Raw genomic sequence first — 144,179 nt, forward strand, 5'->3', positions numbered from 1 at the left:
TGTGTGCAGGAAGGGAAGGTCAGAGTGGATGAAAGTCTGTACTGTGCTACTTATTGATTACTCACTGTGTTGTCACAGTCAACAGTTGTGAAAATCTGGAATTCATTCTTAAACTATGGCCAAAAATATATTTAATAGTGACCTTTGACCTTTGAGTCCGACCCGATCTGTTACTGACTTATGGAGCTGAATAATGGACAAAAAAACGTATTATTCCAACAACTCTACAGAAGAATATTGAAGATACAAACACAAAATACAATTATTACAATAATTAATAAATGACAGTCCTTGCTTGTTGACTCCTATATTAGATTATGATTTGGAAAATAAATCAGCAGATTACGTGCATGTGCATCATAGCATGTGTCTGTAATGTCAAAAAATAAATATAAGGACTTCCGGTTGGTGTGCGGAATGGAGTAGTGGTGTTTTCCAGGCTCCCGCCACATATTTTAGATTTTGACTATTTAGTCATCTCATTTAACTCAACTTTGCGAAAATAAGGCACCTCACGTTGCTTGAACAAGTTCTGCCAACTAGTATGTTATCTAGACCTGGCAAATCTTCTAAAAAGCCTGAGCAGCAGACAACTTTAGCCGGCAGTTCCGACATCGATAATGCTACTCTAGCTAACATGCTAGCTGAGCTGCGGGCGGACCTGTTGACCAAACCTGACTCACTAGCCGTCAGATTTGAAAACAAGTTTGCTGCCATAGACTCCAAGCTAGACGGATTGCAGATGACGGTGACCAACCATGAACAACGTATCTCTGATCTGGAGTCTGGGCTGAACCAGCTCCAGTCTCTAGAGGCAATGGTAACCACTATGGCTGAAGATAACGCCAAGCTGAAAGCTAAGATCACCGATATAGAGGGGAGAAGTAGACGGTGCAATGTGCGTCTCATTGGAGTGCCTGAAGGAGTCGAGGGCACACAACCCACGTCATTCTTCTCTACTTTTCTGGTGGATGTGCTGGGAGAAGACGTGCTTTCAGCCCCTCCAGAGCTTGACAGAGCTTACCGAGCACTCAAACCCAAACCAGCTGAGGGGCAAAAACCTAGAGCCGTGATTGTCTGTTTCCATAAATTCCAGACTAAGGACTTGGTCATACGGGCTGCCCGCAAGAAGCGAGGAGAACTAAAATATAGAGACAAGCCGATCTACATATACGATGATTACTGTCCTGAAGTGATGGAGCAACGTGCGGAGTACAATGCACCAATTGTACACGCGCAAACTTAAGCCTTCACTACTCTATCCAGCGCGGCTGTTCATCGTGGCAGATGACGGAAATAGGCAGCGTTCCTCATCGGTGCAAGAAGCCCAGCAGTTTTTGTCTACATATCAGAAGCACAGCTCTCCGATGGAAGGACTGATCCATAGCAACAGTTATTCTAACAGCTATACCTATATAAGGCATTTGTCTGGCGTTTGTCAATATACTGTTAGCGAATGTTATTGCTTGCTTCTCATTTAACCCGTTTATCTTAAGTAGTAGGCTAACGTGCCCATGTGGGTCAGACAGGAGTGCAATGTTGTTAAAGCGTTAGCCTAGGCTATGAAGAGGGCTTTTGACAGGTTCAATGTGTATAGGATTAGGAATATAACATAATGTTCTGTTTTGTTTTCTTGTGAGCTAGACCTTAATTTTCTTATGTTGGCCTATACTGTTTTTACATTACCAGTGTGCGACCTGTTGGCGCAGAACAGCAGACACCACCGTTCAGTGGTGCTCCTGTATAAAGTTGAGTCTATTTTTCTAATGTTATTGTGTGGCGGGGCGGGGATATAGCTAGAAGAAAGACTCTGCCCCGGGAGAATTTTGATGAGTATAAAGCAGCAGCATTGCACTTTTGTGCAAAGGGTACATCAGAGGCTGTGTTGCATGTGGGTTTTTCGAGGGTGGGTGATGGGGAGGGGGACAAGGACAGGCGTGGGTGGGGGGGTCATTCCATCTTTGTTGTCTCCCCCCTTTTTTTCCCCCCTCTCTCTATCGGGTCAATACTCAGATATTGTATTCTACAACCACGAGATGATTCATTACTTTGTGCATGGAATATAAGAACATGTCAGTGAACAATATTCGTTTCATATCTTGGAATGTTAAGGGGGCAAATCAGAATACTAAAGTAAATAAGATTATGTCACATCTTCAGGATCTGAAGGGAGACATAGTGTTTCTGCAGGAGACACATTTACATAGTGGGGAGATTCAGCGCATTAAAAGGGGCAGATTCAGTCAGTTATATCACTCAAAGTTTAGTGCGAGAGCCAGGGGTGCTGCTATCTTGATTCAATTCAATTCAATTCAATTTTATTTGTATAGCGCCAATTCATAACGAAGTTATCTCAGGACACTTTTCAAATAGAGCAGGTCTAGACCGAACTCTTTAACATTAATTACAGAGACCCAACAGTACCACCATGAGCAAGCACTTGGCGACAAGGGCAAGGAAAAACTGCCTGTTAAAAGGCAGAAACCTAGGACAGATCCTCCGGCTCTAGGTGGGTGGTCGTCTGTGTCGACCAGTTGGGGTGAGAGAGAGAGAGAGAGAGAGAGAGAGAGAGAGAGACAGAGAGAGAGACAGAGAGAGAGAGAGAGAGAGAGAGAGAGAGACAGACAGACAGGTGCACAGCAACAACAGTATTGGCAATGGCAGTCAAGCAGGACCATGGCAGGAGGCTCCACCAGGATCCATGAGAACCTGCGAGACGAAAGCACAAGAACTCCGGGGAAGAAGTGGAGTTAGTAACATGCATTAAAGGGACATGAATGAGTGCAGAAAGAGAGAGGAAGAGAGTAGCTCAGTGCACCATGGGAAATCCCCGATAGTCTAGGCCTATAGCAGCATAACTAAGGGATGGTTCAGGACTCACCTGATCCGCCCTAACTATAAGCTTTATCAAGAGGAATGTCTTAAGCCTACTCTTGAATTGGTGAGGGTGTCTGCCTCCCGAACCACATATCCATAATAATATTCCATTTGAGCCAGACAACATTATATCTGACTCAAGTGGTCGGTTTGTCATTGTTTCAGGGAGGTTGTGCAATACTCAGGTTGTTTTGGCTAGCATCTACGCACCAAACTGGGATGACGAACGATTTATCTCCAGGCTTTTTACTTCTATTCCTAATGTTGAAACATACCACCTTCTAATTGGGGTGGATTTCAATTTTGTGCAACATGCTGATTTAGACAGATCCTCTGCTAGACCGCATTCTCTCACCAATTCTGCTAAGCTTCTATTGCAGGGGAGCTGGGCCTGACTGACCCATGGAGGTGTAAATTCCCAGATAAAAAATATTTTTCTTTTTTTTCACGTCCACCACTTATTCTCACGAATAGACTTTTTCTCTTAGATAATAGACTGCTCTCTAATGTACACTCATGTAGTATAGTCATTTCAGACCATGCTCCTACAAAATTAGATATATTTTTTCCCAATATCAACCGCACTTTTAAACAATGGAGATTTAATTCACATTTACTATCAAATGACGCTTTTGTTGATTCCTTAAGACCAAATATTCAACTATTTTTCGAAATAAATGATTGTCAAGACGAATTTTGTGGGAAACCTAGGCGTACCTAAGAGGCCATCTCACCTTAGAAAAATGGCTAGGTCCAGACAATTGGAACTGTCACAAAAGCTCCAGGAAGTTGACGATAGCTATGCTAACTGCCCAGACCCCTTACTCTATAAAAAACGCCTACAACTTCAAACAGAGTTTAATCTTTTAACTACACAGGAAGCAGAATCACAACTTCTTAAATCTAGACAAGAATTTTTTGAATCAGGGGACAAGACTGGTAAGCTTCTGGCCCAACAGGCCAGAGCTGCCGCTGCGTCTAGGCTTATTCCGAGTATTAAATCTCCTTCAGGAGTCATCCTTACTGACCCTAAACTCATAAATGAAACATTTACCAAATTTTATTCTGATCTATATGCATCTGATCGTAATTAAAACAGCATAGAGAATCCATTAAACTGCATTGAGTTTCCTAGAATGGACCAGGAGCTGGTGGAAGATCTGGCTAAACCAATCTCAGTAACTGAAATAATGAACGCAATCGCTAATTTACAGAGTGGCAAATCACCTGGTCCGGATGGATTCACTGTTGAATTTTATAAAGGATTTGCCCCTCTCCTTTCCACAGTCCTGAGCGACACGTACAACGAAGCTTTTTCGCTCGGCCAACTCCCACCAATCTTGACTAATGCTACAATTACTCTTCTCCTAAAAAAAAGATAAAGATCCTGTTCTCTGTAGTAGTTTTAGACCCATATCATTGCTAAATGTAGATTACAAGATCTTGGCTAAGATCTTAGCTCTCCGTCTCCAGAATGTTTTACCAGGAGTCATTTCAGCAGACCAAACTGGCTTCATGGTGGGGAGGCAGTCATTCCACAACACCAGAAGACTTTTAAATTTACTTAATATGCCTGGCTCCAGCAACCCTGAAGTAGTGGTGTCGCTGGATGCTGAAAAGGCGTTTGACAGGGTGGAGTGGGACTTCCTTTTTGAAGTGATGGAAAGATTTGGCCTAGGTCCAGGTTTTATTTCGTGGGTCAAGTTGCTGTACTCATCTCCAGTAGCATCTGTACAAACAAACAATATTGTCTCACCCCCTTTTCAGCTCCACAGTGGCACAAGACAAGGGTGTCCACTTTCACCTTTATTGTTTGCCATGGCCATGGAGCCACTGGCCATTTGGTTACGATCTGAGGAGAGATTTGAGGGCATTTCTCGCCAGGGAGCAATACACAAACTGTCACTGTATGCGGATGATTTACTTCTTTACGTATCAAATCCAACTACGTCTCTTCCGATAGTTTTAAACATTTTGAAACAACTATCCGGTTATAAACTAAATTTTGGGAAGAGTGAATTATTTGCAATTAACAATCTACCGGGGCGATTGCCAGATAATAAAGCTCCTTTCAAATGGGTGGATGAGGGATTTAAATATTTGGGAGTTTTCATTTCTAGGTACCTATTAGATACTTTTAACAACAATTTTGTTCCTTTGCTCAAAAGAGTCAAGGAGGATTTTGGCAGATGGTCTAATTTACCATTGTCCTTGGCTGGCAGGGTAAACCTCATCAAAATGTCTGTCCTGCCAAAGTTCCTCTACCTTTTCCAACATATCCCTGTACTTATTTCCAAAAAGTTTTTTGCAAAACTAGATAAATCAATATCAACCTTTCTATGGGCCGGTAAGCCTGTGTGTATGCGGAAAAAGATACTGCAGCTTCCAAAGCGGGCTGGGGGGCTTGCCCTCCCCAATTTTTTACATTACGATTGGGCCGCTAACATTCAAAAAATTTTGTTCTGGACCGTCGAATCTACTATCTTGCAACCTGCCTGGGTCCAAATGGAATTTTCTTCCAGTCAGATGTCATTGCAGTCATGGTTGTGTTCCCGGCTTCCTGTGTCTGTTGCTAATGTCAGCACTAGCCCAGTGGTCACTCAGTCGCTTAAAATTTGGTTGCAATTTAGAAAGCACTTTGGCCTACAAGGTCCCTCTACCTTAGCTCCAGTGTTCTACAATCACAACTTCAAACCATCTATTATGGATTCCGCCTTTCAGCTTTGGTCTGATAGTGGCATATTATCTATCAAGGATCTCTATGATAAGGGGACCTACATGTCTTTCACTGATCTGTCTGCTATATTTAAGCTACCATCATCGCACCTTTTCCGCTTTTTCCAAGTTAGGCATTTTGTTCAGAAATATTATCCTGACGTTCCTAATCTCCCCCCACAGACATTATTAGACACTCTTCTCATGATAAACCCCAATCAGAAAGGGAATATTTCACATATCAGCAGTGCCATGGACTGCATCACTTCAGTCTTCCCCCAGCAGATGAGGGAGTCATGGGAACAGGATCTGGGGCTTAATATAGAGGATGACCAGTGGGGCAATATTCTTGAGTTAGTCCATAACTCCTCCATTTGTGCCCGACATGGCTGATTCAATGTAAATTCATACACAGGATTTATTACACCAATCATAGATTGTCTAAAATTTACCCCAGTGTTGCTGACGCTTGTAACAGGTGCCGCCAGTCCCCTGCCGACCTCATGCAGATGTTTTGGTCATGCCCAAAGCTGACAGGTTTTTGGGCTAAAATATCTGATACTCTTCAAATGGCCTATGATTTTGTGGCAGATCCACATCCCCTCTCCGCCCTTTTTGGTATCCCATCTAACAATACCCTATCAGCTAAAGCACGTCATAAGGAAAAATATTGGAATTATGAGCATTGTTTTTATGTCATTCTGCTGTCCCATTGTGGATGTTTTGTATTATTATTGATGCTCAATAAAATATATATTAAAAAAATAAATAAATATAAAAACTGTCATGATAAGAATGTTCAGCCAATAAAAAATAATGAAATAAAAATAAATGAATGAAGAGAGCAGAGTAAATTATATTCAGATATATGTGTCGAACATTTGGCACTTTTTTATAGTTTAGTACAGAAAATAATTATTTTTATTTATGCAATTTATGCACTATATATACACATATATAGATATAACATAAACATATATAACTTGTCTTTCTATATGTATATATATATAATACGACTGTATACGACTGTGGAGGCACAGTATTGTGGTTGGTGGACCGGTCCCAGACCAGAGACTGCAGTAACATTATCAAAGATCACAACAGACCTGGACTGCTCTGGTCCGGCCTTTGTCCTCTTCCTCCTCCTCCTCCTCTCTCTTCCTCTCACTCTCACTACCTCCATGTTTGTAAAGTTGTCACAGAGGTGACCTGACCTCAGGTCTGTTTGTAGTGTTAAGGCTCAGACTGAGTGGTGTTCAATATGTGTAATGTTTACTTGTTTACTTGTGTTTCCCAGTGATTTCATTCTTGAACAAAGAGTCAGTGTGCAGTGTTTTGTAGGTGTGTTACAGAATATTAAACAAACTTTGGTATCTTTGTTTAAGGGTTGGTTACATATTAAGATTTTGAGACTTTGGTCTAGGCTACATGTTATATTTGTGTCTATTCACTAAATATAATTGGTTTATTATTAGTATTATTATGCCGTATTGGAGTGGATTTATTTGGGTGAGGGGGTGTCTGGTCATTTCAGAGTCACTGCTATGAATGGGTTTTTGAAGCAGTTATATTTATTTACTGGCTGGGACAGAAATGGTAGATATGATATTGATCATTCCTGGCATTGATAATGTTCAATAGACATCCATGGGTGATTTGACTGACTTTGTATTTAAGCCATTTTGTGAAATATTGAAGATCGTTTAAGGTGGTAGAATCTAAAATGTGGGACAGCTAGACCTCCAATGTCTTTGGGTTTCTGTAATGCTGATACTTGGATTCTTGTTGTTTTCTGTTCCCAGTAAAATGTGTGAATGACAGCGTCTAAAGTGTTAAACCACCATCATGTGAGTTGGACGGGGATCGTTGAAAATAAATTGTTCATTTCTAATTTTAAAAAACGTATTCCAGTGCAGAGCCGCAGTCTGCTCAGTAACAATGAACCAGGTGGTTTACAGGAAATATCAACTACTTTATAACAGTCAAAAGAAAAAATATAATCAGATGTATTTTGTAGATTTTATTGCCTTTTAGGCGTTTCTGTTTTTTAATCTTAATATCAGTGATTCAACCTCAATTATACCTGCTCAAGCACTTCAATGACTCATGTTTTCCTAACAGAGAGTTCTAGTGTTTCAGAGAGTTAAAGGAGAGGTATTCAGGTTTTCAACCCTTCTACATGCAGGATATCAAACAAACAAACAAACCTCGGAAGTAACATGTTATTTATCTAAAACCTCACTTATTACTGAATTTAATAATGAGGTAAAATGTTTCTTGTATCCTGAAGTGTCAGCTGGTAATGGAGCTCTACATGTCCCCCCAGATATAGCTGGACGGGACGCACAAGTAAAGCCTGTGTGGGAAACACTGCTGTATTTCATGGTCTTCATCAGCAGATAGTTTACTCAGGTGTCATGGAGATGTTTTTAGTTGCACCAATTAATTCAAGTGTCCTCTGACTTTCTTCTTTCAGACTTGATCTCAGTTTTCTGGTCTCTGGTTGGAGGATCAGAAGGACACAGAGACCCTCCATCATGGCTATCGCTGACCAGCTGCTGGACCTGATGTTCTCCTGGATCAAGCAGAGGGAGCGCTGGGCAGAGCAGCTGGAGAAACTGACCAAAGAGCTGAAGTTACTCAGGGAGAGTGCAAGGCAGCTGGAAACTGCTCTATCATGTGAAATCTCACTTAAGGACTCCATGAAAGAGACACAGGACATAGAAAACAAGAGCAACGAAATTCAAGAAGAAATCCAGGAACGGTTTGATCAACTGAAGGCATTGGGGAGACAGGTGGATTCCAAAGACGAAGATAAAATGGGCCAATACGTTATGCGTAAAGTTCAGAAAGCCATGGCCAAAAAAGTAAACCAAATTATCCGTGTTCTAAACTCTCCTTGAAGCCTAAACAATTAGGAAGACTTGCCGCTATTTTAACATTTTTTGGATTTCAAGTTAGTGGGACAAAATTTAAAGAAATTTCTGATAAAGGAACCAAACATCTGATCAAACAAATGTCTAAAACTGGATTTAAAAGAGGAGCATGGTAAGATCCTGTACCTACACATGTGTTGTTTGATAATTACACAGAAAATAATTCTCAATTATTGAGAATTATGAGTGTTTTTTATGATTTTGATAAATGGACACGTGTTTTTGAGGCTGACAGTCTGATAATATTGAAAATGAATCATGTATTGATCCATATTCACCATTAGGTTGCAGCAGGAGCTCTTCCTCCTGAGGCGATTGACAACTGGAAAGACCTGATCAAGGATAATCATGTGACTGACAGCAAATCACTGAAAGATGCGGCTAAGACCATTAACAAGATCTGCCAGACTCTGAGGGAACAGTTCGACAAACTCACAAAGTATGACGTTTTCTGTGATTCTCATGAAATAGACATTACAAACAGAGCACAGCACATTCATTTAAATATTATTCACATATTTTTAAAATGCTTTAAACGTCAAACACTCCAACTATCAGCTACTTAATAGACCCACTAAGAATGCCCCAGCAACCTCTTGGCAACCAACTAAACTGCCTGGTCGCTAAACTGAACACTACAGCAACGCACAAGTGAAAACTTCTAACAATCTCTAGAGATTGATCAGATTTTTATCAGCTGATACCGAGTACTATACATAAATAAAAACCAAACCAACGTTAAACTGCGATCCGGAGCTGCTCCTTGTTACCAGGACCAAAACATCAGAGGACTGATGCAACACGGACCTTTTGTCTTGTAACACAGGAAGTCTCTTACCGCTGCATATGCTAACTGTACTAGCTGCTATTAGCTAGTTAGCTATTAGCTGTCTTTACCCGGACTGGGAGCTGGAAGGACAGGGGGAGTTTAACCACTGCTAGTGTAACAGCAGAGGGACCCAGCAGGAAATGCTGCTTGGGTGGAGCCAGTTTGTAGCCAGTTAATTAGTCAGTAACTGTTAACGTTATCCATCATCCATCGTATCGATCAGTCAGGATTAGTTTCAGTGAAGTTGGAAGTTATTTAATCTGTGTGTTGAACAACCAGACTGTGTGATGTTACACTGTGTGGAGTAAATGAACTAAAGGTTCAGTCTCCTTGCTGCTTGTTCTGACACATTGACAATCATTACTGTTGTTTCTGTTTAACAGATTTTATTCATTACAGTATAATCATAAACATGACAACTAATTGACTAGGAACATCTTTAGTCGGGCACAGCTATCATCTTGTTGCTAACACACAGCTAGCTCTGGCTGGTTACATTACCGGAAATCAACTCTTCTTCGCCACTCTAAGTGCCAGCATAGCACATATGACCCACTCCACTCTGACTGGCAGGTTGGTTAGGGTAGGAATATCAGCCATTCAGAGTCAGGCGTCATAGAAATCTCATTTCAGTGTCCTATCTGTTTTTTGGCCAACATTGAAGCTGGGGTTATGATGCTGTATTTTCACTTGTTTATATGCACAGGAAGATAATTAAAGAGCTTGATAGAAGTCAGCCAGAACATGAGGAAAACAAGATGGCCACGAGTCAACTAGAAAACAAGAGGAAGAAGATTTCCACAGAGGAAAACATTCAACAAGGCTGTAAAGAACAGCCAGAATCACTAAACAAAGACAATATTATGAGTTTAAATGCAGCTCAGGACAAGAGTGGAAACCAGTCGACTTCTGCTGAATCACAAACAGATCAAAGACACGAGGACAAACGACAAGGTAATCAAACAGAGCAGACAAATGAAGAGACAGGAAGTGAGCAGCATGGAGGGGGTGATCAGACAGATATTGAGACTGATAGTGATGATAAAGAGAGGGATCGGGACTGTAAGCCGAGTCCTAACAATGAGCCGAGTGGGGAACATGAAAGTAAAGGCTTCAGCAAGATAGAATGACCTGATAATGCAATTAGAGTGGGGTTGCTCAATGTTCAATCACTGAATAACAAACACGAGTCTCATCTCAGAAAACAAACTTGACATCTTACTCCTAACAGAGATATGGTCAAACACCAACAAACAACAAACATCATATAGTCAGATGGTATACAACACTGTTAAGAACGTAGACAGAGTCCTGAAGAAGGTAGACACAGACACTGAGACGGTAGACACAGTCATTAAGAAGGTAGACACAGACATTGAGAAGGTAGACATACTCATTGAGAAGGTAGACACAGACCGTGAGAAGGAATACACACTCATTAAGAAGGTAGACACACTCATTGAGAAGGTAGACACACTCATTAAGAAGGCAGGCAAAGTCACAGAGAAGGTCAACATAGTCATCAAGACAGTAGACACAGACATTGAGAAGGTCAACAACAAGGTAGATAAACTCATCAGGAATTTAGGCATAGACATTCAGAAGGCAAGTCCACAATTTAAGATGGAAAGTATAGACATTGATGTAGACGTAGTTGTCAGGGAGGCAAACAGAGTCGTTGAGAAGGCAAACAACTTCATCAAGAACAAACGCACAGAAATAAAGAAGGTACAAACAAAGGATCTAAAAACAGTCACTAAGAAAATTGACACAGTAATTGATGAGGTTGAAAAATACATCAAGATCTAGAAGGCAGATGGAGACATCAAGACAGTAGACACAGACATTGAGAAGGTAGAGGCAAACATTGAGAAGATAGACATAGTCGACAACAGGGTAGATAGAATCATCAAGAAATTACGCATAGACATTAAGAATGCAAATCCACAGACGGGAAGTACAGAATTGGTTGTAGACACAGTTGTCCAGGAGGCAAACACAGTCATTAAGAAGGCAAACGCAGTCACTGTGAATTTAGACAAAGTCCTCAAGAACACAGGCACAGACATAGAGAAGGTACACACCAATGATCTAGACACAGTCATTGAGAAAATTGACACAGTCATTGTGGAGGTTGACAAATGCATTGAGATGGTAAAAGCCATCATCAAGAAGGCAGACGGAGTCATCAAAAAGGTAAACAGAGTCGACCAGAAAGTAGACACGTTTGCTTCTCTGTTCTCAAAGGAATTGCAGAGCGATTGACAATATTCAGATATAGTGAGAGCGCCACCTACTGCCAACAGGAAGTAAGCGCTGCGTGGCAATTTTGATCTGATTTACGTGAAATTTTCATGTTGTGGTCCGCACGTGTTACGACGGCACCAGCACGCCCCGAGTTGCGTGGAGTGCGAGGTCCCGCCCAACGCTGCTTGCAGCTTTAATTGTGTTTGTTGCTAGAGTGGCTAAAACAGATGAAGATTTATCAGGAGAAAGCCAAACAACTGACATTGTGGCAGATTGTGTACGTCACTGTTAATGGTTAATGAAAAAGTCCTGCTGGCTCTGATTGTCATCACATTCTGTAACTGAAGGGACAGTTTTTCATGTTCATTTGCTACAGATGGTGAGAGGTGTTTCACTTCTGTCCTTCACATTCTCCGCCAGCAGGTGGAGCGAGGGCCCACTGTCTGGATCGGATGATGTGGCCGCAGACTTCTGCTCACTGTCAGCTACAGACAGTCTTTAACAGGTGAGGTAACGCATGGCAGTGTTACCGTCACTACAGTCAGTCTGAAGGTATATGATATTGTAATGTTTGACCAGCAATATTTCCACATGACTTTCAGGCCTATGAGTTAACCCCAGGGCTGGACTGGGACAAAAAATCGGCCCACCAGGTATTGATGGAAGGACAATGAAGCCTATGAATGAAAAGAAACTTTCTTGTGACAATGCTTGTACACTGTCTTGTTGGTGTATATGTACTTGTCTAATAAACTTAAACCTACACCATCCTCCCAGTCCTGTTATTCTATACAGTACTTAGCGGAAACCAAAAGGCTGCTTGGTTTAGTTAACCTCCTGAACAATGTACAACGTATGATGGGATCCTGAAATTAGGACAGAGAGGAATAGAGGTGAGACATGGTCATTGACAAATATTAAAATGAATAAATGACAGATTTAGTGATATTTTCATAGACTATTTATTCACCACATCAATAAACAGCACAGCACAGCAACACAGAATATTTCCTCAAACATGGCAACCTTTTAAAAGTGAAAGGAGACAGAGAAAGAAAGGTGAGAAAGAATAACACTTGATGGACTTACTTATATGATCACAGTACTGGTATCTAGAAAAATGTGGGAAAATAGTTGCGCTATATACTCTATACAGTATTTATTTAGAGGAACCTCCTGAACAAACAATGAACAACGTATGATGGGATCCTGAAAAATAGGACACAGAGGAACAGAGATGAGATAAATAATAAAATGTATAAATGACAGATTGTGATTGAGTGATATTTTCACAGACTATGTACTCACCACATCAATAAACACTCTCCTTAGACCTCCACATCAATAAACAGCACAGCACAGCAACACAGAACATTTCCTCAAACATGGCAACCTTTAAAAATTAAAAGGAGACAGACAGACAAAGGTGAGAAAGAATGACACCTGATGGACTTGCTCAGATGATGATGATCACAGATCACAGATCTCAGATGATCACAGTACTGGTATGTTTAAAATTGTTGAATCATGTATTCTATACAGTACTTACTTAGAGGAAACCACGGCAGGCTTCCAAAAATGAGTGAGAGCATCCTATAAGAGACAGTGAGAAGTTAAGGTCCAGCCTTAAGAAAACAGCTGTTCCACCTAGTGTCTTATGCATAAGACCTATAAGATGCACTAATTCTAATTAATTCTAATATAAGCATTTTCTGAGCACTTTACTTGTTTGCACTCAAGTTAGATGCAAAACCTTTTCTTCGGACTGTACTTCGTGCAATGACAAAGTTTAATCTAATCTTATCTGATACATTATAATGAGTGTTTTGATAATTTTATTTTACCTCATCAGGCTACAAAAGCAGCTTTCTCAACAGCTCACTCTTCTCAGCTACCCTGTCAATGACCATGTCGTAGTCTTTGCTACTCACAGAAAGACACGTTACATACGAAAATAATATACAGTAGAAAACAATAGACTGGTAAATAATTATTTACCTATAAATAGTTATTTATTTAGAGGTAAATAACCTTTTTTGTATCTTTGCTGAACTTAATTCCTGAGCTAAGTATGTCTCAAGATAATTTCAACATCGCTTGTTGTGGTTCAGTGGAATCACGTTGCCTCTCTGTGTCAGAGGAGGCAGAAATACTTGAGCCGTGGAAGCCTCAACGAAGAGTTCATGAGCTGGACATCAAGTGCAGAACTTATAAGGAGTACAACTCTAAGCTCCAATCACAGGTAAAGGCGTTTCAGCAGAGCTTAAAAGTTGTGAGGGCTGAGAAAACCATGCTGCAGGAGTCAGTCAGTGAAAACACAGAGATAAAGAAAGAACTGACCCAGGGCTTGAACTTTCTGTCCAAGGAAAAAAGTGTGAATGAGAGGATCCTGAGGGACAACCTCACTGCTGAACACGACCAACTAAAATCTCTCAGAGAGGAAAATCATGCAGAGCTGAGGGCAGAACTGCAGAGTCTTCCAGGCAATGAGATGCTTCTGAATGAGCAGAACAAGAATCTCACTGCTAATGTGGCCCAACTTGAATGCTTCAATGCGAAAAACTAAAATTCAAGGTTCAAGAGGTTTTATTTTTATTTTTTTATTTTTATTTTTTACGTGATAATAAACCTCCTGGATCTTGAATCTTTTTGTGCATGTATTGTATAGTAAAATACAGAGGCACCCAGACAGAACTCAGCTGGCACACAGTGCCTGTCAAAACCATGTTTTTAAGAGCTTTACTCCAAATGAGCCAGCCATGGTGTCATCTATCCAATGATTCTAGCCAAAGTGATGTAAATTTAAGAAATAAAACTCCAACACAGCAAAAGATGTATTTCAATTCTTTTGTGAGTTTATTGAACTTGCACACTTCTACAGAGCAGGTCTAGACTGTACTCAATACAAAAAATCAGCGAACATTACCTGAACATTTCTATTACCATACTTTTCAAATATAGCCCATAATTTTCTTTATTTTGTACATCACTTTGTCTAGAATCATCGTCACTGTCTGAAAATATTTAAATACAATTGTGCACGCAGTGTATGTGGACATTATATTGTGTTCTACACAACACCTGATCAGTGTTGTAGTTTCTGTTTTTCATAGCTTTACCACTTTACCATAGGTTTTTTTTTTTTTAATCTGTAACCTATTTATTTATTTCACGTAAATTCTGCTGTGACAAGGGAATTTCCTGAAGACAATACGTTACGACATACTGTTGGCGCTAGAACCCCGTCATCTGCCTAGAGGGGACAACCAAGCATATCCCATAACCAAGGATTTAAATTTTTAAGGTTTTAAGGCTAGGCAGCATCCCTGGTGGTCTAGTGGTTAGGATTCGGCGCTCTCACCGCCGCGGCCCGGGTTCGATTCCCGGTCAGGGAACGCCTCTTTTCTTCACTTTCGAGGTCTTGTTGCAGCTTTCACCTGTCGAACAGAACAATCTTGCGTACTGTTTGAAGATATTAAGTAATAAAAAAAGAAAAGTTGGTAATAACAGAGGACAGAAAATAAATGTCGCTCTTTAAAAATTATTATTGTATTATTATATTATTATTTAATATATTTAATTTACAAGATTGGATTTTTTTCCATGTAGTTCTGTATATATTTATTTATTCTTTTATCTATGCACTAATTTATTTATTTATTGATTCTTAAGTAATTTTTCGTCCACCACACCAGTGACATTACTTACAGTAAGAACAGCTGGCACAACATTATGATTTAAGGTTAAAGTAAATTTAAGTTAAAAACTTTCCATGCTATCTACACCAGAATACTCCCACAGTACCACCAAGTGGACATCATGCAGAAGTGATCCAGCGGCAGCAGTGAGAGAATATATTGACATTTCAAACATACTTATTAAACCAGAGGGCACATAACGCTGTGTGAGCAGGGGAGTAACGTGTTAGTAATTTACGGCCTCCTACAAAATGTGTGTGCAGAGAAGTTTGTAATTCAATGAGAAAAGAGACACCCTCCTTCGAGCCGGATTTGAACCAGCGACCTAAGGATCACTGTCAGAAACACCTACAGTCCTCCGCTCTACCAACTGAGCTATCGAAGGGGCACGTACTAGCTTGTGAGAGATGTTTCTTTCTACGGAAGAATATACATGAGAGTTTCCTTTCATGTGATACAACACAGCGGGTCAGGTTTCATTCATTCTTTATTTTTTCTTGTATTAATCACTCGTACTCCAGCAATTATTTTGCGATATTTACACTTTGCTTTTTCCCACCACATGTTTGAATGCTCTCTCCCATACCAGCACCATGACCACATCCCTCCCATCCACAGACGTTGGGATGAGGTACTGCCTTCAGTAGGGATGAGAACCAGTGATGGGAAAGAAATCCACATTTAAAGAAGGGACAAAACTGAAATGGTGAGTTTCTAGTTGTAGCTCAGACTCAATCAATCCAATTCAGCAAGTCAAGAGAAACTAATAAAAATAATAGTGACATCTACTTAAGTTTCTTGTTCATTGTTCAGAAATCAAAGCTTAAGGCCACAGATAATGTAAGTGAACTTTAGTTGCATATTTAGCGATTATACAGGTGGTGACATTTACGGAACGGCGATCAAAATGAACACCGGTCGTTTGCTAAGAATTAAATTCAAACTTTGAAATCTGAAGCGCCTTGCGTGATTGGTTGTTCAAAGATGGAATTCGTGATTTGATTGCCTTATGAAAGATGGATCTCGCCACTTGATTGGCGTTTAGAGAGATGGGCTATGCAGCACGGTTGGTTGTCAGAAGATGGACTTGGACATTTGATTTGCTCGCAAAAGATAGACTAAGCTGTAGAATTGGTTTTGAAAAGATGGACTTCGCGATGTGATTGGCCGTATCTGTGCAATCGAAGGGGCACGCACTGCCCTGTGGGAGATTTTTGTCTCTACAGAAGAATGTACATGAGAGTTTCCTTAATCAGAGTCACAGCAGGGGAGTAACCTGTCAGTAATATGCGGTCTCCTTCAAAATGTGTGTACAGACGGGTTTGTAGCTCAATGAGAAAAGAGAGACCCTCCTTCAAGCCGGATTTGAACCAGCGACCTAAGGATCACTGTCAGAAACACCTACAGGGTCCGTGTATGGTTTGGTCATTATATTTTCCTTTCAGAAGCTATCGAAGGGGCACACACTGTGCTGTGAGAGATGTTTGTTTCTACAGAAGAATGTACATGAGAGTTTCCTTTCATGTGATATGAATATTTCCCAGAAGTCTGTGTAAGCTATACAGCTTTGTATGTGTCTGTTAAAATGAGAACAACACAGCGGGTCAGGTTTCATTCATTCTTTATTTTTTCTTGTATTAATCACTCGTACTCCAGCAATTATTTTGCGATATTTACACTTTGCTTTTTCCCACCACATGTTTGAATGCTCTCTCCCATAGCAGCACCGTGACCACATCCCTCCCATCCACAGACGTTGGGATGAGGTACTGCCTTCAGTAGGGATGAGAACCAGTGATGGGAAAGAAATCCACATTTAAAGAAGGGACAAAACTGAAATGGTGAGTTTCTAGTTGTAGCTGTTTGCTACATTGCTCGCATGGTTTCAGACACTGCACACCATGGATCAAATCAGCCTTCAAATCAACCATTAGTCTCTCCCAAAGACACTTGAGGCTCATTAATAACTCTTCTTTTTATCCCCACAAAAACTAAATAATGGCCACCTCAGACTCAATAAATCCAATTCAGCAAGCCAAGAGAAACTAATAAAACTAATAGTGACATTTATTTCAGTTTCATTGTTTAGAAATCAAAGCCATTCAAATTAAAAGCAACATAAGTGACTCACTGATCATACAGGATCATTGTGCAGTGTTTGGGCCAACAGAGCAAGAAAACTGCTACAACACAAGAGGAAATTGGGATTTGATAACATTTTACAATGTTTAAAACAATCATTTTCATCATGCCACCTGTACTTTAATAGTTCTGCTGCTTAAAGAGGGGTGGACATGGAGCAGAACATCCATCAACAAATCTGCCACGAAAACCCTTCAGGGTCACAAATATTGAGAGCTCCAGTAGCAGGACAGATGATATGAAGAAAATGAAAGTCTACTTTACCTCACAGAAGAGCAAGGGTACAAGGGTTTAACTTGTTTAAATTCATTACATTTCACACTCAGATAGAAGTCTACCATCAAATTCCTTTTCCAAAGAAAAGACGACGCAAGTCAGCTTAACGTCTGTACACAATGAAAAAAAAAGACTGTATTTAACAATACTGTCTTTGTAAACCAATTGTAACAAATGAAAAAGGGCATAATTAATACAACATAAATGTACAAAATAAAAAAAGGCAATTTACTCTATGATAGTGTCAAGAAAAATGCTATTAAAAAGCAAAGGTGTAACTACATTTCATATTCAAAAAACAAAAAACAAAGAAGTTACCGTACAGGGAGTACCATCATCAGCGGAGTACCCAAATAATACCCTAAACTGGGAGCGTGTTGGTAGTATACACAGTACACAGATCCTCTTTTTCACACACACACACACACACACACACACACACACACACACACACACACACACACACACACACACACACACACACACACACACACACACACATACACATACAGGTCTGTTAACATTGGGATAGGAGGTCATTTAAAGACCCAACTCAGAGACTGGGCAGTGTGCTGATCAGTCAGGAGGGGTAGAGACGACCAGAGGAGAGGTGTCGAGATAAGGATGATAACGCGTTTATCATTCCTTCTTCTCAGATTGCATATAGAGTCCAAAACGGGAAAATTGATTGAACAATGATTTATGATAACAATAACAATGAATTATTATGATTTAATAATAATTAATTATTTTATTATTCATTTATCGATCCAACACAAAAAAGAAACAAGGGCTTATTTTTCATTCTTTTGATTTTATGCTCAAGTCAAAAATAGGAACAGACTGAAATTGATTCATTGTGTCCCATTTGTGTCACCAGGTCACTTAAAGCCTGCATGCAGTGAATGGTGGTACCTGATGTAATGTGACTCACTGTATCCATGGTAACATTATACTAACTGTTTTTTGTTTATCTGTTTGTGAAAGTGAAGACTTTTAACGTGACATTTTCTAAAATAATTAAAAATTTAATATTCCACAAAAAGGGGCCGTGTACAATCGGATTTTTTTCTTCCTATTTTTGACTTAATAAACAAAATGAAGTACAGCAAATAAGCTGTTATAGTTTTTTTGTGTTTGATGAAGAAATATTTTTTTCATTTTCCAGTGTTGGATTCTACATTGAATATGAAAAGAATGAATAATGATGCTACTTATTTTCCTAGTCGTAGATTAAAGGTCCCATACTGTGTATCTTTTACAATCTGGCTTTTTGCATTCACACTGATCCTCCGGTGCAGGCGCAGAATACTGCTCAGTCCCTGATTCTGGTCCCTGATTGGCCGACACAGCAGCTCATCTGATTTAAATGAGGTAAACCTACAGACTGACGGCCTTCTGCTTTCACTGGACGGACTGAAGCTATGTGCAAGTGATGCCAGCCAATCAGGAGCAAGTCCAGTTGTGGAGTGTTTCCTGTAGTTGTTCTAATGGTGCATTTATGCAGTGTTGGAATAATCGGAAAAATCTGCTTCCGAGTGGGAAAATTCCAGTCAACGCTCCCTCAAGTATGGCTGGGGGTTTTTCACACCACATCACACGTATCATTTTACTTCAATTAATTACATCTTTGGAGATGTGAAACACCACCACATCTGTAATGTCATATCATTAGAGCCCCTTTTTCTCACATGGGAGACTGGGAAAATAATTCTACATGTTCTGTGTAGATGAGTGGATTGTGGCTGAGCAGCTGCATATCCCCACATTATAACATTTGTAGTTTAAATGTCATTTTATGATACAACCCGTTTTTTTGGGATCGTTTTAAAATGTAAAAACGAATAAATTGAATTGATTTATCGATCAGCTCTATTGGAAAGTCGACAAATATTTTGGTACACGACTTCCAGCATATATAATACAGCACATCTTCTGCTGTTTTCACATTGTGACTTAAAGCTCGTGAACGCACCAACGTCGGAGAGCGACTTGCCAACAATCCGAGGAGCATGTGAATGTTTTTGTTGATCTCAAGTAAGATGGACATTTACATAAATATGGGACCATAAACAGATGTCTTTCTACCAGAATTTGGTAGCAGGGTCCTTGTCTTTTGATCAAATTTGTAGAATGGTGGTCAAGTTCATAGTAGTTACTGACAACCACGTGATGAGGCTTTACCAACTCCAGTGTCCTTGACTAGTTGTCCAGCTTGACCAACTAGCATGTGTTTGAATATTATTTTTTTTGGGTGTGTTTGGGCAGACCAGACGATGATGTCTGCTTCAGTTCTACCTCTCGTCCTCTCCATCCTCCCCAACCTTTCAACCCTCTGCCCAATCCGAGGGGCGTTCTGGCTGTTGAGACCAGCCCCAGGCTCTTGGTTCATTCCAAGCACCAATAATGAAGCTCATTCAACCCGAACTAAACGTTTCAAACAAATCCTCAACGCTTAATTCTAGGCAGCCCCGAAATGCTCATCTTCATCAGGTTTTTATTCAAATCGTGACAGGATACAACAGCGTTCACATCCACTGAGACCATATGAACCGTCAAAAAGGGACAAAAAATAAACATAAAATAAAGATATGTAAGTAAATACTGGTACCTGTGTATCTAAGGTTAACTTGTACCACAGTGGCTCAATAGTAAGACTCCAAATAGGCCCAAATGGTTAGGCCTTAGTTTGGTCTTTTGTCATTTCACACACAATCAAACATACAGAGCCTAGGTCATATAAAAACCCATCGAGTCAAAAGTAAGAGGTAAAGTATGGAATGACGTTAAATGAGGATTATAGTAACGACGATAAAAAAAGGTAGATAACTGATAGTAACGTTTGGATTTGTTCCAGGAGCTTGCAGGTTGAGGTGTAGTTCATCGGTATCACCACAAGAGGGAGCAACAGCACTAAACTTCAACCACAGACAAGCAGGTGGTTTGAATAAAGCAAGCACACAATCCATCTGTCTCTCTCTTTCCCCTCGTCACTCTTGGTTTCCTCGTGTTTTTAGTGATAGCTAAAGTACCTGTTAAGTACCATACAAGTTAGTTTTACTATACTCCTACCCTAGGCTACATTCACCATCTTTCTCTCTTTCTGCTACATCATTCCTGCTCTCCTTCTCCTGTCCCCTCCCCCCACCTCTCCAACTTCTTTCTCTCTTTGTCCTTTCTCTCCCAGTTTTCAATGAACTGCTCTAAAATCGTACCGTCTTTACCTGGCTACTCGTTCTCTCAGTAAAGTAAACTTGTTTTGACCTATGTATTAGTACCGATTCATTCTCACTTACATTTAGTACCTAGCTGTTCAGTAGTTAAAACCTTGAGTGCCACCGTTCTCGCTGCTGGTGTCTTAGCCTCCTCCTCCTCCTCCTCCCCTGCGTTGCCTTTCTTTCTGTGCTGCAGCTTCCTCAGACTCCCTCCTACTTCTGCTGATGTGCTTGCTCTAAAACTGTGAAGTTTGGACGGACTCGCGTTGACAGGCGGACCCCGCAGTGACTCGATCAACATCTTGAAAAGTGGTTACCTCGGCAAAACAAAATCTGTGTCTCCTACAACCCGAAACGTCCCCCTGCACCCCATTTAAGTGCTGGCAGAGAGAGTGTGTCTCAGTCTAGGACCTCCTCCCACTTTTTATTTTCATGGTCAGTCCCTTCCTCTACTCCTCGTCCTCCCTGTCACCCTTCACTCATCTCACACGGATGTCTCCTGTTTTCTACGCTGCCCACCAAGGTCGCTGTCCTTTCACTTTTCCATCAGTCCGTCGTCCTCTGTGATGCCCTGAGCCCGGAGCTCTTCCAGGACGTTGTCGAGGTGTCCGGGGTCGGGGAAGCCGTGTCCCGTCAGGTTGGAGCCAAACTCGGTCTTGTGGTGGACCTTGAAGACAGGGCAAAAATAATGTCTTTTGAGTCAGTGACAACAAACCTGATGTGCATATATATCACAAACTACAGACTGACCAATCCATTCTTGAGTCACAGTCAGACCTTTTAAAAACCATTTTGAATGCAATTTAAGACCTATTTTAGATCCATACTGGCAAAATAGTACAGAGGATATGAAGGAAAATCGATATTGGTTTCATGTCAGTTTCGTTTTTGTAGTTGTTACAGCGTGATCAATAACAAAATGTTCCCAAAAACACATTTTAAAGGCAAGACTGAAAAATGCAACTTCATACAGGTGACGTTAACTTCAATCAATCAATTGTTGGATTCCACCCTGATGTACCTCGTTCCAGATGACGGTGTCAGACTCTCCTGTAGTGCTCGAAGTACCAACTGAGAAGATCAACCTGCGGTCCCACGCCACCAGGAGCAGTCTCAGTACCTGAAACCAACAGGTTTTTTTTTTTTTTTAGAAAAAGACCTTTAAAAATGGATCTGTAGAACAGATCTACGTCGGCTGCTGTCGAGTGTCCGTGGATTGTGTTTACCTTGCGTCCTTTCTCGCTGTCTGGGAGGTAGCAGTGTCGGGGAAAGCCTCTGGCAGTGAAGGGCTTTCCTGGGTTCGGATGCTCTGGTCCCTGAAAGGAGAGGATTCATATTAGTAGGCATTCGCGCTGATCAACTTATACCGCAGACGAGAATACAACCAACGGTGCGGTCAGTTCTGGAGTACCTGAATGCCTGGTGGTATGTTGTAGATGATGCGTACGGTTTTGCAGTCAGGATGCCCTGGTAGAGAGTGAGGGATGACGTGGTACTCCATCTTCCCTGCCGGTTGGTTGCCTGTCTTGACGCCGTAGATGGCTTTACAGGTGGGGCACTGAAGACTGAGTAGAGAGGATGAGGTTGATTATTATTATTATTATTATTGTTATTATTATTATTAAGTTAAGAGACAGTCTCTCTGTCTCTAACCTACCTGCCGTCCTTGTTGCCGTTATTATACATCGCCACCAGACACTGGAAATGGTACTGGTGCCCACACTGTGCTAGTCGCCCGACTGACTCCGCCCGAGACACGGGCCCCACCCCTGGACCCTTGTATCCTGACGGACCCCCCAACGGCTCCATACAGATGGTACAGTCCTAGGATAAGACAAGGAAAAGGAAACCCATTATAAAAACCATATGCCTCTCTGTACCAGTTAGGAATATGAAAGATATAGGTGCTGTTCATACCTCCTCTGGTGGGCTTTTTACTTTCTGCAGGTACTTCTTTACCACCTCCTCTGGAGTTTTACCTGAAGACAGAAAGGAGAGGGAACAGAAGAAGATGATTATTTTTTTCTCAAGGGCAGAAACCATCAAACCACTGCAGCTGTGATGTTTTTCTACAGCTGGTCTCGACTTGAGTGCTTACCCTTGCGGGCCTGTTTCTTTGTGGTTTTTCTGCAGCAGTGGCCAAAGCCTGGCACCGGTTTGATGTCACTCTTGCTGACAGGTGGAGGGTGCAGCACGAGTTTAGGAGGCCTGGTCAGACACACGGGCAGAGCGGCAGCACTCATCAGGATACCCGTGATCCCTGAAATACAGCAGAGAGACACTGAGAAAAAGATCGTCCCCTGTGGTTTCTTGTGAAATTCCCAGAAGTCCTCAACTTTTTCTATCTGTGACCAGGAGCAGGCCTTGGTTAGAGAGCAGGTTCTTACCGGCCAGTGCAGGGTGAACAGGACTGGATCCATTGAGGTTCTTCACTGGGACGGTGGGCACACTGGAAGAGGAGACAAAAAGTGTTTAGTTTGGTGTATTTCCTGTGAATTCCGATCAGACACGAGAGGCTGGCAGAGACTTTGACTTTTACTTTAACCTGGAGAATCTGTAGAATAGATACTCACTTTGAAAAACAGATGACTGTCATTTTCACACTCAAGAGGTTACAGTTGAGAGAACCAAAGTGACAAAATGTGTCTGTTTCTTCTAGAAACTTCCAAGAGGGACAAAACGGAATAGAAAAAATGTGTCAAAAGATACTTAAAGCGACTCAGCTCTCCCTCTTTCTGTGCCCTGTCTGTCCTTCTATCTCTCCTTTCCTCCGTTTGTGTCTCCTTGTCTGACAGTGTACTGCTTCGTCCGGCAGCTCGAGAGTGTATGAATGACTACGCCCGGCGGTGTGTGTGTTTATGAGAGGTAATCCACGGAGTTTCCATCTGCTCAATGAGCTCAAAGAGATGGACGTCACACAGCTGCTTGCTGGGGATTACCTGCCTCGTCACAAAGCCCATCATCATCATCATCTCTAAGTGCTCTAAGTGACAAACACACACGGATCACACACACGGACTCAGATCATTAGTTCTTAGGGAATGTTATAGGATTTTCCACAGTCCCGTATATTTGAGCTTTACTCTCATAAATAAACATTTGGTGCAGTGTTTTCATGGTCAGGGTCTGAGGTCTGTGGCTCTTTGCATTCAGTTTTTTTCTCACTGAAATGCTTAACTTAAAGTAGTTAGTCATAAACTACTCAGCTGACAGCTGTATGTGCCATCACAGCCATTCAGCTGGGGTCAGTGGCAGGTTATTCATTGAAGACTACACTTACAGACCTGGAGGCTACTCAGGCTGTAGAACAAAACACACACACCCACTTAGTCGTAAAATGGATGCTGAAGGGGAGGAAATAAACACACACTCGATGAGGATGTCTGGAGGCTGTGTTCAAGCTCCAAGTGTCTGATAAACTCCAAGACTGGCCAAACAGAAATGTGTCCGTGTTGCCATGTGAGTAAATGTAAAGATCAACTCTTTATCTAGGGAGCAATGGAAGCTGTGATTCAAGAAGAAACACAAACACCTAGCAGACAGGCCCATATGAAACTGCCCATCCTTCCAGCTGGACTTGAAACGGCGACCTAAGGATAGCCGTATTCTCCACTACAGCCCTTGAAGTCAACAGGTTTTTGATCAGATGTCTGAAATAAGGTCTGTGGTTCACACAAGTTTAGGACATTTTCACATTTTGTTCTACAACATGAAACACGTCAGTAAATACCCCAACATGTGAATTCTGACGCTTTTACGTGTTGGTGACATTAAAGCACACCGAACAGATATTCTACTCGCTGTTCTGCCTTTACAGCCTCATTGTGTTTGTACTCATGCTCTTGCAAAGTATTCTAACTCAAACTTTACAACCTGTAGATCTTAATTACAAGATTACAAGTTTAATGGTGGCGATGCTGAAGTCATGTGACCATGAGGTGTTCATTTATAGCCTAATGTTAGCTTTTTACTTATGGTCATTGCATTTACGGTTCAAAGATCTGAAAAGTGGTGTTGATTTGTGAAGATTATCTTGCTGGACAAAATGTGTTTGTGTTTCTGCAACAAACCAAAAGCCAATGGAAAAATCCCAATTCAATTTTTGTCAAAGGAGCCAGGGCTTCCAAGTTGGCCTACAAAAATACGTCATCCCAGTGGCAGCTGAACCCTCGTCATCATCATCAACTGTAAACACAATCACTCGCAGTAACAGACTAGTATAGGCGGGGTGACAGGCAGAAGGACAGAGTGCGGTGGTGATCTGTTGTTGGTTTAGCTTTAACAGGCTTTCTGTCAGTGTACTAAGCTGCTTTCACTTAACCCTACTCAGTGACACATGACGACGCGCGAGTGAATGACTCACTTGGATGTGTGTGTGTGTGTGTGTGTGTGTGTGTGTGTGTGTGTGTGTGAGTGTAAGTCTGCACTAGTGTGAGGGTGAGGGAAATAGTATGAGAGAATGACTGTGTGTGGGACCGGGTGTTACTTCACACTTCAGAGAGAAAACGCAAAACATCAAGTGTGAGCAGAAGAGTAAATATACAGAGTCAGGGCTAAACAACAGAAAGCAATGATGTAATCTGCCATGAATACAAGTTAATAGATGTCACCAGGTGATACAGGTCCACAGTGAGCTTGCAAAACTCAATTACAATTGAAGTGCCATGACATCGCAGGGTGAAGAAAGATTAATAGAAATTGATACACAGACAGACACTTTTCTGCCTGTAGCTGTGATATAGTAGTGGGGTAGATTACCACAGAGGGTCAGAGCAGTAGTGGGACAGGTCACAGCACACATCCGTCTAGACACATTCAAACCAGCCAACTTAAGATGTCTACAGAGAACCTGTACAGGTTTCTACAACAAATTCAAATCTTCAAATCACTAAAACAATTTTCTTGTTTCACTGTATATACTGCATAGTTGGACTGTTGTTCACACAGGTTTTGTCTGCATGTACAGTTTGCATGGGCATACATTTTGCCCATACATCATACCCCATGGGCATGGATGGACAGATGACAAAAACCTAGGTTTCCACTATTTTTAAGCAATCTATTTCCAGTAGGGGTGGGCGATAGGGGCAAAAAATAATATCTAGTTATTTTTGGGGTTTTGGCGATAACGATAATCAGTCGATATCCTTTAAAATGTGATCTGAAGTACCGGTAGTTTCAGGGACTGGAGGTGTTTGCATTTTCTCTCTACCATCACAACGCGCTGCTAAACTGTTGCAGGGAGCATGCTAGCGAGAGGTCATGTGATCACGTCATGTGATCATGTAGGCCCACTAGTCGTGTGACTGAATCCTGCCATGCTGAAGAGAGCGCTGCTGCACCGTGTATTAAGTGGATGTGAGGAGTTTCCGCGTGCGTTTAAATGTTTTTGGCGAAGTAATTTAAATACTTGATAATGGAAATTTGCACATCGTCAAAACAACAATGACGATACTATTGCAAACGATATATATCGCCCACCTCTACTTTCCAGGAGCTTTCCAGGACATTTTCCTGGAGTTTTTCTTTACAATATGAGACAGTACTTGTTTACTGCTGTGAGCTTTCTTTCATGGGGCGCTTGAAGGTTCTCAGCACAGCTGATTCTTTACGCTTTCTGAATTGAATGAATCAGTTTTTCTTAGACATTCATTTGGCCACAGCTCAGACTAACATACAATAAAAAATTTCCAGGACAACATAGATTATTTACAGGATATTTAGTCATTTAAATCAATTTCCCGGTGTGTCCAAGACTGGAAAACTAATCTCTAAATTTCCAGGTTTTCCAGGATGCGTGGGAACCCTGAAAAATATCATGTGAAAACAAAGCCATGTGGATGCAAAGTATAGATAAGTATATCGTTCTGTCCAGTCCTTACTAATACCTCATCGTCACCCACGGGAGGTCTAATAACAGTAGATAACTCTTTATGTCTAATGCCTGGTTCAGACTACGATATCAGCCCAATACAAGCCGGACCTGACAGATGTAGGGCAAACAAAAATGGGTGATAATTGATTTATCAGTGGATAACAACCAATGCTGCAACTGGACCGTCTCACAACCTCCAGACACACAGACGAGGGCGTCAGAATTTTGTTCGCCTTCGACAACAAATTCCCGACGTGTTCCATGACGTTGACCAATAGGAGCAAAGAGCACTCTGTAACCATGGCGAAGTAAAAGACGAATAATGATGTTAGTGCTGCGAGGTGGGACTACGAAACAGAGTAAAGGTCATGGTTGTTTTTATCTTTCTTTTTTAAGGCTTTTCTGAACACAAGCCAGTATCATGCTCACCACCACCGATCCTCTACATTCTTGTTCCTGGTCGGCCCCGAGCCCCTTCGTCTTTAGGTCTATTGATTGTGCTCCGATTTATGAAAACATGGGTTTTCTGTGCTTTCTGCTTAGTACATGCATCATGCTGAAAAGACTAATGAGCCAGACTTAACCAGACTACTGCCCAGATGGGATTGGAGCCTCTGGCCCCGCCCACAGAATACATGGTTGAATGTGGCTACCGATGCATCTTAATCATAACAAATTTCCATCTACGTTGACCAGATTAGGTTCAGCAGGAAAGCGCTCTGCTGTCACACGCACTCAGAGTAGTTTAAGATCTTAAATGTGTCGCAAAGATTTATTTATGACAACAGACAGGCCTCCTCTGTTATAAATAGGCTGATGACGGATGGGAAACACCTGTATTAGATCTGCACCGGATCAAGTCAATGAGTGGTGATGACAGTGAACACACACACACACACACACACACACACGCACTAATCACTTGTTGCCAATCACTGGATCTATTAATAATTAATAGGCCGCCGCATTAGCAAGGAAGGCTTTACAGTATGAGGTAAGGAAGAGACACAGGAGTGTTGAGTCAAGTCTGATCCTCTATAAGCCTCTTGTTGCTCAATAACACACTTTCAGCTGCCCCACTGATGTGCTGATGACACACACACACACACACACACACACACACACACACCGCTCCAACCCCACACACACACACACACACACACACACACACACACACACACACACACACACACAGCTTGCCTTTATCTCTCACCTCTTTATTAACAAAGTCGACCCACTAAGTCTGTCAGTTATCACAGTGACTTCTGATTTCTGAAAGCAATAATCGTCTCTGATACCTACTTTCTAATGTTAGTGCACACTTACAGTATTCGTATACATATCATTTGGTTTGTACAGGAGATGGCACACCAAAAACAACCGATTGTGAGGGAAGTTATTTTGTCACTGTATATAATACAGAACTTTAGTCAAAGTCAAAGAAGATTAAAAGTTGGATCCATATTGGTATTCACAGTATGGTTTCAGTGTCAGTACTCAAACTAAGGTACTGTATTATCACTGGTATCAAATTTGTCCACAACCCAAAGAGGAATGCCGATTCATTTAATTGTTGACAGCTAATTGATTAATTTTGCTACTTTTGCTAACAGCGACCAGGAGTTAAAAGATTATGCTTAGTAAAAACTTGATGAAAGATTGAAGGGGGATGGGACTGAATGGGACTCCAGTCTCTTGACCCCCCACGACCTCAAACCCACCCTCCTACCCTCCGCCCGCTTCCCACCAGATCACACACTCCCTCAGCTTTGTCTCCCACACCCCCTCCATCCTTCTGCTCCTCTTATTCCTCCAGGGCCCAGATGGACATCAGCTGGACTGATTTAGACACGAGACAATAACACACTCCCACACATTCTCTCTCACACACACACACATTGTCACACGCACATAAAGCTACACCCATAGCCTCAAACACACTCCTATAGGCACACACACTCTTACTCACACACTTGCTAATTTCAAGCGAACTTCCTCTGCTTTAGTGAAGAATAATTTGATGTGACAGAAAGTGGTAGACAGGTTTGCTGCTGGGGGACCGAATGTGTGACATTTCCTAAAATCTGATTTTTAAAGAAATGTGAGCTGGGAGAGAAAGGCGTGTGTTCTTTGAATAAATGATGCCTGGCTTTAAATGTGGAAAAAAACATGGTGGCTGAGGAAGTTGATTATGGAAACTCACCAAGCATAAACCTTTCCAAAACGTATCTATAAATACTGTTCTGGATGTAAATTGCATATAATTAGCAAGAAAGCAGGACATGAGATGCTTACATGAATGTTTTGTACACTTCTCTTTGCTAATGAGAAAGCGAGAGGGGATTAAATGACAATATGGCTGCCATTAACCCACAAACCTGTTTTATCAGCCTGCACATAAAGAAAAGAAGCCAGGCAGTGGAGGCAGTGTTACTCTGGGAACAATTTGCCAAAGTCAAATTGATCTCCCAAGGCTCGTGTCACAACTGATATGTACATGCTTTCACCTTCTAAACTCTTTTCATTCTTCTCTCACATTCAAGGATATCAGTTTGGTCTAAGGTTTTATTCTGCATTCCCTGAATGTGTGTGAATGTAATGGATTTCCCCCCCTCTCTGTGGTTACAGCACCCTCTATGGGCCACATATGATTCAATCCTCCAGGGAGCTGTATGTGTCTGCAACCTGTTGGGGAACTGAACAGGTGCCAACCCATTCTCACTGGCCATTCCTGATCCTCTCCCCTAATAAAGTTAAGACTTTCTCTCTTTCTCGCACCCTTTCCTGCTTAGTTTGCTTATTTCCTCAGTGTGCTGTCTGTGCAGCCCCCTACCCTCAACACACCAGCCCCCCTCCCTCACTCATTCATTCCCTTTGTCTCGTTCCTATAATCCCCCACTGGAGAGAGAGTCAGCACACATTCTTCACTGCATCTCCCCTTACGATTGTCAATATTTACTTTTACTGTGTGTGTGAGAGAAGGACAATGTGTGTGACTGTGTGCATTTGTTAAATGCCTTCACAGCATCTGTGTGTGTGTGTGTGTGTCACCTCCCTTCCTCTCTCTCCCTTCCTCTCTCTCTCTCTCTCTGGAGTTGGCCTGATTTCTTGCACCGCTGTGTGATCAATCTCTGACAGTTTGCTGACTCGTTTCTTTGTCTTGCACCCCCCACTCTATTCCAATAGGCCCTTGTCTTGGCTGCAGTCTGAGTCCGAGACTGTCTACACACACACACACACACACACACACACACACACACACACGTATATAAATGTATACACACCCCTCCCGGCCTCAGAATTGTGACTGTCTGGGGTTAGTAACAATGCTGACTGGACCAGTACCATTGTCTCACCCTCCCCCATTGGAAAAATATTCCCATTATGAATATTCTGCTAGATCAGCACTGGCATCTATATGATGTAGTATTCCACCACATCCATCCACCCCCAAAAAACCCACCTACCCCAATAAATGCTATGAGCTTGTAAGTACGGCCTCTTTATTAACTGGGAGAGTTATGTTTAAAATAGCCCCAAACTCTACAGGCTGCTAAAAGGATACAGAGCCACAGAGGTAAAAACAGTGAGAACTCATGAAAATAAAAACAAGACAGGATGGGCAGAGAGAGGGGGAAGGAGACGAGAGTAGAAAAAAGAGAAAACTAGCGGAGGCTCAGCATTGTGCTGCTAATGTGGCCCAGGCTTGGGTAATCCAACAAAGGTTACTGTGGAGACCAACAATGAGGCTCTGAGGGGCCCAGACTGCTGAGACGCGACGGGAGAGGAGGGAGGAGAGGAGTCAGGGTAGGAGAGGAGGGGGTGGTGGAGAACGAGGTTTAAGGAGGGGGTTACTGCCAAAATAAAAATCTACATCTCAAAACCATCTAACCTTGCTTTCATTATCTTCAACGATCCTGTTTTTTCGGTCTCTGGTGCCAAACTAAAACTGAAAACACATCACTTCCTTTTTCACACGAACAGAAACATACACCTGCTTTCATAAGATGGCTTTAATCACTGTCCTGTGACATCATGGGATGTTAGAAAATGTCACAATGAAATCTAGTTTTTCTTTCCGGTTACAGTACCCAAGAATCTGTTTGAAGAGGTTGAGCTGGAAGCAGATTACAAAATCAGCCCGTGGGTGATTGAGCAAAACTTTCCCTTCCTTGGTATGACTGTGAAGCCCGGCCAAGCTGGAAAAGACAGCAAGTGAGCAATCAGTCAGAACTTCCTAGGTTAAATTAAAGAGCCAAAAGGAAAAGAGGTATCACAGAATTTATTTACGGGGTTTCACGGTATATTGGCCTTTTTATAAATGTATGTATATGTATATAAATGTATACAAGGCATAGAGTATAGATAGGAGAGACAAGAGTAACAGGGAGGGAGTTGTTCATAGATTTAGTTGGAAATTTTAGCTCAGAAAAACATGATGATAAAACATGGATGACAGGAAAGAGGAGGGGGTTATGGGCTAGAGAACAATTAGAAAAGAAGAAGGGGTTCAAGGGTACTTTTGGGAGGGCCGGGGGGGAGCCAGAGAGCGTGTTCAGGCTGAGAGGAGAGCGGGTGGGGGAGGAGAGTGGGTGAGGCGGGCGAGTTTACTCCAAACATTCACTGTCATCTACAGCTGGTCAACAGTGTCAGTTGCTTGAATGTGTTTTGGTATTTGTGTTTTCAGTTTACTGCTTCTCCTCACACTGTCTTGCCATCAAACAAGAAGACCTCAAGTGGCACTGAACACAGGCTCACAGAACAGTCTGTAAATGCACTGGACTGGGTTCAGTTTCGGGTATGCTGCTCAAAGACTGATAGTGTGACAGAAAGACATAAGAAGACAGGGTTATCTTTAAAGTGTTGTTTTGGCGTCCCACCATGATCGTTCCCCGTGAGTATCAGAGAACAGGGGTTACGCGTTTGCACAGGTATAGCACATTTGCTCGTCCACCTCTTGCGTTAAAATAAATTTCAATTCAGCAAGTGTGCTTTTGATTTGTGTGCCCGTGTGATTCCTGAAGTCTCTGCAGTGGTTAGGTGGACCCCTAACAGAGCCGCTCTCTACTCAGACCTTTGCACCATGCATACCGCTGTATGCATAAAATAGCTTCAGAGAGAGGGAGGTACTGCTGACCCCGTGACCTTCACACTCGTTCATCTGCCCACCCCCACAATCCCTCCTTCCCTCCCCTTCTGCTCTACAGATGCCACTTCACAGATGGACAGCACACAGAAGGCTCGGCTGACTTTTGACACACACACACACACACACACACACACACACACACACACACACACCCTCCAAGTAAACTGTTAAAAGGTCAGTTTAAAATGTTATGACTTCAGTTTGGACTTGCTTCCATGTTTCATGAAGATTATCTGAATTCCCATTAATCTACATTTATTGTTACTTAACATGCATTTGTATGCAAGTGTTTCAAATGATAAGGTCACCAGACACCACTGCCCGCTAGTACAGCTGACACCAGACACATGAATACAATTAAAGCAAATTAAAATTCGTCTTCGCTGTCTTCTGCCTGTTAATCTATCTGTCACCTTCATGCAACGTGTCACCTTCACTTCTGTTTAGTGCCTTTTGCACAACGCAGTGTCTAATTCAAGAAATTACAGGTCTGACTCCCTAAGATACAACCAGAACAACAACAGAACAGATATGTCCAATAGGAATGAATGTGAGTCACACCTCTGAAATCACTCAGTGGAGAGCAACAAACGCATGACTCATTACAACACTAACAAGCACAACACCTTCTGATGGGCGTTACAAGGGTTGTATGTATGCTTGTGAATGTGTGTGTACATATTTAGCGCTGCGTGCCCATGAGTGTTTTTACATGTCTGAACATGAATGTGAAAATGGCAACGTGCTGATGATCATTTGTCAAGAGGATTTCTCACTGCGTGCCAGGACAGACTTAATAAATGTTTGTGATTGCAATGTGGCTGCAGGATGTGGGAAAATATGCAGTATGAGATGCACCTTAGGTACTGCAGTGACAATGTGAAATGCATAAAATGTTTCAGTGTCTGAAATTTTTGAATCCCTGAAAATGACTGCTGTGTAAATTATTTTAAACTTTAACACCTAATTACAACATTCAGTCCGCCTACTATGCTATTATTTGCATCTGTTCTGATCTGCCAAATAAAAAAGGGTTATTAAATTTAGATTTAGACCCACAGTTGTTGACTCTAAATCTGAATTTAGAAGCAGCAAAGCGGAGCAGGAGCTTTTTGAATCTCAGCTATTCTGATCCTGCAGCTCCTTATGATGTTTACTGTGGAAATTCATATCGCAATAAAGATAAAAATATGGTAACTTATGCAGCCCTAGAGTGCACCATCATCACCTTCATCTTCCTCAGACCATGATAAGTATAAAAGGCCTCTAATGAAGATAATGAGTGTGTGTATTCTTCCACAGTCAGAGCTCTTGTGTATGCTTTATTTACTCACCCTGATGCTATGAGCGCTCTGGACTGGGCCATTGCAATCCTCTGCAGCGCTGGTCTGCTCAGCCCAGCTAAGCTTGATCTCTGTGGCAACGGGGCATGGCACATGGTTGCAGCGGACGACGGTGTGCGCTGTGGCTTCATCACCACTGGCGACGGAGAGGGCACAGGAGAGGGGGGCGTGGTCACGCTGTTGGCAGGGGAAATTAGCGTGGCGGTTGGCACTGATTCGCTGGCTGACGATGAGGAGGAGTGTTTGGCAGGGACGGACGGGGGATTCAGATTCGGGTTGGATGATGGAGGCTGAGGCGGTGGGAGGGACGGCGGAGGCGGCCTGTTGAAAGATGAGATGCCCATGGAGGAGGTGCCAGCGGTGAGGGCGGCCAGAGACTGAGCGAAGAGCTGAGCGTTCCTTCGCGGGGAGGCAATGTTTCTGGAGATGGCGAGGCCGTGTGGCAGCGTCTGATAGTAGTTGGAGTTAGAGTTGGAGTTCTGCTGCTGTCCTCGTCCCAGAGTGGCTGACTTTGATGGACTCAGAGGTTTGGAGACGGCAAGTACTGAGTTCTTGGGCCGCTGCATCGTTAGTGAGCGTCTACCTAGAGTCTGTATCCCTGCTCCTCCTCCCCCTGCTCCTACTGTGTTGGTCTTCACACTAAGGACCAGCATGCACTGTTGGCAGGAACAAGGCTGGCCCAGTCCAGTCGCTGGTAAGCCCCCATTGGGGTAGACAGAGCTTCCGATCCCCAAGCTGGTCCCCGACACCCCAACACCCAGCAGGGCTCCTGTTAAGCCTCCACCTGCTCCTACACCTCCTCCTTTGGGTACCGGGAGAGGACCAGACACCAAAGGGTAGGCCATGTCAGCGCGTCTCTGGATCCTCCGACACCTCTGGCTCTGTCTGTTCACCTGCATGAAGACAGAACAGTTGCTTACGACACTTCTGATTACCCCTCATTATGGGGTCCATTTGGTGAAAGAACTAAAGATTATGGAAGAACGTTGTCATTTATGTAAAGAATTTAAACACACCTGTGTCATGTTCTGGTAATCAATGAGGTAGCAAAAGCCGAGTGGTGTCAGGTCGAGGCAGGGCTGCTGGCGGTTGTGGGCGTTCTCGATGGCAATGGCCACCTCCATGTCGTAGGGCGTCCACGTACCCGTGTCGTTTTCCCACTCCCACTGCCAACCCTGACCCGGAGCCGAGGCTGGGTCATAGAAACTCCTCCGCACTGGACGGATGGTTCCTGAAATAGAAAGGGGAAGAAACATAAAAAAACATTTTGTCTTAATAGGTTTCTCCAATGGTTAACCAAGAGCCGCTCCACCAGATAAAAGACACAAGGTTTTAGAAGCAAAGCAAGTAAGGCAGGGGTGATGTAATAACATAAGTGGACAAAATTGTTACTATAAATCTACAGGTTGAACATTTGGGGTTTGGATTAGGTCCTTGCTGGATGGCTGAGAGTGGTTTCTCTTCTAAAGTAGACAACTTGGTATGTGAATTTCAATAACTAAGCAGATGTTAAACTATAGTCCAGCCCTCATTCAAAATGCTGCAAACGATTCTATTACCTCTGAATCAACAGGCTGCCTGCAGGAACGACGGAGACATGGAAAGGGTCTGAAAAAGGCACTTGGCAATATGCATATGCAACAGCTAATGACCACAGAGCTAAACAGATGCATGATTCCCATTAAGATACTTGGATGAGTGGGTAAACATATCCAAACAATGTGACAAAAGGAAGGGGGTGCCGGCCTTGTGATGCTGGGCCCTGCAGGGCGGTGGGTTAAATAGTTTAAAGAGTCCACTTTGCCCTTTATCTCACATTGACTTACTCATATAATTCACTTTCAGTCCAATATTACACTGACAAACACACTACTAAATAATCTAAACACAACAGAAGAAATAACTAGAAATACACAACGTCTCACTGTCTCCCAGTGGGACTGGGCGATCGGAGGAGGGTCCCTAGACCAACCAACCAGCAACTTCCTCGGTCTCCAGGGGTAACAGGCTATTCAGTCAATGCCAGGACAAGGGGAGGAAGGCATATGTGAGTGAGTGTGTGGTGTGTGTGTGTGTGTGTGTGTGTGTGTGTGTGTGAGAGAGTGAGTGAGAGACTAGTACAAAGAGGTGATACTGGCAGTGTGGCATCGGCACACAGACATCAAAAGGAAGGGGTTGAATGGACGGGGGGGCGCGTTTGGTTGATGTGGACGGAGAGATGGAGACAGAGAGAGAGTGAATAAATAGACTGAGGTATCACCCACTGTATTGTTTGTTGTGTCTATAGTTGTACAGTAGTTCATTTATTGGGGGAATACCTAAAGCGAAGATCCTAACATGCCAGTAGATCTGTTTGTAGGACAAAGCATTACAGGAAGAGACAGACGAATATACAGAAAGGCTTTAAAATGTGTGTGAGGTAAAAGGGTGTTTGTGAAATCCTCAGTCACTACTCTGCTGAATGAATCCAGTGCGGCAGGGAGCATTTGACCTGCTGATTACCATGTGAGATTTAATTTCTCTCTCAAACTGGGCGGTGAATGAGTTTGTTCACAGTGAGACAAACAGCAGACTGAAGCCAAGCTGCACTGCTGTCTGGTGTTCTCATACAGGCAGCAGAGCCTGGGAGAGCTCACATGATGCCATGATGTTATTTCCTCAAGGTACAATTACACAGAATGACAATTGTTTTTACACTGACAAATAAAGACTTTGAGTTATTATCAGGGCACAATCTAGGTGTGTGGAAAGGACACACACACAGATACACACACAAGGTCACAAACTGAAAATTGTGAGGTGGATAGATTTATTTGGTGTGTGGAAGATTCCTGACGTCATTATTGATTAGACTTTGTATGCATGTTCACTTGTGAGCAAAGTCCTGATCACTTCAAATATGCATTTGCAGAAAGTGATAGAAATGTTCTCTGACACCAGAGTAACTGATGAAATATTTCATTTTGGTAATTATTCTTAATGTGGGCATGCATTATTTTAAATTACACTGTCTATTAAGTAGTTTCACCCTCAGAAAACGACTTAACCCGATGGACTTGTTGTGGAGACAAAAGCTTTTGCAATAAAGGTGTCCACTCTAAGAGGACAAAACCACACGGGTACTCTTTCATAACCTCTCCATTGTGCTAATAATAAAAGGAATAATCTTCAGCTTTCTTGATCCCTGAAGGGATTCTGTTTGTGCATGTATGAATACAGACAGAGCTATTATGGGAAAGGGAGTTTTGAGTCCAGAGTGACAGTCAAACAGTATCTGTATATTTCCTGTGTAGTCAAAGCTTTATCTATGTGTTATCTGTGTTGGAGTCTCTGAATCAGGCCAAGGTCTTAACACAAAGAGGACAACCTGCCTTTGTCTCTGAACATGGCATCAACACCTGCAATCAGGGTGTTTTGTGTGTTTATGTGCACATGGGTGTTTTGTGTGTATTATCAGGCCCTGATGGGTACATTTTAGAGAAAGACGATATAGTGAGTGAGGCTCCCAAACACTACTGTGACTGACATGTGGCTGCTCTGAAATCATATATAGTCAATAGTGAGGATGCTTTTCTCTGTGCTCCATTAACCGTGGAGGAAGCCTGGTCAACTCCCCCTTTTTGTGTACATAGATATGCTAATGTCTATGTTGAAAAGACAACTCCATTTTAATGATGGTTAAAGGAAAAAAGAGACATCCAGTATATATAGTCACATTTTCAATTAGCTGATATTAGCGAAACGCTAGCGAACTGGCTAGCTAATCTACAGCAATCGTTACCTAGCAAGTTAGCTTGAGTACTGCTACAGAAGAAAAGGGTTTTCATCGATCAACAGATAGCTAGTTAGATAGCATTTTGCTTACACCAGCTAACTTGTCATATGTCACCATATGTATGTCGCTTTTACCTTCTAACCATCTTCAAAATGTATAAGAAAGGAGAGAGTAAACTGAGGTTCTGACTGAGGCCTGCTCCACTGTTATTGGAGCAGAGAACAAAAAGGGGCGGGACTTAGGAAAGGGCTTTGAAGCCAATGTGACCTAGTAGCCAAACCGTAAAGAAGCAATGGCGTCTGTCACGTGAAACACACTGGCCCAAAAATGTTTCCCATTAGCTTACATTGTGAAAGAAGCGGCTGTGAAACAACAACACAACCCCCACAGAGTCTGATCTATTCGGTACGATAACATTTGAAAGTCTAGAAGATCCTTAGAAGTTAGCGGAGGGCTAAACCCGAAGTTAGCCGGCGGAAGTCAATCATGTATTCATCCGGGTAATTGTTTTGCAGCAGGAAGTGTTTTTTTTGCTTCGTGAGCCCCTGAGAATGAACTGAGCGCCACCTCCAACACTGTATCCTCTCTCTGTATACATCCATGGGGGCAATTAGCTGACTTTAATCCCAATGAGGTCCCAGTGAGGTCCATGCGGTGATGTCCTGTTATACTGATTTCAAATTTAGAAAAAAGAGTGACTGGTGTCATATTTGTGTTTAATATTAGAAGTACCACCAGTTGAGGTATCAGAACTGGCATATATGATATACGAATGTGTGATTTAAAACAATGATTGGCGCAGTTGTTTGTCTAGCCCAGGGAAAAGGCCAGACCTTTGAACTCTTTCGCCTCTCCTCCTCAACTGTTCTCCCTTTACGCTGGTGAGCACAGGAGACTGGGTGTGTGTGTGTGTGTGTGTGTGTGTGTGTGTGATTGTTTAATCGTGCGTTTATGTGAATGTAGGTTATGCTAAGGTGTGCCTATTAACCAACACTTGTCGGATAAGTGTTACTGGCTCTGACACTTACAATTGTAAGAAAGTGCATTTTTGTTTGAACATGTGTATGCACGTGTGTCGTACAGAGCAGTAGCGCAAACAGTAATACAGCAATACATGTTTACTGTCAGAGCCGGATCAACACAGGGCAGGCTGCTGCTTCTATGTCAGTCACAGTTGGAATCAAGTGCAACATATCTGGGTGTGGCCACATTGGGTTTATACACTGGCCAGACTGTGTGTATGTGTTAGTAGTGCAGGGTTTTAAAAAATGAACCCATGGTCTACGGTCAATCTACCAAAAAGAAAGTAGTTGAAAAAAGTAGTTGTAAATTGTTTTAAAAAACCAAGAACATACACACTTGAGCTGAATAAACTGGACACATCTGGAAGGCGAATAAACTGTCATTATGTGTGCGGTGAAGAGCCAAAGGCCAAAGTAAACATCGGGAAGAGCACGAGTGAGGGAAATTAAAGTGTGTGAAATGTGTGAGAGAGAGGACAAAGGGGCCTGAGGCAGGTGGAGAAAGACTTGCCATCTGGTCTTTATTGTTCCCTGTACCACTGACCCCTCTCCACACACACACACACACACACACACACACACACACACACACACACACACACACACACACACACACACACACACACACACACACACACACACACACACACACACACACACACACACACACACACACACACACACAGCTGCAGACTGACCAGCAGGCGAGCACATGTTAAGGTGGGGTCAGGCAGCTTCGTGCGTGGCAGGAAGGTGTTTGTGCTCCTCTCACTTATGGCAAAATCCTCAAGATTAAGAGTAACTCAAAAACATTCCGCATCCCATCAGCCTGCTGTGTCAGAGTGAGAAAGATGCCTCAAGGTCTTCCCCAACACCACTCAACCACAACCAAATGCTTTGCTTACATTAACACTGAGGTAAAAAATCAATAGACGCAACCATCTGAAGATTCTTAGTGAGTTTTCATTTGCTGTTGTATGTTTTCTTGATTGTTCACTGCCACACACCTTGCCCCCACCAATCACAAACCTCACATGTACAGGGAAACTCAAGGGAAGCCACTGGGAACAGAAAGCTGAGCGATATTGACTAAGAGTCAGTGAATCTGTGCTCCTAAAATATCCTTGTTGACTGTTGCAGCGAGGTTAACCACAGCCATGTCAGCCTCCTAAATCTTGTTCAAGATTGTGCTGCACTGTTTTAACCACGGTGGCAACCCCGCCATGTTCAACACAGATTGTGTTTGTTGCCAGAGTTATATGATAGTAAGCTGAATATCTTTGGGTTTTGAACTGTCGGACAGACAGAACAAGCTATTTGAATACGGGTTATGGAAAGTTATAATGGCAATTTTTCACTTTTCAAGACATTCTATTTACAAAACTAACTAATCAGCAAATTAATCAACAATGAAAATAATGATTGGTTGCAGCCCTTATGTGATGCTTTGAGCATTTTTAGAATTACATTTAAATTCCCTGTATGATATACATTTTCCATATACTGCCACACAGATGCACAGCTGAAACAACTGCTGGAACTCTTCAACAGGCTGCAATGTTGCCAGGGCAAGCTGTGTAGCTGTATTGAGAGGGGAGCCCTATTAACTGCGTACCCTTCTTAATTACAGTTAGAACTTCATAACACAACAATTAATAACCCACAACTAACTCTCTCTTAAATGTGGAATAGAACATTTAAGAAATATCTCTTTGAATACATAAATAGTTATTTATATATAATGTCAGTTTAAAATAGTTTGAAATATTTTGTTTTGAAAAGGAAGCCTGACAGTCTTCAATTTATGCCTCTCTTGTACTTGCAAACGTCAAAAATCTGGAAAGATTCTGGCACATTTAGCTAGGACTACATCTAAGGAAAGAGCTTAGTAAGCATCTAATGCAATGTGTTAACCCTAGATAGAAAGATGTGTAACTGTGAAGCTACTGAACAGTGACAACTAGGGCAGTGGCAGGTCTAGCTGTTATGCAGTTACAGTGGTGATGACAATGTAGGGAGAGGCACTTAACAGACTTCTACACACACACACACACACACACACACACACACACACACACACACACACACACGACAGACTCTCCTACATCAGCCACAAATGCACGCCAAAACTTTGTGAGCTCATGCCTTTGGGACTTGGTATCCACCCATCAGAGGAATAACAAGATTTTCCTCACCATCTCTGTCATGTTTTCCCCTCCCCCATTTCTGACGTATCCCAGTTTGAACCCAGAATGATTCGTCCTAGCCTGAACCCAGCCCACGGTGAACTGGATGAAATTGCCGCCATTTTCCTAATGATAACTTAAAGCACTTCTTAAAACGGTTCCTTGACCTCTAGCTCCACTTCTCCACTCATAATCCTCAAACAGCCCTGAGTACCTTCGAGCCGCAGAGGGATGAGGCATGGGGGATGAGGGATGGTGGAGGAAATGACAAAACTGATATATGTGGTAGTAAGTGAGTCTCTATCAAAGTTTAATATCGAAAATAAAAATGACATTTCACGCCAAGAACAGACCAGGGAAGCTGAATCAAAAGCAGTGGGATCATTTTCTCAAAGGTAAAGAGATGATGGTAGTGAGGAGGAGGAGGAGGAGGAGGGAGTCAAAAGACAAAGTAGAAACATGAGATAAGAGAAGAACACAGAGACTGAAACAGAGAGGACGAGATCACAAATTATCTAGAAGGTCAAGCTGGCCTGGATCTTCCAGCACCTACTTCTTTTTTATCAGCTTCTTTTGAACAGTCATGTCACTTCCTGTTGCTTAGCTTCTTTCTCCTTTTCATCTTTCCCACTTCTTTCCTTTTTGTTTTTCTTCATATCTCACACTCTCACATTTTCTTCTTTTCTCCATCTAATATTTACGTACATGTTTGTGACATCGTTGCTTCCCTCCTTGTTTCTTTCCTAAATGAATGGAGATTTTCTGTCAGGACAACTTTATACTTACTAATGTAGAAGCTGATCAATTGTTCACTGTGTGGGGCCCACTGTATATTGTCCTTAAGCAAATATTAGTCTTTCTTGGTGGCCTCGTCTCACGTACAGTATGGATAATGTTTTGAGCTTTGTAGACAGGATTAAGAGTGGGTAGAGCTATAGAGCAAGCTGTGTGTGTGTGTGTATGTATATATATATATATATATATACACAACAACACACACACATAAACACACACACACACACACATACACACACACACACATAATATAGTTATTAAGGTTTTTCACAGTCTACCCCAGTTTAGGAGTCACGGTTCAGTGCGAGTTTGGTACAATGGGAAAACGTTTCATTACATCTGGGTGATGCCGTGATGTGTGTTAGCATGTTCGACGTGTTTCCATTTATATGACCTAAAGTGGTGGAGCAACGCTGACACACTGTCCTTGTCCACAACTCTCAGGCAGGCCAGGCTTCCAGTTCCAGTGTCTCATTTGCTCTCACTGGCTCTAACCCTAACCCTAACCCCTAACTCTTTAAGTTAAACTTGAATGTAATGTACATTTTTTCTGGCATTGTCATTTGAAGCTATTTTATTTATTCATTTTATTTAAATTTATGTTTGTGTACTTCTTAGTACATGTTTGGTAGGTAAAATAAATATGTTGTAAATTCAAATCAGAGCATCTTCCGTGTCTGGAATTGAATGTATTCTTGAGTCTATAAGGTAACAATAATATAATAATAAGATAACCTTGTTTGACTTGAGAAATGGGTGACTTAAAAAAATCTTGGTTTTGTCTATACTATACTAGGTACTTGTACTATATTAACTGGGTTAAATAGAATTGCATTACTAAAAAGAGACTAAAATACAATTTTCATTGACTAAAACTAGACTAAAATGTCATCAGTTTTCGTCAACTAAAACTAGATTAAAACAGGCCGCCAAAACCAACACTAATAACAAGGTTATTTTGTTTTACTTTAGAAAGCTCCTACAGAAGCCACACAACACTTACACCACTGTTTTCACAGGCTGATTAGTACTCCTCATGAGCAGACTGAACTTCATATATAAAATCAGTGGAATGCCCCGAGAAAGACTGCTCCTAGCAACCACTAACACAGCTTCAGTGTTGACTGAAAATACAGACAGGATGGATACATCACTCGCTACTGATTGGTCTGAGCAAAACAAAACAGAACACCTCCCCCCTCCCAACATGAAACATCCTGACAGTTCTATCTGAAAAACACACACTCTCCCTGGCACTACTTCTGTCTTTCCATTTCCATTTCTTCTCTTTGCCTCCCTGTGAGCCCCTCTAAACCCCATCACATGAGAGTCATCAGCCATAGGTAATCCTGCTCTGTGTGTGTGCGTGTGTGTGTGTGCGCCTGGTCATTGTGTTGTGTTGTTTAGGTAAGTTTTGGGTTTAAAGTGAGTGTTTAAAGTTAAGTAATTCAAGATTTAAAAACTCTAAGGCAATCTGTTGTTGCCCATAACCACAGTGGGCTCCACGATACAATAACCCAGTGTAAATATTTATTGATGTCTTCACAAGCTTTCATATACAGTAGTACGCCTGCTGATGGTGTGTGTGTGTGTGTGTGTGTGTGTGTGTGTGTGTGTGTGTGTGTGTGTGTTACGGCGCAGACAGTGAGTGATGTCCCCCCCAGAGGCCTACACAGTAACCCGACGCTCAGAATTTCACAACATCGACTCAGAGAGAAAAAGCTGCGCTCTGACCCCTCCACCTCCCTCATCTTCCTCTCTCTGGGTTTCCTTCCCACTATTTTCTTGGGATTTATGATGTAGACAGCATCCAGTGTGCTGACTGCAAGCTCAGTTAGTTCTTACAATCAAGAAATAGTGTGATTTTACTGCATTTGTTGAATAAATGAAGATAATAATTACAATGCGTATCTAAGTTTTGACAGTTTTTGAAAACTTCTTGTGCATCTGCCTTAACAGCTGGAAGGAAAAATAGGTCACTTCACCTTATTAAGAGTAAAATGCATCTTAATGTACAGTATTTTAAGCCAAATTATCCTTCATCATCCGACTTGTCTAAATTGAAGTCTTCACATAAAGCCTTTCATTCTCTCATTCTCCGCTTTTGCTTTCTGTCATATCTTTTTTTAGTCACTTTCATCTTTATTTTTTCTACATCTAAAGGTTCAAGTAGTCTCTTTCTCTCTACATCTTTCCTTATCCTACCTCCCTCCAGCAATATGCCTACTTGCTGTTTAACTTTCCGCTGCCCTCTCCGCACTTTTTTAACCTCTCTCCCCTCCGACTTTGTCATGCTGCCTACTCCCTTCAGCTCTCGCTCTCTCTCTCTCTCTCTCTCTGTATCCACTTTGTCTCACCTTGAAAGAGTTCCGTCCCCTGAGTTTTGGGTTCAGAGTCAATTTTCAGCTTCATAGAGTGCGAGAGAGAAAAGCACAGAAAGAGGGTGATGGAGGAGAAAAGAGAGAGATAGTGAGAGACAGATCAGGTGGACCAGAGGATGTATGACATAAAGCGGAGACTTAAGACAAAAGATGAGGAGACCCTTACCCTAAAAGTTGAAGTCAAAGGCAAAATAAAAAATGCATCCAGAACTCCACTCCAAGAAGCACGGGTTTTGCAATTGCCATCATTTACGTAAATTCCAACAGTTCCTGTTAAATGTGTAAAGCGGTGCAAAACTAAAGTTACCGCAACAGACAACACGTTTTTGCACAGCACAGTCAAATCAATTATCACCAAATAATGTCTACCTTGATCTCCAATAAAAACTGAAATGGAGTTATGAAGGTGTGTATAAATCTACATTTTACGATCTCTTTAGAGTCACACAAATATCCTTTACAGGAACCGACAAACCAGTGGCACAATTACCATGCACTTCAGTAACAAGGTTACCGTCTGCACTATGAGCTGATGTCTTAAACATCATGAAAACAAGACACACAGTTTTCAAAAGCAAGGTACACCATTAGAGCAACCTAGTTAACACAGCTACATTTCAGCTGGAGACATTTGATGCACGCATGTGTACAAAAGACTTCAGACTGGGGCCGTGTATCAGAAATGTTCATCACTAGTGCCAATACAATACCTAGGTTACACTAGGCAGGCATATAGATTTGTTTTCTATGAAATCCATTTTTTTTAATTTACAGTAACCAAAGTAGCCAGACTTGTGTGTTAAATGTTGTATTTAAAATACAAGAAAGCACACAAGAACTTTGCTTTATTTTTTTTACCACACGCAAACCCACTGAACGCTACCTGCAGACAGACAAAGTTAGCCATTAGCTGCTGAACATAGTGGAGCATTTAGTAGATAATAAGGCAGGAACCTGTTGTACCAACTGTGAGTTAAAACCTAAGTTCTTGTCACTCATGCATTACTAAAATAAAAGCAGTTGCACCACAGAAATACAACATAACTCTAATAAACACTCTAAGTAAAAACTAGGTGTAAGTTAGGTGTAGGTTTAATAATAAATCAGCAATATTAATTTTCAGTCAGAAACTATTGGACCAAAGAATAGATTATGAATCTGACCATACATCAAAAACTATTAGTTTAGGAGGGGAGTAATATAGTTATATTACTTATTATGTAAGTGCGGGTTTAACAGTGACTTGTAAACAGTGCATGTAAACATGTTCTGTAATTTCCTGTTGCAACCTGTTTTGTTGTGTGCATGTAAACGTAGTCAGTTGGGTTCCACTCCCTCCCCCTTTTCTGTCACCACAATCCACCCCCTCCCCTGCGTCTCTGGGGAGTCCCCCATCCCACCCCCCGCCTCTACCTTGACCCTAACGCCCCGGGGCATTGTGGGGGTCTGGGAATGTGTCTCCTTCAGCAGGACCAGCTGGAAGCAGGAAAAAAAGATGCCCTCAAAGTTTAAAGAACGCCCAACAAAGAAACTGATGACAAGTCAGTCTTTGAAAGCCCCTTATAATAAAAAATAAACATCTCATAATTTTTACAAAAATGCATTTACGTAAGCCTGTTTTCATTTCAAAGATCACACCCTTCTGTCAGTGGCTGCCGTCCAAGCGGCTTGAATTGAGTCATTTCAGAGAAGGAGGAGAAATTAGCTGGAAGCGTGACGTGTTCCTGTCTAACATTCATTTTCAAGTCGAGCCTCTCCTAAGAGTAGGGCTGCTGGTGTCCAATATTGAATGTCAAAATTAAAACAAAGAGAAGTCACGTGTAATACTATTCTATTCTAAAAGAAATTCAGGCATATGTTTACAGCAGGATGCTTGAGAGTTATAGTATAGGGCTTGAAAACTCATTCCACTGCAGCCACACTGACGGGGCTACCTGCATGTGTCTGACCACATTTGTTTATCGGCACAGACATCGGCCGCTGCCGATTAAATAAAAAATGCCAGATAATCAGTCAAAATTATATTTAAGACATTCTAAAGCTGAAATTGAGATTATTGAATTTTGAAACTATTGACCTTTGTAAGACCCCATGGACACCCTGCATATACTATATCCACATTCTGCACTGACTTCTGAATTACAAGTGAAAACAACAATGCTTGCAAACTGATACCACAGTGTAGTGATTCAAGACGGTTCATCAAAGCTGTCACACCCTCTGGTAAAGAAGAAGCAATACATCTTCTATTTCTTGTTTGTTTGAGGTGAAAAAAAACCTGACTTATAGGAAAGAACAATGAAAGCTGCCATGACATGACAAATAACAGAGTGACACGGACACCACCTACGGAAGCTCAAACAATCCAAGAAACGAGCGTCACAGCACTGACCGTCCTGTCTAACAGCTGATATCTTCACATCAGTGAAGGTCTCGGGAAACTGAGCTCCCACTTGTCGCAGCGAGCGAACGCAGCTTTCATAGAGAGACTGAGGACTGGAGGCGTTGCCTTAACGCTGCATGTTGTCAGCTTAATGCTTGTGCTATCTGTGGTAACAGTGCAGGGAGCCTTTACACGGCTTTCATCCATGATTTCGCTTGAAGGCCCAAGGCGAGGAGGAAATCCTCTCCCCTCCAACCACAACTGACAGTGCCGTGAGAACCAGCATGGTGAGAAAATGTATAAGGACGCTGGGAGGAGGATAGACGGCAGGCACTCCTTTCACATGTAACTGTAAAGACAGACTCGTACATCTTTTTGCTTGCCGTGTCAAAGTGGAGTCAAAGTCAGGTGTGCTTCTCACAGACTCCAATGCCCCATCAGCATGCAAAACCCAAGAAGACTGTCTGAGCCTGTCTGACAGCCCTAAAGCCCTGTGTGCAATGCAGTCACATCCAGACTGCTCATTTCCAAGAGGCAGAAACTGAGTAGGTAATATGCTTTGGCACCTTTGTGAAGGGCTGAGGGTCGGTAGCATGTTATCAAATCTAGTCCAATATCAAATCAGCCCACCCCATTTAGCTCAGGACAATTAACGCAGGGGGCAGGTTTATTCCTAATAAGAAGATTATTTATTGTTGACTGTTGTTGAATCCTGAATGGAACTGGCTCAAGAACCAGAGCTAATCTACTGGAAAAGGGGTACTCCTGGTCCACATTTCCCTTCCCAGTAGTTCCCATTTGGAACCACAATTTCAGTGTCTTCTAACCATTCATTTTCCCTCTGCTTACTATCTTACCATCACATTTTAGCTTCATGGATGTACGCATGCGCTACATGCAGGAACCTGACTACAAAGCAGGCTGATACTGAAACAAGATATTACCGTTATGCAGTATTTTTATTGGGAATTGTATTGTTTTAACAGTATTATGTTTTTAAATTAAAGCTGCAGTAGGTAGCTTTTATAAAAAATAACTTTTCTCATTCCCAGGCCATCAAATATAGAGACTCAACAATTAACTGTCTTCAAGCCACTAACCGTGGAAGCGACTTTCCCTCTTTCTCGGCTGATTGGTTGTTTCCCTTCAGGCCTGGTGGATTCTTGCAAATCCCATTAGGAGCACTAGGAGGAGTCAGAGGAACCTGATTGTTTCACAGATTATCTGTCTCATGTACTACTGTCAGGATATAGTGAAAGATATGACAGAAAGTTAGTTTAATACAAATTTCCTACAGCAGCTTTAAAGAATTTTTTTTTGAGGCCACTTGCATACCACCAATGGTACCATAGTCCGAGTGGTCTACCCTACAATGTGTCTAATATGCAATTAGCGCTCTTAGACAAGTCTTGCAGGGTTTAAATACTCTACTTATGGCCAATAGAATAATCAGTAGATAGGAAATAAATTCTTGCTGCAGGACCCAATGGCACAATCTGAGAGAATCATCACCAAGCAGAGCCAGAGAATTTCTGTAGTGACTGCTGCAGCTTTTCAAGCCTTTACGGCACCGGTTTGGTGGTCCAGAGAAGTCACAGACCAGTTGCATGAGCTGTAAATCTTCTCAGGGATGATACTCATTGCGACACGACTCAGTGAGTAAGACACACACGGAGAAGATGAGACGAGAGAGTCGGAGAAAAGTAATTTCACATGGCGTGCTCTAAAAAACGGGAAAGCAGACAGTGAAAACAGAGCGTTTGTGTTTTTGATCTTACTTTAGGGATTCCTAAACATCTTGATCTATCTGGTAGAGGTTGAAAATGCACTCACAGTAACTTATGCACTGAAGTAACTAACTAGTTACATAATGACCAGTGCTGGCTAAAGCATGAAAACCGTGCTATACATTTTGCTCCTTGCAAAAGAAAAAGAAAGAGAAATAAAGGATTTGATATGAGATGCAGGAGCATCAGAGCTCAGCCAAGTATTTTGCCAACTACAAGTGGAAATGTAGACCAGAACCCAAAACTCTGTCTTTTCTCTTTTTTCCCTTCTTTCTTTCCTTCATCTTCCGCTTTACTGAACTTGTAACAACCCGCGACCCAAAACCTACCGACCCCTCCCCTGTGCCTGCGAGGTCTGTTCTGCTTCTCAAAACCCTCACACTTTCACCCTGTGTGTGTGTGTGTGTGTGTGTGTGTGTGTGTGTGTGTCTCACAGCCACAATTGGGTTACTCACATCTGTTCAATGAAATCCAACAATGGTGGAGGAGCGAAAGTCAGAGAGAGCGAGAGAGAGACAACAGACTCCCCAATTATCTCACTCCTTCTGCAACAACCACTCCTTCTACACCCCCCACCCGTATGCGTGCGCACACGCACACGCACACACACACACACACTCATATCTTTCTATCTCTCCTATGTTGAAGCCAAAAACCGAAAAGCCCTGGGGACTTTTGACTATTGACGAAACTAAACACTCGTACAAGAGAGGGGGAGAGGAAGAGTGAGAGGGGTAGCGACCCCAGGGAGCAGGGAGAGAGAGAGAGAGAGAGGGGGGGGGGAGCTACAGAGGGAGGACAACTGAAGTGAACTCTGCTCATTAGGCCTTGAAATATTCCATTCTTTCCACAGAATCAAGGTCTCGCTCTCTGTTTCTTCGTGTCAGGAGTGTGCAGCTGCTGTGTGCCTTCTGTGTGTGTGTGTGTGTGTGTGTGTGTGTGTGTGTGGGGTGATAGTGGATAAGAGCTAAAGAATGCAGATAACTCAGTGGTGCGATGGTCATTTGCAGCTGCTCTACACCATCATACTGTTGAATCTCAACCACAACACACAACACACACACACACTTTCTCTCTGTGTTAGACTGGCAAAAGCTTCCAAACTAGCACCTCATATTGTGCTACTGCTTTCTCATGGTGCCATATCAGCACGCAACTGGGCTTATAATGATAACTGCAGTTTCCAATCTTTTGACCTACTCTACACAACACATTTTATAATACATGTGAGGTTGCAGTCCTATTTAACCTGGATGAATAGGAGCATAAAGGCAACATGTTCCTGCCCAGAGGAAAGCAACCACTGTGCTGGGTTACTGCTGAGAACAATTCATTCCAGTCCCTATGTTTAAAGAAACACATCTGCATATTTCACCTGACTCTACTGTGGGGATTTTACACTCACATGTTACTTAAAGGCTCTACGCTGTGATCAAAACATGAGGACTGGAAGCTACTATCACTCACACACAGACACAAAACTAAAACAGCTGTATCATCAAAGTGCTTATTTTTCCTACATCTTAAACTTTACAGTTGTGCATGTAAATGTGGGTTTATCTGAATTTAAAGGCACAATCGATCATTTAAAACAAATGGGTTTGGCCTTTAACAAATCAGTCCAGGCTTAATCACTGGCTTTGCTGACTTTCTTGGCCAAAGCACTGTTGCTCCTTTAAACATCAACCCCCCACTTTGAGCAGCACCCACACAAGTCACAAATCAGCTCAGAAAACTACAGTTCCATTCCTCACATCCACATTTTACTCAAAGTTTATGCTGCACAGTATACATGAGCCGCTAAGACTAATCAAACTTCAATGTAGGTACGCTAAAAATACCGAGATGTGGTGCTTTGCAGTCTACATTTGGCCTAAAATCCTAGACCTTGACCTGGAAATGCAAAGCGTTGTGCTGTGCAAACATAGCTGGCGTCTTTTGAGATGGATCTGCCCATATTGCAAAAGAATCAAATAAATCTTGTCTGGTCAACATCTGGTGGACTGCTGTTGGACAATAGGAGGGAAGTAATATTCTGAATGTAGTATATGAGACGTCCAGATAGAAGGGAATAACCTTTTATCTGCTTCAGAGTCACACAGCATAGATACAGAGAGGTGGGTTTTTTGGGTCAACTATGATTTAAGGCTTGATGGTTGTTAAAAAGCCAAACACACAGATGCCAAAGCAGCTGATTGTACAGTAATGCAGGCACCTGACTGAGCCATAATGCCATTTAAAGCACCCTCCTCTATTACACTACACGGGGAGTTTATAGCCCTGAACCCTCTAGATAAAAGCCCAAACATGACACGCTTGCACAGTGCATCCTCCCCGGCCATACCTGTGTCCTGTCTGAACTGGTGCATGGACTGGAGATCTATGATGTACGGCGAGAGCCGGCTGTCCACCTGGCCGAGCACCACGCTCCCTCCGCGGGGGTCGCTGCTCCTGATGGCCGCCTCTATCTGGTGGGAGACGGCGGGGCCGTAGGGCCGCCACCGGCCGTGTTCGTTGAGCCATTCCCACACCACCACGGCAGAGGCCAGGAGCATGTTGTTACTGTTGGCCCTGGAGAGGAAACAAATGATGAAATACCGCGAAAACACTTATTTGTTAGCTCAAAGTGTCGCTAAGCCCCCTCGGAGATGAGTGGGGGGATTTTGCTAAAATAAAGCCTGCATGCTGGAAGCAGAGGCCAACCACACAACAACAACAGTCTTCTTTATTATCTCTACCGGGTTTAACCTTGCCCTTTCTGGGTGTACGGGTGTCTTCCTCCCTCTTGATGAATGAATAAAAGCAGACTTTTAGCCCAGAGCTAAAAAACAATGCTTATTTTCTCTTACATGGAGCCGCGGCTGAGCTAACGCCGGGAGAAGACACATTCTCCTACGAAGATCCTCGCATGGCCCGGCGGAGAAGGAAATCACGGTCCTCGCTCGACTGCCTTTGTTGTACCACCGTAATACGACGTGAAAACAGCCGCAAACGGAGCAGACAGCGAACCGGCCTGACTGTGCTTTATAGTCGCTAGCTCCTCGCTCCAGACACACAGATAGCTTCTCCGGCGAGGGGTTTCTCTCCAGCGGCGGCCTTTTAACGTTTTGTGGTATTCTTGCCTCGGTCGGAGAGACCCCTCGGTACGGGGAAAATGCGGTGTAAAATAACGCTTCGGTTGTTGTTTCTCGGACCGTGTGAGCTCAGGAATGTCCGCGTACGAATCCCGACAGCAGCAGCCTCGGCAGGGAGTAGGTAGCAACAGCTAAGTGTGTGTTTTTCTCCCGTAGTTTGGGGCGTAGCACACCGAAATGTTGAGAAAGTAGTGGCTCCCGACGGCGCAACCTCAGTAGCAGCCCGGCTCTCCTATCAGAACAGGTTCAACCGGTCTGGATCCTGGCAACACAACACTGCACATCCACACCACCAACACACACCACCATGTGTACCACAATGGGCCCAAAGGCAACGCTTCTATGTGCTGTTATTAAGAGTTACAGGCTGAACTCCTTTCAGCTTTCTACCACAGTGGTAGTACCGGTCACAGTGAAGGTCCGGGTACTTTTTCTGATTGAAAATCTACCATTTATAAAGAAGGGAACAACACACAGAGTATGGCTCGATGTTTTCCGTTCTTAATTTTCTAAACAAAAAACTGAAACCAGAGCTTTCTTTTTTTAATTTCTAATTGGCTCATTTTCGGGAAACAGCACGATTATGGTTTTCTCATTTAAAACCTAAAACTCATTGGTGTGCACTGAGCAATAACACGCTGCTGGTATTGTGCACATTGGTTAGGCCATATGCGCCAGTTTGTGTGTCCATTCAATCACTTTCACCACTGCACAGAAAGGGGCACACTTTCACCTGCAGGTCACTTCTGGGTCCACTCTGCTAGTCCACGACTCTTGGAGCAAAATCCAGGATCGTCACAGACCTTCTCTTCTTCCCTGTCGTCCTCTCGGCTTCACCATGGCTCTTTCTTTCTCCTCCTCTACCCCAGGTGGTCCCACAAAGCCAATTTCTCCTAATAGTAAGATCCAAACAGAGAAGACCTAGATTCCCTTTATCAGGGATAGGTTCATGTTGAATGAAATAAACTCTGCCATGTTTGTCCCAATGCTATCCTTTCGGGTACATCTTCACGCTGTTGTTGGGAAAAACTTTGTGAGGGGACTGAGGGGGACAGCAGTCGCCCGGCTCCTGCCCCTCACCACGCCCAGAAAGCCCCATGGTGATGGACAACCAATAGAAAGAGGGGCTCCAAAGACATTTTAAGCCAGGGTAGGGTCCCCCCTGTTGATCCAAGCACCGTGCAACACCACAGACTTCTCCTTTGAACTTTTATTACATTGGGTTAACCTACTTTTGTTTGCAATCTTTAATCCATTTTACACAACCGGTGCAGTATGATTAAAGACATGTTCTACTTATGGCAGTGATGTTGTAATAAAATGACACTGAGCTACTGAGACCCGTATTAAGACTGAGGTTTGCCACAGCCGCTTGTGTTTTTGCAGGTGGTCACATGCTGCCACCTGGTGGACATATTTGAAACGTCACATCAAAACATTTTTTTACGACAGGTTAAAGCCGAAGTTTAACGCAGCAGAGGCAGTTTTTGAGAGCGGGAATACAATTGCGTCGTCAGTAAATGCTAAAAGATTACAGTAACTACTGTACTGTGCTATTAACTATCTATTATTATAATTATTAATATCTATTGGAAATTCTATATATATGTTCCTACGTATTTCCCTCGTATTAAAGCTTCTTATCTCTGTTTAGGACGACGTCGATTCAGTAGGGCGGGAGTGTAGCAGAGCTTGCTTTTACTTAGACAATAGTCAAAAATACACCATAACAGTGGTAAAACGTCGGCGACAAACATTTAGGCCAATGTGACGTCATGTACGATCGTCACTGGCTCCATAGCTCAGGGGTTAGAGCACTGGTCTTGTAAACCAGGGGTCGCGAGTTCAAATCTCGCTGGGGCCTGACGATCTTTTCATTTTCTTTCTTACATTCCAGCCCACATATCACATATATTTTGGCGAAACGTAGGAAACTTCTGTTTCTAAACTATATAAATATTGTTTAAATGAAACTAAATGAATGCTAAGAGCCTTTAAATGATAGCTTTCTGACGTTACATATATATCAATATTCTTTACTATTTATTCAAAATACTGGCATCTATTTTGAGAATCGTACATCATCTTTGGATTTTGTGGATGATGATGAATTGTAAGAGGCTTGTCGTGAAAAGTAGAATTTCATATGATACAATTAGTTATTTGCATATCCAGATGGATAAAATATTTAATTTAGTCCTTTTTCTTTACATTTTATTGTCGTATTTTTAGTTTACAACATGCAGACACAATTAAATAATTTCACACATCTAGTAAGCCTGTATTTGAGAGGAAATGTATGTTTTCCTCCCACGTCCTTACTGCCTGTTGTAACTTAAATGATGGTAACAAAAAGGGAATGTGAAGTTGTAAGCGCTCGGTATACTCGCCGTTCTCGATACACGTCGTTGGAGCTAATGTTAGCAAGTGTTAACAAGTCAGGTTAGTTCAGTTCAGTCCTAGCAAAAGGCTTTACCTCTTCTATTGTTAACGTTCTGGTTGTAAATGTAAATACTGGCGACTTAACCGTCGTCAGTACTTCAGGTCACACCAGGTGCAGACAGGGTCCACAGTCGATTCGTCCGTATAACTGTAAACCGGCGCATGGTTCAGACGCAGTGATACATAGCCAATAGTTAGTACAGTACAGCTCACTGTAAAATTCCATATACGATAGGAATATTCCGCTCTGTCAGAGCCCGGATAGCTCAGTCGGTAGAGCATCAGACTTTTAATCTGAGGGTCCAGGGTTCAAGTCCCTGTTCGGGCGTACGTCTTTTCTTGCGTCATCACAGTATTTTTGACCACTTCCCTAGCTTTTAGCATGAGCCACGGGTATGGAGGCCCAAAGTATGCAAAAAAATAAATGCGCAAGATAAATTATATTAATTTGAAATCTGATGAAAAGAAAAGATAAATAAACAAAAGGATCTTTCATTAACTCATTTCAAATGTTTTGTATTTTAACATTTAGAATTATTTTTTAAAATGTGGAATTATTTCTGATGTGCAAGTGATTTGAGGAGTGCTTCTGCAGTTTTTAAGGGGTAGCCTACATGGAAAGATTAAAGTGAAGCTCATTTGTGTGTGTATATCTACTTACTGAGTCAGCTGTAACACCTGACTGTTACATTGTGCAAGGAGAAGTGAATGCATTTTTGAAATGGATAGCCAATTACCAACTGTATGTGAACATGCATATTTATCCATTGCTTAGATGGTTCAATGGATAGCTTAATGTAATAGATAAACAGTTTAAATAGTTAGCTAAAAGCCTTAGAAAGAATTGTGACAAAGACAAAAGTAATTGATAAATGGGTTACTACTATTGGTAGTGGTAGCAATGTAAATGTAAACTGTATAAAAAAATATAACTCCCAGTTTAAAATCAGTTCGAATTAACACATTTAGAACATAACATGAAGTTTCAATCAAGGAGTACTTTAGTTTTTCCGACGGGGCTGTGGGGGTACATTAGAGAAAAGGGTTGGGAACCACTGACCTACATCAAATTGAGCATATAAAAGCTATGGCAAAAACACTGAACAGCAAAATATCATAATAGTATTTGATTCAAATTGTTGAAGGTCTGCTTCAATGATAATGAGAGCTTATTCAGAAATCAATAACCTTTATGGGCTCAAATTGCCCCAGAATACAATAAGCTAGTGCTGAAAAATACCACATATCTTAACTGGTTTATTTACCAAAACGTCAGCTTTTCTATTGACAGTATATGTTGTTTTCTAAAGCCATGTACTCACAAAATAGTCAAATCAAAAAATAGTTACAATAGTTATACATGTTTTCATTGGATTCTTGCAAATACCATTAGGAGCACTAGGAGGAGCCAGAGGAACCTGATTGTTTCACAAATATGACAACAAAAAGTAATAAAAAAAAAAAAAGACCTACTGCAGCTTTAAAAATGAACAACTTCTGCCCACGTCTGGTTTAAGCACCACCTATTCCAAAAATAGATACTGATACAGATAATTGGCACATGTTAAACAACTATTTCAGGTCAACAGTTTGTACATAAGCTTACCCTTGGTATATACATGATATACTGTATCATCAAATACAATGTCATATTCAGGAGAAAGCTGAAATCAGTACAGGTCCTTTACATTAAAGTTCACATAGCAACAAGTAATATGCACAGAGTACAACAAATATAATACAAGAAAAACACCCACCCAGTAGACCTGGATCAGAAAACCACCACCTGATGAACTGAGTACATTTTGTTCAATTCACTGATATTGTTGTTGATCTTGTTATTGTCTACTCTTTTTGTGTGGAACATGATCAGTAATTGTTTATTTAGTGAAATGCAGAAAAACCCCAGACTCACTTGTGTACGATTATTTTTAGAACAACATAGCTTGAAAAGCACAGGTGTGATTAAGATCATTAATACATTCCATTAAGTGTAGCAGGTCCAGGGTCTTCAGAAACCTTATTAGTGACAGATTTTCCTGCAAGGAGATGTCTGCTGTGAAAAGGGTCTATTACATTAGCTGCTGTTGGTGGTTTGGTTATGTATTGTGTGAAGTGGTTTAGTCTGTTTGGTGCTGTTAGCAGTGGGGGTCTCGTTGGCGGTCTCCTTGTTTGACTTGGCTTTCCAGTTGGCGGTGCAAACAGCCAGCACCATGATGAGAAGCACAATCCCCACACCCATACAGTACCCGTGTTGAAAGAGGAACCAAGAGGAACCTGGAGAAGAATCTGAGGAAATACAGAGAGACACAGGAAATGAAAGTGAGGCCACTTACTTGATTTCTTGAGAGCCGTTGGTAAAATCTGTATTTAATGAAATCACAACTTAATCACACTTTTCCTAAAACCAGCTGCTCTGCATCTCCTCTGGTTGTATTATGTATGTTATGCTAAGTCTTTCAGGATGGTAAAGTTAGGATGTGTTAAATATAACAAATAATGGGGAATTCTGTCGCACAAGCATCAGCATATTGGCTCCTTATAGCCTCCTTATATCCCCCTATTTGCATCCAAATGTGCATCCAAATGTTTATTTATTTAAGGCCCCCTCGACAATTACGTATCCATGTTAAATTGTGCCAATCCAACCCCAAAAAGGTGATTTTTGAATTTGTTGTTTTGGACTGTGCAGATATTTGCGAACTTCCATCTATGTTTTTAACTATAAAATACAATCCTAACAACCCACATCAACAGTGTGCAGATCAAAGCTGGAGGATGCCTACAAGCCAGATGGCTATTAGCACTGCCAGCTTCATGAGTATGTTGCATGGGTGATACAAAGGGAGTGCAGGGGAATGCATACGATTGCAACTAAGGGAGGGGGTCAAGATACTTTGCGGCCAGTGGTTTTTTGTTTTGAAATGAAAAACAAACAAAATCCATTTATACATATGGAACACAAAACAGGTTGTTTTTTCATTAAAAGCAGAAAACGGCTTGTTTTTTTGTTTCCTGTTTTTTATTTTTAAAACAAAAAATGGAAAATGGCTTTTCCCCGATATTGGATTCTCATTTCAAAACAAAAATCTGTTGGCCACAAAGTACACTTACCAGAAGGACATCAACCTACAAGCAACTGACCCTTCCTAAGTCCCGCTAACTTTTTTTAAAATAAAGGTATTTAGAAAGTAAGTATAATTGAACCTACATTTAAAATAAAATATGTTATTTAAGTGTTTATGGCCCCTGATGAATAAAAAACACTTTATATCAAGTATCTTTGCTGTACAGTGTGGAGAAATGCCAAAATAAAGCCTCGTTTATGCCTCGGTGTATTTGAATATTTGAGGTTGTAAAACATATTGTCGTGTTTCGGTCTGATGGTATTTTGATTTGTATGAGCTACAAACATATTAATATAAGCATTTTATGTACAATTTGGAGAATTCAACAATAAAGTCCATGTTTGTCTAGTGGTGTTTTTTATTTGAGCTAGTAAAAACATTTGTTTCCTGGTTGGTGTTTTGTTGTGTTTTTTGCTTTTGTCTGTGGGTTGGTGTTTTTTCCGTCTTTTTTTTATTTGGTCTGTTGTACTGTTGTGGCCGCGCTGTTGTTTTTGTGGGAGGGTGGTTGGTGTTTTGGTTATTTTTTTTCCTCCTTGGGCGGTGTGTGTGGCTGGCTTGTTTTGTGTGAGTCTTGTTGTGTGGTTTTGTGTTTGTGTTTTTTTCAGTGTTTTCTTTGTGTGTTTGTTGTTGGCTTTGTTTGTGTTCCTGGTTGGTTGTTTTGTGCTTTTTGGTTGTTTTGGGTTTTTTTTTTTTTTGGTGTTTTTTGTTTGTTTTGTGTGTATTTTCTTGTGTCAGGTTAACAACTTAAAATATTAACAAATGTAAAATACAAAACTTGCTTACCTTGAAGCATTGTTCCTTTTCCAACCTTTAATTGTGCGTTCACACTAGCAATACAGAAATACAGCCCGAGGTCCCTCTTCTCAACAGCAGTGATCCGCAGTGCCAGAGATCGGTTTGTCAACTCCACTGAGAAACGAGGGTTGAGCTGAAACCCTGAGAAAAAAGTTGTAGTCAGCAGAAGGTTTATATAAAATCAGAGTAATAAGTGTAATGTCCCTCCTCCCAAGCTCAACTGCTTTCCTGAAGACAGGTATTTTCAACCTCAACCCATGCCACTCAGGAATCAAGTGGGACGCTATTTATCTGAGGCTTCCAATCAAATTCCACTAATGAGTTGTATGCTCTCTACAGCCTCAGTTCAGTTGAGTTTAGAGCTTAGCTCTTCATATTCATTCAAATCAGCATTTGACATTACATACAATACCTTGGTTTAGTTGTGCGTCTTTGAGGCTGGCACAGAGGACGACAGTGGGGGGGAAATTTGGATTGTGCTTAAACCATGTTGTATCATAAAGGTAGGAGATGTTACAGCCCAGAGTGACTGTTGAACCGAACTGGACGTATTGGACCTCAGCAGCAGGCACACACGGCATCCAAAAACCAGTCATAGTGATAAACCCTAGAGTGGATCAAATGGACATCAGTTTTACAAATTGATGCATGAGTTTGATCTGTAAAAATGTTTGACACAGACCTTAACATTTTTAAAGATTAAGTGAAAAACATTTAGGGCTCTATGGGCAAATGGAATAGGATTTTCGTTTTAAAATAAGAAAACCAAAATCGAAAAAAAAAAAACAGTAAATGAAAAAAACAACCAATTTTCTGTTTAGAAAAGAAAACCAGAAAACATTCCCTATAAAAATGAAACAACTAATTTCTTTTTTTTTTTTTAAGTATTTATTTGTGCTTGTATTACCTTTATGATAGATACAGCTGAAGATATACAGGAATGGGGGTCAGAGATAGGGGATGACACGCAGCAAAGGGCCGCATGTCAGATTTGAAGCAAGGACTCAGCAAGGACTCTGCCTCGGTACATGGGTCGCCAGCTCTACCCACTGAGCTAACCCGGTGCCCCAAACAGCTAATTTCTTGTAATTTTGTTTTTCTCATTTCAAAACAAAAATCTGTTGACCGCAAAGTACACTGAGCCATAGTAGTCCATGAGCCAGGGCCCCAAATTTGGGCCATCGGTATCATCTGGGGGGACAAAGTCTCATAGTGATTTTTGGGAAGGTTTACACCTCTAGTACTAGAAAAATCACGATAGCAGTGCAGGGGTGGTAGTGAAATCACTTTTTACAGCTCATGAAGTTACTAACCCCCTAAGATAAATTCCGTTTTTGAAATCTGGTGTATATCTGGTTTAGGCTCATGGTAGGGATATTGTCAATATTCTATAATATGGTGCTTGGTATCGTTGGAAAGGGGACCTTTTAGGCTTTCATTTAAGCCCAGTACTGAATCTGTCTGACAAACACAGAGGTCACATGACTTCTTTAAACCAGAAACAACACAAATTTTCTCACAATGTCCGCCTAAACTGTATGCTTTCTTTTATCCCTGGGGCATGAAGGAACATCAGGGACACAAAACTCAACAACTTCAATACTCAAGGCACTCTGGTGATTCAGAAAATGTATAATATACCCATACTATTTATTTGTGAGAGCCTTAAATTAGACTTGTGCAGCCAGCACAAGTCTAATTTAAGAATAGATGTTGTGTTCGACACATACAAGCAGAACTCAATCAAGAATAGTGAAAGATCTCTACGGGGGGAAGAGAGTTGCAGGATATCACAAGCACACAGATGGTGAGGCAGTGGAGGAGCTTCCTGACCAAAGTCAATAACAAAACTAGTCTCATCAGCTTCATAGTGAATGAATGGAAGAAGCCAGAATACAGAGAAAAGCTACAGGAGAAGATTCTATATGCAACTGTGATTGACAAATGTTACAGAATCACATATCAAGACAGGGAGGAGGTGTCAACTCTTCAATGTCAACAAGAAGAAGCAGATGGACGACTACTTCGCAAGAGAGGGATACCAATCTATAGTTATCTGTTCAGAAGACACAGATGTCTTTATCATGAGGCCCCATTGTTCCTGAAGTGTGGCACAAGAACCCGTACAAGGCTGGTAGCTATCAGGAAGGTTGCAGCCACTGTTGGCATGGACACTTGTAGGGCTCTCACTGGGTTGCACGCCTACACAGGATGTGACACTGTAAGTGCTTTTGCAAGCAAAGGGAAGACAAGGGCACTTACACTCCTGATGAACAAAAACAAACACAAGACACATTCTTGAAGTTGGGCCAGGAATGGGACCTCTCACCAGAACTGAGCAACAAACTGTTCTCTATGCCCCAAAAGCATCAACCACCATGATCAACAAGCTCAGGTTCCACCTTTTCTGTGCAAAGAAAGGTGAAATCAAGAGTCATCAACTCCCACCGTGCAAGGATAGCTTGAGGCAACCAGTGATGGGAATAACGGCGTTATAAATAACGGCGTTACTTTTTTCAGTAACGAGTAATCTAATTGATTACTCTTCCCATCTTAATAACGCCGTTACCGTTACTGCCAAAAAATGCGGCGCGTTACTATAATTGAAGCAGTTTTTTTCATCAGACCAACTAGATCTCTGAGCCGAGAGGCAAAGACTTTTTTTTACTGTTCTTCCTTGGTTAGTGGGCAGTGCACGAGACAAACGCATAAATGCTGACGATTGGCTGAGGTTGAGTAAAATTTCATGGTAAGCCAATCAGAGGTAGAGTTGGGCGGGTGTTTGAAAGCACGCATAGTCGGACACACAATGAACAACACAAGCGAGTCAGTCAACGAGAGACAGGTATGGCGAGCCCAAATAATCCAAAAGTAGCCTTCTCTAAATGGAAGTAGAGCCATTACTGTTCCCTCCAAGAAATGAAAGGAACGAATGTAATCGTGAAATGCACATTAAGCTATTATTATTATGTTAGACTGAAAGCACATCATATTGTTACACTGTTCTACTTTTTCGAGGAAGGAAATACTTGAAGTACAGTATATCTACCAATTGTCTTTATTTATTTGCACTACAAAGAGTGTATATATTTGTTATTTCTTTTTGGTATGGTGCTTAACAAGCATAATTGAATTTTGCCCAGTTGTGTCCTGTTGAGGGGCAATAAATATCAAAAGTTCCAAAACATCTATTGTGTTATTTGTATTGATCCACTATATAAACATAATATCTACATACATGGCATTTGATTGGAGGCTAGTCTCACTTTGTCCCACAGCAACATTAAAATAGTTTAGATTTATTTACATTGTTTCTGTTAATAATGGATTGTATTAAATGTCTATTTCATTATAATATTCAGATTTATCATAAATAATTGAACATGCACATGTATTGTAAGTTCTGTTAAAGAGGGGTGGAGGTGGGGTCACATTTGAGCATTTAAAAATTTACTTGAAAGTAACGCAATAGTTTCTGAAGTAACTAGTTACTTTTATAATTTGTAACTGAGTAAGTAATTTAGTTACTTTTGTAAGAAGTAACTAGTAACTGTAACTAATTACTTTTGAAAAGTAACTTGCCCAACACTGGAGGCAACACACACTGCGAGCTAACTATCAGGCTGGTATTTGGAGAAGATGTTTAGAAAAGGACCCACAAGTGCCAAGCCCTGTTGGCAAAGGATGGAAGAGGGAGACAGAGGAGGAAGGTGAACAGTTGGTGCTGCACTGGATGGAAGGCCGGCCAGCACCTGAAGCTCTCCTGGATCTACTCGCCTGCAACTGCACAAAAAAATGTTCACTCCCGATGTATGTGTCTTGCAAATGGCCTCAGGTGCACAGACATGTGTAAACTGACAAAGTGTGAAAACCAGGCGACCTGTGTAGAAAGTTCAGATGAAAACGAGGACAACATGGAGAATGATGATGATAAGATAATAAAATAATGGATATCAACATACAGACCAGTCTTTGATTAAATATATTGACTTTACAACCTGTTTCTTTATTGACTTTTACAACTAATAGGGCTCTATCCTATTTGTCCATTCTATTCGCTCTATTCTATTTTGAAGACTTGTGCTGGCTGCACAAGTCTAATTTAAGGCTCTCACAAATAAATAATATGGGTATATTATACATTTTCTGAATCATCAGAGTGCCTTGAGTATTGAAGTTGTTGAGTTTTGTGTCCCTGATGTTCCTTCATGCCCCAGGGATAAAAGAAAGCATACAGTTTAGGCAGACATTGTGAGAAAATGTGTGTTATTTCTGGTTTAAAGAAGTCATGTGACCTCTGTGTTTGTCAGACAGATTCAGTACTGGGCTTAAATGAAAGCCTAAAAGGTCCCCTTTCCAAAGATACCAAGCACCATATTATAGAATATTGACAATATCCCTACCATGAGCCTAAACCAGATATGCACCAGATTTCAAAAAGGGCGTTAGTAACTTCATGAGCTGAAAAAAGTGATTTCACTACCACCCCTGCACTGCTATCGTGATTTTTCTAGTACTAGGGGTGCATACCTTTCCAAAAATCACTATGATAGCATTTGTCCCCCCGATAATACCGATCAACCCCCCTGGCTCATGGACTATAGGTATGTTTTCATTAGTGTATAAAATAAGAATTGTTATGTTTTCGTTAAAACATAACAATTAACAAACGGCAACTGTAGATTCTCCAATACACTTGGAATGTGACCAATTTAATCACTAGATCCCAGTAAATCGTACACACTGGTCCTTTAAAGTTGGAGTACAGGACATAAATAGTCCTTGCCAAAGTTCACACATTACTACATCACAGAAATACTTTAATAATCCCAGGGGGAAATTACGTTTGTTACATATACTTCATATGTAATAGAAAAAAAAACTGAATAGGACATACAATATGTTAAGAATATTAAGAATATTAATTAAGGATATATTAAGAATTAAGAATATATTTAGAATTAAGAATATATTAAGAATATAAAAGGTTTACAGTGTACAGTGAACTCTTACCCTTGTTTCAGCTATGTATTTTACCTTTTTTTATTTTAGCCTTTTATAGTCTTGATCGTATTTGTCTTCTTCCTGTGTTTTTATTATACTGTAATCTCTTTTTGAGTTTACAGTATAATAAAACAATTATTATTATTACATCATACAACTTGCTCTTGTATAACACTGGAAATGGTCAAAGAAAAGTACATTGATACCACCCTGCTGCTACCACCATAGTCAGTAGAAGCAAATCAAGCTACGATTGTGCCATTGTAATCATCGCTCGCTGTCTAATGTCTGTCTACCTGCTTCACTCGACCTTCATCTATTATAACTGAAAAGGAAAATTTCCTCATCTATGAATCAAGTTATTTTCAGTCTGTCTAACCAAAATATAGGACACATTTATTACTCACCAACAAGAATCGTCGCAGTCCTGAAGGACTTCATCTTCTTGTATCTTTATTTTTTTTCTGTCTTTGATTGCTGTGACGTTATGGTCTCACAGACCACATGGACTTCCTTTTAACTGCCATAGTTTCCACTGAAGCCCCACTTCTATATTTTGGTAATGTCTCTTTACCTGTAACCTCTTTCGGTTTGACTACAGGACAAGTTTTCCATTTTACATTTTTAAATTTCCCTCAAAAACATAGCCACAAGGAACACAGTACAGTCACAAGGAGTCCATTAGTGTTATACTACTATTACTTTGTATGAACTAATCTCCCATTGACTTACTGTTGTTGATATTCCTATACTGTAACAAACACAGTAAGGCACTGAACTCCACTAACATGAGCTCAATGTGTGAAGACAGATTGAGTGCATTCAGTGTGGGCGGACTTCAGGGGGAAGAAAAACCACAGATAGGTAATCTAAAGTGACATTTCTGAGAAGAGAACTGCAAAACATGTCACACTTCTGTGTAAAAAATGTAGAGACAGTGGAGAAAATGCAATCACTTGTCCTCTTCTGTCCTGTGCTTTGTATTCTAGTTTAATAATCTATACTGTAGTTAAAATACATTATACAGAAATAGTATTTTATACTGTATACTGTTTACTGCTCTCTTTCACTTATCATGCCCCAGGCAGACTAGATGTTGGATTAATATGACAGTGAAAACTGTTTCTAGGTTGGAAATAAAGGACCAGTGTGCAGTGCTCTAGAGCTCGAGTCCAATCTCAGACTTAGGTGCAGACTCAAGTTTTTCTACTGTCTTGGACTTGTCCCGGGCTTGTTGGTATTTGCAGTTGGACTTGTCTCGAAGTTGGCTGGGTCTCGACTGTGTAGGGCTTAGTGGCATATTGCGTCGAAGTTTCACATTATAACTAACTGGTGTAATGGCAATTTTTAAGAACCTATACAACGCTTTGACCTGGTCATTGTAAAACCATACGCAACTATTAAAGAGGCTATTGTATCCATATAACCTTTAGCCCTGTTTCTAACTACACTCTATGTCCAATTAACAGTGGGATGTTGAGACTTCACTAAGAATTCAATTCAATTTTATTTGTATAGCGCCAATTCATAACAGAAGTTATCTCAGGACACTTTTCAAATAGAGCAGGTCTAGACCGAACTCTTTATAACATTATTTACAGAGACCCAACAGTACCACCATGAGCAAGCACTTGGCGACAAGCGCAAGGAAAAACTGCCTGTTAAAAGGCAGAAACCTAGGACAGATCCTCCGGCTCTAGGTGGGTGGTCGTCTGTCTCGACCAGTTGGGGTGTGAGAGAGAGAGAGGAGAGAGAGAGAGAGAGAGAGAGAGAGAGAGAGAGAGAGGCAGAGAGAGAGAGAGCGAGAGACAGACAGACAGGTGTACAGCAACAACAGTATTGGCAATGGCAATGTAGCAGGACCATGGCAGGAGGCTCCACCAGGATCGACAAGAATCACTAAACACCTCTATGTCTCAGTGCCTCAAACTAGATCCTGATCTGGACTCGGTTCCCCCAGGAGACAGCAGCCGGCACTATGAGAAGACCAGCTGGCACCACGAGCAGCCGCAGCAGCCTCAACAACGACGGACGCCACCAACAGAATCCATCCAGGATTCAGGCGCAAAGACACTATCAGATCAGGTCCACAATCACACAGGTCCACAAAACACACAGTGGACTTCGTAGATCAAAGGCTATGGGGGGGCATGATTTCCCATGCCATTCTACATTACGAGTCAAAACAGAAAATTGATTACTTAGAGATTTATGCTAAATACATGCACGAGGCATACGAAATAATGCCAGAACATACAATCAATGCAGCAAAAATGAAAATAAATAAACAACTGTCATGTAGTGAAGAAACTGAGAAAAACTTAAAGCATTAATTTCTACTGTATAAACTGTCTGATAAATCTGCTAGGGAGACACTAGATGTTTTTATTAGGCATTAATCTGATTTCCTTTCCACAGGGAATAGTTGTGCCGAGAGTTTTCAAAACAACCATGTTAGTTTTAGCGTATGCTTATCAGACCAGAACTCCCTTCACAGACACACACACACACACACACACACTCATCTCATGATGTCTCATTGGTCAAATCCAAGCATGACAGGTGGGAGAACTTGAGGTATTGGACCAGAAAATGCAATGAAGCTACTGGGTGGGGTAGACATCAGATCCTAATGTTGATTTTTACAAACAAACTGAAGGTATACCATAAAAGATTTTTGCTGTTGTGAACACGAAAGAGAACAGAAACAGTTGAGCTCATTCCAGACACAGAACTTCAAATAACAAATCTGGTAACAATTGATTATAAACTATGTCATGACAAACACATTTTTGTGAAAGATGTCTCTGAAATTCCTGAACTAAGTCAGGTACCATCATGCTTGTGGGCACAAGAAAGTATGATGTAGGTCTAATTAAAGGCACAGTGGCTGTTGTAATAACACCAAATAATCCTCATACAGGACTTGTCCAAATCAATATCCTTAAAAAAGGAAACAGTTGAAGGAATTTAATCTTAAAGTATTTCTGAATCTCTCCCAAAGGGTGGAGTGATTGTTCCATATATATATATATATATATATATATATATATATAGATCAAAAATGTTTCCCGTCAAAAAGATCAAAGATGCCAAAGGAGTGGATATTTGTTTAGGATTTGCAAGCAGCTGCAATCAACACATGTGCACCAAATGGTCTTAATCCACACACAATTTTTTCTAAAATTAAATATGAGAGTAAATGCTTTTTTTTGTTGTTGATTTGGTTAATGCATTTCTTCAGCATCCTAGGCGACCCTGACAGTCAGTAGTGGTCAGCAGTGGTCAGTAGTGGTTAGCATTCTCCTTTAAAGGAAAGATGTTAACAGTTTAACCATTTATGCAATCTTTAATGCAACATTAAAGAAATATTTTGAATCACTCAATCTAATATACCATACAGCTAGCTTACCTAAACTGGAGCTTGTCTCTGCAAAGGTCATCTTTCTGGGTCATGTGATCACAGCAGAGAGCAAAACCCTCTCACCCAAACAAATTGAAGCAATTCAGACCATTCTACGGCCTGCAACAAAGAAACAACTAATGAGTTTTTGGGGATGACATCCTACTGCAGACAGTGGATCCCAAATTGTGCTGAAACTGAGGCACCATTGGCATCAATGCATGATGGGAAAGGCCTCGCTGCAAAAGGCAAAGTCCAATGGACTCCAGAGGCTGAGAAAGCTTTGTTGACTTAAAGCTAGCTCTTCAGACTCCTCTGATGTCGGCCTACCAGGTTAGTTGACCTCAGTACTAATCCAGGACCATGGGGGACGACAAAGACAAAGAGAAAAGGCTGTGATAGCATTACGTGACATTGTTGGTTACACTGACCTGACTTTACTGGTTACACATGAAGTGTCAATGATTCTACTTGAACAAAAAAATGATCATTTTTCAACAGCAATGTAATAAGATACTATCACCAAAGTCAAAATATGAAATTGTTATTAACTCTGCTACTTTTCTCCAAACTCCAGGTGATGGACAGCTGCATGAACGTGTTGTAATCCAAACAAATTGCTATCTGAAAATGTAAAAAACACTCTAACAACCTTGATTCTATCTCACAGGGCAATGCTAGTGCTGACGTAGCTGCGAAGGCTGCAGCCGAACAATGTATTGCTTTGACTAACTCATCATTAACACCTACAGTTAATTTGCAGGAATTGCAGGCAACAGAGGAACTCCAGAGAAGAACGCTTTCATTCACTTACAAAGTGTGGCAAGTGCCATTTACCAAAATATCTATTTCCCTACTATCATAGGTTGACACATGGGAAGGACCAAATGTCAAAAGGGGGTATGGTGAGGGAAATACAGAAATATAGTTTCACAAAGGTTCTCTAATTTCTACCATAAATTTTGCCAAAGTTGTGTTATTTGTGTATGTCTAACAAACTGATTTCATTGACCTAACACCTGGTGGGGGAAAGAAACATTGTCTCATCATTGTTGATATGTTTTTAAGATGCAAAAGCAGTTGAAAAGGCGCTACATCAAAGAAAAAATGTAAAATCAAGGTATAATCTTTCATAAATTCAGCACTGAAAACTGCAGGCATGAGACAACATCGTGCCTAACAAAATAGTAAAGTATTTCTGATTCTGATCCTGATTGTGATTAGAAAACAAATTTGTAAAATGTTGCACAGGAACAGGTTTGATGTTGACAAAAAGCACTACTAATGCACACAAGGGCCAGAGTAAGGAACAGAAGTGGTCTCAGCCCATTTGAAATCCTATTTGGGAGACCACTAAATACTGGGATTGGTCTTGTTAAAAGTAAAAAACTCCCTGACACCGGTCAATGGGATGATGAAATGCTGTGTTATTGTGCAAACATGTCCCCTGTGCTTATATCCACAAGCAGCTGAAAGCAGCCATACCAAAGGCTGCTGAGAAAAACTATACGACCAACACCAGGCGACGCGATCGTGATGAAGTTACTCCTCACAATGGAAACAGCAGTGAAGGTCCCTGAGAGAGCAACATGGATCCATGGCAGCCACTGCAGACTCCCAGAACCGAGATCATCATCAAGCTTGCATCAAAATCAAGAAAGCCAAAGAATAGGGCAAAAAGGGAGGAGCTACCAGCATCCCTGTTAGTCCAACCAAACCTGAGACAGCGGGTCTGGGTAGACGGCTGTATCAAGCAAAGAAACCAATCCAACGAGTGAGGGGTGAAACAGCGCCCTCCTCCACCAGCAGCATGCCAAGCTCCAACAAAGTGACGTGCAGAGTGAAGCTCTGTGTCACCTACGAGGGATCAGCGATGGAACCCAGATCCCCAAGAACGTTTCAGATAACATGACTAATGATGTTTCTCACCATAATGACTTCCTGCATGAAGACGAGAGTAAGGACTGTAAGGCTCCTGAAGGATGGAGCATATGTGCCTGACTGACCACAGGCAAATTTTAGAATACACTGGTAAAAGTGTTGAGACCTTTGATTACTATCTTTGTAATGTTTAATACTTTGAGATGTTGTATAATCCCACAAAAATATTTTGTGAGCATAAAAAATGCTCAAAGGGAGGAATGTAATGGCAATTTTTAAGAACCTATACAACCCTTTGACCTGTTCATTGTAAAACCATATGCAACTATTAAAGAGGCTATTATATCCATATAACCTTTAGCCCTGTTTCTAACTACACTCTATGTCCAATTAACAGTGGGATGTTGAGACTTCACTAAGAAGCCAAGGACATGATCATCTCACCACACTATCTGTCTGTTTACTGTCCCACAACTCAGGAATGTGTAACTGTGTTGGAGTGACACTCCATCAGGGATAAAACTATACTGTTTCTTCGAATCAGGGCTCTTTCTGACTTTCACATATGAAAGTGTGGGATGGTTGCGTTGAGACCATTCATGGATGACTTGAATAAAACCTTACAGAAAGACAAGATCATACTTTGTATGCTTTATTAAACAAATTGCCACCACATTGAACACCACTGGTGTCTGTATTTGAGAGACTAAACTGGCAGTCTGCGAAATGCCCACACCGCCCTAGCTCTGATGCTAACCAGTGCTACTATAAACTAGACAGGGCCGGGGCAGCTAGAGCTGTTGTTCCTGCAGCACCACAGCAGCAGACAGCGGGACAGCCAGCTGACCAGGCACACTCTCAGACCCAGTCACTTTAGTCCCTCCCTGTTCCCTCTGTAGATAAGAATGACTCATTCTAAGGTAACACAAACACAACCATTCCTATAGTCAGGTGATTGTACACTAATGAAAACATACTCATGAATATTATATTCCATTTCTGCCAATAGATCCTCCTGAATGTCACACACTGGTCCTTTAATCTAACAGATAAATAAAGTGGTTCCAATAGGTATATTGTGTTGTTTGCCTTGGTTAAAATGTATGGTTATATATGGGAAATGTGTAAAAGATGGTCAATATAATACCACTACTATTACTACTAGCCTACTGCTATCACTACTACTACTACTACTAATCATGTTATTAATCACATTATTACTGTATATCATAATTGTATTATTGTTAATTAAAAGTAATGAATGTATTATTGTTGTTGTTGTTGTTGTTGTTGTTGTTGTAGCAGACGCAGTATCGTCACCAGCTGTTTGAGTTTTTCTGGTGACGTGGGAGGTTAAAGGTCCACAGACAGAGACACGGAGCTCTCACGGTGGACAGAGGAGCATGATGGGAACATAAACAGCTGGGTGTTGTTCTGGTGGAAGCTGTAACAACAACAATGCCGGCCGCAGCTACCTTTGTATAAAAACTGCTCCGCTTGTCGAACTATTGGACTGCGAACGGAGACAGGTAGCAGCCGGATGAAGGAGCGTCACAGGTGAAACGCTAGCATTAGCATGTGAGTTGGCTAGCTAACTCGTTACCTGTCAGAGTGATGTTAGCTAGCTCATGTTTGCTATTGTTAACCGCGAGGGAAAGAAGCGCCCCAAAAAGCGTCCAGTGTTAATTGTAGGCGTAACGTTAACACAAAATAATGAACCACTAAGTTCCATTTGCAGTCATGTTCACTCACTTGTTGGTTTGGATTCCCTCTGGCTAACTAGCATGCTAACGTGAGAAGTTACGCTAGCTCCCTCGAAGCATTTGATACCGGGACGTCTGTACCGTGTGGAACAAAACAAGTAACTCATACATCCAAACACCCGACGCCACTGAGACGGCTGTCGATGCTGTTTTAACCTCAAAATGTTTAACCGTTAGCTGTGTCGTGTATTTCCAAGATCACTAGACTTGGTGGAGGCTAGGCTAACGTTAGCTTGGGCCAAGTATTTTGAGTGAAGTTTAGAGTTAGTTAGTTAGTTAGATGGCTGGGTCAGTTGTTGGCAAACTGTGGTCAAAGGAAGTAGGGAATACTCGATTCTGCTTGATCAGCAGGAAGAAAGCACAATAAGATGAAGTATATCACAGGTTACTCAATCACCAACTTACCACTATAATTTCTGTATGTGCATTTACAAATCATCAATCATACAGTCAATTAAAACAATCATGTTCTGTGGAATAAACAGTATATGTTGTGATATAGTACATTTCTGCTAATTCAATTGATAAAGTGTTTTTATTAGAATATCTGTTTTTCACAGGATTGACATCTAAAAAAATCAAGGTACGTCTGGCTGTTTGTCCTGTAATATTCCTCACTGGGGTGAAAGGGTTAAATGAGACACAACATGCTGACTGTGCAGTCTGTGTTTCAGGATGGCAGGAGTGTTTGACATAGACTTGGAGACTGAGGACATCAGTGATCCAGAGGTCTGTACCACTCACTACAGTTTATTTGTGCTTCAGACACATTGTGATTATTACTCTGTAGTACACCTTCTGGCTCAAAAATTCACTATATATATTCACTAATTAGTGAATTTCTTCCCTTTAAAATTGGTATCGATCAGGCTCTAATGCATTGCCATGAACACTTCGGTTCTAAAATGTAGAACACATCTGTTTGTGTATTACAGGATATTTGGCTGCAACAATTAAAACAAACTGCTTTACTATTATGACTTTATTTAACCACGTTGGCTTGTTGTTCCCCATTTGTAGGATGATGTCTGTGACTTCACTGTGGCAGAACCAGATAAGTAAGTTTACCATTAAATCTTTTAAAAAGACTAGATGTGGGTATAGTATAAACATAAATACCAATACTGCTACCTCTGTGTGGTGCTCATCCCAGTGTTCAGACAGAGGAAGTGGAGTTGACCAGTGAAAGTGTCAACAGAGACAGTGAGAGAGTTGGACCTGACTGCTTTGAGCTTCTTACTGTGCTGGGAAAAGGAGCCTATGGCAAGGTGTGTGTACATGCTGGTATACACATGTATACATTACATTACATACATTTTCATTGTAAATGTAAAAGATTGTTGAAGTTTAATATCAGTTAACGGAAGGAAAGTCATATATCAGCAAGGTGTTCATTCTAATTTTTGGAGCAGCAAATATTTATCTTTCAGTATTGTTTCCTTGGAAATATACCTACTGATCATCATCTACTTCTATAAATGATACTGTAAACATTATGCCATGATAATAACTGTTTATCAGATAATTTCTGAAATATAAAAACTGAATATTAAAATGAAATGTCTTTTATCAGGTCTTCCAGGTTAGGAAGGTTCAAGGTGCTCAGACAGGAAAAATCTTTGCCATGAAGGTCCTGAAAAAGGTACTTTGTCGCTGCCCTCAGCTTCCTCCTAAAGGCCATTTCACACTGCTGCGCAGGAAATGCCCTAACGACTGCCTGCTTGCAAGAGCATTCCTCAGAACATCAAAGCATTCTAAAAAGTGCTTGCTGCCACTATGGTCCGATTTGATGCCGACTTGCTCTGATATCATGCACACGTGGGCAACAATAACTACACAAGAAAGAGGCGGCAGCAGTTCCTTGAGTTTGTGGCTGTTTTATGTCTCATGTTGTGCAATCTTTTAACAAGCATATCTTGAGTGGTTGATGATGATGATAATAATAATAATAATAATGATGATGATGACTACGGGCAGATGATCTACGAATATGCAAACATTTCTGTGACTTAGGAAGGTCTCTTGATCTCTTGACTGCAGCCTGATCTCATCCACTTTCCTGGGGAGGCGCAGTTCATCTCGAATGAGCCTACTCTTATGATATATGCAGAAAAGAAGTTGTTAAATGTGATAGGATGTCAAAAGTCCTGTAGTGTACACCGAGCATAAGCAACTGCTTAATGTAGCAAGACAATGGAAATGACTGAAATTGTCTTCCCAGGCCCAGTTTTTCTTCCAGCTGTGCTTTTAAGTAGCCGTGATGTACAACTTCGGGTATTAGACACCAGCATTATCAGCTCCTCCATTGCTCTTCCTTCTGACCTTGCAATAGTCATCCTCTTCTATTTGATTGGCCGAAGCCATCCGGTCAGAAGTCCAGCAGGGTGAACTTTGGGGGGGAAAATCTGTGCACCTTCACATGGGCGGCAACCGCTTCATAACCATACTGCTGTGATCAAAACTGCTTCCCCTCATTTAAATGACTGGAAGAAGGCAGTTACTGCGCGACAGTGTGAAAGTCCCTTTAGACGTTTAAACTGTCGTTTAAACAGTACATGAAGTTATTTCTGGCTTTCCATTTAGTCTTCAGACTTTTTTCTCTACACCAGCCATTATTTTCGTCCTGCTTTCTTTCCACCTGCTTTGCCTCTATGCTAACTTGTTTTGTTTATTTTTATCTGCAGGCTAAGATCGTGTGTAATGCCAAAGACACAGCGCATACACGGGCAGAGCGGGAGATCCTGGAGACTGTGAGACACCCTTTCATTGTGGATCTTCTGTATGCCTTCCAGACTGGGGGAAAACTCTACCTCATACTGGAGTGTCTGAGTGGTAAGGCACTGAGGGATGGACTGATGGACGTGGAGGATAAAAAAGAGACTATGAGCCATCTGTACTTGCCACTACCTTTTATCAGATCCATTCATTTTCAGCATTTATGGTTGTTTGAAGGGCAAGGGAGAAAGAGGGGTGGATTGAGAAATAAAAGAATGTATGGGGTGAAGATTCTCTGATGCCTTTAACCCTCCCAACCTTACTGTTGTTTATCACCAGGAGGGGAATTGTTCATGCAGCTAGAGAAAGAAGGCATCTTCATGGAGGACACTGCTTGGTAAGGATGCTTACACCTGCAAACTAGTTTTTTCTTTTAAACTAAAGCGAGTTAATGATACATTGTTTCATTCCTTGTTAGTCTCACTGTGGCAGTTTAGCTCGGATCAGTCTGCCTCTTGTCATGCCATGGACTCAAATTATTCATATCTGTGTACAGTTTCTATCTAGGAGAGATCACGTTGGCCCTAGGTCACCTCCACTCTAACGGGATTATTTACAGAGACCTCAAACCTGAAAACATCATGCTTAATCACCAAGGTAACACACCACACGCATATACATGTGAACAGTATCAGATGAAGAACCAGGCAGATATGGGAGTTTCGAGACCGAGAACATTCACATAATACCAATATGGCAGCTGATAAAGTGATTTTTTTGAGCTGGAATGAAAATATGTGGACTTTGCACCAATATACAAAGAAGGCTGATTTCTTCTTCTAAAACAGGGGTGTCAAACTCAATCACACAAGGGGTTTTGTCTGATTTCCTGCGATTTCCTTAACTTGGTCTGCCAAAAAAAAAAAGTCTGTATCTGGTCGTGGACACACCTGCTCACACATCTTCAGCACGCACCGCTTCAAAAATGCACCCTCTGAAAAACGCCTTGAGGCTCGGGCTGTTTCTTCAGCTACAATAAAGCGAGCTTTCACTGCTGCATTTTTGTGAACATTTCCTTCTGCAGTTGCAGTCTGCCTTTTAATTCTTGGGCAATTTGTTGTTTTTCTTGGAGGCTAAATTTAGCATATTTATCTCCATGTTTGGTGTCAAAATGCCTACGTAAATTTTAGGATTTTTTTAATATGTCATTGTTTTTTCGTGCAAAGTTGCAGTCTGCCTATTTAAATTACTTGGACAAAAAAGCGGAGCAGGATTTGTTGTTTTTCTTGGGAGGCTAAATTTAGTGGGGACATATTTAGTACTCCTATGGGTTTGGTGTCAGAAATGCCTTAGCGGTAAAAGTGTAAATGGTACTTTTCAGTTAATCTGTTCACCTACCCCCACGGCCGGGGAAAAAAAAAAAAAAAATTTATAAACCTAAAAAAGGCGAAGAGGGGACACAAGTGCGCTCCGACAATTCTAATCACATTTTAAAGGATACGACTGATTATCGTTATCGCCAAAATCCCAAAATATATTATTTCCCATATATGCAATATACAAAGACACACAAACATATATTTGCTTTCCCATCTTTCATTAAATTGCCTTCCTCCTGCATCAGTTTTTCTCTTGGACATTTTTGGGATTAATTGTTGACATTTCTAATGTACGCTTGTTGGAAAATCGCCTGTTAAAGACTGAAGCGGAAACACTGCGATCTAGTGGCGGGAGGCCGTTACTTTGTGGGTTATGAAATCAACGTACATTGTGGGAGATGTAGTTTATGGTCAATGTATGCTTTAAATTAGGATAGACTTTTATTTCAAGACAACCATACGCATTTCAAGGTCTTGCGGATTCGGCCCGCGGGCCTTGAGTTTGACACACATGTTCTGAATTCTTTAAGATGTTAAATAATTGGACATTATAGATTGTCAACCAATTCTAGTTGACATTGCTGAGAGCTGCTGCTTCTTACTCCCTGGTGTCACTGTAAGGTTTATCCACAGTTCTGTGGCCAGCAGCACAATCTATTTTTAATGCTACATATACTGGAAAAACTGTTTTCATATCATTCTAATTTTGGTTTATTTTAGTTTGTTTCCAGTCTGAAGTGTGAATCTAATTTCCCCCCCCAAAATACCCCCTTTTGAATGATTCATTTCATGTTCTGGATTTGAGCCAAAAGTGGTGTCAACAGTCCTAGTGAATATGAGGACTGTGTGGTTTGTGTGTGTTGTTTCCTGTTCTCTGCTTTGCATTGTTTTGCAGTAAGTGTCATTTCCTCTTACTTCTAATATAAACACATTAACCACAGATCTGTGTTACTTCAGTGTTATGTTTTTTCTTTTTTAAAGGACACATCAAGCTAACTGACTTTGGCCTCTGCAAGGAATCAATTCATGACGGATCAGTCACACACACCTTCTGTGGCACCATAGAGTACATGTGGGTAATAAATCTCACAAACACACACTGTCACACTCTTTTGATCACGTCTGTGTCCAACTGTAAAACCAGTTTCTGCTATTTCCACCTCCAGTGACCGTTCTACGGGACTAAGAATGTGTTTTGCTCATGTTGATGCAGGACTATCTCTTGTATCATAAGATGCAAGAGTTTGTGTTCCCTTTTCTAAACATTCCATACATTGCATTTCAGCACTTTTAGCAAACAAATCCATTTATTTTTGAGTTTTTGAATGATTAGAAATATTAATTGCAATTCAGCCAATTTGCCACACCCACACACATCTTTACACTTTCTTTTTAACTTTTTTCCATGTTTGTGTATGTCGTCTTCTCTGCCAGGGCTCCAGAGATCTTGACCAGGTCGGGTCACAACAGAGCAGTAGACTGGTGGAGCCTGGGGGCCCTGATGTATGATATGATGACCGGCTCAGTAAGTTAGAATACTTATTGATTATGAGGAAATGTTATAATTTTCATTTTGTTCCCTTTAAACTCATACTTTACTAAACTCAGACTAAATTCTGAAAGCTGCAATGTTAATTTCTTTTGCTATTTATGTAGTAGCTCAATCGAGAAAAAAATGTAACTAGGTTGATATTAAGAGTAGTAGCTTATTAGTGATGCTATTTACCCCTACCTTTTTGAAGTTACAGCCCTATTTACAGATGGCAGAAACCAGTAGTTTTGATCTCCTTTAGTAACTGCTGACTGTGATTCTCCACCAGCCTCCATTCACAGCTGAAAACAAGAAGAAGACCATTGATAAGATATTGAAGTGTAAACTCAATCTACCCCCATACCTGACCATCGATGCCAGGGACATCATCAAGAAGGTACTGCACACACACACACACACACACACACACACACACACACACACACACACACACACACACACACACACACACACGCACACACACACACACAGATAATTTCCAGATGTAGTTTCAGAGGATTTTGAATATTCAGTCCTTTTTTACTGATGGAAATTACCTTTTTTATTCTCAGTTGAGCTGTGACTCTATAAAGTGTCCTGATGCACATGTTTTCTCACAGTCCAAAATTATGAGATGCTAATATTTCAAAAATAATAAAAGCATTTTACCTATTGGTATTAATGTATCATTGACTGACAGTGTTTTTATGCTTTTCTTCCTTATAACCACCATTAATAAGTTTCTCTTTTGTGGAGCTTAAAATATACTAGTTCTCATTTTAGCATGATGTGGTAATCTATGACCATAAAATAAAAGCAATATGAAGGCTACAAAAAACTATGATAGTCAGTTGTGGTATGTATTGTCAGTCTGCAAAAGGTTGTTACACATGTCGAAGTATCCTTGAGCAAGATACTGAACCCCAGATTGCTCCAGAAGCCGTGCATCGGTGTGTGACTGTGTATGAATTAGTTAGTTTCTGTGTGATTTACCATCATCTGTGTGAATGTGTGTGAAAGGGTGAATGTAGCACGTAGTGTAAAAGCGCTTTGAGTGGTCATTTACCATTTACCAAGTATGCTCTGATATTCCTTGCAAAGCAGATGCGTGCTGTTGACCATTGAATTCTAGATGAATCAATAAGCCCTATAACCCTACAGAGTAATCCTCTTCTGAAGCAATGCATACAATGAAATGGAAAAGAACCTCTTTCCATCCAAGTTTCATTATGAAAAAAACATTCAGGATCAGCCATGCTTTCTACAGTTGTATTTCTGAAGATGTGGTCCAAATCACTTTTATTTCAGTTGGGTGTAATTAAATGGTAAATGGACCTGTACTTGTATAGCTCCTTTCTAGTCTTCCGTTCTAGCGCTTTTACACTACGTGCCACATTCACCCTTTCACACACATTCACTCAGTGACGGCAAAGCCCATCAAACAGAAACTAACATTCATACACATTCACACAGCGATGCACGGAATCGGGAGCAATTTGGGGTTCAGTATCTTGCTCAAGGATACCTCGGCATGTGGCGGGAGGAGCTGGGGATCAGACCAACAACCTTCCGATTAGTGGACGACCCGCTCTTCCTCTGAGCCACAGCCGCACAGCTAAGGCCTGCATGTGGAGCTTTTAAACTCTTGAGCATCAACTGTAAAACTAATAATAAGGTTAAAAGACATTAATATGGCTTCACAAAACCATCTCACCCCAAGGTCCATGGTATCACACACACAGTTACAGTGTATTGAGATTGTTTTGTCAACTAGTGTCTGCAAGGTTAAAAATGAACTTTCAACCTCTGCATTTACATTGTCATTTGAAATTACACTAAAATAATTAAAATCGAAATTAAAAGCTAGCTAAAATTTAAAATCATCAGAAATGTCAAACTTCACTTCATAGTTTCTCTTTCATTTGACATAATTCAAATAAAATAGATTTAGGTCAAAGGCTTTCTTTTGCATCTGAACAGAGATGTGTATGCCAATATTTAATATACCAAATATTGGCATCATGAACATAAAAACTTTAGTAACAGGGAAATGAATCTGTCTCCATTGACTGTATAGTAATCTGATGAAAGCATCTACCTGTCATTTTGTGTTACTTTCATTATGTTTCGTGGAATTATGGAAACGAATTGCAACATTTAGCACACAATCATTAGTTTTTATATTAACCCCACTCTATCTCTTTCCAGCTGTTGAAGAAGAATCCAGCCCAAAGACTTGGCTCCAGTAAACCAGACTGTGCTGATATCCAGGTAAATAACTGCAGTGACTTTCTCACTTTTCACTGGCAGAGTACTGTGTATCATCAAGTATAAAAGCAAATTCAGATACACAATAAGAGCTATACAGGAAAATCAAACAGACAGACCGGTTAGGCTGTAACATGAGATAAGATTATATTCGACTGTGTCATTTCACAGAGTACAGGTACTGAGGCAACCAAATGCAGGCTAGCATCTAACCAGAAGTCCAAAAAGCAGTAGTAATGTATAAGTGAATAGATAACGGTTGCCTATCACCGAGGTGCAGAGTTCATTAAGCTGGCGACATGCTCAACCTCTGTCCCGTTACAACTGATGGAGGTGTGCGTGCAGTCTTTGGTCTTAAGTCTACAACAAGCTCTTTGGTCTCTTTGGTTTTTGGTGTTGAGGACCAGTTTGTTATCGTTGCACCACAACGTCAAGTTCTGGACCTCCCTGTATCCCGACTCATTGTTGTCAATGAGGCAAACCACAGTTGTATTGTCTGAAAACTTTATAATGATATTGAATAGGGATCAACCAGTATGTTTTTTAATGGCCCATACAGACACCGATTATTAGTAATCCAGCGAACAGATAACCAATCAGAGAGCCCTGTTGGACACCAGTGTTCACGGTGAGAGCTCTGTTGGTTAGGAAGTCTAATATCCAGTTGCAGAGGGAGGTGTCAGTGCCAAGGTCCCCGAGTTTGGAGATCATTTACAGAGCTAAACTGAACTCAATGAATAGGTGTTGCTATTGTGCACTTCATGGTGGTGGGAGTGAGTCCAACAGAGCGGAAGTAGTTTAGGCTCGGTGCAGTGGACTGTTTTGGCACGTGCACGATTGGAGATGGCTCTGTAGCAAGTGGGGACAGTTGCTTGGGCCAGTGAAAGGTTGAAGATGTCAGACAAGACCTCCCTCAGCTGCCCAGCACAGGCCCTGAGCACACATCAGGGATACCATCCAGGCCGGCAGCCATACGTGTAGTACAGCATGCATGTCGATGGGGTAGAGTGAGTGTAACATGTTTGTTAGAAAGACAGACATAGTCTTAGTACCATTTAAAAGGATGTGCAATATACAGCATTGAGGGGACATTGACAGGAGTGGCTTAACTTTTAGGTGAGAAAAAGTCTGGTTGAGTAGAAAACTTTTGAAGGCTGTAGTAGAATTGCTGCTAAAGTACAGCTTGTAAACAAAAGAGACCTGGACTCACAGCTCCCCCTGGTGTTCAGGGACTAATGTTCATTCAGCTGCAAATGGGGCCTATAGAGAATATATAATTAGCCCTTTTGTTCTACTGCAGAAACATCCGTTCTTCAGGCACATCAACTGGGATGACCTGCTGAGCAAGAGAGTGGAGCCGCCATACAAGCCACAGCTGGTGAGTCATCAGTTGTCATTTTGTGCCCATTATGTTGTCCAATAGCTTGTTAAGTCAGTATTCTGTTTGTTACTCTGGGCTAGCTAGTTAACACAGCAAAAATCTTTTTTATGTTGCCAAACCTCTCACTGTCTTTTGTTACATTCTTACACACCTGCACATTTCTATACACCTTAATAAATCCTAATACAACTCTTTTTTTCTGGCTCCCGTCTGGCTCTCTCTAGCAATCGGACGAGGATGTGAGCCAGTTTGACACCAGATTTACCAGGCAGACGCCGGTGGACAGTCCAGACGATAGCACACTCAGCCACAGCGCAGAGCTCGCCTTTGCTGTGAGAGATCAGTCTTTTTTCCGCCAGTTTACCGGAAATTTCAATTCCAGTTATTAGTCAATGTCTACTTCAATACACTGCTGTCCCATGTTGTAACTAACAATACAGAAGTTAGACTATAAGATACCTAAGCAACATTGTGATAAAACAACAAACACCTGTTTTAATGAGGAAGCCAGTGACATGCTAACGTCATCCATCTCTGATTGACCGTCCTGAAGGAATGATCATTTTCCAACAGGGTTTCACCTACGTCGCTCCGTCGGTCCTAGAAAGTCTAAAGGAAGGCTTCTCATTCGAACCCCGAACACGACCTGTACGCCGACACAACAGCAGCCCACGCACACCCATCAGGTAACACGCACACAACGGCACTTTTTCTTTAGCTGTATAGCTTTTTACTGTATGTAATTCCGTTGGTATGTGGTTAGGGGAAACGGTCCATAATTGTTTATTCTTGGTTCCCCATTAGCCACCAAGATAGCAGCTAATCTTCCTGAGGTCCACACACAACAAACCATACATACAGAAAAGAAATATAACGCATATAAAAAGACAGTAGAGGAACTTGAAACACTGTTTTACAACCATTCTCACCAATTGCAACAGTATTACCAGTAGTATATCATTTTCCTGGGATTCAAAAAGGCACCTCGAGTACAGCATTTGTAGACAATTTTATAATCCACCCTATTTTCTTTAATTATTATTTATTAATAAAGATATTATTATTTACTAAGAGGCAAAAGGACAACAAATCAAACAACATTGCAGAAACAAACACAAGCAGCAAATCTCCCAAAAACAAAAAATGATGCACAACATTTATCTTTTATCACCAGGCCTACAAGAAGTACATAACAAATTGCAATTGTATGGACTTCCTTATCTCTATCTGTCCTTGGGTGGCTTGAACGAGCTTATGAATAAAATAAAATAATATGTTTTATTATGAAATAATAATTGTTGAGCCTTATTCCCAGTTCATTAAATTTGAGCCAACCCAAAGTGTCGGTATGACGATATGGGAATGAGACCAACAAGAACAATCAGCTATCTTACTGACCTGTTATTGGCTCAAGTTTCAGGGGCTAGATGTTCTAAATCCTGAAGAGCCAGGAGGAAGCACAGTGTTCAAGTTTTCTCACAGACCAATTGTTGAAAGGTTATCGTGGAATTCTTGCCCAACGATGCCTAAAATAGACTACCACAGCTTTAAATCAGTGATTAGTTAGGGTAGATGAAACTATGCTGAGGTTTGCTGAATGCCATCCTTAATGTTATTGCTTTAGTATGCATCTATGTACTGCTAGCCCCCGGTCCTGGTGCAACCACACACCTCCTGACACACGGCCAGTACACGTAAACATGTAGAATATGTGTGTATTCCAGAGTGTAAGCTCTCTGAAGCTCTGCCCTCCTTCAGCTGTCACACACACACACACACACACACACACACACACACACACACACACACACACACACACACAGACCAGCAGCTTCTTCTCTGCTGCATTCTCAAACTGTTTATTAGGACTCTCTCAAGTGACTTTTACTCTTTCACTGAAGCAAATATATTGATAATTAAGTACACTTTTCTCACTAACTCTCAGCTACATAAACGTCTCCCATCTTTCAAGATGTTGTTTAGTATTATTTCTGTTTCTAATGGTTCCAAAATATATTTTGAGAAACATTAAAGTTGATAATATAACTGTCCACTACTGACTGAAGCGTCGCCCTGTACAACAGAAAAAAGAGCTTCATTTTAAAACACATCTTTTCATTACTCACACTCCAAAAGCCAGAAACAACTTGACAATACTAAAACAAACTCAGTTTCATTCTCTAACTCTTTCATGGCCATAATTGTGTTGCAACTTTCTTTCCTTGTCCGTTTCTTTCAGTCCTCTGAAATTTTCCCAAGCTGGACCCTTCAAGTGCAGCATCGACGGAGAGACAGACCTTTTCTCTCCGACCTCTCCGCCAGCAGCTCCAGTTTCTGTGCCACTGGAAAACGGTACTGCCAGTCAGCCCATCAGGACGCCCGCGAGGAACAAGAAGCAGAAGGGCCATCGGAGATGAGGAGGATAGTCTTCAAAGAGCCGGCCTATGCTACAAGACCTTGGTCAGATTGATATTTTTTCTAGCAGACAGTAAGAGCTGAAGTGTTTTGTTTTTGCTGGTATAATGCTTTTTTGAAGTGGTTTAACAAATACAGTTGTACTTGGGGCTTACTGTTCAGGACTTCCTGTTTGCCATATAACTATCTACAGTAAGATTCACTGGATCGACATGGAGTTTTCATGCTTTTTCTTTGTGAAGACAGTTTGAATAACTTCAGTTTCATCATTTGTCTCAGATAGTCACTATAAGCTTTAATTTACAGCTTCCATATATCTGCACTTACATAGCTCACATTGTGGCACTAATACATGGGAAATAATGACTTGTATAACAGTGTTTTCTACAAATAGCACTATAAAGTGGGCAACAGAACCACACTAAATCCATCATGAGGAGTCAAGGTCAGTAAATGATGGATTCATTGGTAAATGTGTAATTTTGTATGTAGACCCTAGTACAATTACAGCAAAGGGAAGCTGTGATATAAAGTTTTTTGGGTTTAATAAGTTCATCAGCTTTTAATTAGTTCATCAGAGTTTTTGCAAGGAGGTCGGCTATCACAGGCTGACATTTTAATTAGAGAACTGATGAAGGATCACTTGATTGAAGTCCTGATTCTTTTCCATTAAGGTTGAACTGTGAAACTGACCTTCAGCCGTCAGGTTTTCAAGTAACTTTTGACGACGCAAGCTTAAAGTTGTAAGATTTGTTCATGTGTTGGGGTGGGATTCATATCAAAATCTACTGAATGAAATGCTACATCGCACACAGAAGATAATTTATTTACGAATGTCAGATTTTATCTTCACTGATTTCTGTCTGAAAATCCGGCAACATTCATCAGTGTTTGTCACTTCTCTGGGATTTCTGAACAGAGAGTCTTCATGTCTACTGCCAAAGCTTTAACACATCCTATCCTCATATTGTACAAACGGACCAATCACACTATAATAATGCACTTGACAAGAAGGATATACTGCACTTATTAATTTGGGCGAATAAAGAGGTAATCAGTAATCATCCTTCATCAAAATAGGACCTGTATAGTAATTAAAGTGTTACAGTATGTTCACATAAACATGTGCATTCATATAGTTAGTACAATGTACAGTCAAAGCAGGCTGTTAAAGTGGTGCTCTCAGAAAACAAGTTATAATCTTGTATAAAAAGAGTATTTTGGGTTACTGAAGAAGCCTATTTTTACACATGAAACCTAGGTCAAATAGTATTTAAAGAAATAATTCAAATCCTAGATATTTTGAAGTGTTGGTCATTGACTGACATACCTGTCAGGGGTGATGCTTGATTGAGTCACTGCAGTCAAACACCAATTCAGCACTTGGATGAATCACAGAAAGGCTGTGATGTTCATTTGATGCCAAAATATTAGTTTTCTTTCTTAGAATAAATGATTCATCATTCATGGTTCATTTGTACCAAATTCTGGACCATGTCACTATATCTTGCATTATTACAGTACAGTTAAAAAAAACACAGTTAAGCATGCATGAGTCTTAAGGCACTAAAACACAGGCAGCTCTTCAAGACAGCAGAGACAAAATGAGTGTAAATATTAGAAATTAATTTAGGCTAACAAAATATGACAAATGGTAAAATGAACTATAAAGCTTTCAATCATTGCCTCCAATCCAGTGATGTATATATGTATGTGTGATGTATGTACAATCAGAGGTAAGTACTGATGGAGTAAAGATGGGTGGAAACATCCCACAAATTGATGTAAATAACATGGCTGAAGAAGTTAAAGTGCTTCTATTTGTTGGCTAAATCATCCATTTGCTTCAGTTCTTGAAAATGCTGCCTGTCTGTCATTGTCTTTACTGGAGAATAAGGAATGTATTTTACCAAGTGTTCAATATTACATAAATAGATAATGAAAAAAATAACCATATGAATATATACAGACGAAATATGTAGAACCATGAAATCAGGAAATGATCCAAAAAACGTTTGGCTACACTAGCAGCGTGGGTCTAGGGATGGCAGTGTCAGTCTGTCAGTGGCTGATCGGTTCACTACTGCCGTCGAGACTGAAATATCTTAGCAACATTTGTACATTCATGGTTTTCAGAGGATGACTCATACTGACTTTGGAGATTCCCTGGCTTTTCCTCTAGCGCCACCATGAGGTTCACATTTGGGGTCACTTCTTATCTTCCCATCAGCTTCAGCTTTACTTTACAGCTTTAAGTGCTAAATGGTCACATGTTAGCATAACTATAAACTAAGATGGTGAACATCAGCATGTTAGCACTGTCAATGTGAGCATACTGACGTTGCATTTACCTCAGAGTATGTCACTGAGCTGCTAACATGGCTGCACACTGTGTGGCATTCAGACGGAAAATGACGCTGTAGAATAAACTATTGACTATGGACATTTTGAAATAAAAAAATAAATTACGATAAAATGACCTGGAAGAAAACAGTGAAATAGTGTTTCATAATAATGAGCTTTTTGAGTTTTAAAGGTCCAGTAGGATTTAATGGCATCTAGTGGTATAGTTGCATATTGCAACTTCCTCACTTCACCCTTCCATTCCAAGCACACTGGAGAAGCTAGGTTGCCGCGATCTGTGTAAAAAATCCAAATGGCCCTATTTACAGCCAGTGTTTGGTTGTTTGTTCTGGCCTACTGTAGAAACATAGCAGTTCAACATGGCGGCCTCCGTGGAAGAAGACCCGCTCCATTTGTAGATAAAAATGTCTCATTCTATGGTCAGGAAAACACAATTCTTATCTTAAGGTGTTTATACACTGATGCCTCTATATATATATATATTATATTATTAATACTGATGCCTCTATATGACATACATAATGCCTCAAGATGACCTACATAAACAGACCATCTACAAAAAGATTTGGCTATTTTCATATAGTCTTTCTTAATGCCTGCCACCGGGTTGGATTCAGTTGGATTCCCCTTGAAATCAATGAAACGAGGCAGTAGAAACACTTTAGTCCACAGGGGCTGAGTTTCTTGTTGCTGCTTTAAGCGAGTCACAGTATTATTTTTGAACAATTTCATGGTTATGTATTTTATCTGTGTTTATACATATGATTATTTTTTAATATCTTGCATATTTATTTGATATTGAACACAATTCGTCTCCATAAAATCAAGCTGCTTTTCTTTTTAAAAGGAAGATTCTGGTTTTCCTGCTCCTGTTTGCAGGTCTCTCCTGCCCACACATAATGTGGGAGCAAGTTATTCCTTCCTTCCTCCACCAGCCTTCCTTCATTAACACTGGATACAGAGTCTGTACATGTTTGATGCTGAAACAACAGCCCGTTTCTCCACTGTGTGAACTGCCCTCAGAGGAATGGGTAGCTCTTCACACTGCAGCTCGTTTCTGTAATGACGCTGTAACTATGCAGCGAGGAGGTATAAACTCATGAATTGTAAAACAAATTATTTGTAATGTAGGTAATAAGACAAAGACACAAGTTGTCAGACTTTGCAGTTGGACAGCTTGAACGATTGTGTTTGGTTTTGTATATTTATTTACATAATGAATGATAATTATGGAGTGATAGATAAATTGATGTGAAAGGGATTCTACACCTCCAGAGCTAATGCGGAATTTATATTCTAAAAACTGAATTCAGAAGAATTCAATCGAGTGGATTACAGATCACATTTTTGTGATGATTGCTGGACTTTTTCTTTTGTGTCTTGTTTTCCTTCTGCTAACTGATGAATGTTATGAATAAAAAACATTATTGCTGAATTGTTGTATTCAGAATTTTATTTATGCAAGTTTCATTTCTGATTGATGGGTGAATACTTTCCCAAGTCCAAAGAAAATTAAATTTGATCAAAGCACACATTTTTTAAGTATATTTAATCAGGGTAGGAACCAAATGTTATGATTTATAAAACTAAAATCAAAGAGCCGTCCATCAATATTTCTTAGTTCCCGATGCTGTGAAGAAGCCTTCTTTGAAAACACCTGTACAGACCATAACATCATTAGTGCCATCTGCCTTGAGCAGTTCTCCAAAACCTTTCCTCCACTTTTGAGTATGATAAAAAATGTATCACATTTGACCATTTCTTTGCCGTCAATAGAGTGGTAGAAATCACAAGTCTTCCTTGATGCTTGTCCTTCCTTTCCACCCTTCTTATTACATTCACATTTATTTACTGTAGCTGACCAAATCGACTTACTTAAGTGTATTCAACCATGTGGAATAAATCCAAAAATTGCAAGAATCCTGCAAGTACATCAACTTGATCAAATATGCTGAACTGATTGGAGTGCTACATTTATAACTAGTGATGTACCGTTACAGATGCCAGTATTGGGCATCAGCTCAGATACTGTGCTCAGGTTCTTGTAATTGTATTCATAAAACTACTCTGATACCACTTTACAGTGACTTCTCGTTAGATGAGTAGGAGAAGAAGTGTTTGTAGATATATTTTAAGCAACTTTTACAACAATATTGGCAACATTAAATTTATTACAGTCAGAAAGTGATGAACATGATGAAAATAAAACATTGAACTGTAATGGTATTATTAAGTACTCATATTGGCAAGTGCCCAAATGTATGTACTTGTATTTGGTCTGAAAAAAGTAGCATTGGTACATCCCTAGTTAGAACAATACAACAACAAGAGATTGATCTTTTTTTTTTTATGGCCAAGATGCAGTCCGAACAGGAGTTTTAGACTGCAACAGACGATGTGTAGAGTTTCTGAAGTCCTGATGTCAGTGCTAGTTACACCATTGTGGAGCCAGGACCACAGACAGTTGTGATTTCGTTGGGCGGCAGACTCAGAGTAGTGAGGGAGTCATAAGCTTATTGGCAGTCGCGGAGCGTAGTGGACGGTGTATGGGTTGACCATGTCCTGTATGTAGGATGGGCATCATCAATTTGAGGCACGGTAGCCAAGTACCAGTGTCTTGAATTAGATTTCAGCAGCCACCAGTAGCCAGTGCAGGGTGTGAAGGAGGAGCAGTGTTGTATGGGAGAACTTGAGTCAGTTGAAGACTAGCTGGGTTGCTGCATTATTGATAAGCTGCGGAGGTCAGGTGCCACATGTAGGCATAACAGCCAGGAGTGAGTCACAGTAGTCTAGGCACTGGTCTAGGTGAGCAATGGATGTATCGTCTTGATGTTGTGTAGAATTTGCCTGGGTTTTAGAGTGGGGAAAAAGGCAAGAGTAATTCAGTGTCATCTGCATATCTGTTGTAGGAAAAGCCATGTGAGTGAATAATTTATTAATTAATTACTAAACAACTCTTCGGCCTCCCTCATGCAATGTAACATCTTTGATTTTGTGAGGAAGAACCAGTGCAGACATGGGAGCAATCAAGAGAACATTAACAAAATCAGAGTGAGGCAATATTTTTATGTTAACAGTGGAGCACAGAACCATTGGCTCTTAGCGGTATGTTGAGAAATACTTGGTGACGCTTTATCCAGGAAACATAAATTACTATTAGTATCTACAGCAAATACGATAAATACCAGCAGGTGCACCTTCAAGGATATGCAGGCTGACTTCACTGACCTTCACTAACTGATTAGCAGCCCATTTATTTCATTTCCCAGCAACCAAAGTCAGCAGGCGCTACTTTACGTCACCGATTCACGTCATCGCCTCAAAACTAAAATCATCCCAAAACACACTACATGCCAACCTTTAATTTTCAGTGTCAGTGGTGCTTGCCCATTAACTGCTGCTCATATTCACAAACACACACTGAACTCAAATCACAAGACTTACTGTATTTAAATGTGGGTTTGGGTATGGGTTTCTTACCTGAGTGTCTAACTTCCTGGGTCAAATATAGCATTTGAAACAGGGCAACGAAACACTCAAATTTCCAACTGCTTCTGGAAACTATGTGAACAAACAGTGATAAATTGAGATCTGAATGCAAACATGCTGATTAGTTTATCACATGCATGTTAAGTACACATCAGATTGAAATGTGTAAACATGATGTGAGACTATAAATCCCAGAACTCTTTGGGACCTCCTTGTCAAAGACCATCTCTCATTCACAACAGCCAGGTAAGCCTTTCTGCTGTACCTTCTTCACCGTAATGTGGGTTGAAGTGAATTTTATGATCTGAGTGATGAACTTTTCCCTCAATGGCAGGAACGTGTCATTCATCACCATGAAGCCATCTCTTGTCCTCTGTGTTCTCCTGGGCATCGTCCTCTCTGTCAGAGCTGCAACAGGTACGTGAACTAGAAATAACTCACATAAGCCTGCTACATGAACTTACTTCTCTGTTTGACACAGTTCTGTCTGTAAAACAAATGCATTTTAAGGCAAAAGTTTAGGTTTAGCAAGAAAGTTTGAATGAATATCTGCCCTTTTCTGCTTTTTTTTTTTTTAAATCTCTACACGCAGCTCCAATTACACCCCAGTATGGTTCAACCAATTTTGCATTAGGGTTGGCACTTTCTATACGAAATTAGAATTTTCGTTTGAGCATGGGAGAAAATTTTATATTTGACCTGTTTGAATTCAAAAGTCTATCAATGCAGCAGATAAGGAAGAAGAAAATTGCCTTGGTCTAGCACTTAAAATTTAAATCAGCTTGACGTATTGCATGCCCTATTTACCTATCAGTAAACTTAGGTAATAAATTAATCAGCCAATCAATTAATCAAGCTTTAGTTACAGTATATAGCACATTTCAAACACATAAAATGTAGTTCAAAGTGCTTTAAAAAAACAGGGATTTACCAATGCATGCCAAAACAACAACAAAAAAAAGGGGGGGAAAAATAGCTGCAGTAGGTAACTTTTATAAAAATTACATTTTGTCATATTTACAGAAACGTATATATATCCTGACAATAGTACATGAGACCGAACATTTGTAAAAACCTCTGGTTCCTCCTAGTGCTCCTAATGGTATAAAAAAAAACCAATCAGAGGTTAGGTTAGGCTTTGTTAGCTTTATATTAATATCAACTACATTCATGTTTTAAAACTTGGAAAGATTTGTGTTGAATATAATTTTAACATTTTTGTACAGGATGATCTTTTGAACTAATGCAGGCTTTAATTCTTTTCTTCACAGTGCTTCCCTCTGTAGAGGCTGCCACTGATGCAACTGCAATCACTGATACAGTAACTCCTGTGACAGGGATTGTCAGTCAGACCCCTGAGGACACTAATACCACATATACCAGTACTACACAAAACCCTACACCAGTCACATCAATTCCTTGTTGTGCAACATCTCCAACATCTCCATCACCACTATCACCATCACCAATCCCCACTACACAAGCTCCTCTCACACCAAACCAGATGATGTGTCCTGATGGATGGGAGGTGTTCCAGGGACGTTGCTACTACTTTGTGAATGAGGGCATGACCTGGCCTCAGGCTCAGGTAAACACAGAACAAGACTACATCACCAAACACAAACACACTCTCTCTAGAAAACCCAAGGTTCATGATAATTAATTATTAATGAATGGATTCTTTGATTTTCTGCATCAGTTTCTTCTATAACAAACAGTACGTTTTATGTTACAATGTTAGACGAGATGATCACTTATTCCCTGATGTGTTTTGTTATATATAATGCCGGGGTAAGTGAAGCCATAGAACAGGCAGGCAGTTTTTAACTAATCATTCTCTATAAATGCTATTTATGGAAGCCCATTTCTGCCATGCAAAGTAAAAAAAGTTTTAAATATTTTTTAGTGAGAATATTTGCATAAATAAATAGCTGGTAAGTTAAATTTAAAAAAGTTAAAATTCTGATGTAAAAAGTCCTGATTTAGTATCAAATAACTACGATAACTATTGCCTCTTCTGGTTTCGGCACAGAACAAAGCATCTACTAGTATTTTCTTGCTTGTGAGCCATGACAAAAACGGTGTCAACTCAAAGGTGTACAAAGGTATTACTTAAACATAATGCAACTCAAATAACATACAGAAAACATACTGAAAAGATGAGGTGTGTTAGTCAGTAGAGAAAAACACACAGCAGGCCCTGGTAAGGCAGGAGGCTGTCATTCTGGTTTTAACCTCACATCTGACATCATCATCTAATTTCTATGCAGGAAATGGTCTGTCTTCATAAAGCAGGACCTTGACCATAAAGGCTGATTTGAACGTGTCTCTTTTTGTCCCTCTGTCCTCTTCTCCTCCTCCTCCAGTCGAACTGTGCCATGCTTGAGTCCATGTTGGTCTCTGTCCACAGCGCTCAGGAGTATGGTTTCCTCCAGCAGCTCACCAACAATAATGAAAATCAAGAAGCTTGGCTGGGCGGTTTCTACCTGCAGGTACACTCATTATGTAATGTTGTTAGCCACGGAGGCAAAAATCTGCAGTACCAAAAAGAAATAAAGGCATTCGAGACAATAAGAATCAGAAGGATGTAATGTGTATGTTTTTATGCCGATCTGTCTTTGTGTGGTCACTTGAACACACTAACTACATAATATTACATGATAGAAACTGATCTGAGACTTTGGAACACCTTGCTGTTTAAATATGCATCAACAGGGATAGGCTGATTTATTTGAGAGTGTTAATACTCCTCAAAGATTGTTCCCGCTGAGACATTTGCTAATTACTGCATGACTTATCTTAAAAAATGGCCTGAATCACAGTTTGAGCATTGAATCTATCATGATGATGATGAAACACCATGAAAGCCACGGAGCTTAACATCGAGCCATGCTGCAAGCTGTAAAAAAAAGCAACGTAACATGAGCTTTGGGTTTTTCTTTGAAGACAGTGTCAAGGCTTGTTGCATCCATTCAGAGCTCCATCTGCATTTCTATCCAAAACAGAATCAGACAAAAACTAAACAGCCCAGTGAAGCTCACTCCATTCCGCTCACTCTGTTGGGATTTTGGGTATTTGCTCACACATAAAACAATCAAGAGAAGATTAAAGGTCAGGAAGAGAGGGGTTGCCGTTTTCCATACTGATGTATTTTTTGTTAGTTTTCAGTATGAGTGTAAGAAAATGTCAATGCACTTGAGTACTGTGGTATATTGTTTTGTGATATTGTATCTAGGGATGTGCCGATCAAGTTTTTTTTAGCCCCCAATCCAATTAGAGCCATTTAACACTGAGTCCCGATCCTTTTAGATAATACAGGGGCACAGTGCACACTTCAAGTATATTAAAGTTATGAAAATGAATCCAATGTTTATGCTTGACAATTAAATAGTTCGGCTTTGCATCAAGAAAACAAATGCCTGCATTAAAGTTAAGTTACATTAAGTTCCTTAATGCGTTTTTTTACACAATAAAGTGTAAAATAACTAACCCTCTGTAATAGTTAGTCACTGTCTGGAGGGAGATTCTCTCTCCAGTGTTTGTGCTTCGGTGCACTCTTTGCCTGAGTTACCTGAATGAACTGTCTGTACAAACGAGGAAATAAACGCTCAGCAGAATAACCTAGTTTTCCCAGATTACATTGATTTATCACTATTAGTGGGGCTTTTGTGGCACTTGCATTGGCATGTTGAGTGTGGTTGTGTCAGCTCTCTACCGCTGTCTCTGCTCTCAGAGTGGAGAGAGCTGATGATAGCTATACCGTGCATGAGCTTTGTGAGTAAAAAATAGCTGTGTGACAGCTGACATAAAACAGAAGATCAGATCAGGTCAGTAAAGTTCAAAATAGCCAAAACTCATCAGTTAAAAAATGCCTCGATCGGGCCTTATTGTATCAGTTCTCAAAAACCCTATGGATTTTGTTTGTGTTTAAAACCCCAGCTGCTAGATAGCAGTGTTGTAAACTGAGAGCTGTGATGTTGGATGATACAGGGACTGTGATAAAAACAAATTCAGATCCCACTGGTTCTGCTGTGCTAATTTAGTGTTAGCTGAACAAAGATAGGTTATATACACAAAATGTCTAAATAGAGTGTTTTCCCCTTGTGTTTTTGCTTAAAATGTTTTGCTTTAATCTAAACTTTTCTTTGGTTGGGTTTGTTTTCTAACATGTTGCTATCTGACTTTTATTCCATCCATTGTTGTTTTTAGTTAGTCTCCATTGTACAACAAAGCCCTGATGATGATCTTGTGCTTCCCCTCCAGGACCAGTGGTTATGGCTCGATGGATCCTGGTTCTACAACAACAGCTGGAGCATGGAGTCCCCAGACAGCAGCAACCCCTGCCTAATGCTCAGTTCTTATGGTAAGAAAACATGCACATGAAGGTCCAGTGAGCCTAATAATACAGTGTATAAGAGGGTTTTACAGACTACAGCAGTAAGCTGCCCAGTGGCCCACGGCCATTAGAAAGCAGAAAACTATAGTGACTCTGAGGATGATTTAGCTCGTCACACACGGACTTCATTTTCAGAATGAAAAATCAAAGCTTTCAGAAACTTGAGTGAGTTTTATTATGTTACATAACCCTCTGTTCCATTATTCTCATGGCCTTTTTCTAATCTTCTTTTTTCACAGAGGCATGGAGCAATTCCCCATGCAACGCTGGTGGCTATTCTTCCATCTGTGTGAAGAACTCCAATGTCCGTAAGTCAATATGTCTTCTCTGCATTGCACAAAAACACAAAAGAGAGGTTCACAGTGAAGTTACAGAATGAGACAGAGGCTTGCATTACTCTTCATGTTACAGTTCTTTTTAACACAATATTATTATACAGCACTTATGACTTATTGTCCTGACTTTGCCAAGGCTTTAATCTCCATTGGCATCTCATTTGAATTACACTGATCTGATTGGAGGCCCTAAAAGCTCTGTTATTTTTAGAACTGACTGAAACAATTTAGCTTGAGACTTGAGTCTCAAAAAAAGTATGTGTTCTGTCTGCTCTGGAGGGATTTTTGTTAGCCTGGAAGCCAGATGGATCTGCAAGCTTGTATTTGTATTTTTTTTCTGCAACTATCCAACTGATGAAAAGTGGATTGACTGAGACTCTTCTCAGCGACTATCGGTTAAGTCGGCTATTAGGGGGGCAGCCCTACTTGTCGGTACAGTATACTTTCTGTAAAAGAACAACTGCGCTAAAAGCAAATATGTGTTTGCCTTACTTCAAATGGATTTAGTAAGTTCAATTTAGCAACTACGCACACTTTTCATTGCTTCGATTGATTGGCGGTCTATCCAATTGCGTCCAGAGGCATTTTGGCTGCAGTAGAAAAGGATGATGGGTCATGATAACTGTTGCAAAGTGCACAACGTGTAATTTTCATCTTTTTGTTTGACATTCGCAGCAACAGCAATGCTGTGTCCTCAAGGCTGGACGGGGCACCTCGGCCGATGTTACTACTACAACGATGAAAGTCTGACCTGGCCTGAAGCTGATGTAAGTACACAATATACCTGGCATTAGAGTGTGTCTCACATCCAGATTGTATTATAATTAATAATTATTATAATTGTAGAGGAGGGGGGGAGTGACACATTTCTTGTTGCTTTGGCTCTGTAGTCCTGAGGTAGTTAGCTGGTTTGATTGGTGATTATTCAGGCAGCTCGGACTTTTCCTCTTCAAAACTGGCAGTTCAGTTTTTCAGAGTAACAAACGTGCAAAAGTACCTTTCGGAAATCCCAAAATTTTTATTATTACGGAATGGAGTTAGCTGGATGAAAGATCATTTTAGCTGGCTAATCACGTTAGCCTGGATACGTTTTATATATCCCCTCCAGGCACATATTAAGACATATATAAATACTGTGTGTCTGATGTTTTTTGCACATCATTCCCACATTAAAGTCCCTAATTATGTAAATATGGCAAATGATGTTCATTTCTAAAGTTTTCCTGTCGGACACAAGATGTCTCCTTCCATTCTCAGTGGATGTGCACTGGTGGATCACACTGTACAGGTTGCATACTGGACCAGGACTGACTTCCTAACTATTTGTGATTGTCCCTTAAAATCAGATTTTTAATGAGCACAACCTCTGTCCCCGTCTCCTGCTCTATTCCACACGTCATCCTCCTCTGTCACCGTTCTCTCCCATCAGGCCACCTGTGCTGGTTTCGAGGCCAGCCTGGTCTCCGTCCACAGCCCTGAGGAGTATTCCTTCCTCTATCAGCAAGCTAATGGAGTAGCCTGGCTTGGTGGATTCTACCTTGAGGTGAGATGACCAAACAACACATGTGTTGTATTGTTGATTGTTGAGCTTGCCTGGCTCTCACCAAAGTTATGACTTCTAGAACCTATAAAGTTCACTAATTAATAAATAATCCCCTTGTAGTATCAAGAAATCATTAAATCATTAAAAGATAATGTTTCTCTGTCTGACTCCAGGACCAGTGGATGTGGCTCGATGGTTCCTGGTTTTATCAGGGATTTTTTACTGCAATGTCTCCAGACAGCATCAACCCATGCCTTTCAACATACAGCACCGGTAAGAAAACACACTCACACAGTTGGTGGTTTCCTAAAACAGCTTCAGTTTCATCCAAACAAAACATACGCTCCCGGTCATTTAAAAAAATTGTGGTTAGTTTGTGATATTGACAAAAAATATACTTTTTTTTTACCAGCCTGTATCAAGTAGATCTATGAATTACCTAGAATTACCTTTTCAGAAATCCTTTCTATTTAAATGGCGTTCAGTTTACACTGTCTCTTTTTCTGTCCTTACAGATGGTTGGAGCAATTATGCCTGCGATGAAAGCTTCCCTTCGTTCTGTGTGAAGAATGCAGTTGTATGAAGGATGCACTTTAAATCTGCAACCCACACAGGACAGACAGAGTAATGGAATATTTCATTTCAAGTTCAAGTACAAATGTACCCAAATGTATTATTACCAAAATGATCTGCCTTATGCAACTTTTGCAAAGAAATTAAAGAGTCATATATCATTCCAGAGCTTCAAGGCTGTCATTTCTTACATTATATCATGTTGTTTTTACGTGTCAATATTTCTACACAATAAACAAAAGATTTGTATCTGTAGCCCACCCACCACCCATAGTCCCACCCATAGTCCCACCCATAGTCCCACCCATAGTCCCACCCATACTCTCACCCTCCCAGGAAACCTTATTTTTGCCACTGGGTTCAGTGTTAATTCTGCCACCTTGAATTAGTTTTGTAATGCAGTTTTAATTTTTATGTCTTCTAAGCATTTTTAAGCTGTTATCATCTTTGTTGTGTACAGTTACCATGGTTACCTGTGTTGCCTTCGATTTTTCAAACAAACACATTTTTGTTTTATACAAACTAAACAAAAAAAAGCAACTAGAAAAGGTGTTGTGGAATCAGGCACCCCCCCACATAATACAGGGTCCCACTGTGTAAAGCTTGGCCTGTTTGTGGCCCCTGAACTAGGAAAATTCAAGATCCACCCAAATCTTGTATCCTTGACTTGCCTTCTTAAACTTTGGCAGGTAGTACGGTTCAAGCTTAATTTAAATCCCAAGCCAGAGCCCAGGCAGTGTGACCAGCCAATCAGAGCAGAGATCCAGTAGAAATGTGTAGTGAAGAGATAATATGTGACTACATTACTACATATTTTGGTTGTTTGTTTGTTCAGAGTTTTGTCCTTCACTGCAGGGCACAGTGTGTGTCCTTACTCCTTTTGTTTTTATCTGCTGAGTCACCGCTCTTGATTGTTAGATAACCTCTCACACTGATCCAGGATCTGCTACACAACTTGTACACCGATAAGAGCTGCTCCTGTATCTGATCTGACCAGCGAACACGTGAAAAATCTGCTGAGGCAAGAAGGCCCGATCAATATTTAGCACCAGTATATAAAAGAGTTTAACTTGGTTGCATTATATGTCTAATAGATGGCTTCACATAAAGACGTGCAATCTCTTCCTACTGAAAGAACACAGTGAAATAAAATCTGAGTCATATAATCTCAGTCACAGAGTTCTGTGTTCCAGTCTGAAACACACACACAGAGGCATGTGTTCAATGTGTCATATAACCTTGGTTTATTTTCTTAATAACATATTCAAATTAGATAATATTTGTGGGAAAAACATGCAATAGATTTTTTACGACTCTCAGTGGAGAAACTAAGAGTACAATTTGCTGTAACAACTTACTAATTATTTGTATTTTACAGGGAGTTGTATAATCTTTTTCTTAATTCTTTAACATTTAAAAGATATATGTGATTGACTTTGAATTACTTTTGTTGCCATGGAGACTATGAGGTAGGGTTTAATCGAAGTAAAATGGAGCCAATAGGGATAAATAAAGTATCTATAATGGTTTGATACTGTTTGTGTTATGGGGTTTAGTAATTGTTTGGTTCATTTTATGACCCATTTTCATATGCATCTTTTTTTTATATATTTTTTTTATTTTTTCTTCTTATTTTTTTTTTTACAAATGCTGTTTGCATGATTTACCAGGAAGGAAATAGTGTGTAGTAATACCATCTGACCAGCTGGGGGCACTACACAGCCACTGCAGTTACATCTTGGAGGCTACAGCACAAGGGAAGGAGTATTGAACAACAGTTGCCAATATTAAATACAAACTACATTTGAAATAGTCATTTTACTTTGAAATAAAAGAGGAAGATGTCCTCCTCCCTGTCTCCTGCTGCCTTCTCTAGCAATTATTTCTCCATTCTTTCCCCACTTCCAGACGTTCCCATTCTTTCTCTGTTCCTGTCTTTCCTCAGCCTTTCTCGGGTAGAGAAGTACATCTGCTTCCCTCATATCTCTAGCAGTAAGGACAGGTGGCTATGAACGTCCCGCCTGTTGCTTAGTCCTCAGCATCATACCATGTCCAAGTGCATGAGCTAGTCTGCACGACCTTTAATTGCAGTACAGTACAGACTTACATATCTGCAACTAGTTGGTTACCTTCATTCATTTGGTATAGATTTTAGATTTTTTTTCTCCTGCAGGAAAACTTTACTTCATACACACTTTGCTTTGAGTTTGAAGTGCTTAACCAAGAACAGAGAACATAAACCGTGGTTTAACATACTTTGAACAGTTCATGGCAGCATTACATGTGCACAGTCCTGTATGTTGTACCAGTTGTTAACACGGGGTCGTGGGGCCTTCTTGATTTTAAGGCAAATTATTGATGTTAACTAATTAATGTTCTAATAGAACAATAACCAAGTGTCAGGGACAAGAAAACAAGTAATAAATAAATACATAATATCAACATTGAAAAGATGTGATTTGGATCACAGTTTCAGTTTCAATGTGGAGAACATTTTTATTTCAAATTGAATGTTCATCACAATGTACACAAGGTGGCTGACAACAATATCTATTTTATTTTTCTTAATTTGTTAGATTTTACATATAGTAGTTTTCAGTTGTATCAAATTGATAGTTTTCAAGTCCATGCAGCGACGGGGGACATTGCTTATGGTCATCGGCCATTTACTACACTGCACTGTATACATTACCTAATCATGTATACAGCCTGTTAGCTTAGCTTAACAAAAAGCCTGGAAACAGCTAGCCTGGCTCTGTCCAAAAAGGTTACAAAATCCCAACTAGCATCTCTTAAGATCACTGAATAACATGTTTTATCTTGTTTGTTCCATTTGTTCAAAACCTCAGTGTAAAAATGACAGCTTGTGGTTTCACAGGCCAGAAAGGCCTCACGGTGTTAATGCTAAGCTAAGCTAACTAGCTGCTGTTTGTAGCTTTAGCATACAGCCATTAGAGACGTATTGACCTGCTCATACAACTCTTGGCAAGTTTCCCAAAATGTAGCTTAGCTTAGCTTAGGTTAACCTACTGCACCTATCAACAATAATGTAATCTAGCTAATTTAAGAAAATGGCTGGTCACTCCATCTTCTGCTTCAGTTTATGTGGAAAAGAAACATTAAACTGAATTACTAACTGCAAAGTTTACTGGCAACACTTTATAATAAGGGTCCAGATACTTAAGTAACACTAAACTAATGCATGTATCTGAATTCCACTTGCACTAACAATGAACTCACTAGGGGTTTTGTGATTAGTTCACATGTAACAGATAATCAGTTAATGATATGTGACCAAATGAGCAGGATTCCAGTTAATCTCTGATAAAAAACATAGCTATATATTTCTATGAGAATAAACACAAAGGTATTTTTGACACATTTACAACATGATGGACAAATGACAACAACAACAACAACAACACCATTCATCATACTCAAAGACCTTGTCAAATATGTTGAGAAGGTAATTGAAACAACACAACAAATATGCAACACACAACAAATAATCATACATTAAAAGCAGTTCTGAAGAGGTGGATGTGGAGGGTTGATGGAGAATGCTCTGTCGCCCCAGGTCTGAGGCTTTTGTCTTGAGTGGTGGAGACAGGAGGTTGGCATCAGAAGAATGTTCAGACACGTTTAATCTCCACTGCTTTAAACATCACAAACACAATAAAAAAGACAAAAACGTATATTCCATCCACTATGTTGTAAATTTGTCAAAAACACCGTTGGGTTTATTCTCATATTCAAATATGAAGCTATTTTTCAGGCTGGGAAAATGCAAATTCCTCCATCTAATTGGTCGCATATCATTTTATATATAGAGAAACTGTGAATTCCACCTCTTAACTGATGATTTATGAAGTGTGAACTAATCGCAAAAAGTCATGGTGACTTGATCAGTTGTTAGTGTTGAGCAACATTAACATTAATTCATGCATTAAACCATCATGATTCATGAGTCACGCATTAGTTTAGTATTACTTAAGTATTTCTACCCTTATTACACTGTTATTAAGTATTGGTGATATAATTCCGGGTTCATTACATTGAGTTGACTTTATGTCAAATTTAGTAATTATTATTCCTGCATCAAAATACTTGTAAATTATTTGATGTTAGTCACATAAAGTAGGCTGTAGTTGACATCTTCATTACTGCAGTAACACTTAGTTGATCCACAGAAAATGAATTGGCTACTATTCTGGTAATAATTAATTATAAATAGTTTTTACCTTACATCAGCCGTTTTGACAGGTAATGTAATAATTTGCTTTAGTGGAACTAAATGAACTGAGTAAATTCAACTTAAGTGGTAACATTTGTATAAATAAGGTGCATTTAATTTAGTCTTTCTTCATTCAGATGCATTAAATTAAATCAAATAATAATGAAATAAGTTAAATAAGTTTGGAGGAACGCTGCATATGACATGCTATGATATGCTAAAATAAAAGTTAAATTAACTGAATGGGATTGGTAAAATTAATTTATTTAACCCAAGTTACTTTAAGTCCAAGTTTTTAATGCTTAAATTGTTTGTGTTAATAAACAAATAATTTAGGGCAATCGGTTTCCTCAAACAGTTTAAATTGAAGTACGTGTATAAAGTTTGCCTACAGTAACTGTCTGACTGATTAACTGACTGACTGACTCTGACTCTCTGGAAAAACTTGAACAAGATTAACCCGGTCTTAAGGTGGACTACCATTGGAGCAGGTGACATAGCTCATCTCAGTCCACCTTAATATCCATGTGCCTGCAGCACCTGAGCCTTACAGTCTATTCTTGATCACAGCAGCATCTATTTTCAGCTCTGGCCTTAATCTCAGGGTCTATGTCAGGCTGTGTTGACAAAGAAATGAGCCTCAAATAGCACATTAGCATGCAAGCTTAGTGTACACCATTTTATAGTTAGCTGTGTGTCCCGGAGGTCAGCTCTCAGTGGAGCTGTGTCTGAGCCGCTAACAGCAGACTGCAGACACAGAGACCAGTGTTAATGCAAATTTATGCCATTTATTTTCATTAAAACCTAACTGTATCCAGATAAAAGTCACATTTTAATGATGATGAATTGCAATATTTAATATATTACTATTATTGCATTAATGACTGAAGTACATTTCTACATTATGTTTTACCATATAGTGAAGTGAGAAAGAAAGGAACTGGAATCATTGACTGGGATCATAGACCTTCGGGTGTAAGGCCTACCGAGGGTGATGGCAGGAGTCTAGCTAATGTAAAAGTGTGGTCACACTTTTTTCAGTGCAGTGTTGAAACTCAGCTTCCTATCCTTTTGCTCATTATCCAACAGCATAGTGAGACATGTTGAAACTATACGTTTTGAGAGATGTTTTTACGGTCACTGAAATCCTATTGGATTCACTTCAGTTGGTTCAGTTTTCCCAACGTCTGAATCCACTATGCCTGGAAGTTACTACTGTAACAACTGTTGCGTCATCGTGTGAGGCTGTGACTGCGGGGGCTTATACAGGTCACTTCTTGAAAATGTCTGTTATCTACTTTTTGTAGGTGAATTTGAGTGTAACAAAACATTTTTTAGAATGTTCAGCCTTATAAAAGTTTCTCTGTGCTTATTGGAAATTAGATTTTAAGGGGCGTGATTTATGACATCACAAATAGTCTGGAAGTCAGTCCTGGTTCAGCATGCAATTGTACAGTGTGATCCACCAGTGCACATCCGCTGAGAATGGACTTTACAGTGAAGGAGGAGACATCTTGTGTCCAGCAGGAAAACTGTAGAAATGAACAACATTTGCATATTCACAGATTGTGGAGTAGATGACTTTTTAAAGATTTTAATGTGGAAATTATACTTTTTTGTGGGAGAAAAAAACATCAGACACACATTTTGTTCCAAGCTGACTATTTTTTGTATACATCTTAATACATGTCTGGATAAGATCTTTAAATTATTAGGAGTCTGTTATTGTCTATGCGCAGTCAATAAATAAAGGTAATTCTATACAGTAGTTTACTGCTAAAGGGAAAACAGCTATACTCTCATTCCTTGATTCCTAACATCCACAACTCAATTCTTTTCATGAGTCATTTATGAGTGCAGTTTCAATTTTGTATGGTTTGCAGGAAGAATGTGAAAATTGTTCTGAGGTTTTTTTTAATTTACGCTAACCTGTTGATATAATATGTTATACAGATAAGATCTGCTGTATAAATACAGTTTTCGGTAAAATTATGCTAGTGTGGTCTACAAATACACTAAAAAAAGTAATCCAGTGGACCAATTGTCACCACTTCAGATAAACCTTTTAAGTTACAAACATTATTTTGAAGAGTCGTGTTGACATAAATAAAGGAACAAGTAGCCTTATCAACTTAAAAACTTGTGTATGCTACCAATTATTAAGTAAGTGGTAATTTAAAAAAAACCTTGATTTTAGAGGAAAAGCTAAATCCCCTAAAAAACATTAAAAAAACAGTACAGACAAGAGAATTGTATAAAAACAAACAAGAAATAATCTGCTCAAAATTCATCCAATCACTTGGTTTACACAAACTTCTTGCAGTTGTTGAATTCAATATTTGGGTTCTTTGTACAGTTTTAAATATATAAAGTAAAATATATATATATGAAATATGTCTCTTAGTCAGGGGTCATCATTACTAAATAATAGAACAGGGGTCCCTTAAGGAAAAAGGGTGGAATCTCTCTGTGTGAGTGGGTATCTGTTCCCTTTCAGCTCATTCCGATCAAGAGTGACTTTCACTGAGAGCAACAGCGCTGGTTTAAGTTCCGAGACGGTGACGGAAATGTTCTTACTGTAACAGCTGTCGTTCTCAGCCACCACCAGTTCCAGTGAACAGTTCTAGACTATTGGCAGGCTCTACAGTGCTCTTAGTTACTAGTCATTCAATAAACACATCATTTCAGTGAAACTAAAGTATTCTCAGTCAGCTGGGAGTTGAAATAAACCTGTATGTAAGTGACTAACTTCATGATAATATCGTTTTACTAAATCATTGCCTAACACATTTGGTAAATACATACAAAATAGAAATACTGTGATGTATTCTACAGTAAAAAAATAAATAAATAAATAAAATTGACTCGCAGCCATTGACAAGTCCATTTCTTCAGAGAACCAAAAAGGTAATAATGTAATGTAATAATAAGACAACAAGCCACTATTGGTCCCACAACAGGGGCATTTGTAGTGTTACAACAGCAATGGGAATAGTGACAACACTTTTACATTAGCTAGACTCCTGCCACCACCCTCGGTGTGCCAGAAAAATATAAACAAGAGACAATAAAACAACAAGTCACAATATAAATAATACATGTAATGTAAAAATATCATAGACATTTAGTAATGTGCCCCGTGAAGTTTTCTTATAAACATTAACTTACATTCTGTGTTCAGACTGACTTTGTGTGAAAAATGCAATTGCACATTCCTGGTGGATTACGGGGGACAAGGACTTACCAGAATGTTAGTAACACTGAGGTCAAGAATCCCGGACATGGCTTGGTTTCCCGGGTTTGGTTCATTTAAAATGAAATGAACTGTTCAATCAGTAGTCTGCTTGTAGAAATTACAGCATTATATATTTTGTAACCTAATGAATTACAGTAAAGTTGACCTTCTTACCACAAATGTAATTGTGAAAACAATCTAGTAATATAAAATGTAATTTCTGGGAGACAGGGTTGCTACAGGGCCTAGGATACTGAGGGCATGTCCTCGGTATTTTGGGGGGTATCAAGGTTTTAGCAACCTGTTAGCAAACCTATGTGTACATTTCAATTTTTGGTATGAATCAGGGGTGGAAATAATCTGCCATGATATTGATCACTGACTCCACCCCCTCCTATTTTTCAAATGTAGTGACATTTGTCACTCGTGTTTGTAAATAATGAAACAGTATTAACAATGGGAAGTCACGTTTCCAACGAAAGCTGGCAGAAACACTGAATCTTGACCTCCAAAATCCTGGCAAAGGCCCTTACCTCTGATGAGTTCTGGTGTAGAGCTCCACTGAATAAAAGCATGTTTTTAAACATCATCTTCATTTTTTAAACGTTTGACCTCTGAGGTGAGGTTAACCAGACCTTCTGGTTGCTTCACAGGCTCAGTTACATCTGTTTGCTTTTGAAACACAGCTTAAATAGATCAACACTTTCCTTCAGAGAGTTGCATCATTAGATCGACAGCACTCTCATCTTTGTTGAGTTTATGCCTTTTTGCTCAGTATCTCAAATTACATTTGGATTGGCATAAAACCCTTTTTATTTTAGCATGTATAAGTATAACATTGGGATAATTAGCAGACGAATCCTCGATAATCTGTATGTTCTCATTTAAATCATATTTATATCAGCACTTTCATTTTAAATCTAAGTAAGTGAATCACTTGTACCTGAAAATTACTTTATTTATGGGCTTAAAGGTCCAGTGTGTAATATTAATGTGCTTAAATATGTTTTCATTTGTGTCCAAAATTAGAATCATTATGTTTTTATTATCTTAGAATCCACCATGTTTACTGTGTACTGTGTACCATAATGCGTTTTTCCCCCACAGGAAATAGTATTAGTAGTAACAAATATCCTGAACTAAATACGTTTTTTTTTTTTTAATTAGATGTATTATTATTTTTTATTATTTAAGATGATATTTTATGATATTAAGTTTTGCTCTGCCTTATAGTCAGCCACAACAAAGAGAAACAGAAACACTCGCTCCTCTAAACTGATCTGGAACAATATTATCAAATTGATAATCCGATAGAGTGAACATCAAAACAGACAGAAATAGTTTAATCCAACAGCTCAGTTATTTAACTCATTTATTTAATCTCATCTCCTGGAACCAAAATGTTCCACTCTTCCTTGAATATACAGGTCACATACAGTATGATGTTAGAGGCCTCAATCATACAAATGTTTGCATTCAATAGCATTTATGAGATATTTTTCTGTTTCTCTCAACAGAGGAAATTCACAGATTGATGTATTCAACCACAACCTCAACCAATCAATACAAGTAGCGTTCCAGCTGTAACTTGTGCAGCCGGAAGCTGTCTGGATGTGAGATATTGACATTTCCCCATCGATAACCCACTCACTGATCACCTTGTCGCCCCCTGACCACCCTGTTGTACAGTTCATCCCAACCCACATCCGCCTATTGCAACCCGACTTTCTCTCTGTGCTCTATAATTGGCTCTGTTAGCCTAGTCTGGCTAATGCATTATAAAAGCTCCCCTGGCCTGGCTTATCCTCAGACATTGCTTACAGCTTCACACCTCCATGTCACCGCAACATGTTCTGTGCATGCTGAGAGCCTTAGCAAAAGCACAGTTGACACCCACAGACTGCCGGCATCCTGGGTGAAAATAGAGAGGAGAACAAGAGAGCACCGGCAGACAGGAAGACGCAGAGAGACAAACTACCATCAGGAAGAATCACAGAGACATTTCTAGGTGAGTGTGTTTGGATGGAAATCTGCAAAGAAGGAGTCCTCCTTAACTGGGCCTTAGCTACCACTAGAGATATTGAGGTTTTGTCTTCTGATTTTTTTCTGGTAATTCGGGAGTTTTTAGCAACCAGGGAGGAATTAACAATATAAAATTTAAAAACGACACATTTCTAGTAGTTTTAGACTCAGGATTCTGATAATGCACCAACACGACAGCCTGAAGAGGGTTCTGAAAACTCATTTAGATCCTCATTTTGTTTGTTTGTTTGTTTGTTAGGAAGAGTTTAGTTTGTTGTTTTTCAGAGGAATTCGCTAGAAAAAACAGCTCTATTTAGATCAAACTTACAGATAAAAAGCTAACTAACTATAGCCCCATTCCTAAATGGTTTGTTAAGGATGGTGCTCTGTCAGGGTAAGATAATTATAATAACTGTATTTATATAGCACCTTTTACAAACAGAAAGAGGCTCGGTTCACACAGAACTCGTTAGTGTAGTAAAAGGTTTGTGATGGCTTTTGGAAATTCCAAATACAATTCTCATATCTTATGTATGACCTTGTAAAGTACCCACCACCGTTCAGTATGTACAAACTCGTGTTGTGCGTAAGAAAAAACCCCACCGCCCATAAAAAAATCTAATTATACTGTCTGTATTTGGGATTATTTCGATCTTAATGTATTATTTATTTATTGTCTGTATTTCTGAAACCCTTTGGTTTTCACCTGTTGTGAGACACCCTCCTCTCCCAAAAGCAAAAAAGTTATTCTCTGACTGCTCTGGTACCCTGTTAATGTTTAGCTTATCATTTTGAACTTGAAATTCATCCCACAATATTGGATTTGTTCCCCTTTTGATCCTGTTAGTCTCTTTGAACCTGTCCTACTTTTACTCATAAAGAATGTTCTGTATCTGATAGTTTGGATTTATTCATTAATGAATATGAAATGTTTGGATTTTTATACAGTGAATTGGCTTACTCTACATGGATTACTTTGTACATCAGGTTTCCGTAGGAGGGATAAATACAATGTTATCATGCTGTTGTTTTAAGCTCTGTATAATACAAAAAAAGTAAAACTTTATGTATAGAAGGAAAGGGGAAGAAAATAAATGTACTAATTTACAAGAAATACAGTTGTTGTTGTTAAGGTGCTCAATTAATACATAAATTAATAATATATAAATAAATGAAAATAACATTGTACACCTTGGGCTTCCATAGGTTTGGGGAAATATGTATGAAAAAAAATAAAATTAAGCTTTTGATAGAATGATGCAGCCATAAAAACATGCTGTCTAACTCATAACTTTCTTTGTGACACACAGTGTGGAAAAGTGTATTTCTTTCCCTCAAATTCAGAAATCAAAATTAGGTTGAACTAAATAGGTCAAAATAAATAAATATAAATATTCCAGCTATGCTTGTCACTTTGTAGGAGGAACTTCACATTACAGATTGCTTTGTCCTTAATTTGACTATTGCCTTTAAGGCTCTTCACATTGATTGAACCCAATTGACTCTGTCTACTATAGACGATATTGCTACCATAGTCTCAAAGATGAAATGACTCAGAGGGAACCACCTTTAATGTTCACATCACAATATCACAATAGCAATATTAATGCATGCCTTTCTTTTGCAGGATGAAGCACAGATTCCTCCTCTCCACAGTGGACAGACTTCCTACCATCAGCGAGATGCAGGAGAGCGACATAGAGGATGGAGACTTGGATTGTTCCTCGCACACCATGGAGGAGTATCTGGACTCCATCAAAGAGCTCTCCCATCCGGCTCCCTACCCTCTCCATGGGCCCCTCAGAGGTCACCGCCGCTGGATGGAACGCCGAAGAGTACCTATACCTGTGGCCCCAGCTATATTATTAAATTCCTCAAGGATCTTCGCTCCCTGGATTCCTGTTGATCTGTCAGACATATCAATTACTTTAACTGACCAATCAAACTGTGACTCATCGCTGTGTTTTCACCAGAACCTGCTGGACAGGTTGGTTGCAGGCCTGCTGTGAGCCAGAGGTAGCATTAACAGGGTGAACTGATTCTTCACGACTGATTTACTGCACCATGTTGCATGATTCATTTATGTGTAAGAAGTAATTGAGTACAGCCTCTTTCCCAAAGTGATATGCATTCCCTTTGAAGTGCTAAATGAGTGCAACACATGAAACAAAAGATGAAAAGGGAAAAATATCAAGGGCAGAACAAACAAATGAGCAGAGCCCGCCTGAGGTGTGAGCTAACAAAGTGGTTGCATAGGGCCTCTCGGCCACCAGGGGGCCCCGAACAAACTGAGAATGTGAACTCTCTTTGGGTTTTAGTTCCTGAGTTAAATACACATTTCTTAAAAATACACTGCCGACTTTCAGGCACGTCTGAGGACCCCAAGTATGGAAGATTTAAAATGTCTAAATATATAAACATATATATGTATAAAATATCCCTGACCTTTGCTTTCAGAATCTTCTGAGGGAAACTGTGGAAGATTTCAAGTGCCAAAATTAAAACAAATCAAACAAAGAAATGATGTGAAATACACATTGTTAAATGTATTTCCTTTGTATGTATGCATTTAACGTGTCTTAATTAAGTGTATATTTTTTTGTTTTAAATAACTAAGTATACTGTTTTTCATTGTGTCGACTTGATTTGTTATCGATTGACTTTTGTATAGCATATAGCAAATCCTATGAAATACTGCAGATTGGTCAGTGGCCCTACGCTTCAAACTTGACCCTGTAGGTGTGACAGGGCCAAGTTAGCAAGAATATTACAAATATATCTGCTTAGACTTTAAAAATAAAGCTTGTGTAGTTAACAGGCACAAATGTTTGAGCAGTTTGTCAGGATTACCAACAGAAAGTACTTTGTTAGAAAAGATTGTGAAACCCTTAACATGCATTCCTCATGGCCACAAAGCCACAACTGCATTGGTTCGATTCCAGCTGGTGACCTTTTTTGCATGTCACACCCCTCTCTCTCCCCCCCCGTTTCCTGTCTGCTTCTTCACCTGACACTGTTCTATAAACGCAAAAAAACCCTGCCCCAAAAAGTTTGTAAGTTACATACTGGATGAGAACAAGTACATGAATAAAATGTAACTTAAGGAACATACCTGTTAGTAAATTGCATTGTCAACCTGCATATGTAAGAAATTGTTTACTTTTGGTTTCACATGGGACATGAAAGGTCTCATTGGTCAGAGTCCTGTGTTTGTTTGAGCCATCTATGCACCCCATCCCCTCCATATGTGGGCTTTCTCGTTCTTTATACTACGTCACCTGACTGCAACAGCTGTCACATCCAGAAATGATGCTAGAGGGATACCTACAGCGTCATATTTTGAAGCAAAGGACCACCGACCAAGCAGCTGCATTTGACGACTTGGGAGTGAGATCGAGTTGCACATAACACAAATGACAATGTGTGTTGTGCTTCACTTAATTGCTCTGTTTGATTTGTTTTAATGTAGGCATTTTATATCTTCAATACAAACAGGCTTGCAGATGAGATGAATGAAAGCACATTCATTATCCCTGCACTGTACAAGTGTATACGTACTGTATACATAAGCGTTCAGTTACATTCTGTATCTTTTGAAAGACATTCTGTTCAATATTAAATAAATAAATATGATAAAATATTCAATGACTCAAGCTTCAACAATGAATTTGTTCCTTGACGTGTAAACATCCTCTCTGACTCTAAACACTGCTGTCCTTCATTGTCTTTCCAGGCTATTCTTCATGCGCAGCCATCTACTTTTACTTTCTTTTTCCCTGAAGTGTTGTGACTATGTGGAAAGTGTCTCCAGCTGGGTCTTGCCAGCAATCTCTCGAGTTACGTCCAACAAACAAGGGGCTTAGGGAGCTAGGGAGCAGAGCGCCCCCCCAGAGATTTTTCTGCAGAACAAGCCTGCAAGTCTTATTCTGACCATAAACTGCTCTTCCAGATTGTGAAACATTGCATTTGTCAAGAAAGTGTATTCCTCAGAAAGATGACTGTTGCGCACAAACCCATCCTAATATACCAAACGAATAACCTGACTCATTTATCGTTAGTCAGTTAATGCTGTGTAGATAAGAAAATACTTTTTGTGCTGTTTCAGCAACGGGTCACTTGACAACATTGGATTTCCTTTTAATTGAATTCACAGTGATGTTGAGGTGCAGACATCATATCATTCTCCAGAACTCATTAAATTAGAAAAGGAGTGAGTTACTGTGAACGGCTCTCTGCAATAAGATATATTGCAGCATGTCAGAGGAGCGATATAAAACAGATTTGCTGTAGTCGATTCAAAGTTTGGTTGTAATATCCCAAAAATCCCTGTGATGTGTAAACACTCTGCAGCGTGGCTTTAAATATGAAATAAAGCTGAAGAAAGCAGTGAAATAATAAGACCTTTGTGTCAGAAAATACTGCTAGATCTCAGCATTGAGGTGATAATATAAAAAGACTCCATCTCAGAAACTACAAATAATCTGCCTGAAATACAATAAGTGAACATAAAGACAACATCAGGCTTATAGCTGCAAACTGCCAGGCTCCGGTCTAGACATGTGCTGTAGTCATAGAGGAAAAACAGAATATGTTCAGGTTTTGGAATGGGTGACGAAACTCATGTTTACTGATAAAAAAAAAACAATCACAGTTTACTTTGCATGATCTTATTACTTCATAGGGCCGAGTGCAGCACTGTTCAGGATAAACTGAGCAGGACCACAATATCACCTCTAGGTCACAGTATATGAATGAGTCTTCTGAGATCAACCTGGTTGCAAACCAGTACCTGAAGATCATTTTTAAAGCTACATTTAATAATTTTTTGGGGGTAGTACAACAAGCTGGAAACACTGTTACAGTCAACGTTGAGTATTTTGCAGGCACTCAAACTGTAAAACCAAGCCAATCACCTGAAAGATGCTAAAATGCTGTGTAGAATTTGAGGGGAATTGCAGAATGGGGTGATAATTTTCTGCTGGTCATACACCTCACATCACACAGTCATTTAAAGCTGCAGTAGGTAACTTTTATAAAGGTTCCTCTGGCTTGTTCTAGTGCTCCTAATGGCATTTGTTTTAAAGAGTGTGGTCTAGACCTGCTCTATTTGAAAAGTGTCCTGAAATAACTTCTGTTATGAATAGGCGCTATACAAATAAAATTGAATTGAATTTGCCAGAATCTACCGAGCCTGAGCAAAAACAACCAATCAGAGCCGAGACAGAGCTTGAAGAGAGTCTCATTAGTGCCCATTAGTCTCAGGTCTCAAAGCTTCTGTATGTGACGCCCTGGGAATGAGACTCAACAATCACCCATGTTTCTCGTCCCTGATTGGTTGTTTTGTTTTCAGGCCAAGTGGATTCTTGAAAATACCATAAGGAGCACTAGGAGGAGCCAGAAGAACCTGATTGTTTCACAGATTATCTGTCATGTTCTGCCGTCAGGATATAGGGAATGATTCAGCAGATATGACAAAAAAGATATACCTACTGCTGCTTTAAGCCATTGCTATAGTCAAAAACACTGACTGGTGTAGCTTTAAATAAATGTAAAAATATTTTCAACTTCAGTATTAAGTAAGTTCTTGGTACCACCAAACTCGAAGTGCAAATGTTCGTGCTTCTTTTGTTGAGAGAAGACAGTATCACTAAGAGTAAATACATAACTAAATGAAATAGAAGAAAGATCAGCAAAAAGAACAGGCAGAACAGCTAACATTAACAATAGCTCAAGAACTGAATGCAGCCACGAGTGAAAAGTGTCTGCAGTGGAGGTATATGATCTCACGGCCATGGTTATGCCTGTTTTGTTCCCTTTTGTCTCCCCATTTCCCTGCGTCTCTCCCCTGGTCTGTGTGTGGATGTCGTCTCCTTCCTCACTCTGGTGCTGCACTCGCTGCACACCTGCTCCTCATCAGCAATCTGCACACCTGCCTGTAATCAACCAATCAACACTGCCTTCAGGAACTCAGCACTCACAGCCAGTCCCCGCCTCATCATAATTCCAGTCAGTGTTGGTTCATGTGCTATGCTTCCTGCTCAGCAGATCATTTCATTCCTACCAGTTTTCTGTTTGTTCGCCTGCCTGTCTGTGAGACTTATACCTGTATCCCCTGTCTTCAGGATTGCCTGTCAGCCTGTCTCACTTTCTCAAGCACGTCAGCCAGCTCTCATCCCTGGAATTCCCTCTTCCAAACTCCCGCCAGCCACCATCCTTCCTGTATTTACAATGAAAGACTTGTTTTCACTATGTCTGCATTTGCGTTCAACCTTAAATGTGACACATGAGGTGTAACTGACCCAGGGCCCACACATACCACGGGGCCTCATAGTGTGAGTTTCAGCTCTATAATATATGGAGAGTATGTGCACGTTGGATTAAAGCTTTATTAGACTCAAATATGACTCCCCCAAGTGCATATCAAAAACCAAAGTATACATATCAATCTGATACCTATCTAAATACATAGGCTACAATACAATACGGACAATGCATTCTAATATGGAACGATACGATGCAATCTGATCTTAACCATGTTTAATGCATGTCTGACAGATCTTACAAATGGATAGACTTCTGTCCAACATTCCTTCCTTCTTATAGAATGCAACGTCTTCCAAACTTTAGATTTTAGATTTGATGGTGCACTGTAAATCGTGTCGGCGTTGTCTGCCATGTTTTATGTACTGACTGCGCTAACGTTACCCTCATCTAAGGCTGGCCCTGACCCTGTTAACATTTTCCTAGTCAACTACTAGTCGCACATTTATGATATTAATTTAATTATTTGAATATATGTATATTTAATAGCCGTCTGTTAAATGATAATGGAAAAAGTGGTAATGATCCAGAATGTGTCAGAACAACCAGGAAGGAGACTGAACATTTAGTTAATTTAACACAAGTTTTGTTGTTCAAAACACAGAATAAATAACTTCCAACTTCACAAAAACAATTACTGGCCGACTTATGATGGATAGATAACGCAAACATTGACATACAAATTAACTTCTTCATTTCATGCCTCTGCTGTCAAGGCCTGAACCCATGCCATGTCTTCAACCCCAGAATAGTCCTAATCGGAGCCGCTGGTGCCCCTGCTCCTACCCTAGCAGTGTTTAAACTCCCCCTGCCCTTCCAGCTCCCAGTCCAGCTAGTGGCAGCCGCTAGTACAGTTAGCATATGCAGCAGTGACTCCCTGTGTTACACGAGGAAAGGTCCGTGTTTCAACAATACCCTGATACTTTGGTCCTGGTGACAAGGTGCAGCTCTGGAGTTTAATGTTGTTTTTGTTTTTCTGCAAATATCTGACTAATGAAAATAGCGTAGACTCGACTCTTGTCATTGGCCAACAATTAAGTCGACGATTAGGGAGCAGCCCTACTCTCATCATTCTTATCACGAGACCCTGTCGTTGACCTTTTACCTTCCACCAGAGTGGAGACACTATTGGCAGCCAAGCTATAGTCAACAAATTCATTGCTTTAGAATCTGAATACGGACCGGTTCATGGTACATTTAGCTCAATCCAGGGGTAGGCATACCTATGTAATTGCATCTGTAACATTAAAACCGATTCTCAACTCATGCTGGTAAATCTTTACACCCCTAACTGCAAATGTATCCAAACCGAAAGAAAAACAAAATTAATCTGAAAAGTACAGCTGCTGCAAAACACTTCCAGATAAAATCTGGTGCGCATTGAGTAGTTTATGTGTCCTGGTTTATTCTCTCAGTCTTTATTAGACTGAGAAATCTGCTGGACTGAGTGGGCAGTTTACTGTGTGGATCACTGCCTTCACTTGGCACCATTAAGCACTCTTTTTTCTTTTTACAGTTAAAATGGCATTAGGCCTAGTTCTGGACATTTTGTTTTTTTTCTTTCTTTTTTAATAACTTGGTTTGTTCCAGGTCTATCAGGAAGCAGGCAGTGTAGACTTACTTGCCTTCAGGCTTGCCTCTATGTTTACTGAATAAATAAATAAGTCAGTGCTTGGTAAGCCGTTGAAAATTACATCACTTTCTTATTGTAAATAATGTTGGAAACACTGTAAATCACTGAGGAGGTCAAGGTTATCATTTCATTTTACTCAGAAAATACCTTATCAAAATGATCTGTTTCAATACAGTTAGTAAATCCCACAATTACAATCTTGTTTTTGTGTTCAGGTTTCAGAGTACTTTACAGTCAGAACAGCTCTTCACACTCAGTTCTTCCCATGGGGAGTTTGTGACGTTTGCAATAGACACATAAAATTGAAATGTGATCTGAGGAACTGCTGGCCTTTATGCACTGTACAATCATATTGGCTTTGAGATAAAGTTGTTAATAAAAAAGAGGCCTCAAGTAAATTGCAGTATGACTTTCATTGCATTCTATCATCAACAAGAAACTGCAACAACAGTAGAGACGAGAGAGCCAAATAATTAAAGCAGAGAGAGACGCCTAATGAGGAGGCAATATGTCACACTGCAAAATAATAGCTTTGTCATTTCATTTTGTGTTTTTGCAGCAATCACACACTCTGTTGGACTGCAGGATGCAGACTGAATGAGCCAACTGACTTCTTCTGAATCATGAGGATTTGCCGTGACTTGTTTTGGTTTGAGAGCCAGAATGCAGCCTGCAAAGGTCTGATTACTCTTATGCAATTAATATTGTTATGCAACTGGCATTTACTGTCCTTCAAAGTGTCCAGGCCAACAATTTGATGACCCATCTTTCTCTGTTCGCAGGTGAAAACCCAATATAATAAGCTTGTATCAACTCATACATGCCCATACAATGATAGCAAAAAACATTCAAACTTGATGTCGTAAGTAACACTACAGTTACTTGAATTTTTGGGTGAGGGCATTCCACTGCCAGAAAAAGAAAAAAAAAAGAGAGATGAAAAGTGTTAAGGTTAATACACAAGTGAGAGTATACACCTGCAGTTAGGTCCATACATATTTGGACATTGGCATGAATTCCATTATCTGTTATTTTGCCTCTGTATTTCAGTACATTGAATCTTGAAATTAAATAATGACTATGGACTTAACTGCAAACCCTCAGCTTAAATTTGTTGGTATTTTCAGATCTATCAAGTGAACTGTGTAGTACTTAAAACCATTTGACACATGTAGTACTTGGTTGCAGATTCTTTGAATTTGATGAGCAAATAATAAATACCAAATGTATCGCTTAAAACCCTTCAGCCCAGTCATCTCGACAAGATGAATGTCTTCAGCAAGGCCACGAGTGCAGGCCTGAAATACATGGTGGAACAGGAAGAACAACCCCCCTCTTACCTTATAGCATGGTTTCTGGAGCAGGTGGACCACTGTGTACCAAAAGGCAATCAAGCTCCTCGAGGACATGATCCAACTCTTCCATGGGCTGAAGATTAGATGAATGGGTAGCCGGAAACCTGTGCAAACAGGAATTGTGATGGCAACATCTACCTTTTGAGCTGCACAAAACAGAGGAATTCAGTCCCAACTCCAGTGGAGTTCCACCAGGCACTGAAATCAAAATAAGATGTGCATTTTCAGAAAACTATCAGGAAAATGACAACAGCCTTTTGGCAGACTTCCTGGGCATGAAGGAGACATTCCCTGGTCCTTGCCTCAGAGTGGGGGAGCTGATGGAGTGCAAAGCTGCGCCTGACCTCACAAAAACCAAGACTGTTCTCTCTCTACTGTCGCAAGACTACATTGTGAGTAAAGTAATCAGAAATACCAACATTTGTAATAAATGCCAAAGTGCATTTAAGCACAATGTTGACAGTCCTGCTTTCTCGCGCCCTCAATGTATTCTGGCAAATCCAGACTCTGTTCTGATCTGTGCCTTCTTCATGATCTCCCGAATGCCATGGGTGTGCTGGAGAGAGAGGCTCTTAGGGAGGGAAGGCTTCCCTCATCCTGTGATGTACAAATTATCCCCCAAAAACTGACTGAGGCTGAAAAAAGTGCTGTCCGATGATGGGCATCTTGGAAGTATAATCCGGACAAAAAGGGCCAGCAAAGCCAAGCAACATCTTCAAGCATGCCCCCACAAAACACCTTGATCGTTGCCATGGAAGAACTTCTGACCTCTGCTACAAATGTTCTACCACCTATAGCGTGGTTTCAGCTTCAGTAGGTATGGAGGGTCTGTACTGCCTGTTTTTCTAGTCCCTCATGTTTCATTGATTGTACATATGCTTTTCATACCATTAATAGTCTAACATACTGCTTCAGGAAATTTGAGAAAAACTTGCTGCCTTGTTTGTGCTTTGGCACTTGATAGACAATGATTTTCTGACTAATTTCAGATAATATTCTGTTCTATCTTACAGCCATCACCCCACCAGCTCCAGCACTCCACCATTCCAATAAACCCACTAATCAGCTTTGTCATCGCTCCACCGCTTATAGGAATGGCAAGCTCCACCAGCCTCATCGCTCTACTTTCCACTCATAATCTGTGCTGATGAAAACAAACATACACACACACACACACACACACACACACACACACACACACACACACACACACACCTGGAACTTGAGACTTACTGCATCAGTGGTAGGGATATCTCTTGCTATAGCCTTCTTTATCACCTCCTAACAGAAAGAGGGAAAAAGTGGTATCTAGAGATAATGTAAAATTAAGTGTCACAAAAGTGATGTTGGTCCACTGTCCCAGCTGGCCTAAGACACTGCTGTGAGTGTAAGGGAGAGTGAATGAATTCTTTATGCCTTGGTTGTGCTTTTTTTCTCCCCCCAGATTTTATTGACACAAGTTGGAGACCAGTAACTGAAAGGAAAGATGTATAAACTTATTTCTTCTTTGGATCTTTTGTGGCTTCCTAGGTCTCCCATAATTTTACATCACAGCTCTTGAACAGAAACATATATGCAGTACTTAGTTATCTGCAGTTATACTTTCTCCTTACTGTGATCATCAACACTAATGCTGCTGATCTTATCACCTGTCACTTATCACATGCACTGTCTGACAAACGATGTGTGTAAGACAGGGCTGCATTGGGATTGGGATCTTGGTCCTGTGTAACCCAACACAAATTTTTGCGGTTAAAACCACTGCTACTCCGGGGTTTATGTTGCGTCCATCAGAAGGATGGGGACAACAAATGAAGTTTAAAGGAAAAATATTTTTTACAAAACAGCAATTGTTACTGACACAGTAAACATCTTTTCATCTGTAGGACAGGAAAAGAAACAAAATCTCTACTATGTGGGAGTGAATGGTCGGAATGCTTGCAGGACCAGGTGGGAGAGGACACACACACAGCGGGTGCAGGTGGTAATGGTCAGAAATCCACTGGGAGCAGGCAGCAGCTGGATTAAGAAAAGTGTGGGCTCTAGTGTGTAATGAATGAATTAACAAAGGAACAACCTTGATAAGCTAGACATTTTTTAGACAGATGTAGGCCTGACATCTGGTCATACACCTGTTGTCAGTTTTTGGTTTCCTTTCAAACTTGAATAAAATGTAAAAGTAAGCATGGTATCATGTAATGCCTTTATAAGTGTCGCACCATTTGAAAATATGTCTTCTATCACCTAATGTTTGCTAACTGATCAGTTTGCAATTGAAAATCTGTGTGGATGTTTTGGTTTCTTTTCATTTAAAGTACAGTACATTTTGCATGTTGCAACTTCTTTACTTGAAATGATTTCAGGCTGTAAAATGCTGAAAAACCAGCTCCTGGATAAACGATCGCTGAGTGACAGACATTTATCTTCTGTAAAATGTATCTATTGTGCAAGGTATGGGAAAGTGAACTCTTCACACGTTGTTAGTTGTTCAGTCATGACTGGGATGATACTTGCCACAGCATGTGTGCTATGCACAAACACTTGTACCGGAAACGGGAGCTGATTCATTGCTCACTGTTGAACCATTATCCACAGTCTAAGTGTTTCACTGCAGTCGTTCCATGAAACAGGTGGTGGTATTCTGTTTGTTGATGGCTCAGTGTGTCATCATATGTTAGGTTCAGATATTACAGAAGCACTTCACCCTCTGTTTTCAGTCAGTCTCAATAAATTCATATGCAGTATTCATTATTCAGATGGAGAAACTAATAAAGCCTAGTCATATGAACATCTACATACAGAGAGTAAATAAATTCTTCCAGCTCAGTTTATTTAGTAACAGCCTTGTTAATCAGCATTGCACAACATCACGCTGTTCAAAAGCAGACCCCCCACCTCGTCTTGCTTGGCAACACCTAAAGCAAATGCTGGTTGAGAAAGACGACCACCCACCTAGAGCCGGAGGATCTGTCCTAGGTTTCTGCCTTTTAACAGGCAGTTTTTCCTTGCCCTTGTCGCCAAGTGCTTGCTCATGGTGGTACTGTTGGGTCTCTGTAAATAATGTTATAAAGAGTTCGGTCTAGACCTGCTCTATTTGAAAAGTGTCCTGAGATAACTTCTGTTATGAATTGGCGCTATACAAATAAAATTGAACTGAATTTAATTGAATTGAATTAAAGCCTTTGGTCAGAAGTTTTATCAAAGTTAGCATGATGCAACTGTTCCCATTCCTCACAGCCAATACAGCTTATTTGTCCGGTTTGCCTAGACATGACTGGGTAAAGAGTGCCGTAATGTATTAATCATCTCTGTGGGTTGTCCAGTTTTCTTTGTTTATACTCAGAATTACATCAAATGAATCATTTCCCCCCTGCCTTATCTGTGAAAGGAGTTCTGAGCACATTCCAGTGCGAGTCTCCAGAGTTAGTGTGGAAATTCCAGAGCCTGTTGCAGGTTTGGCTTGACGGGAAAAAGCATGGATTCTGGGAAAACCCACTCAGTGCTGGCTATAAAAGGGAAAGAGCCTCGCAGTGGCTCTTCACTCCTCTCCTCTCAACCTGCTCGAGCTCTCACTTTCTCCTCCGAGGGATCTCTGGACGTTTTTTTTGTCTCTCAAAGGAAAAAATGGCCTTGTCACAGAAAAGCTGCACTCTCCTGTTGGCTGTTGTGGCTGCAGTTTGCATTCAGCTCCACCAAGGTGAGTAAAAATACAGTTTTGTAATGGTTAAAGTGGCATATGATGGTGAACATTAAAAACTGATGATGCATTATTCAATCATACTGTAATGCTCTCATTCTTGTAGTATACCTACAGTTTAGTGTTGTTTAAAATATGTGTGACTCGTTCCTGTTGCTGAGGCTATGCACCTAACTGCTTTGTTTTAACTTAACTAAAAATACTTTATATACTTATTGCTGCAGCTCACGACTTTCCTGGACGCTGCAGATGTCACACCACAGTCAAGTTCATCAGAGGCAATATATCTGCTTTCCAAGTCTATGAAAGGCGGCCTGGATGTGACAAAACTGAATTGTTGTAAGTTTAAATAAAAACACGGAATATCTGCTGCTTTATAACATTTAGAATCTCATCAGTCGTGCTTGTCTCGGATTCTAATGGATTTCTTGTTTTGTATTTTTTAGTGTAACCCTGGACAAGGCAAACAACTCCACTGAGGATATCTGCATGAACACTGAGGGAAAGATGGCCAAGGCTTTCTTGAGATGCTGGGAAAGGTAATGATCCATGATCCACCTAAATCTTCACCTTCAGATATAACATCTGGGATGATGTGGTTGGCCTCGACTGCTGTTTTCAAGCTCTTTTGTGCTGATAACTTGGTAAACTGAAGTGCAATTTTTAAAAGCTACACATCAGCTCCCACTTTAGGTCATCTGGCCTTAAATCTGCACACAAGTCCAAGCATCTGAGCATCCAGCAACAGTTGGATTTTTGCACTGCTTTCAGGAGAGTCGGGACAGAGGATCACACCACTTAAAAATGTTTGATTTGGCCCCAAGATTTAGCATCAGAATGTATTTTGTAGAGCCAAAACTGCCTGGCAAAACATCCCAGTTTACTCTGCACCATGCACACAAAGTCAATGAGACAGAAATCTTTCTGCAAATAAGAAGGGTTTTATTACAAAACGTTGGCTCAACTAATCTCATCACACATTAACATGTGACTTGTTGCACAAAACCTCCAGATGTTTCGTATTAGTCATCTGGCCTAATCCCAGTTTTTCTTCCTCCCTCTTTTCAGGATAAACAAAGAGGAGAGCCGCAAGATCGAGTGCATCGACAGAAAAAGAAAGGCAGAGTGAAAGTACAAGAGGGGGAGGCCCGACTGGGGTGGAAAGTTATCCGGGGCCGGGGTCCCGGAGGTGACATGAAGACTGCACACACAAGCCTAAGAATGCTGAGAGCAGAGCTTTCACCGAACTCCTGAACTGGAGAGCATTGGGAAATGACAGCGAAGAGGGGAAGAGCAGTGGGAGTGGAAATGATTAACAGCTTGGAGACAGGAAGGGGAGAGAATGTAGTAAAGAACAGGAGTTATGGAAGTTAGGGGATAGAAAATGTAAACATATGTACAGTACTATAGCAGTCTGTGTAAGAATGCCACTGTTGAAATGCACACACTTTTATGTTTTTGCTTGACATACAACTATTTATGCTGATTTATTTATTGTTGAAATTTTATTTCCTTACGTTTTTATTTTTTGTTTTTACAAATGTGTGACACAAAGCAAATAAAGATTTTGATATAACTCAATGCCTTCTGCTTGTTTTTATCCTTGACGAAAAAGGGAAAATTTAAATTCCTTGGTAAGAAAATGACTTCCAACTGCCATTTCTCAACCCTCTAGATGAAACCTGTGGCTCACCACCGCCATTTCTGCAGCTGAGCAGTCGCATGCCATCAACATAAAAACAAACAGCTATTCTGCAGCAATGACGCAGCTGGCACTTGAGGACACTGAAGTGACTTTGTTGCAGGGAGCGACAAATTAATTGTTATCATAGAAACCCGCTCTCTCCTCGGGGAGACGGGGGGGGCTTTGCATGATAACAATTAAATGATGCCCATGAGAAAATTTGACCACAGCTGTTTGCAGCAGCTGCAGTGCGGGTGACAGTGGGGAGATGAATTCCTGGAGCATTTCGTGATTCGACCGACATGAAAAGTGATTAGTTACGACTGCTGAAGTTTTTAATACTTGAGTCAATAGAGCAACAAAGAAATAATCTTAGAGTCAAACTGAAAATTCTGCTCACTTTTAGTGTAAGGGCTCATGAACTACAACGTACTGTGGTTACTGTGAGTATTTTTTCACAAGACAATAAAACTGTTTTTGGACATATTTGTGGAAGCTGCATAACCCTCAGGCTTCTGGGTGGGCATCTTCCAGTGTTGACAGACATGGTGGTAGACCTGTACAATATATTCTGCGAACTTGACATTCAAAACAAATTTCTTCCATTTTTCAAACTGCCCACATGGTGTTACTCTTAGCAATTTAAGTCATCTGTCTGTTTATAACAATCAACATTTGGGAGGACCCATACAGCTTTAAAGGTCCAGTGTGTAACATTTAGGAGGATCTATTGGCAGAAATAGAATATAATATTCATAGGTTTGTTTCATCGATATATATAGAAAGATGGACAACATGAGAACTGTCCAAAAGTAAAGCCACAATATCTCAGTTGCCCCCTGGTGGATAACTTCAGTATTGGTAATAAAGCCCATTGCCTCCATGTTAACAGATGGGCCAAACAAAAAAATCTAAACACACATCAAATAAAGATGGCATTTTAAGTAGTTCATATCAGTTTGGTTTTAGTTAGTATTAGTTATTTAATTCTATAAAAAGGGGTTTTCAAATACAGACAGGAGTGATGTTCAGTTAGTTTGTATACCATTTGGAAAGGGCGAATGTACTCTAGATTAACTGCTACATTTGCAAACGTCGGCAGAAGAGTAAGAACAGGAAAATGTCTGCTATTCTGACATGGCAGCATTCACATGTTATTCCAAGATGGAATAGCTAACATCGTAATCCAAAGCCACTACCTTGTTGATGCTTCTGTAGTTCTTTCTGCCAAGGGACAGAAATGACCAATATCTGCAATTAGGAATTCCAACATAAACGTGAACCATTTTTCTCACTTGGTTTCTCGTAATAACGGTCTGAATGACATGATGTAAACAGTGTTAAACAGTGTAAAAATATAATCCGAAACCATTACTTATTACCTGCTGAGTGCCATGGGAAAATGACCACCTTCAAACCAGCAAGCAGATGTGACAAAGCAATGGCTACGGCTACTACAAGTAAATACTAGGCCTACATCTCTACACTCCAATACAAGAACGAGGCTGTTTTATTTTCTGTTTTTTCTACATGGGTCAAAAACTGGTGAGGAGTTTTTGCCCGGGACGTACATATGCAGCTTTTTATGATATGTATGTAGTCACCAGGATATGGTTCTCGTGTTAAAGCGAGTAAACTTGAAACATTAAGGTCAGCCAGAGATGGAGATAATGTTAGCTATCTAGCTCCAGGGGATAAAATATGCAATTGAAAATAGTTTTTCACCCAGCAAATTCAACAATAAAAGTTCAAAGTCTGCTTTTGTCTGCCCCAATCGAGGACCCATTGTTTCATAAATTACTTTAAAAGTGAGGTGGTAAATCAGCTCTCTGATAAAAGGTGAAGCATGTATCGATAAGATAATTTACAAAATGACTTCAACATGCTGTGCTTATCCCAAATAAAGGCAGCACGTTTATCCCCCGCCTGTCTGTCAATGAATGCTATCACGGTGATGCTGAGTGGGTTATCGATTGGCCAAAGCCCGCTCTGCCTCTCAACCACACCGGCTTCCTTCGAGTGATCAGCTGAGCCAACAGACCTTGATTTCTGACCATTAAGTTTGCTGGAGAGATAAAGTTTGCTGGAGAATATCAGAGCTGCTGCGGATTCACTCGAGGGAAATCAGAGCAGGCCTGGTCTGGGTCGGAGCACGAGAGTGTGGGAAAGAATAGATCCTCGATAAGCCCACTCCGTCTCTGGGTCCTGAGGCTGTGCTTGCCCCATCTGGCCATTCACACACACACACACACACACACACACACACACACACACACACACACACACACACACACACACACACACACACACACAAACACACAACAGACCTATGCTAAAATATAAGCTACATACTAAAGTCCCTTGGGTGCAAACAGGAAGGTTTCCTCCACAGTGAGCCACTGAATAGCCTACCTGTTCACAAACTCCACTAGGACACCTACATCCTCATACCACATTACTGTCTTTCAGGGGCTGTAGCGGGCTCAGTTTTAAAGCTGGAGTGAATATACTGAAACTCAATGACCTGAAGCATCCATTGTGCTAGGCCAAGCTTGTCAGGAAGAAGGATAAAAACCAAAGTTCAGCAAAATTTTGGCAAGGAAAAAGGGGTCCTCTGACCTCTCAAGATATCTGAGTGAAAATGGTTTCTATGGGTCCCCACAAGTCTCACTTTATACATGTGTTACACTCTTTGGGCAAAAACCAATGCATTTTTTTGCATGCAGTATAAATGTGTTACTTTTGCCTTTATTCTAACAATGGTGTATTTGAATATTTCTGTATATTGGATACCTAAACAGTATTGCAGATGCATAAATTAGGTATGACTAGAAAGCTGAGACTCTTTTTGCATTTATAGTTATTTTCTTTCACATGAACTATTATAGAAAAATATCCATTATTGATTTAAAGCTGCAGTAGGTAACTTTAATAAAAAATAACTTTTTGTCATGATTGCTGAAATCCCTGTTTCCTGACAGTAGTACATGGGACAGATAATCTGTGAAAAAATAAAGTTCCTCCGACTCGTTCTAATGCTGCTAATGGTATTTCTAAGAATCCACAGGGCCTGAACAAAAACAACCAATCAGAGCTGAGAAAGATACAAAGGCACTCGGAAACATGAAGATAGTTCCCAGGGTCTCAAAGCATCTGTATTTGAAGCCCTAGGAATGAGACTCAACAAGCAACTATCTTTCTTGGCTCTGATTGGTTGTTTTCATTCAGACCCGGTGGATTTTTGCAAATGCCATAGGTAGCCAGATTTTGTTTTTTTTAACAGATTATCTGTCTCATATTCTACTGTCAGAAATTGTATACCGTATACCCCCTTGGTGGTGCCCCTTTTCAATGAGCCCAATTGTATTCATGTGTGATGATCTTAGTCCCCATAGCAGCCATTTCATTGTAGTGATATAAACATTTTCACATTGTGGTACTTTGGTATAGTTTGGTATCTCTATCAGTTCTTGAATGGTTATATGGTTAAATCATGCACCAAACAAATGGTCTGAGCATAAGACATAACCGAGCATTATTTCTAAAATAACCAAACCACAATGTTTATTACAGATGTTGATTCAAATATCCTAGCTATAGGAATGTATGTAGTGTGTACCACTTCTGTACACTACTGTTTACCTGCTCTCTCCCCCCCCCCCCCAAAGGCAAAAATGGCTCTGTGGTAGGGAGGGGCCGGTTAAGCAGTACTTTTTTACTGCTCTGCCTCAAGACAACAAACAGGAAGCCCTTCAGCAACAGACCGAGGCTAGAGAACACATAAACCTCAGCCAGCTGCTGACACTTCTCCAACCTAATGAGAAAATCCTCTTCAAAGTTGAGATTAAACCAAGTGTATTTATGTAGCTCCTATCCCACTGATCTCAAAATGCTTCACATACACTATACTGTACCATATTCACTACTGTAGGTAACATCACTTCATATTCCTCCATTAATTACATATCATGATGAATCTAATGTCTAAGGCCCACTAACTTGCCTCTCTGGTAATTATTCCAGGTGCTGAGCCATTCACTGAATAAAGACTGTGACATGTGGTTGAAACATCAGAAAGCTGGATAGGAAAATTCATCCCTGACCTTGGTAACGGTGACTGTCAATCTCATCCAATGGTCTTCGTCAGCGCATGGAGTTTGCTCATCTGTCATGGAGATGGCTCAGATGTCCTCAGGTGAGTATGGTCTTTACGCGACCTCAGCTCAATATCGACTGGGCAGGGGTCAGATAGATGGTGGGTGAAAGATCAAGTGCACACACTGCCGAAGTCCATTCTTCACAGCCAGAGGTGACTGTCCTCCCCCATCCACAACCACCTGTTATCCATTCTTAGGTCACATGATGGCAGGGTTATTATAGATCATGAGGGATTTTTAAGATGCGGTAGATTTCTTCTGTTTGCTTTCATGAAATTCTGCTTAAGAATTGCAGGGCTGGAGGAGTGTGGGGGTTTAGAGTGCATGATTTCTGGGTTTTTATGTCAAGCAGTTGCCATTTGGCACCGTTTGGGGGCGCCAACGTGTTGAGTTGAAGATGCTGCACTTAAGGTCCCTCCTCAGAAAACACACACACCTACACACTAATGTTCAGATTATCGCAACAAGCCATGCAGATCACTAAATCAGCTCAGTGTTTTAAACAATATGTTGGTACAACAACAATGCCCAGGTCAGCAAAATTGCTTTAAGCCTATTGGGACACATGGTTAATGTGAAACAGCACCAGTAAATTTCACTGATTATTACATTATGCAGATGTCCTACACCATTGCGCTGGTTCAGACTGATTTATTTATTTATTTAATTGTCCTGCAGCATTCTAAGGTGCCCAGCCCACATGGGCTTACCGGACACTAAAGCAGCATCAGTCAAGATGACCACATGACAAAGCAATATATAGTTCAAATTCTATTTCATAAGATTCAGTGTGTACCACCTCAGAAAATATTAAGCTCACCAAGCTAAAATACAGCAGTGTTTAAAAAGTGTTTACATTTGAGTAAATTGACTATACTCAACAAATACAGAACAACAGATAAACGGAACAATGACTCCAAACAGTAAACACAATAAGTACAGGAAGCTTGTGTAAAATGAGAGATCTGGATACATTTCAGCACTTTTTTTTTAGATTATTTCCTGTGAATACTTCATCAGGGATGAGTTTTTCTGATGACTTTTTAGTAACTTTTTATACAATCCTCTCTGTATGATGTTTTTTTATTTTTAACAATCATACATACTTAATAGGCTGCTTTTTGATCCCTTTTGTGTTTTCTTCTCCCTGATACTGTGCCATTGTTCTAATACAGCTTATGTTCAGGTCATCAAAGTTTAGATATTAAATAATACACTCTAATGCGAAAAGTTTATTTTACTCAAAAAAAAGGTTAAAATATTCTTGATTAAGTAGTTTTTACTAGTTTTTTTTTCACATTACAAATTAAAACTTGAAATGAATTTTTACCTAATATTTTAATCAGGTTTTATAATTTTTGGAGTTAAATTATCTGGTTTTACAGCATAATCTAAACTTTAAAAACACTTTCAATTAGTTTTCTTCACAGACATGAATGAAATGCTGAGATATAGGCCTACTGTGTATATTTTTGTTTTGTTAGTTTCTAGCGCGCCTTAAAATCAAGAATGTCTTGAAACCTCTCATGAAGCTTTGGCGACCCCTAGTAGGGTTGCCAACCCCCATGTTGAACCAGTGGTGTACATGGTAAACTTTCAGCTGTAAATAATCCCAAACACTGCTTAACCTGACCTGAAACTCTACCTTTTCACACTTAATATATCCATTGTTTATGGATATATTCTGTGTATCTGTCTGTCTGTCCTGAAGAAGGTTTTAGCCTACCTAAAACAAAGGTCTAGAGATAAAGGGTGCAGTTTGTTGTATAGACAAATGTGTGAATTTGGGCTTCAAAAATAAGAGAGAAAAATCACACAAAGCACATACAAACTGAGTCTCCATGCTGTATCTCTCTCCCTCGGGCAGACACGTATGGATTTGATCAGAATATCATGTATATCAAGCTCTATATACCAGCATTAACGCGATCCCATCAACTTGACTACTGAGCCATGTTCAAACACACCTCCTGCATGTATCACTGTAATTGCCACGGAAGCTTGGGCCCGCTGTCTGTCTCTCTCTGCAGCTCAGAGCCTCTGCTCAGCGTCTCCACAGTGAAACACAAATCGCACTACAAGCCTCAAACCAGCAGATGAGAGGAGGCTTACTGCGTGCTAAAAAAAAACATCTATGCTCCGGGCGAAGATGGGACTCAAATTGCTCCAGAAGACACTGATCCTTAGCATGTTGCAGGCCTGAGCGAACTGCTGATCAAGTTTGGCTTTGGCCTCAAAGAACAATGCTTTGTTGGTCCTCTGCGCTGCTAGCTCTCAACCCCACTGTCTCTCAGACTCCTTTCAAAGTCTCAGGACAAGTGGTGCTTTTAAGAAGGTGCTGCCTTTCTTCCTTTATCGATCAGCGAACATGATGTATAAAGGCGCTGTCATCCTGTTGCTGGGTGTTTCAGCTGTTAAGGCACTTATTACACGGCTCTCCCTGGCTGTCAGACCAATGGAGGCTCTGTGAAGTGATCTCTCGCCAAGAAAGCAAACACTTCACCGACGTACCATCTCCAAGCTATTAAAGGCGTTCGATCCAGGGAGGCATTTCATGTTCTCACACTTGCTGCTAATAATTTGTCAGGCTCTTTGTAAAGGCTGCAACAAGCGTGTTTAAATTTTAAACATTCTGCGGCAAAGCGCGAGCCCTGAAAGGAGACTCTGCATTTTATTTCCATGATATTATGTGTCGTTCTCTGTTGCTTTGAAGTTTATATATAGCTATGTGAGGGAGGGGGAAAAAAGACCAGTGCTGCTATGTCCCATGGAATAAAATGCACCCTTGTACGCTGGAACAGATAAAATCAAAGCTATGTGAGAGCTGTCACTCGCTTCTCTGTAGTCCAACACATCCGTGCTGTGCATCAGATGGGGAGAAACTTTTTTAAAAACACACACACACAGATACACATTGTTCCTCCTGATATTTTATTTATGTGAATGGAAACCACCCAGTTGCTTGTTGATGGAGCTGTCAGACAAAGGGAAAAGTGTAAATTGGCCAAACATGTTTGCATGGTGCAATATTTATGGAGCGCCCGTTGGAACAAAGGCTTTCATGTGCTCTTTCATTGCTTCAGTGGGGGTGGGCAGCGGGCGCGGACACTAGTTTGCAAGAAGAAAAAAAAAAGACAAGAGAGAGATGTGGAAAACGCGACGTAGAATAAGACTTCTTACAGGATGAAAACGTGTCAGGATGCGACTCGAGCAATGTTCATGTGTCTGTCACTTCCACATCCAGTCCTCTCTGTTTTAGGGGTCTCATGTCAGCGCACACGCCTGTGCTCCTCCACACTCAGGTCAACACCTCACAGCTGTCACATCCCAAACCTCGTATCTCCAAACATATCGAACTTTAGTGGCGTTAAAGTTTACCTGCTCGTCTACAGGTTGGCAAAATTGGAGCCTTCTGTCAAGCAAAGAGCAACCCTGACAAGGTGACATTTGGAGTTAGGAGGTTTTCACCCGACGGGGCTGTTGCTTGTGTGGGTGTGTGTTTGTGACAGCGTCCTGGGTGTGAGACAGCCTGAGGCTTTAGGGGGGGTGAGGGAGATGGACCTCTCTCCTATCCCGGGTTGTCAGTCATGGCTGCTTCTAGCTCCATAAATAAAGGATGGTGCATCCACCCCAACTGCTCCCTCTTTCTCCCCCTCTCAGTGTTGGCTGGACGCCTTCCCCCTCAGAGCCACAAACACCCCGCTTGTCATTTTAAGTGCAGAAGGGGGTAACTGCGCGGGGATCAGAAAAACACAGTGCTGGCCCCTGCGTCGATTCCACAGACTTCATAACTACTGAGTAAACACAAAGCTGCTGGCCCGTGACTCCGAATGCTGAACCGTACGCCACATTGCAAAATGAATGATACGGCCCCATGGGATGCAGAACAAAGACACATCTCCAAAGGATTTTTTCCCCCCTCCCTGGTGTCACGCTTGGCTAAAGTTATCTGCAGCCAATCATAGCAATAATGTGGTTTCTGCTCTGCTGACTCTCCGTAAGAGCGGATTTTGGAATGATTGTTTTAATCATAGTCGTAATAGCCACAGTATACACTATGCAAATAATATCTCAATCAAATAGATTGGATTTCCTTCCACCTGATGTACCACTGGCCGGGTGCGGAGCTGCGCACTGTGCTGCATGTGGCTTTGATTTACAAGGGACGGAAGGGAGGGGAGGGGAGGGGTGAGGGATGAGTGGAGAGAAAGCAGAAATACACAGCCTGCCTGGGGATTGTTTCTGGTCACTGGTTCAGGTCCCTTGCTGCCGACGCCCTCTGTCAAGTTGTTGAGATGCAGTGTGAGATGCAGCTCAGATACTGAGACAGAGGAATACACAGGCACACACAAATCCTCTCCACCACTCTCCCTCTCTCTCCCTCACACAGACACACACACACACACACACACACACACACACACACACACACACACACACACACACATTTGTGCATACAGAAACACAGTGGCAAATTTAAACTGTTTCTCCCTCTCTCCCTCTAAGCCTCCCCTCTTCTCTTTATCTCCCTCTGCTTGTTGGTGAATTTGCATGTGCTGCTGCTTACTGACAAGATTACTAGGCAGAGGGTGGAGTGTGATCTTACAATGCTGTAGTGTTCACTCTGCCTGTTTTCTAATCCTACACCCGGATGCTACCACACTACAATGTTACAGATAATACAGCGGCAATTAATGATTACTTCATGTTCTGATGCCAAAATTATGACCTGTACATGTTTCTGGAACCCAAATTAAAGGCTTCAAAAGGCTTATGTAGTTTGACCACGAAACTGAAGACCCAAAGGTATTTGATTTATTCTAATGTGAAATGAAGGAAGCAGCAAATCCTCATGTTTGAAAAGCTGGAACCAGCAAATGTCTTGTTAAAATATACATGAATAATAAATCTTACTTTGACAATTGCCATTCAGTCATCAATTTTTGTTAGGTGACTAATCAATTCATTTTTTCAGCACTAGCAGGAGACAAGTAAAGTTTATTAAAATACACCTAGAATAACCTCTAGGCTTGTTTTCATTCACAAATAATTTCGGTAATTGTAAAAAAGTTAAAGGTGTGATACCTGATAGTATGTGCTATATTCTAATCAATGCAAAGTCCAACAGTTTAAGTTATTTTTCATTCAAAAAACCGACAAAACTTTGACAATTCTAGAGTGATCCTCTAAATCCAGAAATCCAGCCCCTCACACAGGCCCTGCACATGCTGATCTCCACCTTCGGGGGGCAGCGACACTCTCCTCTACTGCTGCACCTTCATCAGCATGCTGCTGAGGCCCAGAGCACCCACCACCTCTCGCTGTGCCCACTGTAAGGGGAGTCACGGCTTACAGTGTTGAATTCATTAACCTTTTCGCCACTCCCATTGAAAGCACACGGCAGCGGTTGGAAATAACCCCTTAGCACTTTAAACTGTTTAGTGAGAGAGCCGCGGACGAAAGAAAAAGGGGGCAGAACCCCATTTGTTCTTATCTAAAAAAATGTCATCTCACATCAGACGGTTAGTTATTCAGCGACGCAAGGCGTGTTTATGGGTGTGATGCACAGTCACAGGCTGTCGAAGGGCTGGCACGGTATGCTATCGGACAGGCGGTAAATTTGGGGTAGAACTTATAATCGTCTCACTTGAGATCATCTGATGGGCTTCCTGCACTTGTGAGGGAGCTTTCAGTATTTGTTTGTGTCAGTGTGACCAGTGTACTATGGCATCAGAAGGAAGATCCAACCACCAGGAGAGTGACAGAGCTGTTCACATTCACTGTGCTCCTGGTAGAGTTTAATACAGCTGTTTGCTATGATAAAAGTCCCCTCCACTCAAAACTCTGGGTTTCTTCTCATTCCTACTGTGTGCTGTTTGAATAACGTCTGTGCAGAGTTTGACTCTAGAATCATCTGCTGAAAGTGGAAAGTTTCTCCGTGCTCATTGAATATCTGATTTTGTGACATCACAAATAGTTTGGAAGTCAGTCCTGGTCCAGTATGCAACTTGTACAGTGTGATCCACCAGTGCACATCCACTGAGAATGGACTTTACAGTGAAGGAGGAGACATCTTGTGTCCAGCAGGAAAACTTTAGAAATCAACATTCTGGAATTTATAATGAGAAGAAGGAGTAGATGACTTTATAAGGATTTTAATGTAGAAATTCAGACACACATTACTGTTCAAAGCAGACTATTTATATATGTGCCTTACGTGGCTGGAGGGAATCTTTAATCTCTGATTTTTCTCGCTAAATAATTTTCTCACGCTGCACTGTAACACTTATCAATATGCACTGCATGTGCACAGTTACATATGGCAGTTTTCACTTTATTGAACACAGCTCTGAAACTAAATAATGTAACATTTCTCTCAGTATCCCTACACTCAATCTTTCACCATGCAATGTGATTTTAAATGGTGGAAACCCTGTTGCATTACTAGCTGTCCCTCTCTGTCTTCACTTTAAATACCTTTGCTTTAAACTTGAAGTAATTTGCCTTTAATTTCCTACTCGTAGGCAGATCTCTTTGCTGACTTCATCCCAAAAAATGAATCACAAATTTGATTAGCTTCAAAACTGTAAATTTAGAAAAGATGTAAAATGTACTAATATCCACATTTTGTGTTTTCATTGAAATAACACACTACAACAACAAAATCACAATATCTTGTGACATTGCAGGGTCAAATTCCTATTTTTAGTTTGTTACTGACTACATCATCAGGTGCCCAGAGGCTGATAGAAAGTCTTCATGGGAAAGGGAGATGCACTGCAGCACAAATATTACATTAAAAGATCCAAAAAGCTGACAAATTCAGCTTCAGTGTGAAAACGAAGTCCATGTGAATCTGTCCTGTGGGCACTAAAATCTGCCAGAGACTTAGTGGAAGACAGTCCCGAGATGAAGAAGAATTAAAACTGGTGCAGGAGGATGTATGAGACTCCTGTGAAAGGAGGGTAATACAGGAGACAGTTAGGGAGGATCAAAAAAATGACAAGGGGGAAGGAGAACTTGGAGTTTGAGTTGAGAAAGTTCCAGAGGCCAGTGTGGGAACTAATGGGGAGGAACCGGTGCGATGGGGAAGCTTTTAATGAGCAGGGATGAGAAGAGCGAGAGATAAAGGTGAAGTCGAGCATGGAAAGGACAACCGGTCACCGCATACCGTATATATATATATATATATATATATATATATATATAGATTTAAAGTCATTTAAAGTCCAGGAAGGAGTGTTTAGATGCAACTCCTGCCACCTGTTAAGATATAAATAATACCAAAGACGCATTACAAGATGCGTCAATGGTATGAAATGGTAAACACATTCCCTTCTGCCATTGGAGTGAATTAACTCAGGACCAACTGCTAGAGTCCTAGAGGTTTGAGGCAGTGGTGAAACCCATGTGACACAGATACAGGAGAACAATCTCATTTGAGCGGGCTTGGTTGCGTTTAGGCAAACAGTCAATGTGGAGAGCAAAAGAGGTGGAACGTATTGGGCAAATTACAATCTCAAAACCCATCGACTACCATCTCCCATAGCCTTGATTCAATCCCAAAGCAACCTCCAAGCTTTCTATTTCTCTAATAAAATGTTTGGAAAATACACTGATTCACTTCATTGTAGACAGTTTGAAAAAAAAGAATTGATACAAGTTGCCTATCTGTTCTTTAAACATAAAGTGACACCCAGGACAGCGTAGCATTACAACTGGACTGGACATCCTCCATGTGACAACCCAGGAAGTCACTGCTCCTGGCCTAGAACCAGTCCAGCACATAACCCCCTGTAAAACCACAAACTGTTGCTTTCACACTTTGGTTTTGGTACGGATTGTCTAGGCCTGCTGTTTTTAGTCTTTTTGCTAAGCTAAGCTAATCAGCGGCTGGCTGTAGGTTCACATTTAATGGACATTAACACATTTAATGTTAAAACTCGATCTTCTCATCTGGCGTTGAGTCATTGGCGTGAATTTAGAGCAAATGTACAAAGCAGCTAGCTGTGTGGGAGTGTGTGTTTGTGTTCAGCTCAGCCTCTGACTGAACTCGCCAGAAACTCTTGTTCTTTTCATCCAGTCTGTCTCTCTCTCTCTTTTGCTCTGGTCTAACTATGTTTATGAAGTAAATTCATAAAGCCCTGGGATGCACTCAGATTTTTCAGAATCTTCTGATTTGTGCCACTCTAGGTGGATTTACGTCCAATTGCTTCTTTCCATTGACTGTATGCAATCGTGTCGCCTGTAAAATTCTGTTTGTGTTCTGTCTGAACGCTGAATCCTTGATTCGGAAAAAACCAAACACAAACAAACAACAACAACAACAACAACAACAACAACAAAAAAAAATCCCCAACACCACCCAAAACTCCAGGGGGGAATTCTGTTACAGTTGCTCCCTTTCTAGAATAGAAATGCATATATCAACAAAGAGAAATTACAATAGAAATAGCAAATAAGAAGTATGTAAAAATATACATTATACTATATATAATATAACTATAAATGTATATAAAATAAGGAATATGTAAAATAATGCATACTATATAACAACAGTTTATATAAATAAATATACAGTCAAATGGAATATATAAATAAGTGTGTTAAAATGCATTAACAGTAAGTATAAATAAGAATATCAGTTGAACAAACTTGATGTAAAAAGTAGAAAGGACATTATTTTACAGCTGGACAGACAGGCTGGAAGTCCAGAGCACGAGAGACCAGACAATGACTTATTTTGATATAATAACTAATTAAACCAAAACCTATTGGCCTAAAGCTAAACCTGTTTGACCATCTCATCATTTTTAAAAATCAATTTCTTGGACAACAGCAGCTATTCAAAGCATGCTTCTTGACTGATAGGTCAACCACACCCTTAATTGGTTGAGAACTCCCTGGTGCCCAATTTGAGCATCTCCTGCTCTCTGCACTGTCCACCATCACTGTGGGAGTCTTGTCGGCGAGACACTGATCCCTCTTCAGCACTCTGCTCTGAGTCAATCACACATACACAGACGCATATAACCCTTGTAACACACTGTAGTGCAGAGGGGGAAAAAAAGATCAGCCTCCTAGAAGCCCTTATTTTTTGTTTTGATGGCAGGAGCAGCCATTTGCATCTAGAAAGGTGTTCTGTGCTCAGGCTGAAAGTTCTACTCAACTGCATATCACTCCAACACAAACAGTTTCATTAATGGCAGGGTTGGTGAACTAAAGTGCAACCACCACAACACGCATTACCACGGCCCTGTGCAATTACGATATAAGAGACTTTAACAAGATGGCTATCAGCAATGAGCATTTGATAAATGCTGTGCCCTCAGGACTCCACTGCATGCTGCAGTAGAGGTAGTGAAACTCATTGGGAGGCAGCTAACGTTGTCACTAATCCCCCCCGCAGCTGTAGCGTGTGTGCACGTGTTACAGTATTCATTTGTGTGAAATCACGAGCACGCCTTTTGGTGGGCAACAAGTAGACATTCCATATTAATTGCGTTCCCGGGAAGAAGTGTTAGCTAAGCCGCAGGCCGGTAGACTTAAAGCACAATTAATGTGATCCGCAGTAGCAGGTCCTGGCCCGCATTCCCTTTTCTCTCAATCAGCCGCCCGACACTTTATCTGTCCTGTGTCCACTAATCTAATCAGCCGGGTGATTGCTCTTTCTCCCTGTTCGGCTCCAGTGAGTGATATTTAAAAAAAGACTGCGGCAGCCAACTCAGAGACGAGCTTTGTCCTCAAAGAAGTCTCACCGCTGTCTTGATATGCAGGATGTATGCTGAGGGCATGCTACCCAGTAGCCTAGCGTATTACACGCTAAGTATACGTATTGTTAGAGGACGCTTTGAACATAGAGTATAAGGGCATGTGCTTAACAATACAAAAATGTATTGCTTTTTAATGCCTCATTGGTTTCAGTGCCACTCGGTGACCTCATTGCTTTGAAATTGCAGCTGATGAAAAGGGAGAAATATCATTTGGCCTGGAATAGGCATGCTGTATTTCACAGACAATTAGCTGTGTAGCCACCAACTGGACTTTCTCCAATCTCACAGTGCGAGTCAAAGAGCCACACAGACCATGTTTGGCCCGAACAAATTAAATCCTCTTGTAGCTATGCAACTGTGAAATTAATACTAAAAAGACCCTCTTGAAAAGTCTATTAAAGTGTCCACAGCGATACTTCACAGAGTTCACTCACTGAAAGGAGTGGGATGATGAGACCTATGTTTTGCTGTATACCAGTTGCACTACTTATACGAATGAGTTTGTTACGTAATCACTATCATTTAACTCGTAAGTCAGTCAACCGTGTCCATAAAACACATGGTGTGACTGTATTCACTCACTAAAAAATTGGAATAAAAGAAGTATAGTAATAATGGCCAACTCAGATTCAATAGAATATTTATTTAGCACAACATGCATATATCTGTGAATTACACATTGTGGTGTTTCAGGGGGAAAACATTTAACAAAAAGGAGAATTTCCCCTTTAACTTAACTTAAGCTTAATGGTGGGGCACATGCCAAAAGAAAATATCTATAATATTGTATTTGTTAAAATGCAAAACAGTACTAGGATCCCAAGTTCCCTTAAAGATCTAGTGTGTAACATTTAGGAGGATTTATTGTCAGAAATGGAATATAATATTCATAGGTATGTTGTTATTAGTGTATAATGACCTTAATATAAGAATCATTGTGTTTTTGTTACCTTAGAACTTAGAGCTGTTTTTATCCACAGAGGCAGTGATGTTTCTATGGCAGCCCAGAACAGACAAACCAAACACTGGCTGTAGATAGGGCCTGCCTTTAGCATTTCTTCCGAGTTTTGTGGCCAGCGTTTTTCCTCCTACACACTTCACTGCCCATTGTCCTTCCGAGATTGTCAAATACAGACACGAGCAGTGTTCAGTTAGTTGTAATCTGCAACTTCACCTCTAGATGCCACTGAATCCTACATACTGGACTTTTAATTGACTGACTTCACGTGCAAAGTGTCACTCTTCCTGTTCTGTATATAAAAACATTTTTACCTCGCAGCATGAACAGTGGTTTAAATAACAATTTTCTGAATTTTATTGAATTATTTTTCTTTCATTCCACTAGAAACATCTGATGTGCCAAGTTTAACCTTATGGCAGGCCAATTCAGGCCTGCGGCCCCCACTTTGGGCGGCTTTGATGTATATGGAAGTCGTCATTTCATACAAGCATTTTAAAATTCTAGCTAATCTACGAGCATGACATGTATCTTGCCTTACACCAAGCTTTCCTGAGCAAGCTCCACAGAGGTAAAGTGCTACAAAGTTTGTTACATTTTGCATTTACAGTGTAAATATGCTTTTTATACATTTCAAACAAAACAACACATTTAAAAATGGTATTAACAATTTAACACTACTTGAACCTTATATTTGTCTGAAAAAAGGTTGACTCTTGGTGAACCAGTTGGGGACTATGTGATTCAATTAATTAACTGTTAAATACATGTATACACACTTTATGTATTGTCTGAAATAAACAAATCCTATGTTTGGTGAATAGAAACAAGTAAGAAAATATATGTCGGATTCTTTCTTGGCAGTAGTGATAGCTTCACTGCTCTGCTATTTACTTTTAAAAACAGCACATAATAAAAAAGCTCTTTTCCTTATTGTGGCTCGTATCTGATCCACTGAAAGCTGTTAGCTAGCAGAGATGGAGAGCTAGAATTATTTACCCAGCTGCTTTCCCCTTAAACTTACTTTATGCTGCTGTAAAAGGAAAATCATTTCAGATCCGCCAGAAACAAAATCCTCATGGATTTGCGTTGCATTGTCTTGTGGGACATCAGTGTTTCTTTTGTTAATCGGCTGGTGAAAGCAGACCACCCCGCCTGCTCCTGCCTGCCTCTTAAAACACCAGGGACTCATTCATGAAAAATTGATCTTTTCTCATGGAGCATTTACCAGGGCTCTGAGTTCAAGCCCTCTGCATTGTACAAACGCTCAGTCCAGGCCCCGGGGGGGAGGAAGGAGGGGGAGCACAGGGAGGAGGGAAGGAAGACATATGCATGCTAAGGTGTTTTGAGGTGAGGCTTTAAATCAGACCTTCTTGCTCTGCGAACATTATGCTTTCAGTTATTAATTTTCCCGAAGGAGCCGAACAGAATAAAGCTAAAAGGGGACAGTCAGTTGGATGAATGTGAGATAAGTTGGCTCCTCCAACTGTTGTAGCAAAATGCAGAAGGAAGAATCCATTGTTGAGAGGGGAATGAGAGATGGAACAACAATAGCGCCGCACAACAATTGCTGGGGCACCTTCTTGATAGACCCTGTTTAGCCATGGGCCTACACATATACTTTGGTGACAATTATCTGCTATCCTGCCTGCAACCACTCCGCCATCCTCACACACACACACAGGGATGAAAAACATTCTCGCCTCAAGCACGAACGTTTTGTGCCATTGTCAGCTGAGGAAAGGAAGAAAAATCAGCGGAGATATCAAGATATCAGCATGAAGAGTTGCATGATGAATCATTTAGCGGCTGATGGCGTCTGTTTGTTATGAGGGGATTTCATTTCTAATCCTCCTATTGTGTCTCTTCAATGGAAATCTTATATGTCTACAAGTCAACATTTTTGTTGAAGTGGTGAAAAAAATTGTTGATGCTTGTGTGATGTCTTAAAACACAGTGGTTGTAAGGATTTCATTTTCACATAAACTAAAATATTATTGAACCTTAAAGGTACAATATGTCATTTCTGCCACCAGGGGGGTTCTCGCATCAAAACAACAACCAAAGACCAATTCTGATGACGTTGTGAAGTATTGTGGGATCGTTGGAGTTGTCTGCCGAGGCTGATTAAAATAGGTAAAACACTGAATAAAACAGTTTCACCTTAAATGTCTGTGTTTCTCTGACGCTGTTCGGCAAAAATAGGAAGTCCCAAGGGGCCCGCTCAGCTTGTTTCTCTGACCAAAATCCTTCATCTGGTTCAAATCTAACGTTAAAAAGCACCAAGATCTAAAGTGGATAGTAAAAATGTGGCTTCAAACTGGATAAACAGTCAATGCATGACAGGTTCTGGCAGACGCCAGTGACAGTGTTTATAGACATTTTAATGCGGAAATGTTACATATTATAGCTTTAAATGCTGATGAAAACTTGTTAAAATTTGAGTATTACGTTTTTGTTGAACTAGAGATTTTCTCCTTTTTTACCACACTATACTTCTTTTGAGTTTCCATCGAGGATTATCATTTAGCCCTCATACATAATACATAATGCCAACACATTACCCAAGCTCATTCATTCACAGTTGCAAAGTTCCCCGACTCTCAAACAGTTTGGAAGGGAAAACTTGTGATTAGAGACGTTTTAGTATGTCAGGAGCAAACCTGAGCCAAGGCGATTAATGTTGAGAGGAGATTTGTTGGCACCCTCTCCAGAAGCATCTGTCAGATAATGTTTAGATTTGACCAATCGAAAATCTAAAGACAGGACTGAATGAAAGGATTCTCAACCATCTAAACCCACAAACATGGTGTCGGCAGAATATCTCATCAGAAAGTTACAACAATCACAAGAAAGCATTTTCTGTGATAGACAATTAATAGCTCTGAGCACTCAGTTCAGGTTACAGACAAAACCTCTTTCCGAACCCTATGCTACCTAACACCAATGCCAGCCTGCCTGAGGCTGCCTGCAGGAGAGAAATGATGTAATATTTGTTAACTTAAATATTTTAACCGAATATTGATTACAGAAATTCTGCAGGCTGAAAATCACACAACCTGTCTGCATTTGTTTCCTTTGATGGAAGTTCTGGATATGTTTCTTTCCTGCTCTAGCTGTGTTGTTTATCTGAAGTGTATTGACATTCAGTACTGCATGAAAAACCCATCTCTTCTTTCAAATTATACTTCCTATCTCCTCTTTGAAGAATTCTCTGATTTGTGCAGCTTGAAAGGAGGAAAACAACTCTGAAGTGTCTCAGTAACTTTTTTGTCTCCTTAAACAAGGTGTCCAGACAATGTTTGATATTTGCCATAATAAGACAAGATGTCAAAATGACTGGTTGCTTTCCGATCAGTGGAAACGCGACTGCATCTATCTCCATCTAAATGTCTATCTCTCTATCTATCTTGGATTTTTGTCAATATCGTGTATAAATTACTCTAAGCCTAAACCTTTTAGCCTATAGGTACTCAATGGTTTTGCCTAAAGCTGAATTATTCTTCTGCAAATACGTAAGGCTCTCCGTAAAACTACACAGAGAAGGGCATTAGGGGTATCTGTAGGTTACCCATAACACCAATCCATGAAGTGCCACCACAGAATTTGTCGGGAGGTGGATGGGATAGATGAAAGGGGTTATACAGGACTTTCTAGAACTGAATTACGCTTCTTAACCCTTTAAATTAGAAAAACATTATGGTTTGGTTGATGCTATAGAACGATGGAGGTTTTGGTAAAATACTGAAAAAGAACGCAGGTCTTGTGTCACTGTTTATTAGTTGTCTAACCGTAAACAAACGCATTGCTTTCACCCAGAAGACTGATGTTCGAGTCACATGTAAAACCAAAACTCAACGTTGCCTTATTTTGACTTACATACGCAAGTTAACTCATATATTGTACTTAACTCACGTAACATTACATACATAAAACTAACTTATGATCTTCTGCTAAACCAAGTAGTTTTGGTGTCTAGCAAGTGTAACCGGACGTTTCATGTGTGTAAAACACGTTTTGGTGTTATACCAGGTTGATATATATGCAGTGACAGCTGGTGGTGATTTTGAGTGTGTGGGCTAACAAATGCAATTACACTCATCAATACTTCACACAGCAGCAACAGTAGCATCACATCAAGTTACAGCAACAACATTGTATACTTTGTTATAGCAAGTGCTCTAAGGCAAGACTGGGGAGACATACCCAAAAGAATGGCCTCTGTATCTGTTTACTCTCTCTCTCTCTCTCTCTCTCTCTCTCTCTCCTCTGTACACATTAGCACTACAACAACATTATAGAAAAGTACCAGCAACAATTTGCAACACCATGTACCAAAAATCTTCAGTGTACTGAAACACCTCTCTGACTCTGCAGATGTCATGGGGGTTGTGTTGGCGATTTGCGTTACTTTCAGTGTTTGAGAAAAAGTGCTCTGAAGATTGTTCTCAGTCAGCATCCTCAAAAGTGACATTGCAGACGTTAGGCCCGCAAACTCCACACTGCTGTACATCACCATCAGCTCACCTTTCAGTTTCTCTCTGCAGATCACTGGGTAATGTTCACATGCAATGTCCAGCTGCTTCTGTGGGAAAGTGTTCTACAACAGCAGAAAGAGTTTAAGAGAGAGAATAAGTTCAAAAGACTTCAAGTGCCTGGCTTTCTCGAAGCGAGCCTTTGAATGCTCGACCATTATGTCACAGCATTGTGCGGCTACTGACACATTATCAGAGCGCCGCATCCTGTCCGGCGTTGCAGCGGCTGCAGGTGTGTCCACATCTGGATGTGGCTGATTGTCATCTGTGGTCAGCTTGTCCTTCAGTTCAAATATGGAGCACGAAAAATTCTCCAGGGCCTGTCTCGTTTTGAGAGAATCTGTGGTCCGTTTCTGAAGAATGCTGTAGAGAATATCTACATGTATGAGGGCAGAATGGAAAAAAGATAAAAAGAAAAGAAAGCTAACGTCCCTCAGAAGTGCGGACAGGCCGTGCACTTGTTGGATTGACACGCTGTCCCAAGATTGATCATCCCGTATTTTTTTCATAACACTGTTTCAAAGTGTCCTGATGGTCAAACATGGTGTGGAAGGTGCGGCTTTTAAAGTTCTGTCCTGACGCTGGGATCCTCCTGCCACACATTTCATCCAGGACTGCAGTTCTCTTGGGGGACTTGGAGAAAAGCTTCGCAAAAGCTGAGATGTTGGCAAAAAATATTCTGACGGGTGTGTGAGATGAGCAGGCCTGTTGCATGATCAGGTTTAACTGGTGGGCATAGCAGTGCGCAAAGTGCGCGTGAGCGAATGTTTCCTTTAACCTGGCCTGTAGGCCGGATGATGCGCCGCTCATTACAGCTGCCCCGTCATATGTCTGTGCGATCAGTTTGTTCTCCAACTTATATGGCTGCAGCTTCTCCAGCAGCAGGGTTCCACAACATGTAATACAGTCCACAATCCTTAATAGTGAATGCCTGTTTTTCTTTACCAGCTCGTTGTGTGTCTGTACAGCGATCCGGTGGCCCTCATTGAGCTGACAGGCGATGTTCACTTTACCCAACAATGACAACTTTACACTATTTCCAATGTGGCTTGTGCTGCATTCATGTTTCCTAATTTTGTCGGATAAATGTTTTAAATCCACAATTCCTTGTTGGGTCCAAGCTGTGTCTCCTCCAAAAAGCAAACATGGGAAACAGAAAAGTGAATTCCTAGCTACAGTCCTTTCGCTGAAACACAAAAGTTACAATTTTGTCGTTTGTCCTTTTGTGTTATTTGAACATTGTTTGGATGATGTGTCCCCAATCTCTTTACTTCCAATTTTTCCTCCAAAGACATTAAAAATTTTTTATTTGAAAGTAAATAATTCACCTCTTTCATGTTCATGCTAACATCATTGCCACAATTGCTCACTTCCCTCTCTCCGCGTTCTACTACGAACTAGCCTCACTGTACTGTAGCTACTGCGCTGTGATTGGTCGAAGGTCACTGTACTGTAGCTACTGCGCTATGATTGGTCGAAGGTCACTGGCCTTTCGGCTGAATTAGTTTAGCCCAAATGGGCAGTAAGTGAAGGGGGCGTGTCACGACACATGTCAATCAAAATTTAATGGAAGCTTACACTACTGTTCTTGGATTACCCATTCACAGGAAAAACCCAAGTTATATCATATATCCTGTTTTTTTTCTGTCACTGTTTGGTGCTGTTGCTGCTCTAGGTTTCAGGTTAGCCCATATATACCAGCTGTCCCTGTATATATGTATACATGACTGCATACTGCATCATCCTGGTAAATATAATTTAGTTTTTATTCCAATCTCTAGTGCTACTTTTATATACTTTGATCTAATATGTTCCCTATTTTTATGTTTTAATCTCATCGTTCTTTTTTCTGTGTAGCATAAAGTGAGCTACAACTGAATTTCATTGTGCAATCATGTATTGCATAATGACAATAAAGCTGAACTTTGAACCTTAATTTAAGTGTTCTATCTTGTTCGTAGTAAAACCCAAGTAAAAAAAGTTCAGATGGACTATTTTTTACCTGTGTGCAGTGACCTCCTTCCTGCTTCCAGTCTTTTTGCACAGCTAAGCGAAAATGTTGTATGTCAAGACTCTGGTTTGGTTAAGAATGTGGATAGACAGTTATGGTTAATAATGTCTCGTCTTTGTGTCACTGCTGACTTTTTCCTTGCAATCTTTTCCTTATCGTGTGAACCTATCATGATGTAACTCATTGGTTTGTGCCATTTTAGCCTCGAGTTTGGCAATTTTGTAGTCGCCATGACGTGTCGGCTTCACACCATAGACCTGAAAGCTCTGTCCATTATATATACTATCATTGACCTTAACCAAGTGCCTTGTAGTGTATGTTGCCTTAACATCACCATAAAAACGGTAAATCAATACTTTAGTTATAGAGCGAGTGTATAAAGCAGGGAAAACTAATTAAATGATGTGAATGCTTTGCATTAAGAACATCATTTATTATATTATACATTAGGCACACAGGGCAACGTTGTGTTTCCTTTAAACATATTTATTGTTCACAAATTGCTATTATATAAGCATATTTTTTTAGCAGAAAAGGTTTATTACACAATCCCTCTTCCTTTCCCAACTCAACATGATAGATATAAAAAAAATGTGTGAAACTCTTCTATTTATCCATGATACTTGGGTTGTCCTCACATAGGGGCAGATGTTGTACGAGGGAAGCAGGTGCGCAGCCTTAAAAAGACACTACTGACAAACTGCTGTTTCCTCTGCAGCGCTTATGTTTCACCACTCAAGGCTATATACAGAACACAGCAGGTCAGTGAGCTGAATCATTATATCGTACTACACAGCCTTTGTTGGTGAATGTTTGTGTGGGTATACAAATAGATACGTGCCTGTGTCAGTGTGCAGAGTATATGAGTGTCATAAAGGCTACAATAAAAGCTCTGGGGCTAAGGGACTCATAATTCAGCAGTGAAGCTCTTTGCTTTCACCGCTGCGGTTAGCTGTTTTCCCCACAGAGACCAACGTTCACCGCTGCATCGCAAAAACCCACAGAGGGCAAGTCTGCGTCGCCATTTCTTTGTTTCTTATGGGAAAACAACCCCAATGAAATATGACAGCCACGGATAGAGTTGTCATGTATATCCGAGAGTGTAGTCTGGGCTCAGTTGGCTTGAGGAGGGAGGTTGTTTTCTCTGCTCAATAAGAAATCAATTCTCAGTTCTCTGCCTCATTTGTTGCTGCTGGCAAACTCCCGCAAAGCCTTGAAATCCTATTTAATAATCAAGCATGAAAAGCCATGGATAATAGACTATTATGAGATGCAGTTGCAAAAGGGAAGATAAGCTTATACTGTAATTGAAATATCATCCACATCACATGTACTTAAGGACCACCATGGTAAGATCTGTTAGTCACACAGAGACCATATCTCATCTCTGCACTGTTTTCATGGGCAGACAGGAAATGACTGAATGAAATCCATCCACTTGTTAGACTACCATTCTGGTGATGTGATAAATCATATATACAGATCAATTTATCTGCTGCACAGACTAGTCTTGCCTTACACTAATAAGGTAATTGCCACCAACATTAAAAAAAAAAAAACAAGGCCTGCAAAGACATTTCTGACCACCTTTAGCAACCAACATGGCTGAATAGTGAAGCCACTAAAGAAGGCAGTGTTTTTGTAGATGACAAAAAAGTTAGATGTCGTAAGTTCAGTACACTGAAAAAAGTCTAACATTGTGTTGTTCGTTTAATGTGTATTTTCATGCTCTTAATAGCTGAAAATTATTAGTTTTTTCATTTAAACTAAACGTTCTAATTTATGTTTATGGTTAAAACTATTTTTTTATTTGGATACGATATAAATTGGCAGCGGGACATTGAACTGAATTTATTCATTTGATCAAAGCATTTTTATTAGATTAAGCATGATTTGGACATGCGCATTGTTAAGTTTGAGATCCCGCTCTCTGACCTGTTTAACGTTACATCCAAATAAAGGCATATAAAAAAAAACATCCGTCACAGAATAATCAGTGGACGGCGGCCGCGATGGTGCACTCCAACAGACCCCTCGAGCCAGGCTGCGACAGAAGAACGACAACGAGCAACATTGATACTGGTAAGGTAAAAACATTAAACTTTGACTACCGTTAACGTTTTTTTCCAAGTATACCTGACTGCCCTTGACTCTGGCCGTAATTTCAGCACTCCCGCTTGATAGCTTATAAGTTATAACGTTAAGCTAGTGCTAACGTTAGCATTCTTCATTCAAACTACAGGGTGTCCGCGGGGTTGTAAAAGGTATTAAAAGGTAGTAAATGAAATTTGCAAAAATGAAGGCCATCAAAAAGTATTAAAAAGTAATAAACGTCATCTGACGAGGTAATACATTTTCGAACCACTATCCAACTATGAGGTTTTTTTTTTCAATTTGTGGTAAGTGCAAGGCTATCTTCTAAAAAACGCGTGAATTTATTTATATAAATTATATGTGTGAGTAGGACCTGAATGGTATCGATGATGTGACGGCAGACAGTGTGCGACGCCATAAAACTATTTGCGCCTCAGTCTATGCTCCATATGGATAGCACACGGCTGACGAAGTCATGGGGAAATGGAATTTTTCGGACCTCTGGTTAGAGGACTCGAGATTCAAAGACTGGCTTAGGTCAGTAGTTGGTAACAGCCGAGAGGCTTATTGCCACGTCTGTAAAAATACCATGAATATCACCCAGATGGGAGTGAATGCTGTCAGGTCACACATGGAGTCTAATAGCCACCAAAGAAGAATGCGCGGACGTAGTGAGCAACTACCAATTTCGATGTTCTGCGCTAGTGCGGCGGCTACATCACCGCAAACCTCCAACGCTCTCCCGCAAGCCACTGCCAGCGGTAGTCAGTCTCTCTCTCTCTCTCTGTGTCAATTCAATTCAATTCAAATGGCTTTATTGGCATGACGTAACACTGTACATATTGCCAAAGCAAGCGTTTGGAATTAAAAATAATAATAATAACAATAAAGGAAAACAATATTTACAATAAATGAATTATAATCTATACTGTTGGTAATACTGTAACTATGATTGACTCAATCACAGTCACAATCAATCAATCTCAGTCAATAAGTAATTAATTACAATGAATCAATCAATCAGTCAGTTTGTGTCAACTAAAAATGTCATTAAAACAGTAGTAAAGTAACTACAGTTAAAACAAGTAGTCTGTTGTCAATATAACAGTAATAACAAAGAAGAAGACAAAAATGAAAGAAAGTTAGAAAATGAAAATAATATGTTAAAAATTAAAATAAATAAATAAAATAATAATAATAATAATAGTAGTCTCTCTCTCTGTCTCTTTCTCCTTACTGCTACCTTACTCCTTTTGGAAAGGAATTCTTATTTTATATACTCGTCACTTTACTTTTTACAGAAGTCCTTTGATTAAACATTTCTGTTTTTAAGCTTTTTAAACCTTTTCTGATTTTCATTTGTCTTCATTGAGATAGATTGATAGTGAAAGAGTGTAGTGCTGGAGAAGTGATGTGTGCTCTTCCTACACATAACAATGAAATCATTTTTTGTCTTGGGTTAGGATTAAATAACAAATAATTGTGTATAGGTCAGTGTTTTTATTGAGGCAAAAAAGTAACAAAGTATTTAGTAATAATAGGTACTTGATTTGAATTGTAAGAATTTCTACACTTATTCACTCAGAAAGTTAAGTAACAAAGTGACAGTAATCCGTTACTTTATAATTAGTTACCCCCAACACTGAAGTTCGAAAGGTTGCCACTACAGTTGCAGCTGGAAGTCGTGTTGGTATTAAAAAATATTGTGAAGGTATTGAAAAAGGTATTAAAAGGTATTAAATTCAACTTAAGAATTTCTGTATATACCCTGAACTATAACGTTAACTTACGTTAGCCGTCCTCTGGTCGTGGGTGGGTTATGTTATCACAGTTCGCTAGCTAACTAAGAAATGCAAGCTATCATTTCTAAATGTAATGTAATTTTGTGGCGGCATTGACGGTAGCTAAAGTTACTACGTGTAAGTTAGTTAATGTTACAGCTAATGTTATGTTCGTGACTTAAAATGCGTTTGCTCCGCTTAGTGTTTTAATAGTTAACAGTGGCGCGAAGAGCCTAGCAAATGTTTATTTGCCGACATTACTGTCTTAAAGTGCTCTGCCGGCTCTGTTTTAAAGCTAGTGAAGATAGTAGTAGCATCATATGGAACTACACCACATTAGGCATCAATTAGTACCAACCATAACATGCTAGCTTGTCAGGAAGGGGGTTAATAACGCTCCAAAGTTTCTTTTTTGTTGTTGTTGTTGTTGTGTTTTTGACACTTGACTTGTGGTAACGTTACTTAATCCCCAGGTTCAAGCTGCAAACTTGACTGATGGTCATTTCTGCTGTCAATAGCATAAGGGCATCTGTGATCTTTTAGTCACCCTCCTAATTATCTTGTGTTCAGTATTTATCAGCCATAATACTACAAGGCCCAGCTAATTCTTGCTGGTAATGTTACTTTGCTACACTGTTAACAGCATTTACATGTGGTAGAAAAGTACCAAAATGTTAGCCAGCTTCCCTAAAATCATAAAATAAAGTATATCTGTTTATGTTAAAAGTTGGGTAACTTGTGCATCATGTTAGTAGCTAACACACTAGATGGCAAACTTAAAAACTAAATAATGTATTCTCTTTGAACTTCAGGGAAGCAGCCACCAATCAGTTGTGTTCCTGCTGTGCAACCTATTTGGAAGCTCCTGCCAGTGATCATTGCTTGTGTTAAGTTCTATTTACAATGTCATAAGGGCATTTTTGATAATTAGGGCCAGTGGGCTGGGGAAAGTACAGAATCTTCTCTTATCTGGGAAATTGTCTACCAGGTCTACTAAGTAAAACGTAAATGTAAATTAAAAAGTAGGTGTGGTCTACTCAGTTAATTAAAGGTATCTTTTGTATCATTTTTCCTCAGTTATCCATGCATGTGGAAATGTAAAGACTGTGACAATTCATT

General features: G+C 40.4%; 4 protein-coding genes and 4 non-coding genes across 10 annotated transcripts; 6 read left to right on the top strand and 2 right to left on the bottom strand.

Annotated features, from left to right (window-relative positions):
- The first annotated feature begins 14,927 nt into the window (after positions 1 to 14,927).
- trnae-cuc (transfer RNA glutamic acid (anticodon CUC)) lies at positions 14,928 to 14,999 on the top strand. Its single transcript has one exon. It is a non-coding gene; the product is annotated as a tRNA-Glu (tRNA).
- Positions 15,000 to 15,599: 600 nt separating this feature from the next.
- trnay-gua (transfer RNA tyrosine (anticodon GUA)) lies at positions 15,600 to 15,687 on the bottom strand. Its single transcript is given in 2 exon segments — positions 15,600 to 15,635; positions 15,651 to 15,687. It is a non-coding gene; the product is annotated as a tRNA-Tyr (tRNA).
- Positions 15,688 to 20,200: 4,513 nt separating this feature from the next.
- On the bottom strand, positions 20,201 to 51,800 carry LOC127355331 (E3 ubiquitin-protein ligase DTX4). 2 transcript variants are annotated; one of them, XM_051386115.1, is made up of 12 exons: positions 51,499 to 51,800; positions 49,976 to 50,202; positions 34,319 to 34,533; positions 33,294 to 34,195; positions 23,323 to 23,384; positions 23,034 to 23,195; positions 22,853 to 22,914; positions 22,593 to 22,759; positions 22,347 to 22,500; positions 22,162 to 22,251; positions 21,957 to 22,055; positions 20,201 to 21,602 (listed from the first exon to the last, which is right to left on the bottom strand). In XM_051386115.1, exons 2-12 carry the CDS (start codon positions 50,184 to 50,186, stop codon positions 21,471 to 21,473), a joined length of 2,256 nt encoding a protein of 751 aa, XP_051242075.1. In that variant the 5' UTR covers positions 50,187 to 50,202; positions 51,499 to 51,800; the 3' UTR covers positions 20,201 to 21,470. The 2 variants fall into 2 exon arrangements, with proteins under 2 accessions (XP_051242075.1, XP_051242073.1); XM_051386113.1 differs by lacking the exon at positions 51,499 to 51,800 and adding an exon at positions 50,481 to 51,057.
- Positions 51,801 to 52,556: 756 nt separating this feature from the next.
- trnat-ugu (transfer RNA threonine (anticodon UGU)) lies at positions 52,557 to 52,629 on the top strand. The gene has a single exon. It is a non-coding gene; the product is annotated as a tRNA-Thr (tRNA).
- An 833-nt stretch (positions 52,630 to 53,462) lies between these two features.
- Positions 53,463 to 53,535, top strand: trnak-uuu (transfer RNA lysine (anticodon UUU)). The gene has a single exon. It is a non-coding gene; the product is annotated as a tRNA-Lys (tRNA).
- Positions 53,536 to 68,765: 15,230 nt separating this feature from the next.
- On the top strand, positions 68,766 to 84,669 carry LOC127355341 (ribosomal protein S6 kinase beta-2). 2 transcript variants are annotated; one of them, XM_051386131.1, is made up of 17 exons: positions 68,766 to 68,996; positions 69,742 to 69,764; positions 69,856 to 69,910; positions 70,202 to 70,239; positions 70,335 to 70,449; positions 70,755 to 70,823; positions 71,866 to 72,013; positions 72,236 to 72,293; positions 72,453 to 72,553; positions 74,257 to 74,347; positions 74,710 to 74,800; positions 75,096 to 75,203; positions 77,015 to 77,077; positions 78,375 to 78,452; positions 78,680 to 78,787; positions 79,029 to 79,141; positions 80,695 to 84,669. In XM_051386131.1, the coding sequence occupies exons 3-17, from the start codon at positions 69,857 to 69,859 to the stop codon at positions 80,870 to 80,872; spliced, it is 1,413 nt and encodes a 470-aa protein (XP_051242091.1). In that variant the 5' UTR covers positions 68,766 to 68,996; positions 69,742 to 69,764; position 69,856; the 3' UTR covers positions 80,873 to 84,669. The 2 variants fall into 2 exon arrangements, with proteins under 2 accessions (XP_051242091.1, XP_051242089.1); XM_051386129.1 differs by having other exon boundaries at positions 68,766 to 68,975.
- Positions 84,670 to 86,955: 2,286 nt separating this feature from the next.
- On the top strand, positions 86,956 to 93,731 carry LOC127355350 (C-type mannose receptor 2-like). Its single transcript, XM_051386151.1, has 10 exons — positions 86,956 to 86,969; positions 87,058 to 87,140; positions 87,995 to 88,311; positions 89,090 to 89,215; positions 90,987 to 91,086; positions 91,359 to 91,427; positions 92,130 to 92,221; positions 92,884 to 92,997; positions 93,171 to 93,270; positions 93,513 to 93,731. The coding sequence occupies exons 2-10, from the start codon at positions 87,077 to 87,079 to the stop codon at positions 93,578 to 93,580; spliced, it is 1,050 nt and encodes a 349-aa protein (XP_051242111.1). The 5' UTR covers positions 86,956 to 86,969; positions 87,058 to 87,076; the 3' UTR covers positions 93,581 to 93,731.
- A 22,166-nt stretch (positions 93,732 to 115,897) lies between these two features.
- On the top strand, positions 115,898 to 117,643 carry cxcl18b (chemokine (C-X-C motif) ligand 18b). Its single transcript, XM_051386198.1, has 4 exons — positions 115,898 to 116,067; positions 116,292 to 116,406; positions 116,514 to 116,606; positions 117,136 to 117,643. The coding sequence occupies exons 1-4, from the start codon at positions 115,995 to 115,997 to the stop codon at positions 117,194 to 117,196; spliced, it is 342 nt and encodes a 113-aa protein (XP_051242158.1). The 5' UTR covers positions 115,898 to 115,994; the 3' UTR covers positions 117,197 to 117,643.
- Positions 117,644 to 144,179: the final 26,536 nt, after the last annotated feature.

This window comes from Dicentrarchus labrax, unplaced genomic scaffold (assembly GCF_905237075.1).
Source record: "Dicentrarchus labrax unplaced genomic scaffold, dlabrax2021, whole genome shotgun sequence".
Taxonomy (NCBI): Eukaryota; Metazoa; Chordata; class Actinopteri; family Moronidae; genus Dicentrarchus; species Dicentrarchus labrax.

Excerpts from the sequence above, each read along its gene's own strand:
- LOC127355341 (XM_051386131.1), top strand. The coding sequence starts at position 69,857 with ATGGCAGGAGTGTTTGACATAGACTTGGAGACTGAGGACATCAGTGAT. Across the intron at positions 69,911-70,201 it reads AGGACATCAGTGATCCAGAG|GATGATGTCTGTGACTTCAC; the intron begins GTCTGTACCACT and ends CCCCATTTGTAG. Across the intron at positions 72,294-72,452 it reads TTCATGGAGGACACTGCTTG|TTTCTATCTAGGAGAGATCA; the intron begins GTAAGGATGCTT and ends ATCTGTGTACAG.
- cxcl18b (XM_051386198.1), top strand. The coding sequence starts at position 115,995 with ATGGCCTTGTCACAGAAAAGCTGCACTCTCCTGTTGGCTGTTGTGGCT. Across the intron at positions 116,068-116,291 it reads TTGCATTCAGCTCCACCAAG|CTCACGACTTTCCTGGACGC; the intron begins GTGAGTAAAAAT and ends TTATTGCTGCAG. Across the intron at positions 116,607-117,135 it reads TTCTTGAGATGCTGGGAAAG|GATAAACAAAGAGGAGAGCC; the intron begins GTAATGATCCAT and ends CCCTCTTTTCAG.
- LOC127355331 (XM_051386113.1), bottom strand. Across the intron at positions 23,385-33,293 it reads AGAGCGCTCATAGCATCAGG|TGTGCCCACCGTCCCAGTGA; the intron begins GTGAGTAAATAA and ends CTCCTCTTCCAG. Across the intron at positions 22,252-22,346 it reads ACATACCACCAGGCATTCAG|GGACCAGAGCATCCGAACCC; the intron begins GTACTCCAGAAC and ends CTCTCCTTTCAG.
- LOC127355350 (XM_051386151.1), top strand. The coding sequence starts at position 87,077 with ATGAAGCCATCTCTTGTCCTCTGTGTTCTCCTGGGCATCGTCCTCTCT. Across the intron at positions 88,312-89,089 it reads TGACCTGGCCTCAGGCTCAG|TCGAACTGTGCCATGCTTGA; the intron begins GTAAACACAGAA and ends CTCCTCCTCCAG. Across the intron at positions 92,222-92,883 it reads TGACCTGGCCTGAAGCTGAT|GCCACCTGTGCTGGTTTCGA; the intron begins GTAAGTACACAA and ends CTCTCCCATCAG.